Consider the following 133995-nt stretch of genomic DNA (forward strand, 5'->3'; position numbering starts at 1 on the left):
AGGAAGAACTCTCGCCTAGCCTCTCTGCTTAATTTCAGAGTTTATACGTCGTCACTCAGGAATCACTCGAGCACGCAAAAACACAGAAAGCCCAGCTTGTGCAAGCTGTCTAAACACAGGGCCAGTCTTACCTAAACATTTGGAACCGGAAATGCAGCCATTATTTTAGAAGAAACAGTTGTAGTATCAGCATCGCCATCGTTTGTTATGTTTTGACGCTATATAATATACACACAAGATTCTACAGAAGTTAAATAAATAGCCTGCAGACAACAGATATACACGCGAGAAAGGGAGAGAGAAAGAGACTGCGTGTAACAGTAGAGCGACATGAAGAGTATAATAATGAACGAAAAATCTAGGAAGTAACTTTTATTCATTCATCCAAACAATTGCAATCATTCATCTGGGTAATTGATGAATGTTGGAAAAACAATGAGAAAAGATCACATTGTTTTTATTATAGTTATTTATATAGTTATAAAGCAGCGGTTAGAATTACATTGTGAGAAGTGCAACCTGTTTGATAAATGGGAAACGCTAATCAGTTATTTAAGCCGTCTGGTGGTTAAGTTCAAATACTCGTAAGATCAAAGAGTTTGAAGGGCAAAGCGCAGTTTATGGATCAAAGATCAGACACAGGCACTCGCTTTACCAACCACGAACTAATATCCCAACAGCCGTGCATTTGCGTCCATCATATTTCACAAACTTCATCTATAAGCAGCCTTGACCTGCGATTTCCCTCCCACTTTCCCTGGGTTAGCGACAGAGGGCAAAGTAATTTTCCAGCCCGCAGACAGCCGGTTATTCCAGACATTGCTGCAATCGAGTCTTACACAAACTTCCGGGCAAGCCACCAGCGTCCTTATCTCTCCGTGAATTGTTCTTTGGCGCGGCATTATATTGCCGTTATTTGATTGTAGTGGCTAAGAGCAACATGCGATGATTTCTGGATGGGGACAGGGATGAAAGTCGAGGATTTTATTTTGGTTCTAATTACTGGTTGTCGGTATTCTTTTCTAAACATCAGACCATAAAACTGCTACTTTGACAAGCACCTGATGTAGACATAATAAATATTATTATTAGGCTATTGTTTAAATGACTCACGGCCTGGAGATAAGGAGGGAAGAAGGAGGGAAAGATCGAGGGTGGGTGTACAACAGTGCAAAAGATTAATAAGTATATATGTGTGTATGTGTGTGTCAGAGAGAGAGAGAGAGAGAGAGTTTGGGCCAAAACCAGATTATTTTAAAGTCCAATTCCAGTGCATTTTTTTCCAAATGGGTAGGTTTCACTTGTTTAAAGATACTACAGACCGTTATTAATGAATCAGATGTGAACGAAAGTTTTACTTCGTTTGGCAAAGTTGTTTTATTTAATTTAACATTCATGTCAAAGTTGCTTGATTGATTGAGGAGGAGGAGGAGAAAGAGGAGGAGGAGGAGGGGAACTTTCTCCCCGCTTATTTCAACGACCGTCTAGCTCGTGATCTCTGAAAAAAATGAGAACTTCACTTGTCGAAAAAAAAGGGATTAGATTTATTTACACTAAGGTGATTTGTGTTCGTTGTGCAGACAAGGGGCAGGATAGAGAGACTGTTCAGAATGTAAGTGGCAGCCATCAATTGCTGGATGAAGTTGTCACGCGCCGGGTTCGGAACTTGTTTCTAATCGGCTGGAGTGCCTGCGTGTACTTTTGAACAATCGTTCCAGATGCTGTGCAAGCAAATGCACGCCCAATGGCACATGTGCCCATACATTAAACACAAGACAAAATAAATATGTAGTCAGTCAAGTCCAGTCCATCCGTCAGTCAGTCAGTCTGGAAAGGACAAGCTTGTTTAAAAACGTCCAAAGCTATAACATGCACACTGACGAATGCATGGACACACACAAGCTCGCACACGAGCATGTATGCACAGACACGCAAATCAAGACCGTTTATCTAAAAACATCAGTTACTACATAAATCAAACACAGAGAGAGAGCTAAAGCACAAAAAATGAAAGAATAGAGCAAAGAGAGAGTGAGAAAAAAAACCCGCACACGCACAACACTGTGTTATAAGTGCAAAACAGACTTGCAAGAAAAACACGCGTAGATGCTGACATAAAAGATGCTTTCAATTTTCGATATTGTCGCTTATAAACAGCCGATTACTGATCGCACGCCAAAAGTCCAGCCTAAACAAACAGGGAAGATTTTGTGGCTGCATCCGTTCTACAGACATTTACGTGATTCCAAAGCTTGCGGGCTGGGGGAAGGGACTGTGGTTTCCTCAACACTATCAACGTCTGTTGGGAAAATGGAGAGGTGATAGCGTTCCATACCAACCCCCTTCTCCCTCTAACCTTAACAGAAACCCTCAGGTTGTGGAGAGAGACAACTCTTTGTTGTGTGCTTACTAGGACCGAGTTGTGCTCCCGGAGGCCAAGAAGATGCAAACATGGCGATCTGCCACCGACGCTGATCGGTCGAGACCCTGGGGGGAGAGGAAAACAGAGGGATGTGCTTTTCGTCTGCGATGAGTTTATGACCGAGAGTGAACAACGTCTTTGTGGGGAACTGTGTCATGACGTGCCTCCAAGGTGCGCGACTTGTGAGTTTATTGGTTTATTCCCTGCGAACTGTCTGCACAACACTCCACCCAGTCCCTATCTTTACAATACCTAATCATAATAGTTCATTACCAGGTAAAGCAACAATTTTTATCAGGTTTAAACAGCTGAGCTTTTATCTCACTGTATCTGGAGAAAGTTGAGAGTAAGTTCACAAGGAAAGCTAGCATGTGAAAATGACCAACTGATTTCTGTTTCTGAGCAGACGAAATAGTTTTCAGCCTGCTAATGCTCCCACTACACTTGGTTTATGTAAAAAACGCAAAACAACGAGCTCAGAAATGACCACTTATAAGTAGGCAAATGATCACAGGGGGAGTGCATCCAAGGTTATTTTACTTGGGTGGACACGTCTTGGTTCTGTACTAGTTAAACACACTTGTCACCACAGGAGTGAGAGGACCCGGGTTCAGATCTTGCTTTCGGAACTCTGTATGTCAGCCGACCGTCAGCGCGCTTTCTTCTGGTTCGCCGTTTTCCTCTTCCCTCCCTCTCCCCTCATAGTGTGAAATCACCTCTAGGTGGAAGCACTCTACCGTCATGGCAACCAAATCAATCAACCAATCAAGTTTGGGACCGCAACCTTCTTGCAACTAACTAGAGGATCCCTTTTGGCAACGGACGTGGAAACTATATGTTGCTAATGAATCAGAATGCTCGAAATAGTTTTGACAAAGTAACATAACAGTTAAACAAAACAGATTCATTATTCCTTTTAAAATGAAATATATGACTGCATTAAATAAATCTCCCATCCTTTGTTTCGAAATGAATTTTAGAGATTTTATGTTAAACGTAAAAGTTTGCCTTTCATATCTTATGGCTGATGGTAGCATGATTCATTAGGACAGGGGAATTTTCTAATCAATTTTTATGTCGTTTTTCTGAAAAGGATCTTTCTAGTGTAAATTACTTTTTCCTGAGTGCGCTGCGGGCACCGACAAGCGCTGACATTCCTACTTTTTTTTTTTCCAAAGAGATGTTCTTTGAAGAGTTTCAGAAGTAAGAAGAAAACTTTTCTCTCATCTTCGTCGGTATTTCCGGATGAAGGTAACCTGCACACATTTTAAACTGTATATATATATAAACACAGAGAGAGCTCTCGTTTGTCGAGAAATAAATTCTTGCATCGCTTTTATTGCAGTCCAGTGACATGATGCCAGTAGAGTTTTATTCTGGTGAGGAGCATAAAATAATCTTACCTTTGAGTTAAAAAATTTAAAAATTGAATTTATCGGACTTGCGTCAATAATTTTTGGTGGAGTTTAAAATATTTATTCCTCGTTACCAGTGGCTTGAGTGCTGCATCTCAACCGTGGTTTTCGTTTTGTAGGAAGAAATAAGCTTTTGACCATTCTAAACAGCCCTTTTCCTCTCTCGAAAATAAAAAAGAGAAAAATTACAGATCTTCTTGTGGAGTTTTCAAACAGGAAACGGGAAAGTGTTTGTGTAAAGTGTTGGAGCAGTGGAGCAGTGGAACTGCCATAGCATGAAAATGCCACATCTGTTTCTTTTCTCTTTTTATTTTTTAAAGAATTTTTTTCTGAATCAACAGACCTCGCCACACACTAGTTAGCAGCCGATAAAAAAACAAATGCTGGTGTTTTAAAACCTGCATAAACTTAATACGAAGCTTTGGTTTTTAAAGTGTTTTTTGTGGAAGTAACAGAAGCTCACTGCACTAAAACTTTATTTCCCTTTGGCATAGACCTTTGCTTTGGGAAAGTAACTGGTACAGTGATCTAAACAACCCAACCCATCAAAAGTAAACGACGACAAAACCAACAAGCATTTACTTCTGTTTTAAATAATGGGTTTAAACTTACAGCAGAGCAGCGACTTGTACCTGCAAAAATCTTCAGACAGGCAGGTGGTAATGAAAATGGTCAATCAAAACCGTGCTCACGAGAAGCTGCCTTTGAAATCACCTGCAGCTCACGTCCTCCCAGAAAGTGACACTAACCATCATCAGCGCCAGTTTTTCTTTCCACTTTCCCCTTCCTTCCACTTCAACAGAGGATCCTGGGCAATAAAGAAGTTTTTCCCCAAAACCCGAAACGGATCCAGTTAGCCGGATAGCCTGTGGTTGCCAAATCCATTATGGCTCTAATGGTGCCAAAAGAAAAAAAAAATACCTTCCCCAGCAACAGATGGGGGATGACAGCGTAATTAATGAAAGATTGAACATGACGTTCCCAGAAGGCAACTAACTGAACCAGTTCTCTGTGCTTCCGGATCGACATCGTCCTTACCTTCTTTGGTCTCAGTTAATTTTCATGTAATAAGTACATAATTTCTGGATCTTACATTTTAACTAACGAGTGACGAGAGAGAGAGATTTAGATAGATGGAATTCAAAGGAACTGCTATTCTGCCTTCATCATCTGGTAACAGATATAATATAAGAAGACGTTTGTTTTTGTTTTCCTGGTGAACTTTCTTAAAACATTTACAATGTCAGCCCGAGTTGATATTTTTCGTTCTGTATGTCGAACGGCCCAACTTGTTCCAGCGTATTCAGTTACATTAACAACATAATCTCTTGTCTATGCCTCAGAAGGCAAGAGTTAAAAGCTTTCTCGTGAGATGTTCTAGAAGCAACCACGGACGTGTATAGATGGATTGCTGTCTGTCTGCCGAGACCAACGCTTAGCCTCTTGCGAAGTTAATCTTCGTTGTTAGTCTCGGCGAGCCTAACACAATGAATGTGACAAACCGGAAACTTTGTACACTCCTGCCTCGTTTTAGTAATTAACTGCAAAAAATCGTCTGCCAGCAGTCCAGTAATACAAGTTCGTGTAGCAACAACACGAAGAAAAGCGGCACATTGAGTTTGCGCAGTAATTAAGTAATGACAAAAAGATTGTCTTCTTCACATGATGAGTTATAGGAGAGTGTATTCTACAGTGTTATGATTTTTATGTGTGTGTTATATATTACATGTGTATAATAGGGTTTTAGTTAAGGAGATGTTTTAAAACGATAAATACATATATAATGATTGTAGTATTCTCCTATCACAGAGAACAATTGTTTGAAGTGAATTGCTATAAATCTTTGACTTTTCAATGTTGTAAAATCATTATACTATCCACAACACATGATTGTTGGAAAAAATTATTAGTTATAATTTAGAGCTTTAAAGCCATTCTATTTTTGATAATGAATTATTTTAAGTGAGATTTTGTTTCTCGCCCAGTGCAGATGTTAAGTCCTGACACACCTACAAACCATTTTTGATTGAAACCGAGGCCAAAACATGAAATGGATTTCAAGAGCGTTGTATTTTACCTTTTAATTTGCTTCACTATTTGCATTGGTGTACTAAGGCAGTCTACTCCATCATTTCTTTTGGCATTAAGCTGCTGTTCATCTAGCGATGCCCGATGATCCTGTCCATTATTACCACGGAGGTAGATATTAGTATATACTTCCGTAGATGTAGCCATGGTAGTTGTTCTCTAATTGTAACCTCGTCTTGTATAGTGGTAGTGCCGGTGGAGCAGTTCCGAGAGTAGCACTAGCTACACCTAGTCCTTGAGCAGTTGCACGTTGACACAAAACTGCACTTTATCAAGCTTAACCCCTCGCCCCATTCCCGTCTCAACATGTGTGGCGCCAGTTGATGTTGAGGTGAGGAAGTCTGAACTTCATCAGAAATCCTACACACGCACAAAAGTGCACGCTCGTGAAATCCGCCAGAAAGCAAGTATACATACTAACATATGCACAAACACTTATAAGCACACACACACACCAACACACATACACACAGTTTGTCCTTTTTGTCTGTCGAGTATTTAACCTCAGAGCTTCCGATTCTTGTTTCAAATGTTAATGCCTCCCAGCGGGAAATAAAGACTCCGTTCAAACAAGCCGCTGTACCCTGACCCTCGAGGTGTTTGTGTGGAGAGAGAGAGGGTTGGAGGGGGAGGAGGGGAATGGGTAGAGTGTTAGGGGTGGAGTTGCAAATTTAAAAAAAAATTGTTTAGAACAAACGCTTTCTGCCTTCAGATCACTTTTCCATGCCTAACTGGTTCTGTCGGCGTGGGAATAACATGGTGGCTTGTTCTTCATGCTCTGCTCTGATACTAAGGTCCTGTGCCAAAACACACCCGTGGCTTCTTACACTTGTATGAAAAGTTCACTCGCATCTTGTAGTCGGATGATCAGACATCTTCACAGACAAGAAGGAACACTTACAGACGGTCTTTAACGACTGAGAGCGTGCAGACACATGCGTGTGATTGCCGGAGCTGTGTGTTGCGAGTGGAGATGATGATGTAGAGGAGGGCAGGATGGGGTGGTTTGTCTTCTGTACGTCACTACACCGAGACCTTTTATGATTTTTTTTCTTCATATGTCTCTAAGATTATACAACTATATTTCACCGGCTCATTTTAATGCCTCCATCCACAGTTTCTCTTCCCTGCACCGTCAGCGAAACTCATCTTCATAAAAAGAAATGAGCGACAAAGAAATTTTTTTTTTATCTTTCTTGTTCTTTTGCCTTGTTTTTATTTTTTTCGTCACTTCTTCTGTCATCGCCTGTTCAAACGTTCCCGTCTGCTATCACCATCTTGCCAATAAATCGTAGTTTGTTGACATTCACCGCGAGAAAGAACTATTAAATTGTCAAGAAACATATTTCCGTCACAATCAGCATTCCTTCGCATGTTTAGGCAACCGAAGACGAGAAACAATGTGAAACGAGGCGTCTGTGGTGGAGTTTTTCTTCGGGTGGGGAAGGGAGGTCCACACCTGTCGCTCATACGACATTGATAGCGATCCCAGTGCACCAGAAAACCCTGGTGAATGTCATCAACCCCATAATGCGAGATGACGACTGGTGCGATGTGTCCGCCTAGGCTTTTCTTTTTCGCGGGCGTTTAATCGAGAAAGAAACATTTTCGATGTGGCTGCAAACTAGAAGCAGATTCCCACTGTCACAGATTATCATCACATCTTCCTGTACATCAGTTTTGTCTGGGACTGCAGGAAGTTTCTGAAAATCCACCAGAAGCAAACGCCCTCAGGGTCTCCCAAAGTGGTGTAAGAGAACTTTGACTTTCTCTTTGTTCAGAGCACTTAAGAATTTACAATCTGTGCGGTCGGATGGCAGAATGAAAGCAAGAAGGAAGGAATTGACAATTCACAAAGAAAATCAAAATATATACCTACAAAAAATGTGCAATATTTTTAGAAAAGGTTGTCTCGTACTGTGATTAGATAATGAGGATTTCTGTGGCGTTATGTTTCTTAATATAGATAGAACAATAAAAATCTAGAATACAAGCGTGCAAATTATTGCTTTTATTTTTTTCTTAAACTCCCTATCTCTCATCGTTTTACAGATTTGCTCGGAAATTGTACAAAAGTATGCATTCATCCTGATTTAAGACTGCATAAGTGCTGTATAATGGGTATTTATGGATGAGAACTCGGAGCAATCGGTTTGATGCAATTATCTTCCGCCTACTTTTTTTTTCTTCTTTTCATGTGTTCATTTTCTGTTCTTTTAACGCTTTTGTTGCTGTTGGTAGTTTGTCTTTTATTTTTATTTTTGCTGGTCTCAGTTTTTGTTTTGTTTTGTTTTGTTTTGTTTTGCTTAAACGTGCAAACGAGCGAAGTCGCGTGCAAACGGAGAGGTAACTTGATTCCTTACACACTTCTTTAACTTACCTCACAATGCGTTTTCAAGATCTTGAACCATCATTATGTTCCTATTACCAGAAAGGAAAGAGAGTGAAGTGCAAAATTTTCAAAAGAAAGCATACAATAAAAAATAAAAATAATAACAACACAATAAAACCTCCGCAGAGAGCTGCGAAAATTGTGGCAATAGCCTGAAGAAAGCTGCGGGAGGCGAGATTTACAAGCATTGCCTTGATTTTTGTCCTTTATGTTAAGAAAGACATTCGCAACAGGGCCAACTTTGTTGTAGATGCTTTTATTGGAAAGAACTACGAGAACTGAGCATATCTTTAAAGCATTTTATGGACACCGTAGGCGCCGGGGCCACAAAGAAAGAGAACAATTTCTGATAGGCAAAAACGCCATTCTTTGAGAGGACGTCTCTGTAAAGCACTTTCCATATGAGAAACATTTTTTTTACCAGTTCATTCTCTTCCTCTTCATGAGGAACATCATATTTTCTCTATCATTTACCGTTTTACTTTCTTTCTTTCTTTCTTTCTTTCTTTCTTGCTTGCTTGCTTGCGTGATTGCTTGCTTGATTTGCTTTAAAAGTGTACAAGTGCACAAAAGAACTGAAAATAATGGCAGGAACGGGTCTAAAGAGTAAAGGAATAAATGTATCCCTTTAGGAATGCCTATGGATAATTCTACCAACAGTTTCCACAAAGCATCTAAAGAAAACAAACAGAACAGGCACACAGATCTCAATTAGACGAAACCAGCTGAAAAAGACAATGAGAAATAGCTTTCTAGAAGGGTTAAGATCATGATGCAAGGGATTCTATTCATGAATTAAACTTGCCAGGTATATAAAGTTGTTGGTACTATTTAAGCTGTGAATGACAGTTGTACAGGAGGAACTCTTAGTCATAAGTTGCACAACAATTGTTATCTCTCCTTACGAAACAAAAGGTGTTTCACGCTGCCATTTGATTGGTCCACAACCGCATTGAACATCCGGATTGTTCCAGGACAAGCCCCTACCCCAGTTACCTGACAATTTAAATGCCACTCAATCGTCTACAACTTACCTAAACTCTTTGCGTTGCGATGTGTAGGACAGAGATCATCGGGAACCTGGACTTGAATTTTAATCCTAGAGAATAACACTGAAATGCCAAAGCCTAACCACTACCCCACCCCTGCCCCCGATCTTGCATTCACAGAATAGAGGACACAAGCAACCTTCAGTAACATCACACATCTTGGTAGACATGCACATCTTTAGAGAGTTGACAGCGGAGTCATTCAGCGATGAAGGCGTGTTTGGAGGCCGAGGATCTGTCAGCAGTTTTGGAAGTGTCATTTCCGCTGGAATCCTAGCAGAACGTTTGTCTAACGCTAAAGGAGGGGAACGAAAGATAGTGGTAGTATTGTCAGGTGAGGCTTGTCTGTCGGCAGCCCGCTTAACTGGTTTACATCACAAGCCCCGCCATGATGCAATGCTCTTTTCTCCACGGTAATGTTATCCCTGATAAAGAATGCTTTCTAAACTCCCAGCAAAAGTTTTCTACTCTTGGAACCTCTATCTCTATCTCTCAGTCTCTCTCTCTTTCTCTCTCTCTTTCTTTCGCCCTTTCGTTGTCTCTGGAAGCTATCACTCCGTCAGATATTACCGAATCACGCATGAAAAATATTTAGCGACAGCGAGAGTGTGTTTAGTGTCTGCAGCTGCAACCCTCCACGAACTGCAGGATGGGCTTCTGTGAAGAGCATTGTCTGGGATTTTCTGTCCGCAGCTTACCACTTGCCTCTTCTTGGTTAATGAGTGTGATGGAGTGAGCCAGATGCCCCGAAGAAACTTTAGTTCAAAAAAAAAAAAAAAAAAAAAGAAAAAAATAAACAAAGAACGAGACGGCTAGCCAACACCCAGTAGAAATATTAAAGTCAGGTGGCAAACATGTATCTTCTGCAGACAACAAAATATCCAGACAAAAATGTTTCAGTCGCTCGTCTGAAGACTACAAATAATTTTAAAAAGAAATTGTTCAGAAAAGACGTTGTTGCGGAAAAAAAAACAACAATAAGAAAACAACAACAAATGGGATTGTTGGCTTGTAGATGTTGGCATATTTTTGCGAGCTGTAACCGGTACCCCACAAAAAAAAAAGAGTTTCTTTGAAAGTTGTTATGTCGCTGTTATTACTTGCAATAGTCATATGTTGTGGTAAGTGTAAATAGCCGATTTACTCAGGTGCAGGTTGTGAAAACATCGGTTGGCAAACTGATTAGAAATTTAAATGTTAAAATCTGTGCTCATCTTTTATTTCACGCCACCAGAAACGAAACGGCAAGGAGGCGAGGCTGTGATCGCTTCTCGCTGTGTTCGAGCTGTTTGCTCTGTTTATTTAACATTGTAACATTTGCTTTGTACCAGAACTTTTTCGTACAAGGGTCATGTGGGACAAACGGCATCCCGACAATTTACGACAAGGTATACTAGCAGCACCTGCTGCTTTGTACTGATAACTTCTGGGAGGAAGTGCGAAATGCCAAAGGGGGTTGAGAACTAAAAGCTAGACATGTCCGGGCCTCACTACCCAGAGGTCGGCGCCTACTGTTTTATTTTGTTAAGATGTGCGAGGCCGCACCACTGTCGGTAATTAACACTTTTGGGTTTTTGATGCTAGACTCAGGGGACCCGGCGAGGTCTTTCTGACATGAATCGGTTCATTTGTGTGGGCATGAATGTCTATCTCTCAGATCTTCAACTACACACATGTACGTGTGTGTGTGAGACCGAAAATCAGTATGTAGGTGAAGATTCTTCATGTGTGCGTGCGTGTATTGTGTGTGTGTGTGAGAGAGAGAGCCGACGACCATGCCAGGGAATGAGAGAACAACAGAAGCTATGTGCATGTAGGTTGTTTCCTTTTTTCTCTCTCTCCCTCTGTTTGCAGGTTGTGTATGTATGTTTCATAACTCTTCCATCCAACCTTCCTCCCACCCCACTCTCCCTTCTTTTTATTTCGCTCTCAACTTTCAGACATAAATTTTGTGCCTCTGTGGTCGCGAGTGACAAACAGTAGCCACACCCCACGTGACCTGGTAGCTCTTGAACTCTACTTCTCCGGCACCAGCCAAGTATGGCTTCCTTAAGGAAGGCAGCAGGAGGGATTTTTTTTTTTTTTTAACAACGTGGACCAGTGTTGAAGACAAGCTCGCCACTGTCGTCTACGGTCGTCTCGGCAGCTCTGCTGATGGTATCTCCGACATCTGGCACGTGCCGCTGAGCGCTTTGGCGCAGCCGCGGAGCGATACGGGTAGTCTGAAAGGTTTACCACACTGCAACTTGTTGCTGATTTTTTTAAAAAACATGTTGTCTGTGTATTTGTTCATTACATGACACGCTTATGTCGCCAGGTTCACAGACAGTGGGGTGGAATCAGGTGCTTATGTGATACTCTGACATATTCATGAACCAGATTTGATCACTCGCTTTCCACAGGTGTATGGATGAAGTTGGAAATATCTTGTTAACCAGAGAGTGTCATTCGTAAAGGTTCAGGGCATTTTCATCTTGCGATGAACTTTTTTAGGGGAGGGGGATTAGAGGATGCACTTTAACGAGCCTTTACCCGAGTGAACTGTATAATTAATTTCTTGTTTGATTTGGGTTCATCTTTAAGCCTTTATACTTCTACATATTGGTTGTAGTTATTTTACTTACTGATAGATTCTATTTTGTAGGTTTGTTAAGCAGTTTATTTGTGATTGGCTGACTTGGGTATTTTATGCACCTGCCCACTCTTTATACACACACGCACACACATATAAAGAGAGAGATACAGAGGAAGAAGACGGAGACTGGACGTCTGCGCATGCGTCGGTTTTGGGAGGGTGAGGCCATGGGAGAGCCATTTCCGCTTAGCGTATCATCTATAACAGACTGCAGTCTTTGATTACAGGGGGGACAGTACATTTGCCACTTCAGAACTCTGATAGTAGCAGGCCGGCTGCTTGCTTCCATTCGGTGTCCTTGAGGGATAGCATCAAAGATAGTGTGCGCGGCCGAGACGGTCTCCATGACTGCCTGCGTCTCAACGTTTCGAGGGCCTTGGGGTGGCGGCGATAGCACGGGATAACCTCCCTGACTTCTTTGAAAGACCCCGTTTATCTCCCTTTTCACCATTAGCGGATAAACAGCTCTTGGCCGAGAAGCTTCCGCTGAAGGAAGTACGCATCCGCTTCACCCTGGAGGGCCTTCACGCAAGACTCACATCGTCGAGTATGTGACTAATGCAGGTATCTTTAGGACTTCCGAGTAGAAGGATGTCAAACATAGTCGAACATTTGTCCAGTTAATGCCTTTCTTGACCGGACAAACTTTTGAGAGCGTTTTTATGTGACTAACATTTACAAAGTTTACCGAACTTGGTCAAACTTTTAGATATTTGTTTAGTTAAGAAGACTAAAGAAAACAGAAAATCTTGGTCCACTGATATAATATGGTCGGAAGAGGCGGGCTACTGTTGGCATCTCTGTATGACGTCCAGGTTCATTAGCTTTCAACCATCGCCTTCATCGTCTTTTTATACACCAGGTTATTGTCAGATTCTTCTTCGTCATCAAAATCGTGTGCTGATGAAGATTTAGTGTTGCTGTTGCGGTAATTGCTAAAGTTGTTTTTTAGATGCGTGTCGTGAAATTGTATTCACTTTGTTTTCTTTCGTCTACCCGCAAAAGAAGAATGGAAAGCTCACCTGGTGTTTCATTTGACTCTCTCTCTCTCTGTGTTTGTATGTGAGTGTGGGTGTGTGCATGTCACTGCCTTTCTCAGTTTTCACATTTGTAAAACTGCTCACAGTCTGTGCGTCTGTGATTGTGTACATGTGTTTACGTACATGAACAAAAAGTGTGTGAATGATGTGGAATGTATATTTGGCTACGAGTATAACTAAAACATAGCAAAGAAACACGAAAAAAAGAAAAACAAGCTTCATTTTTAGTGAATGCACGAGGCAGAAAATATTGTGAACTTTTATTTGTAATTTCTAAACACACAAGGAAAAAAACCCCAATAAAATCCTGAAATGGCTTTTTTTTTCTCTTTGCTCGCAGACAATGTCTTACTTCATCTCAATCCTTTCAGCAAAAAATAAAGGAAGCATTTGCTCTCCTGTGTTTAGAACCAAAATTCCCGACGAAACACCCAATAAGGGAAAACCTCACAAACGGATTTTGCAAGAGGCTCTCATGTTTGCATTTCTTCCCTCTGCCGCCTGGTGCTTTAATAGGATGCAAAGTGGAATCATGAGAAGCAATCAGATGAAGCTTATTAAAACTGATGGACAAGTACAAGGGACGGAAAATAATGAGTAAGCTTTCTGTGAACAGAACTGGAATTGGAGTTTTTCATGCAGCAAACTGTTCAGGGATTGTTTCATTCTAACCAAAATCAAGAATAAAAACGAAAATTTATTTTTAAAAGGTTTGTGTTTGAAGCACTTGACTTAATTGTAATGGTTGTCCATAAATCAAAACGTTGATTAACAGTTCATGCCTACCATTTCCACGGATGGTGTGAAAAAACTTTCTTGTTCATATGATCGACATAACTTAAATATGCAAAAATAAAATCTACATATGTTCGGAAAATATTATAAACTAACAATATGTCTATAGAATCTTTTAAATATTATTGTTTTGACGAGTATTCAAGAAACTTTCCTCGTTTGCTGTGATTAAAAAAAAAAATCCCTGACGTTATTCTAAGATAAACAGTTCTTCCTCGAGAGAAAACGGATGTGTTTGTGGCCCAGTCTTCCTCCAAGACCTCCCTCTCTTTCCTACAATTTTGAAGTCATTTCCCGACTTCCGGACGAGAGAGAGCCAGCCCCCATCCCACCAACCCTCCGTCTGTTTACGTGTGTGGCCTCTCAGCGAGCAATAGAAAGGATGTTGCAGCCTGCAGAAGAAATTAATCTGAAGATAGTGGCTGCGTTGTTCTCGCCTGAGTTTGAAGTGAGATGCTCGCAAGGACCACAGACGGAGTTTCCAGGAGCGAATAAAGGGAAAAAAATATGAATGCGGTTTGAAATGAACTTGGGGTTTTGTCATAACAATGTTCTTGCTCTATCTTGTCTTGTTCTGCAAGTGCAGTATGCATTAGGAAAGTCACAACCAGAAATGATTATACAAACACATATACAAACTCTAGTACTTGGATTTTCACTGAATAGTTGTGTACATCTCCATAAATGTTTTTTCCCTCTTTTGGAGGAATTTTCCACACTCTCATTCCTTCCTTGACTTTGCTGGCACACACACACTTGGCGCATACAGACAAAGACACCATATTACTAACATCACATCTCTCTCATGCACAACGCACACACTTCCATATAATCATAAATACAAGCACATTCAAACTTGTCGTATTAACGGACAACCTCACTGACTTGACACACAGGCAAACACACACATATACGCAGTCTAGCGCCAATCTTTGCCATTGGCTACGTGTATCGCAGCAGAACCGTCACAGTTGTGCACACTGTCACCCACAATGCAATGGCTGCCCTGCAGATGTGCAAGCAGACCGAGTCATTGGGCACCTGCAAGTTTTTTGGCCCTTCCTGGGGCGGAGTCAATGTGTCTTCTTCTCCAGCCCCGTCGTCGACAACGTCAGCGATTGTAGAGAGGGCCGCGACCGGAACTTGGCTTTCGCACAGAGCTCCCCGGAAACCTGGAGCGCATGCGCACATCATGTTTCCTTCGTGCGTCCTTCGGCACGTGCCGCCGTGCAGACAAGGCTGGTCTTTGCACACGACACTCGGCGGCGGAATCTGGCACACACTTCCGGTGTATTCGTTGGCGCATGCGCACTGAAATTCGGTGTTGCCGATGCGGAGGCACGTTCCTCCGTGGAGACAGTAGATGCCCACGCAGGGGTCCAGGGGCGACTCGCAGCGTTGTCCCGTGAATTCGGGGCGACACAGACAGCTTGGGGTGAAGCCAATGGCGGTGGAGATGCAGGATCCGTGGTTGAAGCAGCGAAACCCAATGCAGGGGTCGAGGGAGAGTTCGCAGCTTTTTCCGCCGTAGCCTGTCCGACATTCGCAGTGATAGCCATTCACGCGGTCTCTGCATACCCCGCCTGAGGATGAAGCAGGGGAGAGAATAAAAGACTTGAAGGGAAAAAGGAAAAAAGAGCCATCATTAAGGATACACAGCCACCACCAATAGCGCCATCCATCACCACATACAAAAGAGAGAGAGAAGAGACAAGAGAGATAAAAATGATAACATGACAAGTCCCTTTTTTACGAACTTACTTAACAAGACAGATTTTTAGCAAATGGCTCTCTATAACTAGAGGAAGAAAAAGGTCCTAATTTACATAATAACCACACAGAACAGTATTTGGATTACGTAGGAAAGGTTACATAAAATGGAGAGGGGATGGGAGAAAAAAGACAGCTACTGGGGATAGAGAGACTGTGAGAAACCTGACCTGAATTTTTCGTCTTTCCGACGCCATACAGGCAAAACTAAACCCGCCCTACTCTCCAACATATACCTCCCATCAGCAGGCCACAAGGTGATGACAGTGAAAATGCGTTTGTCCTTTGCAAGTGATGTGAATCATACATCCATAAAAACTTAGCATTTCCCCACCGAACACCCCTAAAAGATTTAAGAGACAACTAGTTATGAGCATTCTGGTGCACTGCAGTTTGTCGTTCGAATTCAAGTACAACTAATGTCGGGTGCTAACAGCTTTTATCGAGTAAAAGTAGTGTAAGGGTGGAGGAGAAAGAGCATTCAAAGTTTACAAGAGAGTGTGTCAGACAGATGCTCAGTCTAAGCAATAACCTAGAGTGCATCAAGAAAAAGCTGAGCCACAGTGGGGAACCATTTGGATATTTATATCACCATTCGTGATAATTCGAAAATTCAGAACTATCAACTTCAGAAATAGTTTACTACATTTAGTAAAACAGTAGTTTTGTCACATTTGTCATATGTACACTTCCATTTTGTCTGGCACTGACAGTTACTGCAACACAGACAGACGGACAACGGGCAGCCGACGTGAAGCACACGTATCTGTAACGTCAGGTACACGTATGTGTCCTGTCTATACCGTTCTTTGTTTGTACTTTAAAATTTGCTTTGTTATTATTATTAGTCAGTAAAAAATTACTCTGCTTTGAAAAACATTTCTAGATTTATTTTTTATTTTTTTATTTATTTATTTGTTTTGTTTGTTTTGTAATTTCTAGTCCCATCCTGCGGTTTCCTAGGCTGTGCCAGACCAAATGAGCCGGATGTTCCCTACTTCTGTAAAGGCCTATAGCCAGTGGGAGTGTTGGCAGAATATCTGTCGACAGACGCGAACTCCTTTTTTATATTTTCACTTCTTTCTGTATATTCTGGCTTTTGCAGACGTGTATGTCTGAGGAGGTAGGGGAGAATTCACACCGATGTAGAAACTACATTTTTCTTGAGCTCTACTCAGTTATTAGAAAAAGAAATGCACTCACTAGACCTCAAAATAGATGGAATTTATCGTCTCCATCTTAATGCCAGACATTGCGGAGAAGCCAGAATAGTACAAAAATGGATAAATCTTTGTGGAAGAAAATATTTTAATCAGACGTTAGATGCAGTGAGCACAAACGGAGCCAAGATGTCAGGCTGTTGATCTGTTGGAAACCAGAACTTGATATTAAGGTCACGAATGACGTAGGAGCAAGAAAGTTATTTCTCAGTCCTTGACCTGAATCGTGGTCAATTTATTTTTTAAAAGAAAGCAAATCTGCCTTTAGGAATGATGTAGGCGTTGTCATGGATTCTTAGTCACTCCTTTTCAATGATGTGACCTTTGAAACTTTTGCTGGGGTTAAGATATTCAAAGGATGGTTTTTGTTATTATTATCAAACGTTAACTATTGGCGCTTGACGGCTCCATGGCATTCCTGGTCTACCTTCTGAAGCACTGATGCGATGCACGTAATCACCACCTCCAGTTGCAGAAACCAAACGACCACAACAGTGACAGATTGGACGTCAAGAGGAAAGATGTAGCATTTTCCAGAACTGCACGCTTAATTAACACGGCAAGCGATAATGGTCTTCGTTTGAACGAAAGAAAAAAAGTACAGACATGAAAGCACATGCATAGGAGACAAGGTTTTGCTGGAGTGTGCACTGACATTTAAAAAAACCCCTGGTAAAGGTTGTTTATTTGTTTGTTTGCTTGTTTATAAAAATTAGAAGGGTGTAAGAATATAACACACTCAACAACGTGCCAACTAAGGGGATAGAGGGAGCGCTGCAATGCCTATCTCATCTGCAGTTCATTTTCTCCGACCCTTGTACCTTTCTTTTACTGCGTCAGAGGCAGGCTAGAAGATGTTTTCTGTTATGTAAATGTGGGAGGATGCTGGCAGGGATAAGGGAAGGGGGAAGGGACAGGAGAGAACAAGTTCGACGTAGTGCTCTCAGCTACGTATCGTGCCGGATGTCAAAGGTCAAGCCTAACACCTGCCTCGGGGCAACAACGTGCGTCCTTCTCACGTCATCACTCTGGCGTTTATGCACGGCCTTCAATAATAAAATTTTCTTGTTTACTTCGACTAAGGATAGGCATGAAATATGCCGAATAGGCTCTTCGTGCCTAAATGAAGACCACCATGCGAGACCAAGGTAAGGGTTAGTAGTTGCACCTGCAACGCTAATCACTACTTATTGCAGCAGCGGAGGTGATGATGGATGTCGTAGTGGAAGAAAAGTATAGGGTGGTCGTAGTAGTACAACTGGTCATAATAATAGTCTTGTAGCAGTGGCAGTATTAAGCAACTGAAAAAAAAAAAGCTCACCTCCGGTGTGAGAACGTGTTACAGTAACGACAGTCGTAAAACACAACGTTCGACGGATACACAACTTGTAGATTTACGCAATCTAATCGCGGTCGCATTCTTGCCACAATTAAAACGACACCCCAGCGTGTAGAGTGATGAGTTATCAGATGAACACCAATAAAGATAACGTCCTATCTAAAATGTTAAAATATATATGTATATATTTTTTGCTTGCTAATCGTTGGGCAGAGATAAGGTCAAAAAAAAAAAAAAGAGCTTTACAACTGCAACGGTTCCTTGGTGGTACACACATATTAAATAACTAATGACAATTGGTAAGAAAAAACAAGAGAAGAAACATGAAAAAGATCGGTCTTTAAAACCGACAGAAGAGAGGTAGACAAAAATTAGAAAGAAAGTACAGGGAAAGAAAAGGAGAGACTGAGGAAGGCATTTTTTTTCCATCACTAGAAAAAAATCGCAAATGCGTTAGCATACGTGTCACGACCTGAAACAGCAAAATCATTAGCGAAGAGCTCGGTGCTGTTAATTAAAATGGGAAGGGAAAAAGGAAGAGTGTGGGTGGAGTCATCTATTTCTATCATTCAGCACAGACACAAGGCGCCCAGCCTCATCTCACATCGCCAACAGCAACGTTCATGTTGGCGTCCTCCTGAGACTTGTCATCGCGGACATAAAGGTGTCAGGCAAGGAAACTGTATTCGCAACCAATTACCGGAACTCGTACTCTTGTAAATACAGTTAGCATAAGTTATCCAAGTCTTCGCTGTCCTTATGCCAGATGACCATAACAAACGTGGGTTTGTTTAATATACACAAAAACAAAAGTAAATTAAGGGCGTTTCCTTTTAGTGCTGTGTAAACCTCATGCTTACAGACGGAAGTCTACATGACATGTTCTTTTTAAAACTTTTTAAAGTTTTCGAATACATGAGCATGGCGTTTCACTTCGTCTCTTGTAAGAAGTCGCGCTGACGGAACAAGAAACAGGACTAAGAGGGAGTCGTGACTCTCTTAAGAAGAATCGAACAAACATGTAGATGCCACTTGCCTAAATTATTGTTGAAAATGCTTTGAAAGAGCAAGGGGATACTTGCGAACAGGGCGTGAGAAACCGCCTTCTTAAAAATAAAAAAAAAATACGACACATTCTGTTGCCATAGCTACGGTCTGACAAGTAGTGAATTCGACTTTTTTATTTGTGTTATTAAGGTTAACCAATTTAACAAAAGAGAATATAAAATTTTCTCCAGAGAATACAATCTTTCACGTGTTGTGAAGGCACATGCAACCGATGACTGTTTCATCGGGAAGGTGAAGGGTGAGGGGTTGAGGAGGGGGTACGTACCGTGTTTGCATGGGTTAGACTGACATTCAGCCATTTCCACCTCGCACCAGTCTCCCTTAAAACCAGGACGGCACAAACACCGGATATTGCCTCCATCCCTCCTGCATGTACCATTGTTGCGACAGACTCCATGCCCACACGTCACTTCCGCATTCTGGCAGCGATGCCCATCGAAACCTCGACGACAGCGGCAACTTCGCCTTCCTGCAGACATCTGTTTTCCAAACGAAAAGAATGCAGCAGCAGCCAAAAAAATCTTCTGCTGCTAGGTCTAACAAGCAAAAAAAAAAAAAAAAAAAAAATGCAAATATATAGGCATCAAAATTCGACTGTATTCTTTGGTTGTATCCATTTTTTTCTTTATTTCCGCTTGTCCCTTGTCTTTTTTCTTCCTTCTTCCTTTCACTTAGGGCGGGAGTTACCACAGAGCTGTTTTTTCTATTTACGCTTACCGAAGAAACTGGAAAAGAAACTAAGTGCTCATACAGTAGCAACCGTTATTTAAAGATAAGGATAGATTCATCAGTGAGTAAGAGACAGGTATTTCTTTATCGCCCGACTTCACCTTATTTCTTTTCCTGAAGGTATGGAAAGAGATTTTATCGAAAGAACAGAAACATCAGCAGCGATAAGAAATAATAACAACAATAATGCTTAAATAAATAAAAGATTAAGTTTGTTTCCTCTTAAGACTGTCTTCCCTAAGCCAATCTCCTCGTTCCTCTCAGTACAGAAGGGCGTGTCTCGAGTGAGCTGCAGATTGCGTTGACCTTTGACATACCACAAAATAAATCGTGCAGTAAATGTGAGTGGAAGGCCTGAAGCCAGAGACTGTATCTCAGACAGAAGATTTGTATGATGCACAGATGAAGATCGACGTGGATGCGTTAACCCGTACTTTTTGTGGTCTCTGCACAGACTCATGCGTGCGTGCGTGTGAGTGCTTGTGTGCGTGCGTGTGCATGTGTGTGGGAAGGGGGCATGTGATGAAGAAAGCGTTTATGAAAAAGTGTTATTATTCGTGTATCTCTGTATCGTGCCTCTATCGTATTTCGACAGTAATGTCCCGCCGGCTAATATTTTTCTTCGTTTCCTTTCCTCGAGACAACCTCCGGTTCTTAATCAGGTGACATAAGCCAGGGACGGGTACTATTTTTTTTCACTATAAATTCATTAAAAAGTCCAGTTTGAGAGAAAGTAGTTTTGGTATCAGACAAGATATCAATGCATCTACACTCCAGTTCTGGAAATATTAGACAGGGGTGAGTACTACTCCCTGGCTTTAAATGCAGCAGTATCCATTAAAATTTTGGAGAAAAAGTAGTTAGGTATCGTCACAGACAAGACATTAATGCGGTTCGTGGTTTAGTGGGCAGCCGTGGATGCAAGACGAAAATATAGCTTAGTAGTGGTGTTCTGCTGGTGTACATACCACGCACAGGCCGTTGTTCAGGCAGTAGCCGTCGTAGCACACGGTGTGAGCGCAGTTGACGCCGCCGAACCCCTGGGGACAGGAACACGTGTAGTTGGTGACCTCGTCATAAGCACACGTGCCTCCGTTCTTACACGGGCTGTACCTCTGGCAGTAGTGATTGTCTGGCAAACACAGTACGATTATTATGACTACCTCTGTAAAAGTATGCATATTAACTAACGTTACGATAAAATCACACACACACATTAACGTATTTGTTATGAATTACAATAAAATGTAAGTTAAAAATTAATTTGCTGATATGATTTGAGGAGAGATTCTCTCTTGATGTAGTATGGGTTTGCAGGGCTGAACTATTCGACGGGTCATTAGGGGTCACCAAGAGGAGAATTTATCCCAGGGCTCCATAACTTTTGACCAATCGGACTTAATAATAAATGTGAGTCTTCAAGTCACCAAGACAACCCTTATGATAGGTTGTATAAAGGGGTTTCGAACTTCTCAAAAAATATCTCTTTATTAAAAAACTGAACTCTATTCTCTATTTAATAGTTAGCCTTTCTTGTATTCTTTTAATTGTCATTAACACTTTTGTACATTTGTTTGGATTGGTTCTTTTAAAAATGGGACTCTGTCTGGGGTGATTTCCTCTCTTGGCCCCCCTTCCCATTCTATACAGCAGCAGTAAATAGAAAAAAAACTTCCAACCCTGTAATCTTTGCTTCAGCACACTTAAGATCATAATCACACGAGACAGGGTCACACTAACCTGACCTGACTGGCCTTGGCGCCAGGTAACATTTAAAAACATTTCTCTGGCGTCATGCCACTACCAATCTGAACAACTTTCCCTCCTACCCCACTACTGCCCCAATCAAATTTCTCTCGAAGAAGCACTTTGTTAAAATGTGATGAAGGCGCCATATGGAAGCCACACTTCCTGTTGAGACTTTGCACAAACTGCCTTTTTTTCTCCCTCAGCAGGAATCATTTTCAAAACATTGAAAAAAATTATAGAAGATGAGTGTTTATCTCCTCCCTGCAGGCGATTCCCTGTCTAATTTTCGCCACTAATCAACTGGTAATGGTGGCAGTGTACACGGTGTCCAGGACTCGCCAAGTCAGCGCGTTCCTCGCAGAACACATGTAAGGGGAAAGCTGATAAGGCCAGCTCGTGGTAGCGCTTTCCAGTCATTCCCTCAGATTAGCCTGATTCCCCCCGAAAGTAAGAAACGAAACGTGTAGATATGGTACCACCAGGGGAGAGATGAGTGTGAGTGGTAAAAATCCTCCGAACGAAATATTCTGAAAGTATTATAAGAGCTTGCGCCGAGGGCGAACATGAAATGTGCTTAGATCTTGATAGATAAATAAATAAATTAGGTAACGGCAGCCGTGTGACCGTAAAGTCTTCGGTGAGTGAGATGTTAGAAGCCTCGCTTATCCTTATCTCGGAGGCTTTTTGTAAGGGCGGTGCCCGTCTTCATCCCTTCTTTGCCTTACTTTCCTCAACCCTTGACGAAGTCAGGTACCAGCCCCACAACTGGATCAACAGGGGGAAGTATGCTACATAACGCGGTCATCGAAAATAAGTAAATAAAAATAATAAATAAATAAACATTTTTCTCTGTTGTTGGTTTTTTTTTACATAAATATGCCGGGTTATAAAGATAATACATATAATGTCATGTAATCTTCTGATGAGAAACCGACTCAAATGAAGTGTCTGGGGATGAAGTGTCTGGACACCGACTTACCTATGTTACAATGGGACCCGCTCCAGTCTTGATGACAGATGCACTGCCAGGCGTGGATGCAGTAACCGTGGAGACACCCTGGGTAGGTCTGGCACTGATGACATTCCGTGCCTTTCCACCCGAGGTGACACCGGCACTCGTAGGGCTTGTCGCAGTACCCGCGGCCCTCCTGGCACGCCTCGCTGCACTTGGCTGCAGACGTGAGAAAGAAGCAGATGTGTGAAAGACACCACTCACCATTTGACTAACCCTTTAAAAACAGTCTCTAGCCAACTTTCCCATTCACCCTTTTGAAGCAGATTAAACAAATAATTTCACTTCTTTAATCCTTCTGTGCATATATAAGACAGCATCTGTTTATAATTCATTATACATACGAAATTTGTATAATACGCGACATCCCATCCATAATTTTTATCAATATTGATTGTTGTATTTTAATATACGTCCATAATATCCATATATGAGATTTTATGTATACACACGTAATACAAAAAGAAATACTCTTATTTTATTTTTTGAAATCAGAGCAGAAATATATTTTATTCACCTATCCATTACGAAGTCGTGACCTCTGACCTGTCAATTATTTCTTACAGGGAATCAACATTTTATTTCGCAAACATCTTTATAGTGCCTTTTGTCCTGATCTACAGAATCTTTTTTATGCTGGCAAAAACGCCTTTCACCTGACAGGAATCCACAAGGACCCATCTTTTATCCTGATAGGGACCCATCAATTATCCTGACACGGATCTATCTTCCCGAGGATATACCTTTTCATAACGAAGATCCATCTTTTATCTTGACAAGGATCCTTCTTTCAGCCCACCACATTAATGAACTTAACTGTCGTGCAATCAAAACGCACGCTTTATATATTGTACTGTCTTCAACTTCGACCTCATCTTTACCGTGAACCTGCTGCATGAAGCATCGCCTGTGTGAAGAGCTGCGCCATCATCCCACCAGGAGCTACTTTATAGGCAGCCATCTGGACATCATACCGTGTTATTCTCTTACTGTTTACTTTCTGAGTCTAGACTTTTAAAACGGGTTTTAATCATTCAAAATGGACGTCTAGTGTGAATGCTTTAGCACCTTTCATGTCTGGAGGTCCTGAAGGGAGATCTATAAAAGAACATTTCTTTTCCATACGGCGGCCCCACTCACACAAAGATGAAAAAAAAAAAAAAGAAAGCAAAAATATCTTAGTGAACCTTTATCTCCTCCTCTACACCCGACTCCCATTGTTTCTACTTAGTAAGCACTGAACTCAGCGGCTTCTCATTTTTAATGGTAGCATGGACACGTTTATGTCGATTTTATCTCCTTTTTTCGCTTATACCTATTGTTCTGTTCCTCCTAACCCGCGTCACGTTAACAATTAACGTCACTTCTTTGGACTGCAGAATCAGGTTTTCATGACAACGAGTATCTGTTGGTTTGAAAGACCTTTTGTAATATACAGATTGATAGCTTTTTTTATTACTTTCCACCTAAAATAAGGTGCTAGCAGACAACGGAATATTGCTCATAGGATCCACAAATCACGAAAAACATAAAAAATATACCTGACACTCTCTTACTGATATAAGAGATACTCTCTTGCTCAAACTAAGATTTGCTACCTGTGAGCACTTTGTTATAGCGGATACATAAAGTTATAAAATTGCACCACACCTGCAAAAAAGACCTATATCTTGGTGGTTTTTGAGTTTGTAAGACTATCTCTGATAAAAAAAGAATTTGATAATCTGGGTAGAGCTGTTAAAATATTTTTTCCTGCTCGTTGGAGCGGACTCTGACAATGTTTTATCACCTAAGTTAGATAAATCTCTGCTGCTTGTTTCAGAGAAGAATTATCACCTAATTTAGATAGTACTTTATCGTCTGGTTAAGACTATATTACATCTCTGATTTTTTTAAAAGTAAATAAACAAATAAATAATAAAACGAATTCACGGCACAGATTGTTTTGTTGTGCTCATTTAAAAAACTTTTTGTTTTGAAAACTCACAATCAGTAAGTCTACTCCCGAGGTGGGGAACTGTTTATTTATTTATTTTTTTTTTAACCTTTATTTTCAGAGGTTAGAATTTTCAGCACAGTTTTGCCCTTTATTGTCCCCTGACATTACCTTTACGGCACCACAAGCAAGATTTCGTTTCTCGCGAGATTTCACAAACACGGATAAGACCGGCATCTTGCATTAAAAGCTTCATCTTCATGAAAAGATCTGGCAGATGTCAGCCGACTGCACAAGTCGTTAAACCCGACAGCTGCTCGTTCTCGCCAAGTCGTCCTCTCAAATGGGCTTGGGTTCAAAGGTCATATCGTGGGGAGAGGCCTGAATAATCTAAAAAACGGTAAGATTGTAGTCGAAGACCGCAGATGCGTTCATCGTTACCTTTGTCGCACGACTCTCCCTCCCATCCATCGAGGCACACGCGCGAGCCGTTGTCGTCGCAGGCGTAGTGGCCGATGATGGGGTTGTCGCTTTTTTTGCACAGCACGTCGCACCTCGGTCCGTAGTAGTTGCGGTCGCACACGACCCGGAAGCGGATGCTGAAGTGGGTGCCGCGGAAGGAGCTGCTGACGTTTTGCCAGCGATAAGATGGAAGCAGACGACCAGCGTGCAGGACGCGGGCGATGACGTTGCTCGGGTCTGGGATGACGAGAAGATGATTTTGTTACACTGAGCGAACTCGCACTTTTACGTCAAAGGCCTTTAAGAACTCAGTGAGTTTTTCTTCCTGTTTGCTCACGGCAGCTTTAATGGGCCGCATTAAAATAATCTGTTAGTTTATAATGGACCTTTTATATTTGTCTTTTCTTTAATTTGTAATTATTCTACACTAAGAAAGTAATTACAATTTGCGTGAATACGTATATTAAATACTTTATGTGAAGATGATTGTAATATATACAATATATAAACTTATCTGGTGACAAAGAAATACAAAAAGAAAAACCACCATGCATAGAACTACTCTTACACAAAAGAAATATGAAAAGAGAAAATCGGCTCATCTTACGTTATCTTAATTGTATCAACATGCTATAATCGTAAAGGCTTAACAAACATTTCTAGTGTCATTTAGGAAATCTTACAGTAGATAGACCCCCGAACACACACACAGAATTGGAAGTGTAATGGAGATAAGCGAACATATACAGCTGACCTAATAAACATATGAGCCCCGAGGCGTTGGGTGGTGCTATAAAAGAAAGTTGAAGACGTGACGATCGGTGTATCATAACTACGAGGAGCAACATGTTGTAAAGATAACGCTTCTCCACATGTCTCATGTCCCTCTGGACCTCACGCATTTCCACAGATTAGAGATTACACTGGCGAGGCGTCGGGCAACACAAACACCAGGCAGAATTAATACCTTAAAGGACTAGTGGGGTGCATTTCTTTTACAAATGACTGAGTAAAATTCGGCGCAAGATAGTATTTTTCTTTAATTGAGTCAATACCCCGCCTTACTTCCATCCACGTAATACGTATTCGAGATGCACGTACAGTTAGGTTTAGAAAGAGGTAAAACGTGACGTCATGCTTGTGCTAAGTAGTGGCTAGCTTACCTGACACACTCCTGTTACCGAACTGATCATGCCACGCCTCCACCACGACTGTGTAGAATACCTGCACAAGGACACATTAAATTAATGAGACACACATACATACTTGCATATCACAGCGATAACCAGTTACGGAAATATAAATTGGATTAAAAAATGAATATAAGTACAACCAATCTGTCTTCATAATGATAAAGATGCTATATTTTGCAAGCAGGTAAGTTGCAAGAAATCGAGTTGGTCTTTGTTGGAGCACGATGCCTGGAAAGTTGTACACCTTGCCACATAACTTCACAAACGGGATGTTCTTTAATGTTGTGATCGCATTAATTACATTAATATCGCACGAGCATTGTAACTGCGAGCTCTCGTTATCAGGGAAGTCGCACTACGTCATTTTGTGCACTCAACATAAAATGACGTAGATGGTGACGCAACACTCACGCACTGTGTACAGCCTGTTGTTACTTGATCGGTTTTTCCCCGATTGACAGAATACCCGCCCAAAAATACACACTTCCTGAAATCAAGCTTTGCTGGTGACGTCAGATTAGTGCACTTGCTATCTGTAGTGAGCTGCACAGCGGACAGACATTCTCACCCGCTGCCTCAACGTTTCAAAGCGTGATTCGGTTCTTTACTTTGGAAAAGCCATCTTTAATTTTGTTTCCTTCCTAATTCAAGGAGCAAGGAACAGCTACGTCAGAGCAGTGTCACGATGTTTCGAGGTTATTCGCGGGGTCATGAATATCGTCTTCTATTCCCCTCCCACTCCCTCCAACAACAAAAAAAAAAAAAAAAAAAAAAAAAGAAATAATAACAATCAGCAGCAGGCAGCTGACTTCAGTGAGATAAGAACCTCCTGCCTTCCAGCCCACCATCTGCAGCAGCGTCTTACGCAGCGCCACCTACGCGATCTTTTGTGCGGGTGGCGAGCATCTGAGATGTCTTGTGTCATTATTACGAACGTCTCGCGCATGTCAAAACAAGAGAATGACAATGCCGTTTGATGCAGCTTATCTTATCTCGCACACCTCCAGCCGAGCCTCTCCTCCTGTCGGAAGGACTACAAAGACGACAGCAGATGCTTGAAATAGAAGGCCAGCAGAGCCAGACTTCTGTCTCTATCTCTTGAATTAAAAAAGAAAAAGAGAAAGGGGTAGGGCACCGGCATCATCTTAACGGCCATTTGTAAAGGCGTATATTTTTCAACCGCGTTTTTAAGTTTAACGGAATGATTTAAGATGGCCGTGATCCTGTCATGATAAAGCCGTTACGATCGGTGTATGCTTTGAAATCATTTTCCTTTCTGTATCTCGTAGCGCTATTTGGCTATATCTATTGCAGTATCCATTTCTCCACTGCACAACAGATGCCCCATTGCGTGCACCTGCTCTGTAACCCTTCTCGCCTTCCTACCTTCATCTTCCTCTTTGACTGTCGTTATTTCAACAATAAATATTTTTTAAAAGCTCGAGTAGAAGACTTAATTCCATCTAATGATTATCCAGGGGCTTCTAGACTTAAATTTATCTACCGACGCTGAGAATTACCATGTGCCTTTGTCGGAAGGTGAGTTTTATTTGTAACGACAGCTGATTGAATGAGGCTTAACGAGTGTCTCTTAGATGAATGTAGTAAAAAAAAAGAGAGAGAAGAGAACACATATATGACATCAACATTTCATGGTTTGAGATTTCGTAAATGTGATAAGAAAAATATGGCAAATTAAAACTAGACACTTTCAAACTACGTTTCTGTCGTCTCTTTTACTCTGTGCCAATCTCAGGCACTTCTCTCTTCTATCATTCTCCAAGAACACACCCACAGATTTGCTGTAGGAAAAAAAGTCAGGATCGGCGCCAAGAGAGAACACTCGAGCTAAACTGAGTTGATGCTCTTGAAAGGCGAACATCCAGGGGCACGAGGCACAATATTTTTCAATTTTAAAACACTCTTAATTTTAGAGAAACAGCGCACAGCACAAGTTTACACATTTTTACAACTAAAATTGCTTTAAATACGGTTGAATTGTTTAAGCCAGAGTTTTGCTCCCGTCAGCACATTTGTATATGCGCTTGTGCAGCGAATCTCAGCCGCATAGGAGTAAATTTTGATAAGAAAAAAAGCTTCTAGCTTAACTTCTTTAAAACAGTTTTAAGTTTTAGAAACATATTGTGGAACTAACTGCAGAACAATAAGAGAAAAAAGATTTATCGGACGTTGTCAATAGCCTAAACTAATGTATATTAATGAAATAATTAGTGAAAAATCATTTTGAGAAGATGAAAATTGAAAAATAGAAAGATAAAAATTAAAGATGGAAATTAAAGCAGATAGCTGTCGACTGCAACATTCTTATTTTCATCCGTTCTGTTACATCCTTCCCACCTACTTCTACACTCACGCACACACTTAAATGTCTTCACCACTCACTACCATCAGGTCGACAGTCATCAACCATCAAGGCTAATCAGTCTTCACCGTGGTCCAGAATAAAGAGCCCGGTCTGTACAGTCAGGAAAAGCTGCGGAAGTCACTAAACTCACCGGCCAGGAGAAGGTGAAGTTAACTCGGACGATGGTGGCGATCAACATGATGACCAGCGCCTTCCGTCTCCCCCCACGTGCCGAAGGGGTCAAGGATGTTACCCCCTAGCACCGGCGACACCGCGGTTCCGAACGTGCACAGGATGGGTCCAGTGCTCGGTGGCAGAGGCTGCTGCTGGTGCGACAGGCAAACTCGTAAAAATGTTCGACATTCTTCTTGGCAGTCGTCGTCCTCATCTTCTTCCTCTTCTTTCTTCCTCCTCGCTGACCGCTTCCTCCTTGTGGCTGTCCACGTTACCGTCGAGGTACCACTGCCCAACTCTATCGGCCTGTCCGATCAGGCTGACGTGGTGGCACCGCTGCCGCTGCTGGCTTTGATGTGGTTGTAGTGGCTCGGGGAGCAACAGCGACCGCCGTGAGTGAGACCCAAGCCATTGATCAGGGCCGTCAGCTGCACTTCGAACACTCCAGTACTGTCACTCTGTAATAGAAATAAATAGTAACTTATTTCACTTTTGTTGTCTTGTCTTTCTTTTATCGCCTTTCACAACTCTGTCAACTCTTTATTTTTGTTCAATGCGTGCTTTTCTGATGTGGGTGAGGGGGCGCGAGCTCGTGTGTTTGAGAGGGAGAAAGTTCCTGCACACGTGTGTGTGTGTGTGCTGGAGAGAGATAGAGAGATCTCATATGGGAGAGTGTGTGCTTTATTTTTCTGTGTGAATGTGTACGCTCTTAAACGAGAAAGAAAGAGAGAGAAAGATTTATTTATTAAACATGTCTAGGGTCGAATCAAGGGCAATCCAACCAATACATAGTACAGTATAAAACAATGCAATAGAACATACAGAGAATGAGAGAAGAGCAATAAATAAAGCATGGTAAAGAGACAAGAACAAGAGAGGATTCAGGAATTAACTAAACTGAGGCTTCGCAGACTTTCAGTCCATCATAACCACCCTGTGCACGTGCGCTATACACAGCATGCTTCAGGGCGGACTGAGTACTTGTTCCCCTCCTCGTGAACTGCGGGAGATTATTCCATCGTCATGTTTTCCCGACGTTACCATAAAACATTTCAATTGCCACAAAGTCGCGATCAGGTCTATCTTTAATTGCCTTCTACTTTAACAGTATTCTGTTTAATATTATTTTAAATGGCAGTCAGCACGATTATATAGTGGAGATTTTGATCATTATTTCTCTTTTTTTTAAGTATTGTGAAGAAAGACACATTTTCATGAATAGCAGATAAACACGATCTATTGTTTCTTTTTTTTTTTTGTAGCATTGTATCGCTTAGCTGAGCAGCATTTAAAATCGTAAATATTATTTTCAAAATTGCTCGAGATAGTTGAGATAGTTTTTTTTTCACTCACTGTCTGCCACCTTCTTTAAGCATGCACAGTTTTTGCTCTGCCTTTATACTTTCACATTTATCGTCTTTCTGCTAACCCTAACCACGAACTTGTATTACTGGACTACTGGCAGACGATTTTTTCCATTTAACTACTAAAATGAGGCAGCTTTGTACAAAGATTCCTGTTTATTGACATTTCAGATGAACTACTAAAACGAGGCAGGTTTGTACAAAACTTCCGGTTTAGTTACATTCTTTTTTTCCTTCGGCTCGCCGAGACTAACAGCGGAGAACTTCGCAAGAGGCTAAGCGTTGGTCTTGGCAGACAGACAGCAATCCACATTTACACATCCTTGCCCTAACCACACTGTACAAGGACTCGAGAGTGGTAGCGGGTACATCCAATACGAGCAGCCCCAAATTCAGAGTTGCCGTTCACGATTTTTGATTTTTAACCTCCGCAGGTCAACCGCTACCAGACTACAACGAGCGTTCCGAGATCTTCCATTTCACATGACTCGCCAAGAAAGGATTGTATGAACCACGGCCTTCCAAACCTCCATCCCTGCTTCCCAGCTTCTTCTTTTGCCCTCAGGTTCACGGCCACCGTCCCATGAGATAAACGTCACGACGCACGCAATTACCTGCAGTGCACGTCAGCACGTGCATGTAACAGCGCGCACACAGGGGCCCCGACATCTGCACGCCATTAAACGCCACCGACAGTACGGACATCTCAACACCTGCAAGCACACGACGGAGTCCGGAATTCCCGCTTGTACCACGTAACACTGCGGGGAAAAAACTCATTACCAGCGTGCCAGTAACTCTGACAGTTGAACGTCTGCAGAACCCGAAAACGTTTAGTACCTGCGTTCAACGGAAGCAAAATCAAAGCGAATGATGATGTGTGAGGTGGGTGGTGTACAGAGAGGGATGGAAAGTTCGTAACTTGTGTATAGTACAACGAGCTAAGCTTCTGTTTATATCATGGAAATAATAAAAAAATAATAAAATAATAATCTGCATTGAACATATTTTTTAGTAAGAGGTTACTTTGGGGAAAATAAGAAAAAAAGAAAGAATAGTCTTAATGCATGAGTAAACCTCGAGAACAGTCTTTAAGTTTATGTACATGGAAGTGATAAGAAGAAAATTGAGTGATGGAGGATAAGACTTGTATGTACAAGAGGATGGAGGTAAACATGTGCGCGTACAAAAGGCGACGCCAGATTTGCATGTTCCGGCTAAAAATTGTGGAAGACGGTGGTCCCAAGACGCCAGATACCCTGTCTTCCATACTTGTTTTTTCAAAGGTTACTTGAGGTTACTCGAGGCTGCGGAGAAACAACTTGGGCGGGGACTACATTTATTCTTCAAAACAAATTCTGACAAAAAGAAACGACATCGAGCATTAGCTCTCGGCAATGTTTGAGATAACATCTCGCGGACCTCCTGGGCAGGAAAACCAGCAAAGTATATTTACCCCCCAAAGATGCATTTACGTTTTGTGCCGACAAAAATAAACATACGAAAATGGGAAACAATAGCAATTTTTTTAAAAAAAGATACAAATCAGTATTCGATGTTATAAGGTAGAGAGAGATAGAAAAAGTTCCAAAAAAGTGATTTTAAAAAGAACTATATTTTAGGAGGTAAAAAGTAGACAAAGAAACAAGAAGAGGAAGAGAGAAAGAAAAAAGCGAAAGACGGACCAACAGACACAATGGAATAGATCGCGTATCTGGTTTTGCTTTGTAAACTCTATATCTAACCTCTTGAGACGGAAGGGGAGGGATATGTTTATGCAATACTCTCTCTCTTTCTGTGGAACACGTGTAGCAGACAGCTGCATGCAAATGCCAGTGCCAAGACGCTCTCCACGGTGTCTGGAAACCGGAGGCCGAGCATTCAATGAAAGTGTTCTACAAAACGTAACGAAAGGTTAAGTCACGGTGCGTCTTCACAACACTATCCTGTTTCAAGGTCCCTACCTTTCACCCGCCAGCTCAAACACTTATTGTTTTCTCGTCATGAACACCACCTTAAACGACGTTTCAATGATAATCAGGAATGATCATTTTTTTGCTTCCGAATTCCGGGAACTTAGAGTAAGGTGTTGCACTCGCGATTGAAGCCAGAATGTTTTTCCTTCTTTTCTTTTCTAGTTTGGCTTTTCTGTTGATGATTATTCAGTCATTCATTCCGACATACATTCATTGCCTTCGTTAATTTTCGTATTTATTCATGGGATAGTTCACAGGAGCAGCCTCCGTCACAATATACTCCCCCTCCACCCCAAAAAACGCACCTAATCACCGACGGATACCCAACCAGGCAATTAACTGTAGTTAGGGAGATGGAGGGATAGCATCCCAGTAGCCAAGTAATCACTATCTAAATGACAGGGAAAAAAAAACCTGACTGAAGCTTACTGGCACTGTACATGAAAGACTCAGTGAGCTGTGTACATTAAACCTGTATACCCTGAGGAACTGAACTGAAAACTTGCTGTGCACCAATCAAAGGGCAGAGTACAGTGTGACACGTTAACCGACAAAACAGTTTAAAAAAAGTCTTGTGAATGGCAAATGGCAAGAGGTTTATGTTTCATGCCATAGCTCCCTTGCAGCCATGTCAGGCATGCCGACTTGCAGACACAATGTCTGGGTTGCCTGTCTTTTGCGTCGCACAAGTGGATGGACAGCCTCGCTCCTAGCGGTTCTACGGTCTCAGACCGGAAGTTTGCGAGGCGTCGACGCGGCTGCCATGGAATATAAATCACAAATGCTGCTACGGCCTGGGGCAAGCGTTATATAAAACAACTTTTCCGACTGAGAGAATAAGAATGAGAGAAGACATTTTGACAGACTGTCTTGAAGTCATTTTTCGGGCAACCTGTGACCACTTGTATGAGACAGACAGAATCGTACAGAGCATCGAGTTCTTTAGAAGTTCAACTGTTTGCGGTCGCTGTGTCCTAAGTTTTGCCGTATTCCTAAAAGTGTTTCTTTGCTTCGTATCTATTGCAAGCGGTAGGAGTAACAAATAGAAAAAAAATGACAATTTCTTTCATGATAAAACCAGCTATTAAAGATTGTCAAACTTCAAGCAACCAGATAATGGAAAATGAAAGATGACACAATTAGTCAAGAAGAAAAATGTTACCAGCAGGTAAACTAAGACACCAAAAAGAGTAAGAGATAAAAGTTGTCTGATACTCTCCCTGTCTTAAAACCTGTATCGTCTTATTTACGCCCTTTCGTGGCCAAACGATTCAGACGGGTTCGTCGTTGACTCTACGTCTGGAAAACTTTCGTACCACCGACAAAGCTGCTTTGATGGATTACACAACTCGCCCTAAAACGGTTTCCGTGTGTATTTGCGGTCTCCTGGCACGCCCATTGTTAAGAAACAATTGCAGGGCAGGATGCTCGACGCAGTCTGCTTTGAAACTGGATCTGGTTGGAGTTGCAGCGTCCTTCTGAATGGCTGCAGGGAAAGGCATTTGCCCCGTTCTCTAGACAATGCTATTTTACCCTTCGTTTTTCTCAGGTCAGCAGTTTGCAGAACTGTGGGTCCTGCTAAGATCCCCCACTATAGTCTGAAGGTACTGCAGGCGCGCAGGAGCACAAACAGACATGAGGGATGGAGCTCTAGTTGCTTTTACTTTTGGTCTTGGAACTCTGAGCCAGCTATAAAGAAAATTCTTAGAACCCTTATCAAGTACTAAGAAACAAATGAGGTACATGATGGACAGTATCAATGGCTAAAATGTTTATATGTCAAAAGTATTATTAAATGTCATGTTGATGACTGTGCGAAGCTCTTAACGTACTCCTCTGCCCCTTGCCCCCTTTAACAGAGGGTTTTTGTTAATACAAAGATAAAGAAGTATTTTTTTCTTTCCCAAGATAATAGGATTGTGGAGTGTCGACAGACAAAATGTTAGATGAACACTAAATTGAGAAGGTTGTGATTGACACACAGACACAGAAGCCAACGGCCATGGATGGGTGCAGACAGAAACAGACTTTTATGTTGACGTCGATGGTGATGATAATAGCGAGTATGATCTACTAGTGCCAGTGTGAATACAATATGTACATTAAGATGTTTATATATCAGATAGACATTGTTATATAAAGGGAAAGTGAATATTGTAATAGCAGAACATTGACAGCAGCAAGACAAGAAGATGACACAATAATTACACTAGCATTGCCTTTTTGTCGTAGAGACAAATATTTATACATGTATCGTCAGTAGAACAATTAAAGTACTACATGACACTGATGAGCCTTGCAGCCTTAAAAGTGCAGGAGGATCAGACACTCAGCACATCCTACACTGCTTGGACAGCTGCCATAGAAAATACTTTCCATATATCACCCACATGGCGCACCTTCTGCACCTTCTGCACCACTGTCCTTACACTATCCAAACCCAGAATTCAAAACGATCATCTGTTTAAGTAAACCGGTGCTTTGCCACGTGATCCAGAAAAAAAGGGAAACACAGAAAACAGTTCCTCCTAATCTAGTTCCTGTTTATTTTTTGTGGGAGGATTTTGAGGATTGTTTAAAAGACACGTCCGACAAAGTCATATCTGGTTTGGTTTTGTTAATTTTTCTAACGTCCCATTCATACATCACGTACAAGGTTATCGTCACCTCCGCTGAGCATGCGCAGTCTTTATCATGAGCCAGGACACGACTATCCCAGCCTTGTGCAGGGTCCGTCTGCGCTGTTGAGTTTAAGAAAGAATAAATAATACAGTAAGACAACTCTCCGCCCTTCCCTCATGGGAGGAAGATGGAAAAGGGCTCTTTTGGAGTCTCGTCTAACCAGATAGGCAAATGACCCCACACGCCGGGCCCAAACTCATCGTCATCTTTGTTCGCTTTTCAGCCTCTGCTGCCAGATGATAAGGTCAGCTTCCTTCTTCTCGTTAACAGGGTAAACAACCAGACGATGCTTGTTCTCGATCATCTGTGTGGTTTACTTGAAATCTGAAAAATAATCTAGGAGCGAGAGTCGGAAATGACGTCATGATCGGCATTTTAAAGGGGCACGGTCGGTTTTAGGAGTGGTCTATAGTAGTGAGCAGATTTATCAGATAAACGTGTGAGTGAATGAGTGACTACAAGTTATGAAGACCTTGAAGTGGTCACTGTCGTCCGCCTTTGCAGGAAGACCATCTACAGTCCATGAGCACCGTTGTCTTTGCTGTCAGTAAACGAAATTGTACAAGTAATAAAATAAACCATCTAAAATTATTTATACCAGTAATAAAATGAACGAAAGAAAAAGTCGTACTAGTAATTCAACAAACTGTCTTGAGACCTGAAGTACGGCTTGGGTTATCTATCTACCTGTGGCTTCAGCAGAAGCCTGGACCTTCAGTCTGTGGACCTCAACTTCAAAATTTCAGCAATATAAATATACAACATGCGATGACATCACGTAAGTCCGCGCCAGAGAGTCCAGTCAAAGAGGTTTATCTCCTCCTACTCCTCTATATCATGGATTTTATCAACCATTTTCACTAACAATTCTCAGTGTCATTAACCAGTTTCAGCGACCCCAGTAATGCACTAGGATGGAGGGCTCAGGTAGTTTGAAATATGAGAAAACGCACAAAGCCCCAGATAACTTTTGCTATCGGCTGTAGACTTCGAGCCTATCGCTTAAAACGTTCAAGAAGAGGGTTTGGAATGCTCATGTCTGCAATTAAAACAGGCCTAGGATTCTCTCGATAGCCCAAGGATTTCATGTCTAGCCACTCGGTGTAAGCAGCTCTACATTCATCACTGCCTGACATAGTCGAGAACTGTTCTCTGTTTTACTTTTAAATCGGTGTGTGCGTTGTTTTTTTCTTTTTTTTTGTATTACATGTTAGACTGTCTTTCTCTTTCTTTCTTTAACCGTTTTTTAAAATGTAAATGAAATGAATGAGGGAATAGACTTTATTGTTGGATGGGTGGATAGATGAAAAGACAGCTCCTTAAAAATGATTCATTCCAAAGGGCGAAAGATGTTAGTAGAGTTGTTTACGCTACAACCAATGAGTCTCTGCTTTAAAATATTAGCAGAGGAGCAGGAGAGACGAGGTCAGGTGCAAAAGACGTAATCTTTACCAGCTGCCAACCAAAGATGCTCGTAGTACTTTCACTGACGGGTAGAACCAGTGGCTCCTGATGGGTTAACATTTAGTGTAAAACCGAAAGCCAGCAGTTTATGGATTGCGTCATTACGTCGAAGAACGCGACTATTTTCGATGTCAGAAACCTTCGTGAACACAGTCTGATTTCAGTTCAGGACGGCAATATTTCTGATGGAGGGAAACAAGCGCGTTAACACAAGATGACCGTAAAAACCCACTTTAAAACTCTTTACGTTTTTTTTCTGGAAGCTGGTTTTATTTAGTTGACGTCATTGGTGTTAATGTGTCTAAGACCTCGGCAGCTTGGAATTATCGATCTCCTGTCACTCGGCCTCTCTTGCTTTAATTGCTTCCAGAATCTTCTTGGCAACACCTGCATTGCCAGTGGGAAGGCAGAAAAGAAAGAGAAAAGCAGTTTGTAAACGGAACAGGCATGCCGTCGTTAGCAGATAATGTCACGTCGCGAAAGCAAAAATGTTGAAACGAAAATGCCGGGGAAATTTTACTGATGGACAATAAGCAGCTGCGTTCGTGCAAACACGGGAGTGTCATCCGGGACCTTCGCAACCAGCGACAAGGGGAGCATAAACTTTTAAAGATAAGTGCGGAGGTAGTTGCCTCGGCGCACCTTAGGAAAAGTTGATGATAGACCGGTGGCCGGGTCGTGATTATATTTTTTGCCACTAAATTCTGCCACACATACGCAGACGTTTAGCTTATCATTCAATCCAACAATCAAATTGCACCACACACACACAAGCTTCTGTTTCCTGGATTCAAAAAACAAAATTGCTATTAACTCAAATCAGAGCATGTACACAGCGTTCAGTCTGAAGAGCTGACGAGAACGTCCACTGTTGTACCATGCACCACCACTAATGATGATGATGATAAATATTTATTTATAGGTGTCTTACCCCACCAACAAAGGCTCCTACATGTATGTATTCTCACGAGCTCTCATTCGTCAGAAGGCATCTGCGTCTTCATTGACCATCATTAAAATTATAATTATTCAATCTCTCTCTCTCTCACACACACGAAGGAGGAAACCAGAGTACCCGTAGAAAATCGTCATCGGTCACCCTGTAAGCAGGTGTCATATTCCTAGAAACAATGTCAGAGCCGAGATACGAACCCAGCATGCCCGATTCTCGATGTTTTAGAGACAGGCGCTTCTACCACTGCGCCACTAAGAAATATGAGCGGCATGGAACGAATAAGAAAAGTTGTATTCAGAGAGAACTCGAATCAGTATGTGAGAACTAATAAGGGCATTTAAAGTTACACGATAAATGATCTCAAAGCATTCTGGTCATAGGAAGAACCAAATGTAAGTGGTCCACTGTTTCAGACCAGTGGACGTCAGAGCTTTGCGACTTATCTCTCCCCTCACTGTCTTATACTTTCCCTGATAAGACTGTAGGATACCCATCACAATTCATATCCATGGCCATCGGCAATATACTCCATGGGTAAAATTTACTTCGAGTTATTAGAGGAGAGGATTTCACGAAAGCTCGGCTGCTCTGCGGTAAGGTCTCACTAAGTAATTAAGGTTTCCGGGTGTATCCACCCATGTACTTCTCTCGGGCGCAGTTTATTCCACCGTCTGTACGAGCCTGTAGCAGATCGTGGCAATCTTGACCTTGTGCTTTAACGGCCCTGCTTATCACAAGGACGACTGCACTGATTAACACTGAGCTTTATTCTACCAACTTCGCTTATCTCAGCCGTAATTAATTAGTTTAGCAAACAATTTTTTTTAAATTGACGTTGGGGTTCTGTAAAGGGGGCTAACAAGTTTTTATCTTATATTCAATGTTCCTGAATATCTTTCTCCAACGAGTTCTATTCATCTGCATCTGCCTCGGCCAACTATGGTGAATCTCTGCTTATCGAAATGGTGCTCATTGCTTTCGAAATCATAGATATGTGTCGATAACGGTGATTTTTACCGACTAACATTTGTGAAAATTTGCATGTCGAGCACTGGACGGAAGCCCTGTCTCAGCATCTGACGGATTCTTAGCTGATGAAGTGGATCTGTACCTGACGGGCCCTGATTCTCCAACCTGTTAAAGTCGTGTTGCAGCAGGTGGTCTCGACATCAACGTTTCCTCCACACACATCCCACACCCCCATCGCACGCGCCCCTGTGTGTGCATGACCACACGCGCTAACCAGATTTGCTCTGAAAGAAAAGGGAGGGAGATGGGTAAGGTTACTAGGTGGGGACGCGCACACGTCTGGCTTTGAATCATGCGCTTGTCTAACAGTGCAAAGCTGCCAGACTCACTGACAACTACAGAATTCGAATCCCTACCTCCCACCTCACTGCCGCACTGTTTGGACTGGATAAGCAGGGAGCAATAAATGCTCCATTGAGATAATGTGCATCATCTGTTAAGCACTCGTCAATTTTTTTTCATTTGCACACGCACGTGCACGACCACACCAATGCAACATCGTAATGCACAAATGCATAACACCACACCTCAGAAAACAGAGGAGGTTTGTATCCTGCCGGAGGCCGAACAGGAAGAATTTTGCAATTTTTGCAATTCCTTACAGAATCATAAGACATGTGTTGAGTGATTTCCAGTATCCTCTGATAATGATCTTTTGCTAGCAGGATCCTCAGATAGCCATCCCTTCTTCACAGAATCTTATGCGATGTCTTCCTTACCTCACCTTACATGCCCTTCGCTTCCAGTTTGTCCCTTCTCTATATCTCGAATTTTTCTTTTCTCTCTTATTTTTTCTTTCTGCAAATGAGTCTTCCGTTCATTCGATCGTAAATGTTTTCTGATTTAATTCACAGCATATCACTGACAACGTCCAGGCTTATTGGTTGTGGATGGATGGATGATGTTTAATTGCTTCTCAAAGAACTTGGGCAGTCCCGTGCTCCTACGGTTAGCACCTGTCATCCATGCGTGAGAGCAGAGTAGGGAGAGAGAAGGGAATATTGTATGAAAGTGTGAGTAGGGGCATCTAGAAAAGGATGTGTACAGTGTACTGACGTGTACAGTACAAAATGTAATTATTTATGCTTCTGCATATCCTGTAGGTTCAGGAGTCCGTTCCATGCGATTCAGGACGCACTTTGTTCATCCTTCTTCAGACTGTTACTCTATACCTCAATGTCTCTGTGTTTTACAGTAGAACGCTCTTATTCCAGGGTTGGGTTGCATGTGATGCCATAATTCAAACTAAACAATGGTCGTCCAGCCCAGCTTACCAACCCAAAAAGAAAACACAATCGCCGTTGGCTGGTACTCAAGTGAGGTCTTGAAAATGGATCTTTAGTCACCGCTCTCAGTGGCAGACTAACTATTCAGACCAAACTTAGCGAAACACTTGAGACCGCAAGACTTATTTTCAAGAGCTGACATGCAGCCCAGCCCTGACGTCCCATCTACAACGCAGAGGTCTTCACCTCCATAATCTAAACCACGCGGTTTATTTGGACTACCCTTCCACCTGCGTCACAGCTCGAAGACGCTAAGAGTAGTCCTTATACCCTGGAGACGACCCGCAGAGCTTGAGAGAAAGGAGCCAGGCAGCTCTTGACTAAGAACAAAGGTGGAAACAAAGTGGTTTTGGGGGGGAAGGGTATCGTACACTTTCCGAGAACAAGGGGGGTATGGTAGAAAAGTTTTGCTGCAGGCGATAACTTGCACCACCTTCTGAACCTTCTACCGTTGCACTTATTTTTATCTTCTCGGCATCATCCTGTTTAGGACTTTCTCGTATGCTTGATCTGATGTTGTTATTAGTAAACGATGCAGAGTGATGTTGTTCCGAGATAACATCTTACGAAATAGTATTTGTTAAGGTTATGAAAGCAAACGACGAGATAAAAATCAAATTTGTTCATTTATCTATCAATGTCTTGTGTGTGTGTGTGAGAGAGAGAAGACATATCAGTTAAGCAAACGTGAGCAGGTATATCGATCCGGGTATTCCTAGGCAAAATCGTGTAAACACCAGGATCTGAGAGAGGTGGCAGGGGGTTGAGAGGTGGGAACCTCAATAAATCACACCCACATGGAGGGGGGCCAACAATGCAGTACGTTTGCACCTGAGCGGACAAAGAGATAAGCAGACTACCTGTGCTGGGTATTGGGTAAAAGTCGAGGCCGGGCATGTCAAAGACAAGTTCAAGTGATCGGCAATACGGGCTATAAATAAGAATTCATCTTGGACAATTTTGCCCGTCCTTCCCGGAGAACAACGAGAACTGTTTGAAAAGAGCAGAGGGCGAACACGTTATTCGAGAGTTACTGTTCTTGTGTGAGGCAGGTACAGGAGTTCGAGTGATTTATGAAGTAATAATTTACATTGTGCCATGCAAAATTAGTTATTTGCTCTTTATGATATTGATTTGAATATAATGTATGTACATGGAAACATGCTAGTAACAGCACTGAATTCCCTGTCTCGGGAATATTTCATTGCGCCACGACCTTGTATTACTGGACTGCTGCCAGACGATTTTTTTTCCCAGTTAAATGCTAAAACGAGGCATGAGACGACAAAGCTTCCGGTTTATTCACATTCTTTGTTGAGGCTCGCCGAGACTAACAGCGGAGAACTTCGCAAGAGGCTAAGCGTTGGTCTTGGCAGACAGACAGCAGTCCATCTATACACGTCCGTGATTGCACAATGCAGAATTGCACAATGTCTCCATCGACAATAACATGTCCTTTTATATCTCTTTGCATGTGGGTGTGTGTATTTGTGCGTGTGTGCGCATGTTGGGGAAAGGGGTTTCCGTGCAACGTGACTGTACCCGTGCTGACGTTCGTAGTTGCCTGCTACCCGGGATTCTCTTAAAGGTAACCGCTAAACACGGTGCCCACACTCCCTCCACATTAAGACTTCCAATGAAAGCAAGATAACCTTTCATTCATTTCCCGTTAACTCCTCTTTCATCACACATAAAGTGCTGTATGCTCGACACAGAAAGCGGCGAACAACGTAGCTACAACGTGAAGGTCGTAGCAAGGACAGTTTCCACAAAAAAAATAACACGTGAAAGAGTTCATTACACACCCAGCACTAGTGCCACACTCTTCGTTTAGATAAGTTTTTGTAAAAATATAAAAGCACCCCGTTCTCGTAATTGATGCTAACTTTGTGTAATGAACGGCCTGATTAATGCTCGGAAGATCAAGCGCAGTGGAGTTTAAGGTCCATGTGTTGCGACTGCGTGCAGACGTAAACAGGTCTGGCTATAAACGAGGGAGGAGGAGGGAATAAGGAAGGAGGATTGAGAAAAAGAAGGAAAGGGGGTGATTTATGGTACCGACCTTAACCTGCACAGCATTGTGCGCGATGTCAAGGACAGTCGACGATTTGGGGAAGAGAAGGTGCGGTTGGGGGTGTAGCATGATGGCAGATGAAGATAAAAGGTTGTGAGAAAGAAGTTCAATGAGAAGAACACACGGACGTACTTACACAAAGACAAACAGGTGTAGGTACTCACCATGTGCAGAGTAAACGCGCGTAGACACACACACACACGCGTGCCCTCGAGCACACTAGCAAACAGATCTGATAGAGGTGCTATGAAAGCAAAGATGAGCAGATAGAAGAAAGTCAAGGAACATGCAATATACAACATGCAAAGAATCTCCCACATCAACACACGCATGAACTTCCAACTACTACTGCTACCTCACACACACACAAACTGCGCGTGTACATTCAACCTTGCAGAGGTCACGTTGTCTGGAACACGACGTGACGTAGCATCATGGCGAACATGTCGCCCTAACCTGCGCCATTGGATCGGAGCTGACACAGACTCGCTAAATGTTAAAAGATCGCGCACCCAGGATGTCTGCTAGTCGCTGCCACCACCGATGACAAGTGCCAGTGGGAGGGGGAGGAAGGTACCAACGATCAAACGGTGTAACGGGGGCTGGAGGTAGGAGTGGGACAACATTTAAATTTAAACTTGCGCCGCGAGCTGTCTGCGCTGTTGACACCATTGCGCAGTATGCGACGATGGCGTTTACGACCTGCCTCGGAGGTAAAGCTGCCACTTACGTCTGAGCGATCTGGGGCAAATGAGCTTGAATAAGAGGTTTGTGTGTGGGAGAAGTAAGGAACCATGCAAGTCCTTTCTGGAAGCCGCAATGATAATGCCACTTTTGTGCACGTGTTACGACTAGCTCACCTCACCGGAAGATGCGCGAAGAAAGGGAACCAGTCCCGCAAACGTCACTTCCGCCTCTAGGAAACTCGCTTGTTAATATGCCTTTCACGTTTAATGTCTGCTTCACCTGGCGCAGTTCGTTCGCCGGAAACAGCAAGAGGAGAATTAACGACAAAGTGAGATTGCGCAAGAGGAGTCTGGTCGCAAGCAAGAGGGATTGAGCACTATGCACAGCCCGCATCGTGTTTATATTCTTTTAAAAGCTTGATGCGGCTGCGCTGTAAGTCCAGCCCAGCCCATCCCAAAGCTACAAAATGGAACGTCAACAAACGAATGGAAACTTTCAAGTTCGCAAGATGAAAAAAAGAATCAAGTGAGGAAGAAAGCAAAAAATTGAAAGAAAGAAGAGGGACAGAATGAGAGGGTAGACAGAATAAGACGCAACTTTATTTATCCCAGAGGGCAATTTAGATGCAGCTCTGTATGAACGCAGAGAGGATATCAACGATAGCACAACACATTTATATCCGCTCCACCAAACAGTTCCTCAGGATTCAGGTCTGCACATGTTCGTATGTAATAGTCCAGCGTACACTTACCTTAAACACGCACGATATTACACACACACATACAACGTTCGACGAGCCGCCTTCAGATGATGATGATGAGGATGAAATGATTTGTAGATGAATCGAATCAAAGAGCCACAAGTTCAGAGGAATGCCACTGACAGAGTCATAAAGATGGCGGACGAAGTTGTTTTCCAGCTTAGTTGCCTATTTTTAGAGCAATTTTTTTTTTCTCTTATATATGACGTCTTTTTCTGCTTCGTGACGTGGAACAAATGACGCACACAAGACGTCAGACGCAAGACACTAAACAATACGAGACCTACAACAACTCACTTCATCTCCATTCATTCGCACAGTAGCGTTTGGAAGTAGCACAACCAACACAACGATGGGGCTACCCAGTCTCTTAGTCCTGTTTACAGGTATACAGAATCCTTGGCCTGATGGAAGTTGATGAAACTTTCTCGACAGAACAAGGCTGTCGTCACGCAGAAGGAGGGATCAAGAGAGTGAGATAGTTACAGGTGGAGGAGTGTGCGAAAGAAACTTGACGACAGCCACAAGATGGAGACGATCTTAACGCTGATAGAAAGTAGATGTAAATCACTATGCGCATGGTGCTGTTTTGTTTAATGCTGGCCAGCCAGACATTTTCTCAGTTACCAGGCTGCTCAGTCATATCTTGTTTTTCCCCTTAATGATTATTAATAGAGTAATGTATGTTTTGCATGACGTGAAACATTTTTTTTTAAAGAAAATGGTTGGGAAGGGGAAGGATGTGAACCGAGTACAATTGAAAACTAGGCATTGAGTTTATTTTCAGCAGAGACAACAACAACAAGATGAAATATAAAACAGCAACTCTAAATAAATTGCGTAGACAGTTCCATAACTGAAGAAGATAATTACAAACGATGCAAATATAATCAGTCATAACGAGTCAGTACATTCAAAATAACACGTCGGCTTGACCACACACATAAGACCTTAGACTCTGGGTATGTAAGTTGACGGTAAGGTGCCGCATACATGTGATGGTGAATACCTTCCATGCACCCTGATTGAAAAATAAAGCACACAGCACACATCTTTGTGTTTTCACACACACACACATTCAGCTCCGAGCGCTCCCGTTAGCAAGTGAAGTAGAACGAATAATCACTTGAGTGGCCTTCACATCTCGTTAGTAAATCCCTCCAGACCTGTTCTTCGATTGCAGTTGTTGGTTCGTGCCCGACAAAGTACTTCTCCGACCTCAAATTTCCAGTCTGTTCCAACTGAACCGAGAAGATAGAGCAGGTGGAGGTAAGCGCACAGTAATGAGCAGATTACTTCTCCAACACCCGTCGTCCTGCGGGTGCAGCCACACCACAGCTGGCAGACGACATGAAGAGAGGAAGCACGCTTGAGCGGTTGAGCTTTTCCTTCAGCCGGAAAAAAAGAACATCAGATTGGACCGCCGTTAAAATACGTCAGATTGGACCGCCGTTAAAATACGTCATATTGGACCGCCGTTAAAATACGTCAGATTGGACCGCCGTTAAAATACGTCAGATTGGACCGCCGTTAAAATACGTCAGATTGGACCGCCGTCAAAGAGTGCCAATATTTATCGGTCAGTAGAGTGCTTGTGAAAAATTCTCAGTCGACCCGCTACCTGCAGTATCTTTGCACAGTCTGAAAAAAATGTTTTCTCCATAGAGGAAAAAACTTCTGCAGGTTTACGATAAGAAAACCTACTTTTCTCTTGCGTAAGTGTCGATTTTACGGTGAGTAAACACAGGTTAACTAAAGAAACAAGTTAATATTCGGTATATAAAAAAGTATATCAAACATAAGATCTGATTTTCTCGCATATAGCTACACGTCAGTAGCAAAATAATTCATTAAGAAATTGAGAGCAACGCAGCTTATTTGGCGCAAAAAAGTCTTTTTTTAAAGGTAGTTTGTGGAACGAGGTATTAAAAAATATATTTTTCTTGGAGTTAGTTTTTTGTGTTAGGGTGGTGCCCTTTCCCTCCCGCTGTTTTTCCCTCGTCAGCCCTCTAGGTAGTCAGGTATTCATTCCCGAATGCTGAGTTGACTAGGGTAAACTCGGTGCCCAACACGGGTATTGAACCAGCAAGCCTTTGCGTTGAGCTATCCACTTTCCCCACTTGGTGCAAAAGAAAACTTAAAGATTGATCATGCTCAGAGTTGAATCCAGCCATCTCTTTCACAAGTGCCGAAAGAAAATAACAAGCTGGCATTATTATCTCAACAACAGTCTAAGTCTCATTTGTTGGTTTGGTCAAGAAACTAAGGTGAAAATAATAATAACTTTAAAAGAAAATTACAACTGATTTTATCGATCGATTGATTGATCTCGTTCTTTAAAGCTTATTCAATTACCATTGTTTATCATTGTACGCCAATATAACAATATCATAAAGAGCACCTTCCCCACCAACGAAAGTGCACTCTTTTACATCTATGGTGTCTCACGAACACACACACTATCAGTAGACATCAAATGCTCTTACAAATTCATTCACTGCCACTCAAATCGCAATTTTCTCATTTCTTTCACACACGTACACAGAAAAGTGAGATGTGTGCTGGAGCCGAGATTTGAACCCACGACATCCAACTTTCACTGTCGAGCGACAGCTTTAGCTACAGCGCCATCCTGCTCCAAATACCGGAATCACACTTCTTTTGTTCTACGTAATTCGACACTATCCGCCTCAAGTCATCACACTGTGATGCCATCATCATTGCGAGTACTTATTATCGATAACATGCACGTTATTAAGCATACAAACGTCTTCCTGTAGGATGCGTAGCGTCGAATAACTGTCCGCGCTATCGCCACCTGCAGTGACGTCATTGCCGGTTGCCGTATGACGCACACTATCACCGGACAACACTGCTCCTTCTGTAATGACGAGGCTGATGGAGGGCACAGGTAGCAAAAGACAGAAAAACTGTGCGATAAACGGAATTTGCTGCCTGGTAAGAGGTAACATTATGGAATGAAATATTTGCAGTGATACAGACCCTGCACCTCGTATCGCACGTAATGCCGTTACCCGCAGTAAGTGTTTTGTGCAAGTGGAATGGATATTTAAGGTGAGGAGAGAGGGAAAGAAAGGTGGACTATGACCAGCAGGTGAGGATACGCTGTAAGAGTATGAACTGCAATCTTTACTTGCTTTGATCTCTCACACAGAAACATACACTCTATGTGGGGATGGGGATCTTTATATCTTCTATATTCTTCCAGCCCTCTACCACGAGGCTATTCTTTTGCATTTCAAAAGAGAGTGTTTCTTGCGCAAGAGCTTGTATATCTATGTTGTGAAGTGGTATGCGCGTGTGTACTTGTATGTATGCGTGACTGCACTCGCACCTGTGTATGTGTGAGAGGGAGCAATAACAATTCTTTATCAACGAGAAGTAAAGTAAGCAAGATATAATTGTATCCATTTAGCGGGGTAAAAATAAGCTAAGCAATTAACAAAGTACTAAAAAAATAAGTAGTAATACACATAACATGACATCAAAAGAGAGTGGAAGGTGGATATGTACAATTCAGTAGTTAAAACAGACATTTACAGGGGTCCTGGAGTTGGCAAGGATCTCTTATGTTTTATGGTTTATGAATCTTCGTTAGAGGAGACCTCATCAAATCTTTCTACATTCTAGTATACGTATTTTAGTAATTGGCGTTGAAAGCAGTTCAGGGAGTTTATTTCATTAAGATGGAGGCTGTGAAATAGACTTCCCCTTCATCTTAAGCAATCGAAAGAGGCAAAGTCATTCGTCTGTATTTTCCATTTTAATAAAACTGCTTTAATAGCTGGCCTCTAAGCATTTTCTAGAGGTTTCATGGAAGCTCCGCTAACCGAGTCCCAGGAAGGTGAGGAGCAATCAATGATTGACTGAATGTGGGTTGTATAAAAGAGTTATTTTGTGTAAGGGTCTAGGAAATGTTTAATTCTTGACAGCTTCTAAACTTTCTTGGAAATATTTTTGCTTGTGGCAGAGATGTGTTGGGACCGCGATTCGTTATTGTCGATGGTAACATCCATGAGTTTGTGGAACTGTACTTCCATTGTTGATTGAGCACCGATATGGATACTTGGAAATGGGAAGTGGCTAGGTTTTGTCTTTTCTGTCTGCTTGTTAGAAGCATGACTTCAGTTTTCTGGGGTGGAGTGACACGGGGTTTGATTCTGTCCAGCCTGAAGCTTCTCGGCCCTCAGCTGTAGGAGGGAAGCAAGTGGCTCAATCTGTTGGTGGTGTGTGTGTATTGTGGTGTCGTCTGAAAACATTTCACATGATTGGGATTTGTGGTGAGGAAGATCATTTACGCAGATGAAGAAAAGAATGTTTTAAAACTGACCACAGAGGAACACAAAATTAAACTTAAAGATGATCAGACATTTAGATGTTTACAGCGCGTGAGTTCGATTATCGAGAAGGAGGTAAGGAGTTTGGTGCTTCCCGTCCTTAGTTTATATAGATCAAGTTTTCTGATGAGCAGATTATTATCTATAACGTTAAAGGCTTTAGCAACGTCAACAAATAATGCAGCATGAAAATAATTGTCATTAATGTTATTGATAGAGAGAGAGCACATCTCCATGCCTAGGTACGTCAGCTCGTTTTCATGCGGGACTGGGTTATCAACAGGCTTTGAAGTTTGTTTAGTTCTGTGCCCTTCTCTTTTCAGACTTGCAGTTATAGACGCTAATTACAACGTGCTTCATGAGTAAAATGAACATTACGCTAATGACCTGACGTTAGCGATTTAGTTCTGATAAGTCCTCAGCCCGTCTTCAAAGAAGAGTGTCTTATAAGGCTGTGACCGGGCTACGGAAGGAGGATTGCGGCGAGCTCCCCACACAGACCGCTCTTTGATCTTTACTGCTCTGCCACAAGCATGGAATCTTATTTCCATCCGCATTGTTGGGTAGGGTGTTGGTGGAGGCTGGGAGTGGGGAGAGATGACAGGCTGGCACAGCAGGAAATGACAAAAACTAGGAGGTGCTACCCGATAACGTGATAACAAAAGGGCGGCAAACGATCCGTCATGGCGGAAGTGACGTCAGGTCGAGAAGGAGCGAGACAAGGGCAGAGGTGCCAATTATTCCCGGAGGATGAGAGGAATCCTTTTATCGATTCTTGCAGGCAATGTGGCTGACTCGCGAGGGCCTGACGCAAATTCTGCACTCAGGACACTAGAATGCTCATTCTTTTTTTTTCTCTCTCTCTCACTCCTGAGTGGAGAATTGTATCGCCGATCTCTTTCCTCTGATCAGCTTTGCCATTTGTTGCTTTCTCAATTCTCAAAGTCGCAGCGACGTAACGCTCTTGTTACTGAACAACTTAAAAATGTTTGATAATTATAGTGATGATGTGCTGCGAGGACAGCTGATAACAGATAACAGCAAAAGATCCAGCATAAATTAAGCAAAAAGTGTAGTGGATGTAGGAAAACCAAGAGCAGGAGCCGGTTTTTCACGTGTTAGCATTGGTTAATTATCTTATCATTATCTCCGTTCCGCTTCAGTGCACGTGCGAACGGTTCCATCCTCCACACCATCCCCCACCATCACCACCATCATTACCACGCCGCTTCCAGCGTGCAGAGTACGTGTAGTATTAATGAACGTGTTTTACTCTTCTAGCTCTCTTTCCCACCTTCAATCCTAACCGCCGGCATTTGTGTTCGTCTTTAGAAAAAAAAAAAAGCATCTGGTACACGTTGATACGGATTTGTCAGGAATTTTCGGGAAGTGTCAGAAATTTCAAATTTTTGCACTCACGATCGTTTGAAACCTCAAACAAGATCTGTCTCAAGCTGTTCTTTCTCCTTCCCTCTAATTTTCAATCCACTCTTTTTCTCTCCCAACCTGTCTATATGTCTCTCGCTGTCTGCTCTCTAAGACACCAGTAACGAAAGTCTTCCACACACGAAGATTTATCTGCAGGTTATTTTCACGGAGGCAAATTCATTGTCGTTCGTCATCGTCATCGCTGTCATCGTCAGGTTGATCGCTGGCAGTTGCATGTCTACAGACAGGGTCTTGAAAAATAAGTCAGGTTCCCATCGTAACAGACACCAGCATTCATCAAGACTACAATGTGTTTTCCATTTGAACCCCGCCGGCTGTTATTTTATGCAACTCGACGACACTTGAAATGTTTTACGCGCAACTTCTTTTGTATTTTCTATTTTTTTGTGTTTTAAGAAAGTAGACCACAAAGAGTAACAGAGAGAGAGAGAAATGGTTTTCCCGAAACTCATATCTAGGAACTACTTTACAACAAGAGCTCTTATATCTTTCCGGCTTGAGAACTCTATTGAAAAAAAAAACAACAAAACTGTAGGGTGCTCGAAACTATTTTTAAATGAAGTATAAGCCTCGTCGCTAGGATGCAGGAATAAACATGAACTGGTGACATGACCCTAAGGCGAGACAAGCTCAGACTTGCCCCAGGGCTCGTCAAGCCGAGATTTTTGTGGAGGGTCATGTGCTGCGAACGTCTCCTGTGTCACACACCATAGCAGCTCTGTTTGCTGCCAGCCATTATCAGCTTACAAGTTATAACAAGTTTTTTATTTGTCTTGAACCTTTCTTCTCTCTATCTGGCTGTGATAGTCATTTCGTCTTTTTCTCTTATTTCTTTAGGGTTTTTTTTCCTTCTTTCTCCATTTCTTCTATCTCTGTATGTTTTTCTTTCCATCTAATTTTTTTTGTTTTGTTTTATTTTTGTTATTACTCTTTCTCGTTTCTGAGATTTTAAGGAAATTGTGATATCGATCATTTGATTTTGTTTTCTGTCATCTCTGGAAGACGTAGAAGTTTTATATTTGGTGGTAGGTGTTGTTTTTTGCGTTTTAATTAGCTCTCAGCTTTGTAAACACTAAAAGGTGACATAGGATTGGTAGCATTTTCCTAAAGGCTTTGAAGATTGTTCAGTGCTGTACTCTTCTCTTTTCAGACTTTCAGTCATAGACTATAATTACAAAGTTCTTTAGGAGTAAAATGAACATTACGCTAATGACCTGACTTTAGTGAGCTAACGGTTCTCAACTCGTGAAAAGAAAAACAAGATCCACAAGCTGAACACTTAAAAAAACAACAACTGGCAATTACTGAGAAATGAATACAAGGCCCACATGCTGAGAAACAATAACATGAAAGTCGGGATGCCTTAAGAGGGATAAGCGTTGCTCGTCATTAGATTGTCTGCATAGCTGCAGGTTCTTCTCCTCTCAGCATCTCTTCCCCAGCATCTTCCCCAGCATCTCCAACATCTTTTGTTGATTATCTTCTGCAATGCCGAGTCATCGTGCAAAGGAGTTGCGGCACAAATGAACAGTAGGGAAAACAAAAGGACCAACGGTGTTTTGAACCTTGAAGGGTACAGTCATGTTTATGACGAGCAGATGGTCTGAGAAAACCCTTCATCCGGTCTCTTTTCACATGTTTGTGGCCGTCGTACACTTTTTTGTAAATAGGTGTGTATGGGCATGAGGTTCGAAAGCTGATACAATGTGTGCTGATACAACAGTGTTCTGTTTGTAACCCTCTTGTTCTACTCGTAATACTTTCGTTTTATTTCTTTTTTCCAGCCTTGGAGGAGTCATTCAGGGATTAGTCAAAACCACCGAATGTTCCAGAACAAATAAACGGCAGGAAGATTAGTGCAGTTTCGTGAGTCATGCAGCTCGGATTTTCCAAGTGCCCATCGGTTTCTTTATTTCTCTTATTTATCTCATGCTACACCCTCTTGAAGATATTTTGGTAAGATAATGATTCTCATAAAGTCTTTCTTTGTTCTTTGATCTGACCTACCTGTCTTTGCAGTCGTTCATTTTGTGGCTAGCTGCTTACTATGCTGCCTCCCTTCCTGTCTGCCATTTTGTCTGTCTACTTGCCCTTTTTACCTGTCTGCGTGAGAAAATTCTCACAAAAGCTTCCTTCGTCTCAAACTATGCTTTTCATTACACTTACCTGTCAAAAATTCGGAATATAAACCTTCTTTATAAAAAAAATATAAAGAAAAGAGGATAAAAAAAAATACTTCGTAAATTTCAAGGAAAAAAAAGACGCCTTCGGAACACATCATTATCTAATTAGATTTAGGTTTCATGTTCTGATACACAGCTTGCTGCAAGCGATTAAAATTCGTTCACCTAGATAGCGCTTCTTGTAGAGTCACTAATTATCGCCCCTCTGTACCCCGGCTCCTCTCCTCCTTGTGAGCGCTGGCATCATTTCGTTCCTGAACCAATAAGTCCTCAGTCGCCAGGGTTTTTATCAGACTTCTCTGGGATTTCAGCCTTTCATCGCTGCACAGTTGGCAGATGGACGCTTTTATTTGTGCTCACACCCCTTCATCATTTCATTCTACATATCTGAAGAGTTTACTTTATTATTTTTGTTCTTATTTTTTCTGATCTTGTTTTTCTTCTTGTTCTTCAGCAGCGTTTGGAGAGTCCCATTGCCATTTCAAGGTGGAATGAAGATTGTATTTCAGAGTAGCTTCGCTCTGATTTCTCGCAAGGGAAATAAAGTACTACTCTACATTTTTTTGTTCGAACAAATTAGAGATATAATATTTTGCACTTGCCTTATCTGAAACAATACCCAAATTCTTGGCCGTCACCTGGACAAACGCTACACACAGCTACCCTATCTGGAAATGAATTCTTTTGCTCTTCTCCCGACAGTTGCAACAAAAGGGTTTATCCCAGGCTTTTAGTGTCAGTTATATAAGCAGATAAAGGGTGAAAACATTGCACGGGCCCATATTTATTTTCCTTTTTAAGGAAGGGAAGGTAGGGCTGTTTCAGGACACTGCACAATAGGTCAAACACTGCCTGTCGACAGCATGCCACCGCACCCACACTACAGAAATTAGTCTGAAGTAGTCGAGATGGGTGGGTCCAACTTCCCCATCTTAATCACTTAATGCACCCGCACTGTACCCGTGGAACACGGAGTCTGATCAAGTCGAATGAATCGTCGCGCGGTTGAGACTCGCCACACAGTAGTTCCCCTTGTCTTGCCGGATTGTCTTCCCCTCGAAAGACTGTCTGCCTTGTGTCTGTGTGTGTGTGTTCCTGATAGAACCTAGCCTCCTGTGCTAGCTTGTTAACCTTGTGAGCCTGCACATGATCACGTGCTCGGTCGCTCCAGGATGTGTCACTTCTTGGCATTTCCTTTAAGCAACGTCACTTCCGCTCTTATCTGTTTTCTGGAAGTGTTGCCGAATTCTTCATTTTTCTTCCCCGTGCCACTTCTACATCATCTATTATCTTTTTTTTCCTTCACTATTTTATCATTTTCATATCTTAATTAATTAAGTGGTAGAAGTAACTAAAAAAATATGGAAATGAAATAATTAAATCAACTACTCCTCATACATATCATTGTCAAGTAGGTGACAGTCAATCATCCAAACTTCTCCCACCTCTACAGAAAAGTAACCAAATGAAGTAAATGGGTAGAGAAGAAATGACTTCGATGATGATACGAATGGACGACGACGACGATGATGATGATGATGACGATGATGATGATTAAAGTAGTGAAAGTAGACTGGAACGAAATATTTCCGGTCTGGTGTGGCGTGCACGGCTGGTAGGCTACGCCAGGACGTCCAATGAACTCTGCAGACACGCGCCCCAGCCTATCTCAAGTGAAGCGAGCGATAAAAAAGCGGGTGGTTTTTACCCCTAATAACCGATGCTATCACCTCCCCAGCCTTACGTCATCCCCCTGATGTGAGCTGCGTGTATCTCTCGACACATCTACCCCAGTTCCAGACAGTACCCGTCGTGAAAGATGATGTGCAGGCAGCAGGTTAGAGGAGGACGGTCAGCGCTGGCATTTACTGCCCAACATGGGAAATTGCTTGGGGAACCCGATAGCAGCTTCTGGCGGCAAGATCAATGAGTTCGCATTTTACTCCTGCTTCCCCTTATACCCGCTTTCGAAACACCCGTTGCAGTAATTTGTCTGAGTCGTGTCAAGTTAACCTCGCAGACAGGTTTTCTCCGGGCAGAAGATAAAAAGGTCACCGTGTTTTTCTCTACTTTTTTCTGTCTTCAGTTGTTGTTGATTTGTTCAGATTTTTGCTTGCTTGTTCGGTCTCATGGAGGCTTTTAATCAACTTATTCCGTTTAATTCTTCTTATCTTATTTATACTTTTTCCTTATTTTTTCTTCTCCCTTCCCCTACTCTCTCCTCTCTCAACAAATGCGATCTCAACATTTTCTCAGCAGATGTGGGTTTGTGAGAAATCCACGTCAGTAAAGCAAGATTTCATGAGAAATAGCACTGTTTTTCGAAAACGAAACAACAATATTGCTAGTCAGAGAAACCACATGCTTCAAAATAGACCTAAAGAGGTTTTAAATGTGTAAACATGGGAACACACAAACACACAAAATAAGACCCACTCAAACACACTGATGTGCAATATATACAGCATGTGCAACGACATTAAACGCTGCCTGAAGGGCTATTACATGAACATTGAAGAATTCAATATATCTTGTTTTTTTCCTCGGAAACTAGAAAACAGTCTTGTAGCTGATAAAGACATTACTGGGTGTTCTGAGGAGACGACAGTGACCCAGTCTGGTTCTGAGTGAGTGATAGAATAATTCAACACATAAGGAGCATTCAAGTAGAACATAAAACATTATATGACTTTGGTATTAAAACACTACATGAGTGTAAACTGTTGTTTCTAACACCGGGTAAATCCAGTCCACTCCCAGATTTTGGGAAAAATAATATCTTCACCGAGCTCTAGCCTCAACATTAGGAGAAAAAAATCCCCGATGATTTTGAAAGCCAGTCGTCATATTCAGTGCTGTGCACGAATTTACCGGCAAGATATCAAACAGTAATGTTTCGCTGACAGGCAAGGCCGAGATAGATTTTATTACCACTTAAAAAGCTAGCTCTCTAATTATGTATGCAATTTTTCGTTGACAAGCAAGGTCAAGCTAGATATTATTACCAGTTACGAAAGTAACTCTCTAATGAGGTGTGACTGCGGATTTCGCCAACAACACAAGGCAAAAAAAAAAAAAAAAAGTTGTTGACGTGTAAAGAATGCCAGACATTATTACGCTTTTAAAAAAAAAAACAACTGCCAAACAGCGCTTCCGCTCGTGCTGTCTGGTTCGCTTCCTCTGTTAACCAAAAAGAAAAAAAAAAAAAAAAAGAGGAGAAATTTACTCATCATTGTGTGTTATAAATAAAGTTGTAGCAAAGCAAACGTTTTGCTCGTTAGCGGAGGAACATCGTTCTGCAGAGCTGAAGCTTATGCAGGTTTTTTTTTAAAAAAAGAAAAAGTAAGTTCCTGACATTTTCGAAAACTACAGCTGCCAAGCAACAAAGGTTAAACCCTATAACGCAGTCATCGAGGTCTTCTTTTTCAAGTTTATGACAATGGATGCAGACATGGTAACATTTTGTTAGTCTGATTTATAACCAGACTTGCCACTTCTCGTAGTGCAGATAATTTCACACAAGGTAAAAAAGAAATTGAGAAGCTGTTTGAAGTTGGGAATCAGTTGGCATGGTTTTGCATGCCACGAGGAACAGGAACAAGGCGACGCTAGACAGGTCGTCTGCAACATAATTGCTTGTTATGCCCCCGACAAGAGTTTGCTGCATTGCGAACATCACTGTCTCGCCATCTAGCTATTGGTTCTTTTCTTTCCCATATATCACCTTCCTGGTTTGAGAGGGAAAACCCCGCCTTTTTTTTTAATCTTAATACTTTTATGAGGGACATTGTTGTCTTGCAGAGTCCATATCTTGCACTGCAAAAAAGCTTTGGTTAACAGAACTCCATCGTACTTTTTTTTATTTTTAATTCCTTTTACTCAAGTTATTTTATTTATTTATTTTGTCTTCAGCAATTATCTTTGCAAAATGAGACTCAGAAGACACAAGGGAGACAATTTCTAAGCCAGGAAACCAAGGGTGAAGTTTGCGGTGCATTGAATTATATGTAGATAAGCGCACCTGACAACTGCCACTTCATTTCCCTTTGAAGGTGAAATGTGATGAACAAGAATCAGTGACCTGTGTTGCTCTTGGGCTTTTCATTTAAGTTTAAACAAGCCTCGTTTTCAAACTGCGAAAGGGAGATCAGCGGATAGCGGCGTCTTCGCTCCGTGTCAGGAAGCACGGCTTATGTAACGCTAAGTGGATCATAATATCTAAAATGCAAAATAGAGCCGCCGAGGATAGGGTTTGATTTATCTTGGTCATTTAAATAGGCAAAACATATTTTTTAAATGAATTTGATGATCTCGGATATGAAGGGATGTAACAGACAAAGCTTGATTTTATGCAAACAATGTTTGGCAAAAGTAACCTTAGAGAAATCTCTAAGATTTTCAAGGAACATTTCTTTACAAATGTATATTCACCGAAGGAAACTGAAAAGAAAATTAAAACTGCAATGTAAGATTTAAGCGAGAAGACACTTATAAGAGGTTACCTTCTGGGTGGTAAAGAAGGGAAGATAAATATGGTTTTTGTTATTACGAAAAAAACATTTACACAAGAAACCTTTTTAAAGAATGAAAATTCTTAAAAATGCAAGAAAAATAATGCACAATTATGAAGTCTGCAAGACATGGACGATTTATCTAACCATAGCATGGAAGCTGCGATCGGAAAGGGAAAGGAATCAAGAAAGATAACTCGTGAAGGATCCCGAGAGGGAGTGGAGAAGAGAAGTGTTCCTCCACAAAAAAAAAAAAAACATAAAACAAAAACAAAAAAACATGCTCAATCTTTGTCAACATGCGCTTGATTCGCCGTGTTGATCTTGGCCCTCAGCCCACGTTACATCGGAAGCTTCACACGCAAGGAATTGAACCCGACGACGTCCTTAACTCTCACCCTCTCCGGGGTCACTGAGAAAACTGCACGTGACGCCCACAGGAGGAAGTGTATGCTAAGAGTTATTACACAGATGTTCAAGCGCCAGTCGCAATCATTATTTTTTCAAGCGTCTCGGAAAACAACCCGAAGACTCCCCAGCTCGGAAGAGAAGCTGTTACTGGCGGCAAAACCACCTGCAGGAAGAAGCCTGTTCCTCCCGGAAATTTACGGTTTATGAGTTGCAGATGTTGTGCACTTTAGATTCAGACAAAGTTGAGCTTCGGAAATATTGATGATGGATGATTGTTTTTCGTGTGTGTCATGAGCGGGAGCGGACAGCAGAGTGGTCAGAGGACGGAGCTCCGAAACTGGACGTAATATGTAGCTCGACTACTGGTTCCATGAATGTCCAAAATACAATTTCCTAAGTCGATTTATTATTGAATAGGAACCTGAAGTTGAGGTTGTTTACAAAAGTAAAGGAAAGAAGATTGGCACGGTCCTAAACAAAAATCTGGGTCCGAGGAAAGCGTACTAACACCTTGCACACCTGTGACCAAAAGGTTAGGAGAGTGCCGTTACCTTACCAAACCTCCCTAACCGCGCAGGAAGGATTTGTGAGGAAAAGCAACAACATTTGAGTTCACGTTAGACGAACAACAATAAATAAAAAAGCAGTTCAAGTGGGGAGCTTGGTGATTAGTGGTGTCAGCTGTGGAGAAGGTTTAAGCTGTGGCTGAATAATTCCTTCCTTGCCCACCCAGAAACTGTCCAGTCGAAACAAGCATCTGATTTCTCATGGAAGGTAAGAGATCTGGAGGGTTGTTTTTGCCTGTTTTAAGTAAGGTGAGTCGCTCACTTTACTGCCACTAAGGCCATTAGACTTTCTTTTTGTAATAATCCAATCCAGACCATTCCATGACAAGATACACCAGCTTTCAAATAAGGTGTGATGTGGTTGATGCCTTCCTCCTCACAGCGCTAGAGACATCAATAGTGAAACTGCTGTGGTTCAACGTGCCAAAGGCATCTGACGCAACCAGAATAGACAGACCTGAGCTACGACCATAGTCACCAAAAAAAACAGCAAACTACTGACTTCATCTACAAGGACAGTTTTAATCCCACGTATAATCCCATTAATCGTATAATGAAATAGTTCAAAAAAATTGTGACCTGAATACAATTGGCAGTGAAAACTGTTTCTCTGATATTTTATGACAATAAAGAAAGATTTCAGCCATTAACATCAATGTGATTTCTTGAATTCTTTTTAATAGCGGAGTGTTGACATCATGTTTAAAAGAGAAACAAACCAAAGTGAAAAAGTCTGGTCAGGACCTGCTTTGATTTGTGTCATTTTTGTAGAGTAAATATATAAGTATATCTGATAACTGCTTTGGAGGAACACTACCAGGCAGAAAACAGGTATTCTCTTAATATTTATTCAGACCTGAGGATATTGCTTTATTTTATTTTACACCAGGGATTCGCTGCTACTGCTTTATAACTACTGCCCTAGGGGGGAAATAATATCCGTAGGAGGGACATTACAATGTAACTACAAAGACAAGTCGCTTGCCCTTGACTTCCCCAGGTTGTCCCGGGCAACGACTTGCCCTCGATTCAAAGCTGTGTTGTGAAAGGTGTCGTGTATTCGTACCTCACCAGCTCTCGGTGGTGATAAAAACACGTGTAGCAGTTGTGTACTGTATAATAATGCATGCCACAGCTTTCTTTAAATTTCTGCTTGAAAGCATGATATTAAAGTGGGGACTGGAGGGAAACTCGGTTCCTACTAGACAGGTAGAGGTAATCTGATGACCCAATGTGATGACCCGATCTCATACACGGACCAAAAGGGTGGATCCGAGCTTGTCGTCCTATCCTTCCTTTTTGTCAAAGTAAATAGTTCAGTTTGTTTAGTTTGACAAGAGGAGAGATTTGCTGATAAGTATGTCAGGTGGTGTAGGCTGCACACAAGTGCACGTGTTTTCTGCAGCTGTGGTCGCTTGGAACTGTTCCAGCTCAAGAAACTGGACTGGGGGATGGACTGGTGGGAGGGCGAGGTTATCTTGCCGTTAGCTTCACACCCGTAAACACCAGCTATCGAGGCAGTCCGTTCCTATGTTGTTAATGTTCATAAGGCTAGAAAATCTGTCGGTGTGTGGTTGTGTGTGTGTTAGGCGAAGGGTGAAGGGTAGAATAGAGAGAAGGAGGATGAATATGGTGCGGGGGGGGGAGAAGAGTGATAGTTGTCAATGCAAGGCAATCGTTAGCAATAATTAAAAACAAAAAGTTTACTTACCACAGGCACGGCAGACATGGCAAGGAAAAGAACGACAACTGAAGCTGGTAGTCCGGACATCTGGCAGATAAAAGCAAAGCAGGAGAGAGAGAGTGAGAGAGAGGAGAGAGCACACAGCGAAACGGTGAAAACTCCCCGAGAACTTTCCGCCCCTTCTTCACCGGAGAGCGGCGTTACTACAACTGTTGGCAACCATGCTAGACGCCACGGAGTTATTCGGACTGTGCGCCGTGCGTAGACGGGTGAGAAAGTCCAGGGGCAGCGTATTTGTCAACCAATGGCTGAAGAGCGATTTCTCACGTGACCCGGTCCGGCGCAGTCAAAACACTAGGAATGAGTGAGAGGGGGAGAGAGAGAGGAAGTTGATGACAGACTGCAGCAGACCGCCACCAGCACCTACACCTCCCCCTCCCCGACCGCCTAACCGCCAGTTCCTCTTTCATACCTCCCACCCGTCTTCCACCCACGAATGCTCTCAACTGTACCCACCGCCAACTGACGCGTGCCTGCTATCAATGAAGACTTTAACTTCTCGCCTTCTCTCCTAGATGGTAGGGTATGTGAGATGGCGCACAGATCCATTCATTATACTCTTTTTTTTTCCGAGCTACTGCCGTACATCGTGCTTGTTTATTCCTGGTATAGAGTCAGTGTCTGACGTGCAAGCCTCCTTCCCTAGCTCCCCTTTCCCCTCTCTCGTTATTTTTTTAAATGTTGTCGAGTAATTGCATCATACATATGTTAAGTTCACAAACACATACACATGCTCGAACATAGTATTTGCAAGTTTACAGGTGTCTAATCCACCATCCGCAGTATCACTTCCATCATATATATATCTCCATATCTGATATAATTTACAGGGTTCAAACCCCAGCATTTAGTGGTGCTGCCAGTCGGGACTCGTCTATTGTTCGCGCCCAGCGTTTCCAGCAAACAACCTCTCAAGATAGGTAGGTAGGTATGCTGAGGCTGTCAACATTCTACAATACAAAGGCGAGCTTTCAGCCAAACACACCGCTAGGCGGCTTTGATTCCGTACACCTGGCCGGCGCATGCAAAAGGTGTGTACTGCGCAGATCACCTCAGAGAGAATTCTGTCAACCTGACACACGTCAGACCCAAACCTACACGTGACTCACGATCAGGATCGAGCTCTTGAAAATTTTATGTCAGCTTAAAGGTCAGCCTTACTTTCCTGTCTGTCTGCTCTCTTTTATCACCACCACTCTCTCTTTCTGACTGTCCGTCCTGTTGTATGTCTACATTGTCGTCACTGCTGTTTATACGATTTATTAATGCTTTTTTGGGTCTGTTATGTTGTTCAGAGGATAAATGATTGTGAAATTTTTACGTGTTTAGCGCCCACGTACTCGTAAAGGACACTACTGCGCTCCCTGCCTGGCGAGAAACTTTCTACAATACAGTATTATTGTCAACACACTAAAGTATTTGCCCACTATCCCCATCCCCCCTCCCCCCAAAAAAAAAAAAAAAAAGAAAAAAAATCCTACTCCTGCTCATAATTTAAAGCTCAGCACCGTTTTATTTGCTAGTACGTATTTACAGACAAAAATCTATCAATCACTTGTTATGAAAACATTTTCTAAAACTAATTTTGCTCTGATAGTGCAAAGAATACTAGCAATTAAGGTAACTGGCTCCTGAAAATTTTCAGTAAAGGAACAATTTTACTCAGAGATAATGACCCTTTTAATGCAGGTATAGTAATACACTCAAATATTATGTTTAGTAAACTTTCAAATTTTTTTCTCCCTTTATTTTAGTATTTATAACAAGTAGCTGGTTTTTATTTTTTTAAATTCAAGCAAATATTGCACTCATGTGTTGATTGTGATTCTCAGTTTTCGCAATGAACTGATAGGGAGTGGCTGGAGTTATCCTTAACGAGCAAGATTGAAGTTTGCAAACTTTCTAACAGACCAAAAAGTCTCGCTGATCCTCGCGAATCGTCATGTGGATCGGTGGGATCCGGTATCTCGCCGAAAACATTGCAGGAAACCCTGATTTAATAATCTCTGTCGAAGAAGTGTAGAAGGGAACCTCCCAAGAACATCGGGCCTGCCACGTAGTTAATTATTGCGTTCACGTCATCGGTTCCATTACCTTATCGCGGAAACTTCCTGCACAACAGAAAATGATGCAACGTTGGCAAGGGCGACCATAAACTAGGGGAAATAACTCGGAGGATAATTTTAAAATGAAACTTTTAAACGTGGGCGGATGCCTAGCATAATTTAATAAATTATTTAATAATTATTGTACATTATTATTACTCCCCATCTAGGAGCTTTCAGCAGTGCGCTGTTGCTGTAGACACCATCAAGACAAGAAATTTTCAGAGCTAGATGAAGCTGCAAAGTCTTGAAAACACTTCCGGAAGACATTTTGCATCCCTACACTTGTAGCTGTCAGTCACAAGACTTTAGCACTGTGTAAATTCCGCTAGCACGCTGGATATATTATTTATGAAAGTCATGCCAACTTGGGAACTTCTAGACAAATAATCGTTTGCTCACACCGGGACGACCTGCGCGAGTGAGCCAGACGGCCGTGATATTTTCTCCGGTTGTCGCAAGGAATATATTTCATGTTTTGCAGCCTCCTCCGCCCACATATGAGCAGGAGAAAAACATAAAAAAATTGCTTACTGATGGTAGCGTACATGAAGATGTCTGAGGAGGAGTGCACCAGTTTGATGTTTTCGCCATCTGAGCTGTTCTCCAGATGAAGAGCTGCGACAGTCAAGGTCAGATTAAGAACCGAGTTTATGAACGACGACATAAACTTCCGGCAACGGCGTTTTTCAAACATGACTTATATAAAAACATGTTATTTGGCTAGATTTATTTTAGGAATTTTAGCAATGTTTCAAATATAATTAGTGCTTTAATACCATTCATTGTCTCTATTTCTTTTACAAATTAGCCACACCACCACTTTCGTCGTCGTCGTCGTCATCATCCTCCTCCTCGTCATCATCATCATCATCATCATCCACTTTCTCTGTGCCTGTGTGTTTATGTTTGCTGGTTTTTGGGGAGGGAGGGGTATTATATATATATATGTGTGTGTGAGAGGAGAGCAAACTCCTGTTACAGAATGTGAACTGAAACTAAAAATTAACATCTTGCACGTCACTGAGATTAAAACAGAGTGTCGGTTGTAAAATCTTTCTTAAAAAAACGACATAAATCTTCATGACGTTGAAATGTATATCAGGTTCAAGTTCCTGAGAGATATTTACCTTTTCGCAGAAGATAACTTTATATATATAAGGAAGTAGAGATAGACATGGTGCGTGGGTGTGTTCCTACATGTAAGCATGCGTGAAATTAGTCTTTTGTAAATGATAAATAATGAAAACATTGTAAACGAGAACTAATCATAACTTAAGGATTTTTTTTTTATTAAATCACAAAGTACTATCTCCTTTTATATCTGTGTGGTTTTTTTTCTCTCTCTCTCTGTCTTCCTCTCTCCCTTTTACACACACACGTGCCGCCTGTGACCTCTTCTCTGTTCCATAGCACTCACTCCTCATCTGCAGTTAATGTCTGAAAGGTCAACTCTGTTCCATCCTCGCGGCATCTGCCGCCGGTTCCAGACTCTTCCCGACCCAATTTATACAGACCGCACATCAAACGCGGGCATTAAGTGTCCAGGCCACACTAACAGGACATTATCAGTCCTGTGTGTGACAGACCTGTCAGCAGTCAGGCTAGTTGGATGAGTAACACGAGGAGCGAGGTCTGCAACAACAAATTCCTTTTTAGGAGCCTGGGAGGTGTTGTAGGGTGGGATGCTTGAACCTACCACCTCCACCTGCTTTGGCTCCGTTGGTCGGCTGTGTATTTTGTGTATTTTGTGATTTGAGATTGACTGTCAATTCAAAAATAGCAAAAATATTGCCATTTGTATAAAATAACGGTCATTGCAGAAATTGTTATTGGGTGTATTACGAACTTTTATTTTAGAAAGGATTCGTGAAATTTCTGGACTCTTTACTTGTATTCTATTTGCGCCGTGGTCTCTGTGAAATATACTTATTATTACCTGGCCATCGGAGTGAGTAAAAGGGAAATGTATTCTTCTGGACACTAGTCATTGCTAGATTCCCAGTGTTGTTATCTAGCAATGTCATTCACAGGGAGGTTACATCAAGACGTTAACCTCTCACAGCTGTTTATGTCTCACATCATAATTGTAAACAAAAATGTATCGACTTATGGAGCTACAACATTCTACTGAAAATTTCAAGAGGATGTAAGCAAATGAGGTTATTTTAAAGGACTACTGGGAAGCAACATTTTTAATACTTTTACCCCAAATAGGGCAACATACCTACCCCTTCCGTTCTCAAGCTACACGCTTACAAAAAAAAAAAAAAAAAAACATGAACAGAACATGAACGGTATGACCTCATAAATGTTGATGCTTTGGGTCTGTCATGATGAGTAATTACCACTCAAATCTCGCTGTTCCTAAAGCAACAAAAGTTTTGATACAAGAAAGAGAGCGTTGTTCACCTTTCATATTTCAGAGGTCACTTATGAGTGGGTATGCTACTTCAGAATTTTCTGAACCTGCCAAAGAAAATTTATCTGTACAGCATCTCTATGACAATCTATGATTATGACAGGAAATGTAAGGTAAATAAACTTGGTTGATTAAACATTGCCGCTAGTCCAACAAGTAGAAAGCCACCTTCGTCTTCTTTGACCAAAGGAAGGCCCAGTGGTGGGATACCAGGGACTCGCGTATCTTGGGTCTCATGGTATAAGTAATGATGGCGAGGAAAAGTAGAAGGCCAGAGAGGAGAAGATAAATTAGATGTTAGAGACGATGTTAGGAGTGATGATAAGCAGAGTCCAAATTGAGTTATTAGTGTGTGCGTGTGTGTGTAAGAGAGAGAGAGACAGGGAGGAAGAGAGAAAAAAAAAAACAAGGAAGAGTACACACGAAAAGGACAGATACAAACTTAAACAAGAGAGACACGGACATGTAGGAAGATTCAATATAAAAAGAAGATAAAAGGAATACAGCAAATCATAATTATATACTAGATTTTTTATTTCCTCTTATTGTCCCTCGTATGTTCTTTAATTTTAATATTTGTTTATTGTAATGCTTATCCTAAATTCTCCCACTGAATCATAAATAAATACTTTCTTGTGTCTAAAAAAATAATTCAATAAGTAAATAATAAACAAATGAGGAGAGGGAACAGATAGAAAGGAGAAAAATGAGAGAAAGTGAGAGAGAGAGACTATTGACCCAAGACACTCTTGGTTTGGTGATAATTTCTGGCTCCGTCCGCCCATGGCGTTGGTCACTCGGTGTCCCTCCGGATCAAAGCGCCAGACAAAAGGCATGCTAGGCGTGCCCCCCACGTCCGGTGCAAATCTGATTGAAATCACCTGACACTTCTTCTTCCGGAGTGGCCAGCACACAGGTACACTAAGCGCGCACACTCACGGGCGGGTCAGCAAACCCGCGAACAAACAGGCAAACAGAACGGCGACGCCAGGAGGAAAGCACCGATAAAACACGATCTTCATTCCCACCTCTCCTGTCTTTTGTGGCTGTTGATGATGTTTAACGATCTTTAATTAGTTAGTCGTTCCACAGATTTTACATTTTTTCGCAATTAAGTGTATGCATGCGTGCAGGCTTGTGTGCGCGGGAATCGTTCGTGTGTCTAGGGTGCAGATATCACACATTTACACTGCAGTTATTCATTCTCTTATTGCACCATTCCTGCTATTTTCCATGAAAAGATTCCAAATTTCTGTCAGTTCTATTTACAAGTCTGGCAAACTCAAGAGCGTGCACGCTGATTCTTGTCTGAGTCGCCTTCTCCATAGAAACCTTCATGCAGTATTTAGTTTTGTTTTCCCCTCGATCCTTTCTTCTTGTTTTTCTTCTCGTCTTTCTTTCTTTCCTGGTTTAGAAGCGCAATCCAAGCATCTTTACAGCTTCCACCTACACTCACCAGTGTTTGGACAGTGGGAGTTATGGGGTTAACATCCTCAGCATCGTCGGCTGAATGGCACTCAGCAGACACTGGCTAACAAATTGCTGGGCATCAGAACAATGCTGTGACCTGTTGTCAGCAAGGGTCACGACAGGTGGGCGGGTGGAAGGGTTACACTTGCTTTGCAGAGAATTTCTCGGGCGTCTGGCCAGGTATTTGCAGCTTCGAGACTAAGAAGATTTGCAGACCCAGCAAATTGACCCTGTCTTCACATGACATGCGCAAACCTTTTGTTCTTCTCCGATTCAGAATGCCTCTCTTTCTCTCTCTCCCCTGTGTGTGTGTGTCCGTATGTTGAATAGTACTAGATCTGTTACATACAGCCACGCACAAGCACTCACGCACACAGAGACAGAGAAGAGAGCAGTGGAAAAGGAAAAATATAAAAACAAGAAAAAAAAAACAACCAATCAAGAGACAATCAGTAGAAAGACATCTCAACGGGTGGACAGATAAACGGACAGACAGATTGCATGTGTCAACATCGTCAGCACCGCCTTATCCAAGAGCGATTTGCGCAGGTCTCAATCCCCGGGGGAAAGGAAAACAGAGGAAAACAACAAGAGGCAAGCTCCCATTTCAACATTTATCACCCGCCCTATTGTCTTACTGAGCACCGTGACACCGAGTGTTTGTCCTTTATCAACAGCTGCCGTCTGTGAAACGGAAAGATTTCTGTCAGTGCAACTGTGGCTTCGGTCGTCTGTTTAAGGTTATTTGTACACATCTATTTGCTGCCTTAGCCTTCTCTCTTTTCGTGTGTGCACGTGGGAGAGAGTGTTTAAATTAGTAATCTACTCAGTGATCTCTCATTTTTGTTCTTCTTTTCTTCTGCTGTCTGTCTGAGCACAACTAGCATTAATCCACATTCACTAAAAACACAGTAACATCCGACAACCCACACTTTAATTCCTCAACATCTTGTAATAATTAAATATTTCCATGACATACAATGTATAACACAGTACACAAAGGTTTATTGCTTTATAACATCACTCATGCTCACAGAACGACTGGTGGTGGTGAAGGGGAGGGGACGGGAGAGGAGGGGAGGGGAAGATCGGAATTTGTTTATTTCTATTTGAATCTTTACCTGGATAAATCGATTTTATCTGGACATCTATATTAATCTATTCGCTCTCAGCAACACGCCAACATATCTAATCCTAGCATCTACCTGGAAGTTTTTGTTTATTTCCAGCGACAAAGCGTCAGTTCTTCCGTCTTGATGTTTCCGAGCAGCAGGTAAGTGTTTGTCATTGCTGAACATGAACGATGGAGCACGCTATGCCATCATACATTCTAGAAAGATAACAATTTCACTGCGGCTTCGATTTCACATAGAAAATAAAAATATAAGGGAAAAATCTGTTTTCTACAAAATTGAAAGTAGTGCCTGGCGTCGAACTGTGCAGGCAGCAAAGTCCCTGGACTTGTTGATTATCAAATATTTTTATTAAAGATGTCGGACAGCCTTCTTGGACTGCTGGGTTTTACAGCTTCAAAGCGATTAAATCAGTGAAAAGATGCGTCATTCTGAAGTGTGAAATATGGAAAACACTGTTTTTAGAACTGCTACAAGGATGTACCGAGGTGTCAACGCCAGTCGTAAAATAGACATAATTTGACAAACTGTCTGCGTATACTGCATCTTTGAAAATGTTGCCAGAAAAATAATAATGTTCCCATTCTTTTTTTTAACAAAGAAGGCGGATAAACAAATTTGCTCGAGGAGAGTCTGTGTTTGCTCGTTAAGAACGATACTGCACAGTTCACAGCCTACCTTTCTTCTGGAGACAAAAAACAACAGTTAACTTGCCTGGAATCAAAATTAATATATTATTAAAATATAATATATTATGTGATAGCGAAATATCTCAAATAGTGAAACGATTTTTCATCTGATTAAAGCTAGTAAAAACTGTAGAATTAAGATATTCATTGACCCATTATATCATGTTAAACCTAATTATACTTATTCTATTGAAGTTTTTCAATAAAACGAATCCAGGAAAAGAAATGTCAATTGTATTCAAATAAAAAGTAAAACTACAGAAAAAAATGTGCCGAAATAAACAAGAAGAAAGCCGCATATTGTGGCGTTGTGTAAAAAAAAAATAATCAGAATGACGACAGGAGAAGTAACTCTTAACTTTTTTATGCATCGTTTATACCATGTATTATGATCCTTCTTAGAAAGTTTCGCTAGGACGTTGTTCTCTAAAATTAAGAAAACTGAATATTTTTTGTGGACACGACACATGAAATAGTCGACAAATATAAATGCTTAAAACAACAGAGCAAAACATGAAAGACATGTATGGACTGGATCCCAACCCGAGTGTGAACATCATAAAGTATCGAATGCTTTGTCAAAGTCCTGTCGACTGATGTTCCGCGTCATCGTCATCGTCATCTGTTGGTCTGTCGGTGAGTTCTGTCTCAACAATGACCAATCATTGCTGGTCACTCATCAACAGAACTTATGGTCAGCTTGTCTCTTTTGAGGGCATTTTCACATGCACTCGCACGCACATACAAATACACACACATACACACACTCGGGCAAACCCCGGGGCTAACACAGAACGACAAACAATAACTACAAGAAGGATCCAGCGAGTACAAGCAGACTCCTATTTTATAATACTAATAATATTTACACCATTTACATCATTTTAACTCTTATGAAGATTTTTATTTTATTTGTATTCATACTTAAAGGTAGATGTTAAGTGTAAGAATATACACTTGGTGTCTTTATTTTCTCACAAATTTAAAAACCTTTCATATCATGTACAAAAAACATAACGAAGGCTTCAACGGAGTTCTGTTCAGTTCCCAATACATATAAAAATAGAATAATTACAGCTTCCAAATATTACACCGGCGTATTCCAATTTTGTCTCTAATTTGTTTCATCGGCATTTGTGCTGACAAATATCCATGGATTCAAAATTGTTTTCGTTACCACCGCAGCCTCCGTATACAAAGGACGTGCACTCTTCAATGGAAGGGTCGAAGTAGAACCGGGGTAGATACATTTGACAAGGACCGACAACTTTAGGTAAGAAGCAGATATGTGGAAGACCTTCTGTAGGTATGGTTCCTGGAAGCATGAATGCGAGTAACAATTGTTATATTATGCTTCTTTACTCTTCTTTCTTTTACCTTTTTCAGTTCTTTCAGTCACGCGTTTTAAATCATTTTCCTGTTTGTCCTTTTCTTCTCTCGTTTTTTGTTTTTGTTTTGTTTGAAGATTACAAGCAAATCTATTTTCGGCAACAATCGAGATACAGAACTTACAATTACAATTTAGTTTATTGTTTGTAAGCCTAGGTTTAAACAAACTGTCGAAAGACTATAAGAACTATTATGTAACTGTTTGTTCATTTGTGTCATCCATCCATCCATCGGGTATCGGAAACCTCCTGTTATGTAAGTTACAATAAAATAAATCGAGACTGTTAATGCCCTGCCCTGCTATTAAACCCACTAGATCCCGCTATTAGAAACTGGAATCGATTTCTGAATAAACATGATGAGTGAACAGATAAAAACAAACTCTACGTTATCAGAATATTCGTTATCTGAATTTTCTGGAAAGAGGTACATCCCAAGTACCAAGGTTGACTTCTCTATGAAGAGGTGAATGTCCTACTTACTTGGAGATGTGTCTGTGAGCCTGTGACTGGTAATACCCTTTATCTCCGACCTGCCACCCCTCAGACCCATGGGTAAAAGACTCGGCGGCATGACTGTGAAAAGCAAAACAATCACATTAATAAAATGTCAAATAAAAACGTAGATATAAATAAAATTACAATGTTGTTCTCTTTTTGTCGTTAATTAATTTTTTATTCAGTTGTTCTTTGTGTTACTTGATGTACTAGCTACCTGAATAATAGCATGCATGCATATACATAAAATATACATAAAAGAAATATATATATATATAATGTATTCATTCGCTCATACATAGATAACAACATAGAAACCAAGCCAGCCAAGCAGGGAGGCAAATACTTAGATTTATAGACTTACTGCCTGACGAACCAAGAGACACTGCACTCGCATCATCGCCTTTAAGTGGCAAACTAAGTGATGGAACACATGGCGTTTCACTTCCTTGAGCGAAATGTTATTACAAGCTGTTAGCGTTTCGGGAGCACCGAGAATGATTTACAACATCAAAAATTTAAGGAACCATGCAGCAGCCAAGAAAATTTTTTATATACTTTTTTTTTTTGTGTGCTCTCGTATCAAGGGAACAAACCCAGTGGCACTACAGCAACATATGGAACAGAGCTGAGAAAAGAGTTAACACCCTTTACTGCTGTCAAAAAAGTTCCCAATTTTTGTGTTTGTCAGACAACTTTATAACCATAAGTATTTAGATAAAATTATGTTATGTAAAAGTGTTATATTTGGTATTAGCAGAAATGGGAATGTTGACAAAGCTTTGAAAGTCTTTATTCTTCTAGCAAAATTGTTCATTTATGTATGCAGATTCCTAAAGGCCATACCAACTGAGGATAAGTTTATGCTTTTTCTGAAGTCAAGATATACTGTGCAACAATATGTGGCATCTGTTAACAGCACACAAATATCTTTTCAGAAACAATCGTTCCCATTTAACAATGTCTTTTAAATAACAGTATTATTTGTAAAACCAGAATGAGGACTTATAAAGCAACTGAGGGCGGCTTCCAGATAATCGCCATACACAACAGATGTTAAAATCTGATTTGATTTGTGTAAGTTGAACCGATCTTTCTGTGGCACCTGCATTTTCACTGCACAGGTTATGAGTAAATGGCAGGTTAATGAAAAAATTGCTTATATTGCAGCAGTTGGATTGCTTTGTTATTTTCTTATGTGTATGTCATGTTGTTTTTGTATATGTATACTACTTAATACTGAATTATTCTATGTATGTTTGTGTGTGTTACATGTATGCATTGTGGAATAAAAAAATAATGATTTTGAAGAAATGTTAAACTGTGCACAAAACGACGTTGCCACAATGTTTTCCTTAAATGAATATTATACATAAATAGAAAATAGATTTATCAGTCTTTTTAAGGAAATGTTTTGTCTTTATAAAAACATAAACTGACTACATCACATTCATTTATGATGGTACTTACACACTCTCTCACAAGTATTAAATTAAAAATCTGCACACATCCACTCAAAGTTGGAAAATAGATAATAAAATCTAAAATTATTTTTTTTAAATTTACTTTGGCATCTAGGCATATCCATCGGCTCCCAAGCGACGACGTTTTTGAAAGGATCTGGAACTCGTAGACACGTGATGTGATCTTGGCCACTCAGAGTATAGCCAGGGTCACAGAAGATGTGTACAGAGGCATCAAGACTGTAGTTGCTGCCCTGGAGTGGCCATGTGCGGGTGGTTTTGGTGGAGGGCAGGAGGGTGTGGTTTCTTGTATTCTGTAGACAGGGTGTGTTTTGTCCTCCACCGCATCCTTCAGAGGACGTATTTCAACGAGGCTTGGATTCCTGGCTGCGGAAATGTCAAGGGGAAATCAACAATTGAGGAATAAACTAAAAAGAAAAATAAACAACATACATGTATATATTTCATGGATCGATTGACTTCTGTCAAAGTGTTCTGTGAAGCAAAGAAACAATAAAAAAAAATCTTTTTTTAGGTCGCCGGGGAATAAGTTGTTAGAGACCACACTTTTCTCTGGGCCAGCTTTTTGGGAGGGTGGTCTATCCCGCTCTTCTCGCTACCTTATTTTCAGATTGTTTGAGATAATCGTTTCCACTGCTCTGTTACCTACATTCTTCATAAAGTTTGTTGTTTAATTCTGCAGTAACAGCAATTGCTCTAACGACTACCCAACCTTAACCAAAAAACAGTTACCGATTTTTGAAGTAAACCTACAGTTGCTCCGACAACGCTGTCAGTAAACAGTTACTTTTTTGGTAAACCCAGAGTATAGTACATTAATGGATTTGACATAAACACATTTTGGTGGGATGTAATCGATCAACAATGCTAAAAAATATAGACAAAACCAATTTTATTCGAGTGGCCCGCTGGTCCGACAGGTTTTTGATGATGAAAAAAGATAATATAAATAAGACGCTCAGCTCACAGTCTTGCTGAGCAAAGCTGTGCGGTAGGGTAGCTAAAAGAATAGGGTGGCCAGAGGGGTAGATCGAGCGATTGCCCCACTCACGTTCGCACGAGTACTTCTCTTCTGGCGACCAGATGCCGCCGCTGCTGCAGAAGGTGCAGGCGATGCACGTGAGCTCGCTGGGGCCCGTCAGGACGTAACCTTCTTCACACAGCACGTGCACTCTCGCTCCTTCGCGGAAGTCGCTTCCAGCGATGAAGCCATTGTCAGGTGGAGAGGGGGACATGCACTGTGTACTCTCCTGGATGCCAGACGGCTCTGTACAGAGATAATAAACAACCTGCTTGTGAGGGGATCACAGAGTCAGCAAAAGGTTCCTTACCAGCGTATACAGGCGATATCATGTACATACTCGCACGCACACCACACGCATGCGAAGTTTTTTTTTTACCGCACACGCCCTCACACACACACACATATTCTCAAACACACACATACACAAAGAAGTTACTATTAGAAGGAATGGCTGAGTGTATATCATTCATTGTAAAGAAATGCATGATACACAGGAAGGATAATTTGATCAGGATGATCGTGGTAGGATTACTTACAGTTGTAAATGTTTGTTTAAAACCAGTAAAACATGCTCCTCTGTGTGTGTATAAGAGAGAGAGAAGGCGGGAGATAGCATAAAGAAAAATGGAGAAAGAGAGGCTTGTAAGATAGATGAGCGTTGGCGGAAAGGCGAGATGGTCAGGAGATGAGGACAGGTAGGAAAAAAAGATGGAGCATGATTTGAAAGGTGAGCGACGGAGATGGAAAGAGAGAGGTTTTTTGAGAACTTATACTGTGACCATTGTTCGCAAAATATATTTGAGAACATTCTCATCACACGATAAGCTTCATTCTAGCAAGCTCGCTGTTCGCAAACCTATCTCAGACAGCACCTCCTGTCACCCGCATTCACAACGTCCGGATGGTGCAGGGTGCCTCGTGTACCAGGTACCGACTCGGTCCATCTCGGAACGGTACCAAATATTTGACAAGGCTTAGACCTGTCGCGGCCGCCACGACGGTGTGTAAGGAGGAGAAGTATACCGGGTGGCAGAAATTTACAGCGTAAATACATATACGAGCCGGGTGCTACCATCACACCTCACCAAAGGTTTTCGGAAGGCTGTGGAGACTACAAAGGATAACGATTAGGGTTGCCTTACTTCCGTAACTGAATGCCGCTCGGCCCTCCACAAATAAGACTGAAGGCTGAACTAGAAGTACGGAGGAAGAATTGTTCACTTGCCAGCCTCTACTTAAATTACTTGACAAGTATCATACTGCTGCTGAGTGTAAGTGTGCGTGTTTCAAATCACGTAAATCACGTAAATCACGTGAAGGAAATGTGCTATGGGGGTATGAAAAACGTCAAAAGTCTAACTAATAAAACATAATAATAACTAGTAACACCAGGCAGCTGTGTACATAGCTTCCGGTTTAGTCACATTCATTGTGAGACTAACGGAGAACTTTGCAAGAGGCTAACGTTGGTTTCGGCAGACAGCAATCCACTTATATACACGTCCGTGGTGTGTGCTCCTGTGAGTTTATGCGTGTAAGCACCTTCCTCCCACATTTGTTTATGGAATAATGCAGTCTACAACTGATCAATTATTATTCTTATGCAGTTTTAACAAAAACTACGTTGCTACCAAGACAATCTGATAATATTTATGGGATTATAGCAACTACGATGTCACATTCATCCCGTCTGATATGTGTGGGAAAAAAATAGGATTTATCACAGGCCAGTTTATATCTGAATCTAATGACAGATATTTTTTAGGCAAAATTTAAAATCCACGACAAAACTTTCACTCAGACCATCACAAACAAAACTAGCCGAGGTTGATACACCTCGAGAGAACCGCTCATTTATTTCACTCATTGCCCCTCAAAGCTCCTTACTATTAAAAAAAAAAATCACTGTCGCTGGTAAAAATATCCACAATATAAATGCCTGGGTAAAAAAAAAAAAAAAAACCCACTAACATTTAATGATAAATTTAACATCGGGCGTAATCTGTGTACATTAGTGTATCAGACAACGCACCGCTGTCCCGCCAGTCACTGTCAGATGCGCGCGCATCCTGCCACGCCCAGCGCTCGGGTTGTGACGAGCAGAGCCGAGCGCTCGCGAACGAGCAAGCGAACGCTTATCGTGTGGGGGAAGCTGGGGCAGGAGGCTGGTGGTGGGGATGCGAGTGGCTCCGTGCCGCCAAGTGTCTGGTACGCACCGCGATAAGACGAGCAGCGATAGCGCGACAGAGATCAAGCAATTAACGCGAACGCAGAGCTCACTGTTTTCGGTTCGCCACCTCTCTCCGCGAGTTCAGCCTGGATTTCCGATGTCAGCAGCGCTTACTTACCTCGTAATCAAGTGAAAACTGAGGCGGGAAGGCAAGGGAGGTCGCACGAACCTGAATCCTCTTTCTCCCCCGGACATTTTTTTTTTTATTATTGGCATGAATTCTTTTTTTTTTTTCCTCTCTCTCTCTCTGTCGGAAATCTGTGTACGATTGATCACATTACAAAACAAACCAAGAATAAAGATAACCGAAGCAAAGCAAACGAAAAACCAGTCAAACAAAATCACTCCTCCCCAATTTTCCAAAAAAATAAGGAGTAAGCAACCTAAATGTCCTAGCTAAGTGTCAATAAAGAAGGCTGCAGATAAATGGGTAAAGTAATAAACAGATACACACACATGTCAACAAATTTGTAAATAGGTGTAAAAAAGAAGGAACTGGAATACAGTTAATACTGAAGCATCCATCTTACCCACACCCCAGTCCTTTTGAAAAATCTGAATGAAAAGTATTTCAACTGTCTCGACCTGGGATCTCTCCAGTCAGGGGCCACCCTAGGCTCGTGGCGGCCCTGGTCAGAGAAAGAATCGGTGGCCGCTTCACCGCCAATGTCAATAAAGGCAAGTGGCGGCCCACCATATATTTCAATACGGCAGAACGTTATGATACTACATACAGCTTGCTGCTCCGACTCCAGCAACATTAATATCAAGAAACACAATCATTTTCGGCCATATTCCATTCAGTTGCGTCTTTATTTTCTCTTCCTGTTATATATTCAATATATATTGGCGTGGCGGCCCCTAGCAATTGGTGGCCCCGTGCAAGTGCATAGTTTGCACATGCATAAGGCCGCTACTGCTCCAGTGCACAAATATTTCAGATATAATGCAATAATGCACAGTCTGAAATTTTTAACTATTTATTCGGACTGGCAGACACGCAGTGGTATGGACGGTTGGGGCGAACGCAAGGAACGACTGACAGAATGTAGACTACACTGACTGACCAAGGGCCGGTCATAATACCGACGTCACAAGGGAACTCATGCCGGTCATGTAGACTTTACATATGCGTGTCATCACACTCAAGCTGTTCCTGTCTACGTCACCATCAGTCGTTGACCCAATGATATTAATTACGGATCAAGACACTAGATGGATTGAGCGTCGACACCCACATGTACTTCAGAAACTGGCTGCGTCTAACTGAAGCACATCAAAGTAAACAGGAAATAGCTTATCTTGCAACAAGTTCATAGGCGACCATGTCCCCTTACTAATGCTTGTTTTCGTCACTCTGGTATATTATGAAGTTAAAGACATTTGTTTTTAAGTGTTCGGCGCGGAGTTAAAACATAGCCGACGAAGTGTGTTTCCATGTAAAGCAGCGTCTTATCTGTTTGCTGTAAACAAATGCACGACATCCCCACGCAACCACTTAGTTATGTTTAGTTTGTTAAATACGTCCACGATAACTTTTTCCATCCACTCGTTCACACTGCTCACGCGTGAGCATCTGTGTGCGTGTGTGTGTGTTAGAGAGAGAGAGACAGAAACAGAGACAGTGAAAGACTGAGTGCATAGGTGTTTTCATACCTGTCAATAAAAAAATCTGAATAATTCCCAGTGTTATAGTTAATAGATACGTATATGCATACACACGCACGAACACGCAGATTCGTGTACATGTGCATGAGAGAAACAAATATTCTCTCTCTCTCTCTCTTTCTTTCATCCTTACACACATGGACAAGCACGCAAACGTATACACACCCTATATTTTGTCTGTTTTATATAGGTACATCTCTGTGAACTCTATAAACACAAGCTGACCGACAAACACTTTTCGTTTTTGATTATAGCTGACTTCAACTCCTGGTACATGATTTCTAAGATATAAAGGTTATCTGAAGATACGCCAGGGACCATTCTAGCTGGTTGATAACATCTGTTCTTATCTGACACTTGAGCGATGCGAGCTTTTGATTCAGTTTCGCTAACACGAACATTGCAGTATATCTTTTCTTCACAGTAAATATTCATCAGTGATGATGCCTCGGTAGTCTTGGCGATTCATCATAGTGCATAAATCCCCCGTTATAGTCCCTTAATAACTTCTCTTACCGAGAGAAGAATCTGTGTATGTACGCGTGTGTGTGTGTGTAGTTTGGGTGACCGAGTGGAGAATGGGGGAGTAGGTCAGCGACTGAATGTAAGTGATGAAATAGTGTATAGAGGGTAACCTTTCTACGTCATCGTTTGGTCACCCATGAATGCATTCCAAACACAACAACAACAACATTAATTATTAAATAGTATCACTCCTTTTTCGGTTTTTAAAACTATACATAAATAAAATGTAAGTGTTTAAGTGTCTAAATATATACAGATGTGTCCACATTTTATATCGTAGACATTATAATGTCAAATTTTCCATTTACAAAAGTAATGTCGGCAGAATTTATTAAAATTTATTATGAAACATACTTTACTGTGACGGTAATCGCTAATGATCTTAATTACTTCCCCTCGACTATTACTTGTGTAAAATGTCTCTTGGATTTTAAGATGACTGTTGGCGCCATCTTTATCATTAACTTCGGCGAGACTGGAAATAAACGAGGCGGTGCGTCTGAGCACATAAAAAACCCAATTTAAGTCTTAAAATTCTGCCTTTGATTTCAGACGTATGTTAACCTACCTGCAACATCCCCTAAATCTTCGTCGCGCCATGGGTTTTCTGCCCCTTCCTCAGCATCTTGTGCACGGATGATCTGCGCGCTCCGGTCTTCTAGACTCACCTCCTCCACATCCTGCTTCGGCACCTGTCTGGCTTCCTCGAGAACTGCCTCCCTCTTGTCGTCGGCCAAGATGCAGAGCGAAGAAAAACACAGCAAAGACACACACAGAAATGTGGTCCCAGCGCTCAGCATCGTGGTTCGATGAGGCGAAGATAAAATGATGTATGGCTTCGCTCGAGAGATAGCGCTCGACGGCGGTAAGCAGGCGACAAAGAGCGCCAAGCGCATGCACTCTCGCCCAGTCGGCAAATTATCACACTGTATCGCATTTGCGCCTCGACGGGACGTTCCAGACGTTGAACGTTGAAGACTGATTAAAACTGAGCCTGAGCCTTGCACGACTAATGACAGGCATGTTTGTAATGATAACTGATCCCGTGAGAGAAAATTTGCTGTTCGTACCACGTCGTTGTGATAGCGACTGTAACCGACGATAATAATGTATGCGGTTTTTTTATTGAATGACTAACAAGTATTTGTATTTCATCCTCCTTCACCAAGACTAACTTCTACATGGGAGTGTGTAGGGGGAAGTGGTGGCTGGCTGGGGTGGCCAGGGGCTGCTTAAAGCGTACTGTACCGGTGAGGCAGCCGCGAGCGTGCCAGTGTGTGAAGGTCACGTGACCTCTGCGACTGCCCCCGCCATCTCGTGCGAGTTCGACCTAAGCTGTGACGTCGCCGTATCCTGTAAGTTTTGTGAATGTATATGCAGGTGTGTTCAGGGGCGGTGTAAGCTAAAAAGATTCAAGAAAAACGAGGAGCTTTCTCCATTTTCCTGTCTCCACAGTGTGTGCTTTATTCGTATGACCAGTCACAAGGGATTTAATTAGAATCAACAATTATAAGAGCAAAATAAAGGTGATTAAACATATTTGGTTCGAGAAGTGTACTAGATAACAAGCCAACCGTTAGAACCCCCTCCCCGCCTAAAAAAAGTCTTCAAACTGAATTTTCAAAAAAATTGTCGAAAATTAGACTTCCTTTCGTAAAGACACATCTAGTTGGGTAGTTTATGTAGGCTCTTAGAGAACGCAGTCTATCAAACTTTAATGTCACCTTTCTTCTGAGTCAAAATCGGCTTCATCGCTGTATTTTATTCAGTGCCATTGTATTTTCTGTCAGTGCAGAAAAATGAGTAACTTTTCTGCTGTTGAAGAACTGGGCATGCTGTCATGAACGTTCGCTTGACCTGCACGTGAGTTACGGAAGTGTTATCTGTCAAGAGAATCAAGTTCGAGTCTTCATATCATGCATCCGCACACGAAAAAAAAAAAAAAACAACATTCTACAGTATTATTGATTCTGAGTACGTTATATATGCTTATCACGTTTCCTCGACATCACAAATAGCAAGAATTATACAGTTCGTAAGTACAGCGCTGAATAGGTTTAGCCGGGGTTAGTTTCTGCCACTAATGCTACCAGTTGTCATCTTTAAGTCTATCCTAATATATGACTCAAACTTTATTTGCATCATACATGGTATTCATAATGGCTCTATCCTATAGGTTGCCAGACCGAGCTCAGTTCGAGTTCAAATTTTATATGGTCGGGGTAAAGGGAGAGGTAGACAGGGGCAACTTTCGGCCTACACAAGACGTATGAAAATGTAATTTGTCTTGCGCAAGTGATGCAATCTTTCATGTCTAAAGCTGTTTTTTCAGATTTTATATATTTAAGATGTTGTATATATATATAAAGATAATTTCTTTAGTGGTGTTTGTCATCTGAAGGATTTGTTTTAGACATTTATTCTTGGCGTTATCGACTATTCTCACGTATTTTCGAGTTACTCGTGCTCACAGCAGTTACACGTGTGATTTGTGTGATATCGAGATGAACTTGCAGAAATGTTGAATTATAGAAATTAGATGCTTGAATGAAAGTATCGGGGTATTGAACAGTACACGCATCGAGTAAAAGCTAATCGAGCAAAAGGGGAGTGGGGCGTGGATAAGTTGCGTGCCAGTAATAATTATTATTTGCCTTAGCAAAACTGATCGAATGGATCTCCACACGTGAATATTTTACCAGGCCTGGACCTATAATTTCAACCGATAAAATAAGAACTAAATATCCCTATCACCTGGTTCATTAAATGCACATAACACGTTCTGCAAACTTTCCGTTGGCGTAAGCCATATTCCTGCCAAATTAAATGAGTCGTAAAAACGGTAGATATCTGTAGAGAGAACCCTCCCGCTCACCACAAACACACATCGCCACACTTCCTTTTATTTCTAACGGATAGCTTTACTAAAAAGTAAAAGCAGACTGTGACTGCGAGTAGAGGTCGACGGCAAAAATGGCATACACTCTGTTCTGTCGTCTGCTTACCCCAGGCGGCCACTAATTTTAACCGATGCAAACCCTACAATATTCCTATCATCCAGTTCATTAAAAGACTTTCATTAACAAAACTCACACACACACATACACATTATGATCGACCTATGATATACTAACATTACTTTATACAAAAGTTCTTCGTTTCGTTATACGAACAGCGGCTGAAAAGCAGCTTGTAGCTTTGTTTTAACTCTGAATTTCCTCTTCCGGTTTTGACTTGGCTCGTCTGCTTTTCGGCATGTGAGTATATCTATTTAGAAAAAGTAAAAATCCTGCATTTCTTTGTCTCATTATACAATAATAATTTTTATTTATATTCATTTTAAATACATACCTGCTTGTTCCAGGGCGACTTCTAAGGTTACATTCAAGATAACGCTGACATCAGACCCTAAACTACCGTATAAAGTGTGAGTACAAATGTAAAGTGTATCGTCACCATATGCCAGGTCATTTATATATTTAAATACATAATTATTTTAAAACTTGCTGTACTCAACAAAAAGGAAAAAAGACCAAACTAGAAATCATAAATAAAAGACCTGCATTACTCTCTCTTGTAAGAAATGAGTGACATATTTTGTATTTTGTTTTGCTTAGGTTGAGTGTACCTGAACAGACCCCATTTACAGCAGTCTTAAAATTCGCAGCAGAAGAGGTAATAAATTATTTTTTGAAGTATGTAAATAATGCTGATATTTTCAATCAGTATTCACTAGAACACATTGTCTGATCAATCAGGCTGAAGCTGATTTTATAGATAAAGCTGGAATATATAGGTGGGGTTTTTTTTTTATCAACAAGAAATGTTAAAAAAAAATCCTATTAATAAATTGTTTATAATAAAAGTGGATCTTAATATTATTTCATGAAAAATATATGGATGTTAGAGAATCAGTATCAGTATTGATGGGATTACAAAAAAAAAAAAAATAGTTTAATCTGTGTCACTGCTTAATCCCAAACTAGTTTTTTTTTAATTGACATTCATGTAAATGACTATAGATAAATAAATAGCTTAGTTCACAATACCAGTGCTTTGTAGTCAAAGTTAAAGATTTAAAAATTTCAAAACTTGTTGATACAGTTTAAAGTTCCACCAGCAACAAGTGCTATCATCACCAATGATGGAATAGGAATCAACCCTGCACAAACTGCTGGTATGCTTGAGGGTTTATTTCCTTTTTTTTTTCGATGACAGCAGTAACTTTTAGTATTTTACTAAATAAATTTTATTTTAAAATATCTTCTGGGACTTGAAAAATGTTAAACATTACTAAAAAAAACCACCAGCTAAAAGGATCGGACAAAGCTGTGACATTGGAGAGTGTGGATAAATATTAAATATATGCATATGTATACCTACAAATGCACACTTGTGCATATGCAGATGCACACACACTTTCTATTATTCTGAAAAGCATTACGACTGCTGCTATAAGTAAAGTCAAAGATCAGTTTCGCATCAACTGCATTTTATTTGTATATAAGTTGATGTTAGGAAATATAGGGGAGAGCACCATCTCAGGGGGTATAACAGGCAAGTCTTTGAACCTGTATTACATCTGACATTTTCAGGACCCTATCAGGCAATTTTTTGTATGTTTCAGGCAATGTGTTCCTGAAGCATGGGTCTGAATTGAGATTAATACCAAGGGATCGAGTAGGATTGCAACGTAGAAAATAGATGTTGATCAGCATCTACTTTTTCGGATTTTTATTACAGGACGCTTCATTTGTGGTGCCACAATTCATTGCATTAATGGGGACAATTTAATACCCAGCTTGGAGCTCCCCATCAGTTTCCTGTGTCCTAGGACTGTATTACTGTTGAAGGTGGCAGCAAGTAGGAACTGGTAGTTTTGGATACAGCCTAAAAGCAGTGTTTTTATCTGATAATAACCTGGAATCTAAAAGAATAGTACCACTGTAAAGAAAGGTTAGACAATGAGCATCATAATGATTGATATCTTGGATGTCCATTGCCATGTATTGTGATTAGGTAAACAGACTAGCCATGTCATTTTATTTGGTGTTAAGTATGACTTAAATCATGCAAATTATTATTTTTAAGGTCCAGATAGAAATCTTGAAATTTGTGCTTTATCAGATACTGAAGTTAAAGATGTTAAGGACACACATGCATGCACAAATATGTTGATGAATTGATAAATTACACATGACCACCTGGCACTCTCCATCACACACACATGCACACCATCACCACTAGCACACATTGTAGACTAGTTAGTACTTTGGGAATTAGCCTACTGAAGATCTCTTCAGGAATATTCAGCTTCCTTTCTGGCACACACTGCATTTACAGTGGTTTTTGGGACTGTTTGAGCGCTGATAAGCCTGAGTGCCGAGCACTTTCGGCTCAGGCATCCACCAATAGCTATTTTGTATTATTCATAGTATTTATAGTATGGCATGTGTACAAAAACAAGTTTGTTTTGGGATATCTGTTTTCCATTTATCCACACCTCTAATAATATATGGATCACTTTCATTATTTCAGACCTTGGTTTGGTACCACTTTTACATCAGCTGCTTTAATAGTGTCATTTTGTTTTAATATTACTGATATCATTAACTTAACTATGTCATACTTAATGGCTAATTCAGGTGTATGTCACTGTCATACTTGATTTTTTTTTAATTTGTTTGATTTAAAAAATTTAATTGCTGTGTTGTTTTCCCATCTTTCCTTCACTGTTAGCACTAAAATGTTTCTTGGGTGTCATGATGACCATGGAAGGTACACACACACACATGTATACTTTTTAAAAATAAAAAAACCTATAAGATCATAAATGTAGCATCACTACTTGAAAACAGTCTGCAAAGAGACAGTTTCCCGTTTCATCCTGAACCGTCATTCGTCATGAAGTAAACTTGGGTGTCTCATACAGGATGATCAGGTGCCAAGCAAGTGGTCAAGCATCAAAACAGAATTTTCTCAAAAGTATTAGTCAAAGGATTGAAATGTTTGAGGACAGAACAGTTGGGGTGCCAAGGTACCATTTGTTTTCCTGAGAGATTTCAGCTTATCATGTATGCTTGAAATGTTGCTCCAATGTTCACTGGAGAGGTATCTATTACAAAAATTAAAATCTAAAATAATTTGATTCTCGCCATCTTCAATATTGAAACCTTTTTTTCATGATTATTAAAATTTCTGTTTGTCAGATAATGGTAGTTCTGTCACAATTCTTACAAATTCATGTTATTACATTAATGGAGGAAGAAGCATGGACGAGTCAAACATGTTCTTATTAAAGCATTCTTCTTCTTGTTCCTTTTCGCGCCCAGTGTTTGTTGTGTGGTGGATTACTTTCCATGTTTTCACCGTATGACTCAGTGAGGGACTGTGATACTGATATGCAATATTCAACAGTATACCATGATGTTAAATGTACCATTCTGTAAAATGACAGAAATATAAAATTATAAATTCAAAATGCTGGCCTGTATTTTTCCAGTATACTTCTCTTGTTAACATGTGTAAAAGCACAAGCAGTCAATTATGACCTTGCTTTCAAGATTAAAATGATTGAACACATGTACTTGCGCAGTTTTTATCAAACTTTTAATGACGTGTAATAAAAATTGTACAATAGTTCCATACCAGACTTTCAGGTATACTGTTTCCTTAGTGAAATTTCATGTTAATAAATGCAAACCTAGTGGTAAATGCAAGAGCACTCAAACAATATTTTAAATAATGAAAGTATAGGCACTTTTAAGATGAATGCTTACAAAAACTGTTCCCTCCTTGAACATGTAATTAAGAGACCCAGTTCAGTATAAAATTGGTTGTCATGGAATACCACTAAAGTTTTAGGCAGATTAAACTCGCAAAACATGCTGCCTGATGCACGCAACCAGTCCAAAATGTTCAGCAAGCTTGAATATAAAAACAAACAAAAAAAGTAGGAATGTTCTCAATGAATAATGCACTTTTGGGTTGGTGCAGGTTGAAAAGAAACTGTAGCTTAACTGAACTAGAATATTTATTTTCTATGTTATTAACAAGAACAATATCATTAAAAAGTTTGCTGAGATATTGATACAGATACAGTATTTATTTTAAAATCTCATACTTATTTTTTAGTATTTTAAAACCGTTATTTGTTGAATAAGTGAAGAAACTCAAAACAAATAAATATATTTTACATTTTATGTACAAATCAGCTGCTTTAAACATAGAGAAATCATTTGAAATAGTTCAATTATTTTTCCATTCTCAAATTAATGTCAGGTGTAATGCAGTAATCAATTTTTGATGATAGAAAGACGTTATAAGGCAAAGTGATTCGTGCACAGTTGCCCAGTCTAGATAGCAATTTTGGTCAGCACACTATAGACTGCTGTAGCAAAAATTATTCAAAACGATGGGCATTTGCTCAGTACCCTGCATATGTTCATTTACATCTTTGGTTTTTGTACACTTGCATATCTAAGGTTGGTGTATGTGTGTATAGGACATCTGTCTGTAAATGTTGCATGTATGGGAGTGTGAATATGTGTGTTATGAGGAGTATTATTACATTATATATGATTGTGATGGTGACGAGTTTTGTTTTGTGAGCTTTCTTTTAAAAGCACAAAGATATCCACAAAAGATTTTGTCAGCTTATATACTGACATGATAAAATGGGTCATCTTGTAAAGTAAAAATAAATATTTTTGGGGAGAAAGGGAAACTTTAAAATATATATTAAATTAAAAACTGTTGAACAATGAAATGCACTAGTTACCTAAAAGGCTGTTCTTGTTGCTAATAATCACTTTCAGCTAGCACTATATGAAGTCTACATCTAGTCAAAACAACAAAACTAGAAAACCTAATGAACACTGTCATTCTGCTCACCATTTGGTAACTGAAGTGTCATGTGCATGAGATCATATGATAAGAACAATGGCCTAATGAAACTTGTAGATTGATGCTGAAGTTGTTTCTCCTTTTACAAGCAAAGTGCAAGCATTATAAGGCATGCAGACTACTCTGTAAAGTCTTGTAAAGCAAACATCTAAGAGTAATCTAAATGCTATGACCTGGTCCCTTTTCTTTCTGAATCAAAATAATTCACAGTACACACACACACTCTCTCCCTCACAGTCCTTATCCACATACATGAAATACAATTATTCCTGGGTGACCCATATGCAACGGTCAAAATCAGATTTTGAAGACAGATGTATACAGCACTTACATGTATGAATATTGACATGTAGAATGATACATTCAGTAGCAAATTCGAAAGGGTGGAGAATTTATGGGTCACAGGTGAAATATGAAAGTCTGTAGCCTTGTTTTTTTTTTTTTAAAATACCAATATCCAATGACCTTAGTCCACTTTTTATTTGGAATGTGCACAAGGTATATGATTCTCAATCCTCCTGCAAATAAGAGAAAATTAGTTGTTTGCATTAAATACTTAAACAGAGAAAGGATGTTTGCATTAAAAGATTGAACAGAGAAAACATTAAGAAACTAAAGAGAAGAATTTATCTTTTTGTCTTTTACTTCTCTAATAGCTTATTTTTTTTAAAACATGGTTTATAAACATACTGTTCTACTGAATAATGAATATAAATTTTATATCATGTTACAATTTTAATTGGCAATTAGATGGTCTGGTGTTAATAACCTGCATGCAAACATGTTTTTTTATGCTCAGTCATCACATACCCATTCATCTTCTTCCACACCCTCTGCTAAGTCTTGGGGTAATGGTTCTGATGACAATTCCAGTTTACCAACTATAGCTGTCATCAGCTGAAATGCAAGAAATAAAGGTTATCTGTTGCTAATTGGACTGAGACCACATAAAAGTATTTATCAACAAAATAGTGACGATTGTGGATTACAGGTTTTAATGTCACCTTCAACTTCTAATTACTCTCTGGATGTGGCTCCTGTTTACAGGACTTGATAAGCTCTCACTGATTATCACAGGCTTAGCTGCAGAATTGACATAAAACATTAACCTCGCTGGAATCTGGATATATCTAGGCTTCCAGCCATCACTACCATCTGCTGCAAAATCCCTGCAACTTCAACTGGTATCGGTCAAATGTGGTCAAGCTGTTTAATGGTCACAGCTATATATGAGCAAATACTAAACTACAGAAATTCCAAGCTCTCTCAATTACTAGTAGAAGAGCAGAAGTAGATGATAAAATTGTATGAAAGACTGAATATGCCCAAAGTATGCATCTGGGCATTTGTTTTGGTCAAAAACTATAGATGTTTCACCACATAAAAAAATCTTCAATGAATTTTCCTTTACAAAGTTAAAACAAGAGTGTGGTCAGTGTAGGTCTAATGTTTAATTCTTTAAAACAAGTACAGAAGGAATGATTATTCAGTTATTTTTCACTAAAATCTTCAGTAAAAAGCTGATTAGTTAAAATGAATGAGTTATAGTGACTGAAAGTATTTCCAATCTCCATGTCATAAAATAAATTTTACATACCTATAAGAACAATCACAACTTGTTATCATGCCACCTCTCTCCACATTCTGTGACAGAATGGATTTCTACAAAAGTTATGCTCTTCCCCAACTTTTGTATAGGATGGACAAAATTTTCAAAATTTAAAAGCTTAAAAGCAAAATAATAAAAAAAAAAAAAAAAGGAAAAAAAAAAAAAACCATTACCTCATCTTTCTTCTGCTCATCTGATTTGTACACACTGGGATTGTAGCTTTCATATTTCTTGGGTTTGGGTTCTTCCAATGGTGCCTCACTCACTGGTGCAAAAATGTTCAGTCATGATGTAACTAAACAACCGAATTAAAGTTGGTAACGAATATACTGATCAAAATTATCTTGATAGCAAAATTTCAAACTTCGCTAACTTTACCTCTGAATGTCTACCAATTTTAGTTTCATCAAATAGTTTTGGTCTAACATATGTCGGTAAAAATGCTTGTTGAAACTTATTTCCCCTCAAATATGTTAAGGTTTCACAATGTAGAAATATAGCTTTCAGTCACTCACACAGCTTCATGCCTACAGGACGTAAGCTGATAGTACGAGGCTTGGTATTTTGACCAGCAAGCCACTGGTCTGCTGTCAGTGCAGGTTCCCATGTCACACGTGTGTCTGGGAACAAATCATCCTGGAAGTATTCTGTCTGAAAAAAGTACACATAAATAAAGATGCAGATTTTTTTCTGGAGAAATTGTTTTTGTATAATTTTCTTCTCTAAGTTGATGATTAGGACATTTCTTGTCAGGTAATATTTTTAAGAAATGGATTGATCATAATTCTTCATTTTTAGCTTTTGTTGTTAAATCTTGCTTTTGGAATAATCTTATACTATAAAAAATTATCATTGCTTTTTTTTTGCTAGAAGACCAAGCTATGACAGACAACAGCACTGAAAAGATAAAGGGACATGCTTCATAAATTTGTTGCTGCAAAATTTGAAACAGCTAAATGAGAAAGGCAATAGAAAATGTGAGATCTATAAAATATCCCAGACTGAAGCTATGGCATTCGCTACTAATAGAAACAACTAAGTTACAAGTAGACACTGATCGAGTAATGAGACAAAAACTTCATACCATAACTTTAAAATACACTAACCATAACCCTGTAATTTAAATGGGGGTAAAACTAATCCTCCCACCATGCAAAAATCCTTCTCTTCCTAAAGGGGGAAAAAAAAACCAGCAAAAAGAGATGATGGGCAGGTTGGGTGGGTGTGTCCACTGCAAACTCTTACCCTGACTCTAGGTACAGTAAAACTAACTGGCTCCACAGTGTTGTTGGTTAGTCTCCAGGCTCGAGCCACCTCTACAGCTGCAACATCCAGCTTATTACGAGGTACAAACACCAGGCCCTGGTGTAAGGATGTCAGATTGATGCTTGTATTTGGAAAAAGGTAGGGGCTCTCATCACACACCTCGTAATTGTCAACTGTGCGTTCGCCCTTGAGGGAACAATAAGATTCATATTACTTCTCTCTGTCCTAGCTATTCTGTAGGTGGGTTGGTCAAATTTATGAAGTAAAAATTACTTTACACAGAGATTCTCGGAATGGTTCATTTACATAAATCAAGAATTTACTTTATTTCTCATTTCAGTTCATGGTTGTAGTACAGAATAGGGCTCTGCACTAGAACTAGTATGAAGTAGTACAATATATAGACAAAAACAGTGTAGCATATTAAAGGTCTGCAGAACAAAAATACTTTCAACAGTACCATACAACTCATCTTCTTGTTCCTAATCACCTCCAGCAGAGCATAGGGCCGTAAATACAACTCATAGTCTTTTGAAAAATAAACTAAAAGGGATGAGTTAATTATGATGAATTCTTCATGGCAATAACATGAAATAATGAAGCAGAATATCACAGCGTTTATGACTGCAAATACAAATTGCGCTCCTTGACAAAGTCACACAAATACCCTGGCATGGAGGTAAATAACGCTGGTATCTTCATCATAGTGTGGTATCAGAATGGAAGGGTTCCTTTCCACCTCCACAGTATTCAGAACCTGCAATGTCTCAGCATTATACATAATGAGCTGTTGATTGCTTGTCCTGTGAAAAAAGAAACAAACAAAAGGAAAGAACCTGTAGAAGCTATAATTTCTGCTTTTGCTCTGTCTGTGATGAACACATAAAAACTATATGTTACCTATATTTGTGTCAATCACATTTGCACAAATTTAAAACTTAATAAGAATTGTCATTTAGCTAGCAAATGAGAAGACTTGACATAAAATATCAATTTCAGTTTTTGAAATGTTGAATTTCAAAACAAGTAAGAATTCCATTGACAAAATGGCACTGTCATGAAGAATAAATTTGTCTACATAAATGATAGAAATTTGCAGAGAAAGTTTATACTTTTCAAAGCCAGACACAAGAAGGTAATGGCCATCCAACACCCAAAGAACACGAGCACCCCTTGATCCATCAGGTCCTTTTCCTTGCTGAAAGCACAAAACTATGTCCAAGCCATGCAAGGCACTTTGACTACATGCTCAGCTATGTTAGCCTTCTAAGTGGCATATTTACAAAGGTTAAAAATAAGCAGGGCTAGCAATGATGATATTATCAACAATCTTTACAAAAGTGTTAGTGTCACAAATAATTTCATGTGTTCTAATCATCTGTTAATAAAACATTAAGTGCAGCCTGAATTGTCTACAGTCTGCAGAAGTTAAGTGCTTAATAATGAGTTTGGGTCAAACAGATTTTTATGCATTAATGAAAATCCATACCAGAGTGATGTCACTGTAATATTTTTCATAGACCCACCCACTGTCTTTGACAGGATATGTAGGAAAATCAATGCTATTGCTTCTTCAAGTGGTTTCATCTTACCCTGATAGGGTCTGGAGATTTGCGAGGCTCATAGACTCTGATTAGTCCATCCTTGCACACTGTAGCGCATAGCTTGCTACAGGGACTCCACCCTATGCAGAACACCTGGCATGCACACACAGATACAAATACACGTACACATGCACATACAAATCCAAAAAATAATGGTTAACAGTCCAATTTATTGTTATGTACTCTATCATAATTTAAACAATCTTTACTGGCCACTGGCCAATATCAATAAGAATATCAACAACAGCATACAGCAAGTTAATTAGTCATTATTTAAATCTCAATATGAACAGGCACATGCATATAGTCATGCACAAAAATACACAAGACACATACACCCTTGTAAATTAGAAAGCCAAGCCCAAAGTACTGACATTTTGTTTTCACTTAAATGAAAAGCAATTAAATGATCTTTTATCATTTTAGTTTGCCTTACAATATACAGCTTCTTTAGAATATTGTTCTTAGATGACAAACCTGATCTTCTTGCCCCCGAAGCTGCATAACCTCTGACTTTGTGCTGAGGTTCCACATACGTACTGTCATGTCATATGATGAGGACATGAGTATGTCTTTGACCAAAGGGTGATAACGTACAAAGTATACTTTTTCTGAATGTCCTGCGAGAAGGTGGATGAAACAATAATCAGTCACTACTCAACTGAAAGATAGCTAAAAAAAATCACTTTACACTCAACAAAATATTGGAAGTGTTTAAGATGGCTCAAAGGAAAATGTTCTAAATAGTAACAATGCATAAAAAAGGAGAATAGCTAACATTTCTCATGCAAACTAAAAATGTTGATTTTACAAACTTTACAAAAATCTCATAAAGATCTATTACAGAGAACTACTACAATATACCTCTCAGATAAAACTCAGGTTTATCTTGGGAAGGGCCTACAGGAAGACCTTCTGGTGGTATTTTCCACACGTTAATCCTGGCATTGTCACAGGCTGAAAAAGGTTTTTAAAAATGTGGAGCTCTATCATATTGAAATATATATATATAAATATACACACATATAAAATAGGTAATAGTTTTATATAAATTAATATATAAATAAAATATAATTACACTGCATAAATGAACTCATCTATATTTCATACATCAAAGACATACATCCTCAGGGATCAAAGCATACACACACACATGCACATGCACATGCACACACACACACAAGGTGCACATACCAACAACTAGCCGAAAGTCATCAAAAGGGTCCCATACAAAGTCAGCCACTTTGCTTCCATTCTGAATAGTCGGCATTTCTTCAATTGTATTTCCCAGGCGTCCAGGCTGGGTGAGCTTAAATGTTACAAAAAGAAGAAATCAGTTGCAGATTTTTTTTTTAAATCTGGAGATAACACAATGACACCTATGATAGTTTTGACTAAAATTTTAAGTCTTAATTTCCCTATGGATAATGATAAGAATTCCTAAATACATTAAGAGTGTATAAATGAGATATCCCTATATGTACATTGTTTGTGACATAGTTTTAAGCTAAGCCATTATTTAAACTGTCTGCTGTAAACTTGGTTTATGGAACAAAAACTCCTGGGTTTTTTTTAGGCATGTTATACTGTTTTTACATCCACAAAAACAAATGTGTGTAAAAATGTGAAAGTATTGGGTGTATGACAATATATAAGTGCTATGTCACCCATGTGACAACTGTATATCTTTAAGCTTAATGCATGTTATAGAACAGGCTATTACTTTCATATGAAAAAATTAGTAAAGATACTTAGCTAGACATTTATTAGCTAGAAATAGATGTAATTTTCACACTTGCAGACAACGCATAGCCAATAATTGTTCCACCACTTTCCCCTAATTAAAAAGAAAAAAGAAAATTAAAATGTTACTACTTCAGACGAAACTTGCCTCTAAAATTGCAATTATTCCACCAGCACCCTCAAGAGGCACTGCACAGCGATGATTGTTGGCCACAAAGAAATCACTCTCACCAGGAATGGTCTTGCACAAGTTTTTAATGTTGGTGATGTGAGTTGAAGGGTGGAGTGTTTTGCCAATCACATACCGCAGCTTAGATTGATGGACTCCTGTCAAATATAGACAACAATAAAAATTTTCCTCCACCAACTTTTAGTTATCTTTAATAATTTCCTATATTTTAACTCATTTACAACACAAGGAAATCTAAAAGATTTGAATCTTTGATCACTAGTGTGGCCTAAAAGTATACTGTATTGTATTCAAATACACGCACCTACAGACTTACTATCAAGACAATGATAATTGACAGACCATTTAAATAGAATTTCTGAAATATTTAAATGATTTAATTTGAAAAAATGCCTTTATTGTTTTCTTGTTAGTAAATGCAAGTGAAAGTTATTATCTGAACAGAAGTGGGAGCTGATGTCATGAAATGAGGTCACAAAGCAGATGATCCAAAAAAATTATTTACACAATACACAAACAAAAAGCATCAAATAATTAAATAATTAGAATGTATGTTAGAATTCAAATATTATTAACCCTTCTATTGTTATTTTTGTATGTAGTAGTGTAGCAATGTAAAACTATGTACCCAGCAACTGTCTCAAACATAGCTTGATCTAGATCTAGATTGAGTGAATGAAGTCTAGTTTAAAATATAACAAAATACCTGAGTTCTTGTCTAAATAAGCTCTTCAAGGGAAGAAACCCATAGTCAAATAATGCTTGAAGGAAAGAATATATTATTCCCTTTTTTTTTTTTTCACAGTGTGTTTGCGACACTACCAAGTCTGCATTACAGTGTGCAAAACAGTTACTTTGACTGTCAAGATGTTCACTTTTTCAGGAGAAAAATGTAAGGAAAGATTTAAAAAACAGATTTCAAGTTTGAGTGGTGCATCTAAATTGAGCTATTGCAGACAAAGCAAATGTGTTAGCAATGCTATAATGCACCTTTAAAAGCCTTGATTATCTTGGCTGGATTTTCAGCAGGTTCAGCAGGTGGTTGCTGTGTCTCCAAGAGACCATTCAAATTGACTTTGGAAGTGGGAATGTTTGTGGATGATGGACTGGTTACACGTTTGCTGTCTTGTGCACCAGGAGTGACTGCAGGGTTTTTCTGCTGGACTGCTGGCTTTGGAGCAGTCACTGAGGGCTTTAGAAAAGAATTTAGAAGTTAAAATTCAGTCTATGTTTGTGTACTCATTAAGAACCTTTTTCTAAAGGATGTAGCAGGGAATGGGGGTAGGGAGAAGAAGAACGGCAAAGAGAACAAAGAGGATGAATGCAAAATTCTGTACACTTACATACATGAATGTGTGCGTGTGTTTTACACAAAGATGCACAGAATATCTCAATTTAAACATGAAAATGAATGGTATAGAATGACGAGATGGGAAATGGTCAAAGAAAATAGAACTTGTTTTTTTAGTTTATTCCTTTTACTCCTCGAGGAGCATAGGGCCCCAACACCACCTTGCCAGCGGACACGGTTTTGGGCAGCTCCCCTCACTTGGGCCCATGTGGTTCTGATGTCCTTTGCCTTGCTCTCAACTGTTCTTTTCCAAGTTTTCTTTGACCTCCCAACTCTCCTCTTCCCCTGAGGGTTCCAGTCAAGCACCTGCCTGGCAACGGTGTCAGCTGGTTTGCACAGGGTGTGTCCTATCCAGCCCCATTTGCGCTTTGTGATGTCTTCGCTAGTGGCATTCTGGTTGGTTCTTTTCCATAGACTGCTGTTGGAGATTTTTTTATGCCATCTTATTCCTAGGATATGGTGTAGGCATCATTTGGTAAATGGAGCTTGTTGTTGATGGTTTTTGTAACTCTCCAGGTTTCGGAACCATACAGTAGGGTTTCACATTGGTGTTGAAGACGCAGGTCTTACTGTGGAAGGATAATACTCGGATGGGAGTTCCAGATGGGATATAGGCTGTTAAAAGGATGCCTGGCCCTGTTGATGCGGCTTTTGATGTCATTGTCCACTCCACCATCCTTGTTGACAAGTGATCTGTTTTCAGGATGGATTGGATTGAAGTTGGATTGAGACTTCCTGCTTAAATTGTTGTTGATTCTCATTACTTCCGTCTTCTTTTACTCAAAGATGCATAGAATATCTTAACTTAAGCATGAAAAGGAATGGTATAAAATGATGAGATAAGAAATGCTCAAATAAAATTGAATCACTTTATCTTTTTACCTTAACAGTGACTTCCACCTTGGAAACAGCAATTTCTTCCTGATTTGAATAACTATACTTAGTACCATTTCCAAGCAAAAGCCCTCGTCTTTCATGCTTGACTAGTGGTTTGTTTGGTGTTGGTTTTACTTTAGCTACCACATTATCCTCTCCTGAGAACCACTGTTCTGCTGTCAATGCTGGTTCACCGCAGGCAGTTTCAGGATACAAGTCATCATGAAAGTCTCTGTAGGACTACAATAAAGAAAACACAGTCAGAGGTTTGTTCAAGTAGGAATCTGGGACTGCATAAGAAAGTTGATAAATGGTTCAACTGCAGGGACAGTAAAATAAAAGGTTTTTGATACTCTAGACAAAGCCATGTTAGAAGCAACAAGCCACAGTCTCACTGTACAAAAGTTTATCAAAGTTAATAGCATCTGTTGCAGCTTTTTGCCAAATGTACATAGAAAAGTCTTATTACCTTTCTAGGCACTATAAAAGGTACACTGATAATGGATTGTCGGGCTAACAGTAGCAGTCTGTCTACTTCTCCTGACATCAATTCCATGGCCCGCTTAGGTACCAAAGCTGCTCCTTTGATCTGCTCTGTGTGATCTGTCATCCCTATTTATATTTAAATATAATATTTTAGACACTGTTTTCCTGTTCTCATTATTATAGGCTGAGTGGTCATGTAAAAATATGGCATGTTATATTTAATAACAAGTAACACAAAATTATATAGAATTCAATGAAACATTATGTGATTCAAAACACACTGTAACAATTATGTATTGTAAAACAATCTGTTGCATATATCACTAAGCAATCCTTAGTTAAACTTTGGGCACTGAAACTTAATGCATGTGCTTGCCTGGTTTTGCCACAGAACTATTTAAATTTATATTAAAGAAAACACCCACACAAATATACTGTAAAAAATTTGATTGCAGAGTATTTATCCATAAATAAAATATTTACCCCACCACACAGATGATGATTAAAAGTTCTCACCTTCAGTTAGGTAAGGTGACTTTTCTGTCAGCTCCAGAAATTTTATACTGCTATCACTCTGCAGAAAGACAGATGATGTTTTTACCAAGTTAAAAGTGATTAAAAATGTATAATTTCATTCAGTTCCACATATTCTGCAGTTGGTGAGACATACTGTAAACATTAAAGGAAAGACAAAACAGCACAGGTTTATTTTATCATCCTGATATATATAAAAATACTACCTTTCCTGCCAGAAAGACCATCTTTGTATCTTCATCATAGAAGCACATCAATGTTCTAAGAATGAAGAATAAAGAAAAAGACACATAAAAATATATTGTATACAAATGGGTGACAGCATTATACTTATACAGGTGTACAAACTTTAATCATCCTTCTAACTACACCCCCCTCTCTTTTATTAGTGCTAAAAGAGATGTTACCCAAAGCTGTGCTGACTTCTCCTCCTTCTCACTGCTAACTTAAAGCTTAATACATATGAATCAAAATGCTAAAAAAAATAATAAAATGTTTGGAAAAAATATATGTATATTTTGATTGGGGGTAAGGAACATCTGGCCTGAGGGACCATGTAAGGCGAAATTATTTAATCTGGCCTTCTCAACTGAGGGCAGGTTCAATAAATCTAGAAGCATTTTTAATAGCAATATAAATTTAAATATAGTGAATCATGACAATAATGTAAAATCTGGCATTTTTAGCCATAATATCAGAATAAAGTGAATAAATTTGCTTAATAACGTAAACGTTTAGATTTGATATTCGTCCACCGGTGAAATTTAAATTCATTTGGATAATGTACAAAATGTACAGGAAGCAGTGCTTTCTGAGAAACAGTTACAAAGAGTGAACAAACAGAAACACATAATGAAATTCATCACCTACCTCATCTAGTTATATCCCTATATATATATCAGGGAATTTGTGGCAGCTTAACTTAAATTTTGCTAAATTTGATCCAAAATATTCTTTAAACATAAGTGGTGCAGATCTTGTTTGCATATATGTCTTGTTTCAATTTTTAAATAAATTGATCCTTTAAGCATTGCATTACAATACTTTTAAAATGACAGAGAAAAAATGCAGCAAATTTCCAGATGAAGGAAAGACCTAAGGCACCTGATAATGAATGTGCACAACTAAACCAGTTTACCTTTAAACTAGTTTACTTGCTGAGCTATCAAAAAGAAAACTGCACAAGTGGAACCGGAGAACCGATAATTTTTGAATTCCTGAATTATGTTCCATATATAATCTATACCAAAAGCACAGTAATCTACATTTTGCAAAAATTGGACACAAGAAAAATTCCCAGTTCACCCAAAATCATGCATGTTGGTGTGCTAGTTTTAACATTTAACATCATTTTCAGAAATCTCTAGACACATGATTACATGACATCACTGGCAACCCGTTTGCACTGACAAAGGATAGTCAGTGTCAGACAGCTGGCTGGGAGAGTATATGTTGCAAAAGTTAACACACTGTGACAAAACTTTGTACGAAATGAAGCAGGCTAATTTTTAAGTCAATAATTTTTATATGATACACAAATGTTATAAATGCACAAGATGCCCTTGGCATAAAAAAAAGCTCACTACCCCTGATTTAGATAATGTTAAAGTGAGGTGTGGTGGCAGAGATGTGTGGGTGATGTATTATACATTTCCTTTTACCCATTTCCTTGTGCATCGCTGGTGACAAGTGGTGACTGGAATGCTCGAATGTCCCACAGCTTATATTCCCTTTGCTGATTCTAAAAAAAATTACAGGAAGCAGTATTTGTAAGTACTTTACATAAAGATCAAGCAAGGAAAAAGCAAGTCTCTTCATGCTATTGGAAATTTTCTACATGCACTACTGTAGATAGTTCATTTATGTAACATTAAAGCAACAATACAAGCATATAAGTCTTGAGAAAACATACTCATCTGTAAAAACAAGAGTACTCTACATGAAACATATTTTAAAGGAATCACAACCAATCATATGTTAGAAGGCAGCAAAACCAATAATAACAATGTTGTTGGCACACTTGAGGCTGCAGATGTACAAATATACAAACGTAAGGCAGCATACTCTTCCTAGTTTATCAAGTTGTGGAATGGAAACCTGATACATTAAAGGGCTAGGGAAGGAAAGCACAACATTTCCAGACATGCTTGCTAACAATTAGAACATGGACTACAACTAACCTCATCTATTCAGTAGAAGACTTACCCTGTTAAATCCTGTTGAGAAGATATATTCAGTCTCTCCCAGCCACAAGACACGTGTGTCCTTGACATTCTGGTGCCCTTCTGTTTCCTGCATTTATGCAAAATCCTTCATTCACCATTCATACACAAAAGTAGTCTGTTGTAAACTTATTTATTTGCATGCGGACTGTGGTGATGAGGACCAATGCATATTGTAATGCTTTTTAATAAAATGCTGATGGATTCAAGTTAAGGATTTTACTGATCTGTTGCATGTGCAACATAACTGCACACTTTAGCAACTTCTTTGCAACATAATATATAAATTTTCATATATTCCTTGCTTAACAGAGTCATTGCAAAAAGGTGCCTTTAAATTTTATAAATGTAAAAAGGATTTATCCTTTATTCAAGGTAACACAACACATTAAAACAGTAAGACAATCCTGTAAATATTTATTTTTCAACAGCAGAAAGTAAAATTTCAATTAATCTAAAGTATTCACAGCTGGGTTTATTTCTCACCAACAGTTTTTAAAAAATACAACAGGAGTCAAAGAAAACAATTATATTTCACCTTGCTCTTCTGTTTTCATGATGATGATGATCATAATTCATTTTTGATTCCCTGTCATCATACACTAAAGGTTACAGCGAAACTTTTATATTAATTGTTGATTAAAAATCGACTAACAGTTTGCAAGTTACAACTTACTTGAACAACAGCATTTCCACGAAGATCTAATAGACGTAAATGCTTATCTTTGCAAGTAGATGCTATCACAGATCCAGTGCTTTTCCAAGAAATGCTCTGCACTTGGTCACCATGGACATTATTTGCTGAAGATGATGAAAAGCAGATTTATGATGATGGTGTGGCGATTTAGACAAATTTATGGACTCTTTTCTATCACATGAGGATAAGAAAATGCTAAATTTATCTTTAAAGGAGCTGTTGTCTTAAAACAGGAAACTAAAGAAAAAAAAAGACCATAAATAAATAAATATTAAAAAACGCACCAGAAAAACTAACCATAGTTTTCTTTTCCTGCAGCAACATCAAAGATTTTAATACTTTTGTCAGTTGACACTGAAAGGACCCCTTCTGCTGTTGGATGCCACAGAACATTCTCTATGCGATGGTTTTGAGTAGGCAGTGATAAAACAGGATCAGTTACACTTCCTCTAACAAATTCCTCTGGCAGCAACCACACTTTTATCTGTAATAGCAAGTATTTGAAAGTCAATTATTTCATTAAAACTGTCTATTTAAAAATAAGCCAAAATAATTTCATTCAACTAAATAAAAGGGAGGAAAATAATATGGCAAACAAAATATTGCTGTGAATAGTGCTCTTGTACACTGGTGAGAAAAACATATATTTTCATTCAATACTGCTGCTTTATCATGTTAATATATGTGCAGGAACTACAAAGACCATTCAGGTAAAGCAAAAATTATAAAAATCTTTCAAATATTTTAATACAGAGTTAAGACTTACAGTGTTATCGTAAGCACCCGATGCCAGCATATAATCATCGAATGGGGAGAAGTCATAATCACTTACAAATTCTGAAAATAAGTAAAATATTGAGACTTCCAGACCCTTTCTAAAGCTTACAACTAAGACACAAAAATAAACATGCTAAAGAAATTTAATCAACTAATTATTCCATTTCATGTTTATTACTTGATTGTGAGTAATGACAAACCTCTTCCTCGTCTGAAAATAATAATCACTTACAAGTTTAAGAAACTTAATAAATATAGCATTTATAGTAAATGAAAATCCTAAATAGTATTACACACCCCAGCATTTTTTAAGTCTCCCAACCATCCCATATTTCAGATTGTTTGCAAGATTGGGTATGAATCTTTGTGATGAATTCATTCCAGAATTTTAAAACCTTGCTGCTACCTTTAGATTAATCTTTAATTCAACTGAGACACAAGGTCAATGTTAAATATGAATGCAAGAAACAACCATTTTATAAAAGAACTATAAGAGACTGACAAAAATTTAGAAGAAACATAACAAGCACAAAAAAACTGTTACAGGCTCAATTGATCCCCAAAGTGCACTTTCTTAAATATCAATTCAAAGGAATGCAGCATATCCAAAGAAATGTTTGGAAAATTTTACATATGGGGTTACATATGGATTCTGTTTATAGTCTATTCCACTAGGCAGTAGAATAAACAGTTAATTAGAAATGAATAGTTCATAGTGATTAAAAAATAACAATACAATTTCATTACAAAAGTACCAGGCACTGCAGTTTGGGATTTCACCTTTAAACTACTGGCCACTGCTATTTCTGTGCAGAAAGGAAGTTGTGATGGGAAATTTCTAAACTTCCTGTCAAGTCGCTTCTTTTATGGTCTATTGGAGACAGCTATGTTCAAAAATGTTTTAGATAGCATAATTGTTTTATTTTTTTCCTATGTTTTATGTGTATAAAAAAGAATTGTCTATTATACACATATGAACTACATGCTTACAGTGCACCCACAAAGTGTATGTGTGAAAGAGAATGAGTTAGCTAAAAGACTGCAAACATAAAGAATAAATCATACAAACCTCCATGTGCATGGATGTAACAAAGGTCACTTCCAATACGACCCTGAGCATTAAGTGGGAGGTAACCTAGAGAGCCACCATCTGAAGGAGAATAAAATTAATAAGCTAAGTCTTCTTAAAAGTTCCAATGGACAAGGTTAATAATCTTTTTTACAGTACTGTAGAGAGCATAGCTGATTGATGACATAGGCAAATCACGCATGAACATAAAGTTACTAAAAAAAGTTATTACTTTAATTTATAAAAGTAATAATATTCACAGAATTTTACAAACTTGGAGATGTTTATGATCCTGAGCAATGTTTTGCAGCAAATTTATCAAAAACAAAAAATACAATTCCATTGACAAGTGTATTTGAAGCTTGTGTGTACATACATAAAGAAAATCACTCCAAATCAAAATTAATTAAAAACAGAAAATCCAGCACCCACTGGTTGTGTCAACATTGAAAACCATATATACACAACTGGCTTTGATATGGTTCCCACATGAATAACTGGGATTGCCAACAGGTACTTCTTGTATCAGCTCCTGAAAAAGAAATAATTTGTAAGGTCATCTGCCATGAAAGCTGTTTTACACATTATCAAAAATAATGCTGTTACATGAAGCATTATGATTTGGTATTTCTCAAATATTTTGCATCAGATCTGTACAACTTTCTTCCTTTTGTAATAAAAGTTATGGCATGCTTTCTCTTTCACACACACACACACAAAAATATGCAATGTAATTAACTTACATCGATATATGTTCCATGCGATACACATGAAAGATGATACAAAATGGATGATACAAAAATAACTTACTTCCTTCTTAGGAAATTTGGGTGTTGCATTCTTGAATTTTGACACTTTAAATCTCCAGGCCATGGTGCTAAAGTTTATGATAAATGTGTTGTAGATTAGACATAGAAATTTTCTTCTTTTTTTCTGATTATGGGAATATATGACTGTTTACCAACACCACAAAGTTGATCCTTTTATATATTTTTATTAATTTAGTTATAATACTGTTGATTTTTTCATTACATATACACATACAGCACTAAATATGAAAATGGCATATCATACTGATATGTTTAAAATTATTCACTACTGAATTGGTTTTGATATTTATGGGTTGCAATGTTATAGATAGGCACATTTGAATACATGATCAACATGCTTCGGCATCATTTTCAAATACATGAAAACTTCTAACACTCTGATGCTTGATGGACTGCTTTCAACATATTTCATTAAGTGGCAATTACCGTCGTGATCTGAGGAGTGAATCTTTCAACTCATATATATATACAAATATTTACCATGCATTTGTGGTCATTCATAGCCCATGAGTCATTAGTAATCTCAAGCAGAGAATCATAAGTACTTGTTGACATTAAATTGTGGAAAATAACTATACATGTGCTGATCATACGCTCGATTATAGTGATCACTACATGTGTCGACTTATTCTGTAGATTTTGATGATTATATAGTTGCAAAATAAGGGGGCGTGTATCTTTCACCTGAATTTTAAATTTCACTGCAAGCACAAGTCTACCTTAACCCTTACCAGCCTTAAATTTGCAATGGCTTGTCTGATACTCTGAATTTTGCATTGCACAAATAAGACAGAAAAATACCTCATTACACATACAAACTTTAATAAACGTTCACCACCTCCAAAACGAACCGGCGTCTGCTTCCTACCAATTGCTGATAATTCAACTTCCGGGAATACCATGATTAAAAGATCGGAAGGCAATTATCTGAAATCTATGTGAATTAATTTTGACTATTTTATTTAAATTTGTATAATCTTCAAAGTAAAGTTAAACATAATTAATCTACTCTATAATATTGTTATGTATATTAAGATTGACAAAACAGTTTTTAGTAACTGATTAAAATTTTGACCTTGGCCAGCAAACGTTTCGATATCTTAGTCCAGTGAGCAAACATGGCTGCCTTAAGAAGAGCACGTTGGGAACTACCGTGCAAGGTCGTTGGGCAGCAGTGGACTAACTTATCGTCTTGTGGCCTGCATACCAGAAACATATTAGTATCCATAAAATATACAGGATGCGGTTGCAAATTTCAGGGCTTCTTTTTGGGAGCAGGTAAGCTAAATCTGAGTCGCGTTGCGGTTGTGTAATGACGCAACAGAGCAGCGCATCTTAACAGTGATATTTTCTAGTTTGCACATTACTTCGTCAATAGCCCCCGTCCATCACTAAAATCTGACATAGTAGTAGACAAAGTAGTATTTCATTAAAATATTTGCGTAGAGACTATAATAGATTGAATCAAAACAGGTTACAAATAATATTCAAAAGTTTTGGCTTACATGTTTACCAAATTTCCGTAACTGAATTATTAGTACAGTAATCCCTCACCACTTTGCGCTTCACCTTTAAAGTAAAGGGGAGGTTTTATAAAGCCTTAATATAATGTATGAATAAATATACCATTTCCATTTTGTGGATTTGTGGTTATCGCGGATGATTCTGGAATGCATCTGCCGTTATAAACGAGGGATTACTGCATATTAAGTACAATAGTAGTCACTGTAATGTCAACTCAATTTTTATATTTTTTTACCTGAAAAGTCAGCATTTATTAGACAGTGAAACGTAAAAAGACACCATTGATGCTAAAGAAACAATACATTTTGGAAACAGTTTAAATAAAGGTTAGTGAAAAGTCATCAACACATGCCATTAGATATATGACTGAAACAAAAATCTTTGGTTAATTTATGTACAAACCTGCAAGTGTGCATGTATGACTTATGAAGTCACAAATCCTAACAGTACTAGTTTACATTATTTCATTTAAAGTCTTATTCAAATTTTGACATGTTTCAGGGCAACGGTTGCCACGTTTCCTTTGTGCATCAGATGTGCGGTATGTGCACACTTCTTCTACCAATAACAAACGAGACTACTATGAGGTTCTAGGTGTCTCAAAGAATGCTGATCAAGCTGCTATTAAGAAAGCATATTACAAAGTATGTTTTAAAGATTTTTGTTTCTTTTTCTATGATCTAAACTTTAAACTCTGTTGTGATTTTAATACATTAACAAACTTAAAGGTGGAACGTCTTCTGTCTGGATGAAGAGAATGGTATTGTCCATGTGAGGGAAGGTAAGAATAATATGTGATGCTGACTACTAGTGTCCAGTCGTCTCCAATTACTACCCGGACAATAGGCAGGGTAGAGATGACAGGCACTGCCAACTAGCCTGGCAATAAAACGTTTTCCTCACTCATCTTGCTGAAGGATCTAAAAGCTTAGGCGAAACGGCTAAACATACTTTCATGGTCAGGACTGAATGTATTCTCCCCACACAAACAAACATAGAATATATAAAGGAGAGAAGGATGAACAGTGCAAATGACACAGACATAAAGACAACAAAATTTTCAAACTTTATTTTTATTGCTTTTTTAATATTTTTCTATATCTCTTATCTTTCCTTCTTCTTAAGCGGGATATCTATATTCGGTTTGTAGTCCGTGATTACATCTACGATCTATGTGCGCATTCCACCTAAGTTTTGAGCATGACATGATCTACAATGTCCTTCGCCTTGTCGTGCTCACTAACAGACATGGACTGTGGGGCTGCTAGTGTAGATGGGGAATGGCCACTATGTTACAGGTGTGAACTGTTGCCTGTTTGTAAATGTACAAACATTGCACAAAAAGGCAGATGTATTTTATGTCGGTCACCAGGGGAATAAACTGAAAATGTTGAATATTCTCATCCCTTATGAGTAAAGAAAGATATAGAGATATAAAGACAGAAAGTTTTAAAATTCAGTTGTGTTTGTGTCATTTCTGCTGCTCATCTTTTTCTCCCTTATTTTTCTCTCTATTTTATGGAGAATACGTCAAATGTCAGTCCTAACCCTGACAGTATGTTCAGTTGCAAACCATTTCACTTCAGCTTTCTAAACGCCAACAGCAAGTACTCGGCTGAGAAAGACGTTTTATTGCTCGGGTGGTCATCACCGCCTGTGAATGGGCGAAACCCATTTAAAAAAATGCCCACAGAAAGTTCCACCTTTAAACATATCCATTTTGTGTAAATTGTGATTGTACAACATTAATGGTATCATTAATTGCTTCATCAACACAGTTTTGCACACTGTTTAAATTTGTAAATTTAATGGTTATAATTATTAAATTGTAGTTTAAAGGAGGAAACAGCTAATCTTGAAAATTTGACTTCTTATCCCTTTCCAATCAGCTTGCAAAGCAGTTTCATCCAGATATGAATAAAAATGATCCTAATGCAGCAAAGAAATTTCAGGAGGTGTCAGAAGCTTATGAGGTAAGATGAGTTTAACCAACGTTAAACTTCTTTATTTTTATGAGCAAAAATTCTGTATTTTAATTGTACAATGCTGCAAAAAATACTGGTTTTGTTGTAAATATATAAGGATAACTAGATTTTTATATTTCTGATATTCAAAAAGTATATTTAACTCTTTGATTCTGAGATTGACAAAAATCTGCCTCTTAAGCAACTGTTCAGGAGCCTCACCCATGTCCATCATTTTTAGTCATTTTTACTCAAAAACAAGGGAAATGAAAAATTGTGATGAAATTCAGTCTTTTCACTAGGTCAAGGGTGGGAACTTTTTTTCTCCAAGGACCATTTTGCTATTTATAAGATCATTCGCAGGCCATACAAAATTACTTACAAATGAGTTTCTCTGTTTGGTTAAGCTGTAGTTTTGCCACATTTTTTGATGTGTACAATCCCAGTATTCCTGGCACTACTGTCCCCTGTGTCACCACAGTCTGTCTTTTGTGATTAGGTGTGCAAAAACTTTGGTCTGCCACTATGAAAAGCATAGCGAAAAATTTGGCCGTAGTCTGTAAAATATACATTAATCATTGAAAAGTTCCTATTACTATTACAGTGTTGATGATTTTTTTTTTTTTATTATTACTGTAATTGGATAAGCTGACATGGTTGAAAAACTTTCTGCTTATTAACAGCATCAAACCAGAAGTGGCCTACCTTCAGCTTAAGTTGAAAGTTACATGCATGTTCTTTGTTGTTCTTTTCCAAGTCTGATTATAGAACTTAAGAGAATTTATTTAGTTGAAAATGAAATCTTTCTTTATTCTAATTTATTTTAATTTTAAGTATTTACATTTTGTTATTAATTCCTAGGTCATTACAACTTAAACACATTCTTAAAGAGTCTGCATTTTTGTCATATTTTATCTGTATCAGGTTTTAAGTGATGACAGCAGGAGACAGGAATATGACACATTTGGCATGTCTGGAGCTAATGCTAGTGCTGGTGCTGGAGCACAAGGAAGAGGAGGATTTCAGCAAGGCTTTCAAGGTAAGAAAGTTGTCTGCTCTTGGATCATTTTTATTACAGTACAAAACATTGCATTTGTTCTTAGCCATATATTGGAAAATGGATTTAGTCAAACTTTAACGTGGAATTTAAAAAAGTTTTGTTTGTGTTTTAGTCAATTGTCGTATTTGGTTTGATAGATTTGATTTATTATTATGCTTGGGAAAACCAATTAGGCTGATAGGTACTTAGTGATGACTGACATTATGTTGAAGTGTGCATAAGAGCACTGGCTTCAAATGTCATAACTAGTGCACATTAGCTAAAAGCCATCATCATTGTAGTATGACTTACATGTTACAAGTTACATCATTGTGCACTCATCATATAGTTGGTTCCATATGGTGATTATGAATCATTTGGGTGAATTTTGATCACTCGCAGGAACAGGTGCAAACTAAGAGTTAAAAATGATTGACAGAACTATTTTACAGGGACGTTCAGTGTTAGCTTGCGATGCTGTACCCTTGACATGTTCTGTGCACTTGCAGGCTTTGAACATTTTCATGGCACCATAGATCCAGAGGAGCTCTTTCGCAGAATATTTGGAGATGCTGGAATGGGGGGTATGGGTGGCATGGGTGGCTTTGGGAATTTCAGAGATTTTGAGGAAAGCAAGTTTGGTTTTGCACCTGCATCAGAGGTATGCATAATTTTGATTATTCTCAAAATAACTGATTTACACTTATGATCAATTTCGTGTCATGTAATAGTTTGATCCCTGACTAAACGCTTTCACAAAGCTGCATATATGTATGTCTATTAAAATGACCACATGCACCTTCATGCTTGCATGATATTGTAGTAGTAGAAGTGGAATGGATTCTTTGTCTTTGTTATCATGTTTTTGGTAAAGCATTTAATAAAATACTCTTAATTGAAAAAAAATGCTTTTAAGATGATGATGGATCTGACCTTCCAAGAAGCTGCACGGGGTGTAAACAAGGAGGTTCACATTAATGTGAAGGACACATGTCCCAAATGTCAAGGCAACAAGGCAGAGCCTGGCACAAAGGCTGTGAAATGCCATCAGTGCAATGGCACTGGCATGGTAAGTTTATGTGAAGAGTAATGTCCCTTCACCTTATTGGCTACAGGTTGACTGATCTCCATTTCTATTTGTCTTTTAAGTAGATGTGCATTAGGCTTTGTGTCTACTGTTTGTTCTGTGCTTCTTCTACGCCACGTGCTGTCTTCTGGATTATTCTTCTATGCCTCCATGTAGCTTCTTTTTCATGAACCACTTAAAAATTTTTACTAGTGGTCTCTACTGTCACATATGCGCCATCCTACAGCTTTGGAACTGTGTCAGCTGCATAAATTTAATTCTCTGATAACTTTCTGCAATTAAACCATGAATTTTATCAACTATTGATGCAACTGTTATGCCACATCATTGTGAGGGTCGGAATCAACAGCTATGTACTCTGCGGTCTGACATCTCTGTCGCTGCAGTCTGACATCTCTGTCGCCTTTAGTTAGCTAATATGATTTGGTCTGAGTTTCTATATATGTTATACACATTACGTGTCCGTGTCAGGTTGGATCACTAAAGAAAAGAGGAATGCCTGTTCCATGACACATAGCAATAACATTTTTCTACTTCTATTAACATAATATATTAATTAATATTATAATATTTAGTTATTATTATATAAATTAATATGATGTGCTTGCATGCCTATATGTAAAGTGCCATAAGTCTGGCTGATGCTGGAAAAAGGTGCTATACAAATGTGCTTTTTATTATTTGAATGTGTGCTTTAAGTGTTTTGAATCAGTATTCAGACAATATTTCTAAAGCGCTTTGAGTATACTGTACATTGGAAAAATGAGCTTTATAAATCTGCATTATTATATCATTATTATTATTAGGGAGCAGCTGAAGATGTGCTTCTTGAAAGGGTAGTGGTAGTGCTGTACCACCATTTTAGTAGGAAAAGTAGGATTTTATGTTATCAAGCTCAAGAAAAAGAACTTGCCAGATTGACTAACCACTCTAGTTTCTACTGCGTATTGCATTGTGTGCTTTTCCTTCTCAGGAAACAATCAGCACCGGTCCATTTGTGATGCGGTCAACATGCCGTGCATGTGGTGGTGCACGTATGATAATTAAAACTCCCTGTACTGAGTGTGCAGGCAAGGGCAAAATAATTTTGAAGAAGAAGGTGGTGGTTCCTGTCCCAGCAGGTAAGTTGATGTAATTTTTCATATTAAGTTACTAGTCATTTCAGAGCACTTAATGAAGTTTTCAAACAAATAGCAAATTTGTTCAGTTGTACATCAACAGATGAGGAAGAAGTTGTTATATTGATTGTTCTGTGCAGGTGTTGAGGATGGTCAGACAGTGCGCATGCCTGTGGGTAATCAGGAGGTGTTTATAACATTCAAGGTGAGTTGCAATCAACGTTAAACTAAAGAAGACTCTTTACTTTTAAATTTTATCAAACACAGACCAGCCTATCACTAGAGATTTCTGTAGCATCTCTATGGGACTAGAAGAAAATCTATGAATTTCACAGCAAAAAAAGTTAAGATGCAATATCACATAAAACTAGTACAGTCAGACCTCGATAAGTCGATCTTCCCTAAGTCGAAACCTTCCTATATCAAATTAATTGTTAGTTCCCGGCCAAATACCTGCGCCTATTATGCCATTTTCCCTAACTCGAAAACTCCGTAAATTGAATTTTTTTGTTTGGGGTGGTCCCTTTGAGTTGGACTTATCGAGGTCCGACTGTATAGCTTAAGTTTTTATTTAAGAATCAAATGCTTAGATTTCAAATATATGACAAATGATGACAAGAATGGGGCTGGGTAAGGGGAGAGACTAACCTAAACAGTTTCATGGGATCTGACATCTGAAACCTCATCTCAGATTAACAGGTCATAAGTAAAGAAAGAATCTTTACCAGATGAATCAAAGAAGCAGCATTGTAGACAAAACTGAACATATTGTAGTTTGAAATAAGTAGGGTAGGGCCAAATACCTAGGTGCAGCAAGAGTCAGAGCCAGGGCCTCACACCCTCTCACCAGGGGCAGTAATTATTTTGGTTAAAGAGCAGTTGTAACTCCTAAGCTTCATTAGTCGGGTTGACTAATTAGTGACTAGTTGACTACATTAATTAGTGGTGTAGTTTTGACCAAAAAAAATGTTTCTTCCCAGGTGGCCAAAAGTCGACATTTTCGGCGAGATGGTGCAGACATCCACAGTGATGCTCTAATTACCCTTAGTCAAGCAATTCTAGGTGGCACCATTCGCATTCCTGGTATTCATGGAGATATTTTGTTAACAGTGAGTGGTTTAATTTTTGCTCATAGTTTGGACTCTGAAGCTGCTGTGTGTATCATGTCTTTTTGACATAAAAGTAATGTGTTAGGGTTCATGTAACATTGATGTATGTGCATACCAAATGATAATCTGGAAATTATGCAAATGTGTATTGTGCAGTATTATGATGTGTCACTTATGAAAAGGAAATATAACCATATAAATATGTCAACAAGTCCAGCAAAATGTTTTTTAAAAAAAAAACTAATGCATATCTCCAGAAATATTCAGGTACTTGTACTGCGAATTTTATTTATTTTCCTGTTTTGACATGGACAATTTGCAATTAAGGTTTCATCCCTAATGCACAGAAAGTTAACAAATAAAAATGTACCTGTTTAAATGCAGATACCACCAGGTACCCAGTCACATGATCGAATTCGGCTCCAAGGAAAAGGAATCACACGAGTTAATAGTTATGGTTATGGTGATCATTATGTTCACATAAAAATCAAAGTTCCCGTGTAAGTACATCTTTTTTTAGCACTCTAAAGTGTGTGTGTGAAAGAGAATATGAGGGGTAACTGTGTGTGTGAAAGAGAATATGAGGGGTAACTGTGTGTGTGAGAATTATTGTTTAAAGGAAGAGAAAACATTTTTAATGTTTTCAAAACAGCTTCTTAAATGTCTAAGAATGTTGAGCCAACTGTTATTAACTTTTTGAAATAGTCTATTTTGTTTCCATTTTCCTACAGAAAATTGACTCCAGAGCAGAAGGCGCTCATTTTAGCATTTGCAGAAACAGACACCTTAGTTGATGGGACAGTAAATGGGGTGACACAAACTCAGGCAGGTTTGTGTTACATTTATGTTGAAAAATGTTTTTTTTTACTTTCTTTCTTTCCCACCTGAACTCCACTACCCACCTCCAAAAAGCCTACATCTCTGCACATGTGTGATGGTATGACTGCAATAGTTTACAGAGTAGCTGTCTTGAATGATTTGTTCTGGTCTATTATTTAAAATTTATCATTTCAAAAAGGTATTACAATTAAAGGAGTTAAGTGCTCAACGTGCTTATTTCCAGGCTTAATAACCATAGCAGGTACTGCACTGTACCAAGAAAACCTGATTAACAGACAGATCCAAAATAAATTCCGTGACAGTGATGTGTTTGTGTGTCTGGAAGCCTTAGTGAAAAATGGGATTGGAGCAAAAAGAAAAGTTTTTCCTCCAAATAACTGTTTGATTTCTGAATGTTAATAGATAAAGTCTAAGACCACTTTCCTTTTATGAGATAGCAGAACATTTAATAAAACAAATAAAAGCAGTTCATATGTTTTGGATGCATAGTTTCAAGTGAGATTTCCAATTAGCCAACAACTAAATTATTGTTTGATTCATTGACTTTTTTTTTTAAAAAGAAGCACAATCACCAGCATGGATTAACGTCTGCATTTTTCACCAAGCTCATGTTTTAAGCATCAGTGAAAATGGATACAAGATCTAATAGTTTGTGAAAAGATACTCCCCTGAAACTGTCTGTGCTCGTGTGTTGCAGCCAGTGGGGAGAAAGTGACAGGGGAAAGGCTAAGCAGTGAAGATGAGGAAGAGGGCATCTTGGCCAAAATTAAACGAAAACTTTTTGGCTAACATTTGTCTAGTTCTGGCCAGCACACACAAACACTTGCTGCTCACAGTATGTAACAACACCTTTTTAGAATGTTATCAGTTTTCAAAAAAAAGAATACAAGTATAATCATAGTACATGAAACCAATACAAGTATAATCATAGTACATGAAACCATAGAATAGGCTTCAGAGCTAAATTTTTGTAAAATATGAATAGCAATAGCTGTGAATGTCCAAATGTTTGATAATTGATTTGCATGAAGAAACATTGCCTTTGAATTGACCATGTTTTGGTATTATGAAGTTGGATTTGCCAATTTGGTTTTCATTTGATAGCATGCATTTGATAATGTATTTTAAAATGTATGTTTGTCATTAATACTGTTGGCAGTCTTGGTGGCAATCATGCAGATTTTATATGTGTGTGATGCATATGTTATCATTATTGAAGCAGCATGGATTGGTGGACAATAAAATGTTGCCATATTTCTTTAGGAATATATTACTAGAATTTTCACTGTATTTAGCTTTCCTCTAAATATATTTTTATTTATAGTCATATCCAGATGTTTTTCTGTCCAGGGCAACGTGTGATAAACGATGAATATGGTTATGTGGAGCAGATAAGGAGGGCATTCATGCAGAACTCATCTTCATCCAATCGAAAAGACAGAAACAGTGTAGATAATTCTGAGACTGATGATGATATGAGGTCACACAGTGCAGAAGCCAACAAAACAAGATCCAGTTGATACAGCAAATAATGGCATAAAACGGCTTGGGAATAAGTGAAGTGTTATGGGGATGTTTTACTGATTGTATTTTTTCAATAAGGTCATAGTACATCTTTGTAAAATACTTATTTGATATAGCATTTATCATGCGAGATTTAGGCTGGTGATATTTTCTATAAATGGGAATAGAATAACCCAGCAAACATTTGCACGAGACCATTTATGTGTGCATGCAAGAATTTACATGTACAGGAAAGTATGTGAATGTAAGAACTTCTGGCTATGAATCAATGCTGGAACATCTGTAGTTGTGGATACAATGGTTTCTTGTACAGCACATTGCTCATAAAGCTTGAAATAAACAGCAAAAGACATCTAGAATGTGTGAAAGCAAATTTCAGAATTGGCTTTTTTTTTTGTTAATTTTAGCATGCTGGTTGAATTTTTTTTTATAGTCATTTCCATTTTTTTTTTATTTTCACTATTCTAGCACTAAAGCATATGTCAGGATTACTTGGAACAGAGCTGTTCCGTGATGGAAAGGCTGAATTTAGGATATACATAAAGGGAAAGCGATGGGGGGAGGAACTATGTTATAGCAAAATTGTTGAACATGATTGATGAGATGGAACTGCACAATACATGTATGTTAAAACTGGATTGATCAAATTTCAGATTTGTTGCAGATCTTGCAATTTCTGTGTAAAAAGATGAAACAATAAAAGTTTGGTTAATCAGTTTTTGTCAGATATTAATTTAGCGAGCTAATAACATTTTATTACATAGTACTTATCGTGGTTCAGGATGCGTAGCATTTATACTAAAGCTATTTTTCATTGTCACAAATTTTAAAATTCCATTATTTTTATTTTATGGATTAAAACATTTTATACTGTTGCAGTTTCATCGAGATAATCTGGAAATAATGCACATTTTTTTGTGAACCTTTACTTGCCATTGTAGATCATCCCCCAACCTTGGATACTTTGGTAATGGGAAATACAACATTTGAAGTCTTTATTTCACCTGTCAGGTCCGTTGTACAGTGATGAAGTGGTTGACCATCTGGTATGATGCCATTTCCTGAAGGTTTACAAGACTTGTAGACATACATTCTTGTTGTGGGACTTGTTGAGTTGGTGGTGCATATGTCAAGATGGAAGTTCTGGCTGCTGCATGTTTTCACTAGCACAGGATCTGTTGCCCTCAAATTGTATATTTCTCAGGTTATAAAAAAGATAGGTATTTGTGCCTGATGAATATGTGAAAATAAATACAAGCATTTCAAACTGTTTGTTTATTCATGAATGTGCAATGGTAACATCGAAACAATTGGCATATAAATAAAATTTAACGCAGTATAAAGTGATTTTTAAAAAAAATATTTTTATTGGAGAAGGAGACGTTAGTATAAATGTGCCTGGCATGTTTATACTGGCAAAGCATATGCACATTCAAAACTGGTATTTTTCCCATCAACTCAAAAAAGTATACAATACAAAAGAATATATATTTGCTTTCAATACAGGCAACCAGTTTAGCAACAATATGTTTTTATAGTGTGCTTTTAATAGGACAATGACAGATTCATACAAGGGAAACTTGCAGACAGCAGTTTCTGTGAAGTCCATCTATTAAGGTAAAAATATTGATAATGAATAACTGTAAGTTGTATTTGACAAACAAGCGCACAAAAAGATTACAAGCAAGGAAAATGATTTTTAAGGAGTTCTAGAAGTCGGATTATTGCACTAAGCATGGAAATATTTGGCAATGCAGCTGTAGAAGTATCACAACCTAATGCACTTAACAGCATATAATAAAGCAGCCTCAAGTGACCGAATGGTCAGCTCATCGCAAAGGTGTCAAGATGAGATGGTATCTAATAATTCTCTGCTGTTTTCATACTCTAAAAATACATGTGACACAATATGTGAGCATAATGGGATAAGCGTATTGTGGCTTAATATTCTTCCCAGACAGCAAAGAATTACTTAAAGCGTGTACAATTCGATGCAAAAGCTCAAATTCTTGGCCACGTGAAACCGCGCCGTGACATGCTGATCCAAACACATGCTCTCTTGGTGTGAACGCTCACGAACACACACAAAGGGGTAAAAAACACCAGTGCTTCGGGAAGTATTAAAGGAGTTCCTTGTACGCCATGTTGCAAGCACTTCATTTCACATGGACTGATGGAGAGTTCTGGTTCACAGCGCAAGTCCCGTGACGCCAAGCACAAAAATGGAAAGTGAGTTCTGGGAAATAGCATGGCGACTTTTATGTAAACAAGAGGACATGAGGGGTGGTGATGGTAAGCTGTGTTTAGTCACAAAAATTGAAAATGTGTATCGTGTTATATCCTTGTAGGGCACGTGCAAATTTGCTACAGTGCAGATATTCATAAAATTACGCCGAGCTCTTCGCCTGAAGGTCGGTGACCACTGCCACGTCCCCGTCTTGAGGGACCGAACCTTTGAGGGCAGCCCAATGTGTTTATGTGCACATGTTCATAACCATATGAAAGGATACATTCAGTCTTTGGTGTCATCAAAGAATTATTGATTTTTTTCAAATTCTTAATTATTTTATCGTTGTAAATAGAAGTGTCAGAGTTTAAAAGAGTTCTAAATTAATTTGCCAGTTCGATTTACAATAGATTATTTCTGAACAGATTACTGTACAAAGTACCTTCTGCGCATTATTTCTTTATAAACAATATTTATAAACAAAATACAGATCACTACACAAATTACTTTAATATTCGGTTATTCTGTCATTGATTATCAAGAGATTTATTTTTGCAGAGCTTGGAACATCTGGTTATAGGTTCTGTACAGATCGCAAATTCTAGCCTATTGTAATATTGTCTGCCGAGCACTGAATTTTGTTTTAATGTCAAACTTCAGCTTCTCTGATGCTAGACCTTCGTATGTGAGTTGGTAATTGCCATTCCATCCACGAATTGCAGCATTCCAAAACACACGTGCACATTGTTCTGGGGTTAACCCTTTCCTCTCGTGGAGCATTTTAGAGACACACTCAGCATGTTTTCTGATTCCAACATTTTTATGACATCAGCGAGATAAGAAATAATGCTCGGAAAACCCACAAAAAAATAGTGGTATGATCCAGCGAATCGGAAATAAGCAAAGCACTCATGCAAACTATCTTACGAAAAGTAATTTCATTCGCTGGGAAGAAAGCATCTCCGTCATTTGTAACTATCTCAGCGATCCCACCCTAATTACCTTGTCCCACAACACGTTTTATTAATTGTTTTTGGAGTCACTGCCAAACATTGGCCAAGTGCTCCATGTCATCGTCAATAACCTTTCTACTGGCCTTGATTTGCTCCACCTCTTACCAACCCAAGAGTTGTCACACAAAGTGTTCCGTTTTAAATAATATCCTCCGAAAAATTGACACAGTGTAAATGAAGATAAACCTGCCCGGCATATGTTTTACACTTTCTTGACGAGTCTCAAGCGCTGTTAAGGCATCGCACCTTGTAAAGGATTTAGTACAAGAGATCCATGGCGGAGGCACCCGAAGGGCCGGGTAGCATCCCCATTTCTTGCCTCGTCGACATCTCCGTGTCTTCCTTGTCTCCCCTGCCATCGGCTACGTCAAGAATCTGCGAGAACAGCCGCAAAGTATCCAGGGAGCTGAGCTGGCGCTCGTGGTCATCCCTTGCCGACGCGCCTAGCCCTGCCCAGAGTGCGAGAACGAGGCCGCATGCCCTCCCCCCTCGAGGGCACCTGTGGACCTCCCGGCTGTCTCCATGACGTGCTCGTACAGGCGGCGGCGCTGCTCCGTCGCGTGCAGGTCGATTTCGATGTTGCGCGTGACGATGGCCTGCGACTTGCGCCAGACGTTGAACTCGTAGTCGATGGGCACGATGCGCTCGGCGATGACCTTGATGATGACGAAGGCCTTGCCTTGCTTGAGGACCAGCTCCACGTTCTCGTTGACGGAGTCGAAGTTCGAGGTACCGGCGTTGTTCGCCCGCGAGCCGTCGGCGTGGACGAGGGCCACGTCTCCGTAGATCTCTTCGTTGTGGTGCTGGACGTCGATGTGCTGGCGGATGTCCTTGGAGTCGATGGACGCCAACTTGGACAGGAGCAGCGAGCTCAGGTTCTGCTTCCGCTTCGGCTTGGGGCTCAGCTGGACTGCAAAACACAGAAAGCGATACCAACAATGAGTGGTCTGATGGAGGACTTGTACACTGCTAACAGACTGCTGTCTTGGGTCACGTGACCCAACATGTTCCAGCGCTAGCGCGATGGACCACTAGATCCATGGTCGTTTACGCATTGAAGTGTGTGCACATACCCGACCTTAATTGTTTCTTATACATTTTAATTTAAAAGCGCAATGTATTTAGGCTAATTTATGCATGTATACACCACAAACGGATATACCCGTGGTCTCGCACCAAGTACTTGATGCACCTCAAACTTATGAATAGGACTTAAAATATTTGAGGTAGACAACAGTCTACCCGTGGTTTAACTGAAACGGGCATCTGTTCTTAACACTAGTCTGAAACTAATTGATACACACTGGCTGATTCTTCTTGGATCCGAATCGCCAGGGGGTACTGTATCCGATTTTAGTACCAAATTATTTTTAAAAAAACTTATTTTAGGACGTTTATCCCCTTCCCCCCTTCCCTGTAACAATGGAGTAAACTCGGAAATCAGTAACAGCGGTGGAGGAAGATGTTCAGCTTTGAGGGGGCAAACCCCATGCTGACAGTGAACGAAGCTCACATTCTGTTCCTCCAAACCATTAGGAAATCAAACATTAATTTAAAGGCCACTTCCAGAATGTTAAAGTCGCTTAGACAACTTGAGAACATATCTGATTAAAACCGGTTTGTGTGTGTGATAGACACGTACACACAATTTTGAACAAAGAAAAACATTGAAGCCAATGCCCACATAAACTATTAAACAAGTTTATTAATGCAAACCATTCAGTGCCAACCTGTATTAGCAGGAAATGGTTGTACACTAGAAAGGTGGCTTCAGAACCGGTTTCAAACATAGTGTGCACTCTAAACCTGTTCCATTTGGAATAATTTTTTTTTACCAGTTCGCTACCTCTTTATTCATGCTTGGTTGTCTTCAAGTGTGTCAAAAATGTCCTTAAATGTCCAAAATTAGGGCATGTATGATATACACCTAGAGCTGAATTCATTTACATGCACACACACATTCAGACACCTATGTGCTGTTATTAGGACATAGCATGTATCTCAACATTCTAAAACGCATGTAGACATGTAAAAGGGTGTTTCGTTTTGGTATTATAAAAATTCGCAGTAATGAAACATTTTTGAGTTTAGTGTATGGATGGAGTATGGCTAAGTCTGGGTCAGTCAGTGCACACAAGAGATCGCCTCTACCTGTGCCAACCCCTCCCTAGGGAGGCGAGACTGTCATTTTGAAGATGCTGGCTGAGCGGGTCTGAGAGTAACTAGTTCCTGTCATTGTCCCAGTCTGGCATGCGACTAGGTAAGCTAGAGGCTAGGTATGGTACCTTGCTTTCTGGTCAAACTGGTTGTGTTGTCAGGGCTCTGTCAGTGTGTCCATCGTTATGTTGGGGACAGCATTCAATAAACATGGGTTTTTGAGCCTCTTTTGTGTCCTTGGTTAGTCCAGAAACATGAACTTAACATTCCTTTGTGTGGGCGTGTGTGTACGCGCCTGTGAGTATATGTGTATACATACTTATGTTTTTTTGGTGTAAAATATCGTAATGATTTGAGTACCGTAAACAGGAGTGACTTGACAGTTTATCGGAATACAGCAAACAGTATATTTCATCAAAGTATACTTTGTCGTCGTTATAAAGTAATTAAAAGTAAAGGCTTTTCAGTACTCCTCCCCCCAACACACACATAAGAGGAAGATGATGAGAAGGAGAAGAAAAATGTCCTCCCGGCTACTCCAGCAAGTAGCACAAGGTGATTGCTAACTTCCTTGTACAGCAAAGATTCTGTTGGTGTTTACAAAGTAGATGTCTACCTGTGAGGCATGCAAAATACAGGCAGAAACCAGTTCTACTCGTTCATTTTAAAGAATGCGAAATATTTCGTGGCTAAATGGCGCCTGTCCTCAGTCCAAGGGTTTGTGCAATGCGCTTATGGTGTCGGTTCTAAAGCAGGGCCTGTGTATTTCGCCATGAAATATTTTATTCGACCAGAAAGAAGGAGGGTTTCTATTGAGACCCCGGTGCGTATATCACATGTACAATCCCCTCGGGGTGCAGCGGTCACGAAGGTGTGAGGGGAGCCATAGACGCGGGTGAGACACAAAGCAAACATTTCTACAGGAACGGTGGTTGACATTGAAGCCCACATTTTTCGTTTTAAGTGAACCGATGAATACTTGACGTTCACACGATAAAAAAGAAGCAAACCTTTATTGAAGAACCACACGCACGTGCACAGACGCACGAGCAAACACACTTATACTGCAATCAATGTAGTTTGAGACCTGACTATTACTCCACATCAAAGCGTCTACAATACATCAGTAAAATGAAAGTCTGTAGGCCCTGAACTCTTCTGGCTTTTTGAACCTTTCTAGAATCAGTTCAGGATTAATCTTACTTAAGTGTGCAAGGTACCCTGTATACTCAAAAGAAGACCTCCAGCACAATGGCTTGTCTGCCTCAACTTATACATTACAAGACAAGTTTCTGTTGATCTAGGTTGAGGAGTACAATATAACAAACGTATACCAGTCATCTTATACCTTTGACCTCGAAAGCATTAATAACCCACACAGTACTTCAACCTTTTTTTTTTTGGGAGGTAATTGAAAGCTGGCCTATAGGTATGTTCAATCATCGATAACATTATTTGAGAACAGATATGTGTGGGTTGTGAGTGACTTCATGAATGGAATTTTTCACTCTTTAAATAAATAGTGCGTTCCATTCATCATGGTTGACACTTCTCCATGGACAAGGAGAATATTGGATGTAGGTGTGGCTAGAAGTAAAGAGAGCGGGGTAGACGGGGTGTCAAAGTAATTGGTTTTACTGCTTCGTCAGCAACCGAGACACAAACTTTAAATAATGAGTACACGTGCTGATGGATGTAAGATCCAGGGAATGTTAAATGTTGCCTTACCAAAAACTTTATATATAAGTATGTCTTTGGCTGTATTGCGAGATCAACAAGGAAGAAAGGATCGTTTTAAAGTGGATGTTACATATAAACTGACAATACTAGCTTGTTCTGAAAACAGCAGGTTGAATATGATTTGTGTGTTACCTGTCAGGTGGGGTTTAGCCAAGATGGAAGGCTTACGTTTCTGGTTACAAGGTGTTGGGTTTCTGACTGTTCATACAGAAACCACAGTACCCGCTGAGTAGACCCACCCCGCCACCCACCAAGCCACCCGTACCCGTGCTACAGTAGATCGTCCGCTTGTCTGGGTGAGCACACCCATGGAAGTAAACACCTTGCAAGGCGGATAGTGAAAGTGTTACACCAGCTCGTCTTCTGCGCACACCCACTGTAAAGGACGACGGGAAGGAGATGTTACAAGGTGAATAAAGGCGTCGCTACATGTTACCTGCGTCTTAACGAGCTGGTTGTGCCAGTCCCTGTGACAAATACCGGCAGGTAACACGGGCACACAGGGTGTATCTGCTTTGGTGACCGATAAAAGAAGAGCAAGAGCTTTTATTTATTGCGTTTCGTTCTTTGGGCACGGGCTGTACTAGGTCACGCATTTTTCTGTGGTGTTTAACAGGTTGTTTTGCTCACCAGTCCGTCGACAACGAACAACAAAGACAGTATTCTTTCTACACGATCACGTGATTAAATAACATTTTATATGAACAACTTTTGCCAACTCCCTCCTACTCTTCCCCACTCCCACCGGTTTGTAGCAACTTTCTTGGGCGTCGCCCCCACATCGTCCCAAGCATCTACATGTTTCCAGCCAGACCTTGCAATGATGTAGAGAAGTTTGTTAGTTGCCCTGCGAGTCGGGGACATTGTTTTTTTTAATCGTCTGCGTGGACAGACGGTTCACAAACGCTGCATGTCATGACCTCGGAATGTGCGCATGCGCTGTGAGGCCCCCGCTCTCAGCATCCTAGCTGCATTGCTGCTTCGCTACAGTTTGCAGAGCACACCGCTTTGCAAAGCCGGTTCTAGGGAGCGACCAGGGTCCAGGGCAAATACAAAAATAAAAAAAGGACGAAAACATTTGAAAGGGATCTGGATGGAAAAGAAAGTGTTTCTCTTTTTTTTTTCTCTTCGTTATTTTGAAAGCGCTCACACTACAGGCCGATCGCACACGTGCGGTGTTATATTGGCTGCAAACTTCTGGGGATAGCTGGTGTAAAGGATTTATGCCCTAGACAACCTGTCATCCCGATATTATTCAAATACATAGTGATCTAGTGCATATTTATCTAGCTGAATTTTTACAACTTATTAGGTAAAACGTTTGAATAGACCACTCAAGAGAAGTTTTCATGGAACGAGACTGAATAGAAATGAGCGCATGGAGACTGCATGTAAAGAAAGAGTTACAATGCCACAGTTTCTGTACAAGATGAGAAATAGGTTTAGTGCTCGGTCAAAATGGTTTTGGAGACCTGCGCCGAGACTCAGGAACACACACACAGACAAAAACATGAACACACGTTTATGGTCATTTCAGCTCCCTCTTGTCATTGCTGTAAATAGATGTACAAGGCTGTTTTGGAGATACCATAAAGAAGGTTAATAATTAATGACAACCCGTTCTCCAATAGTCAATAACTAATACTGGCTGAGTAGTCACAATAACACATCCACAGACTCCAAAGGAATTTAAACTGTTAAAAAAGAAAATATTCTTCAATACCCTCCAATACACTCAAGACCCTGTTCTGTAGGACCACCAGGGTCACGAAACAGTCACATAAACCTTTCTTAAAATGCGTTTTCAACTACACTACTACAACTGGTCTGATAAACTAGTCAAAAGAAGGAACAGAAGCAAGGGGACTATTTTTGTGGGGATGGGAGAGAGTGGTTTGAGGCGCGAGGAAGCTAAAACACAAACATCATCAGCTGCAGCTTTGGACTTGAAGGTAAATGCTAATGATGAGCGAGATAACCGCACACCTCTCTTGTTTGTAAAGTTTCTGCCTGTCAACAACCAGATGTCAGAGGCAGAGGCAGGCAGAACTACCGGCGAGCAAGACCACGAAAACAAGCAACAAAAAGAAAGGCAGAATTCCTCTACCAGGCGACGATGAACCGGCCACAGGTCCTGAAAGGAAGAAGTGAAAGACCCTGAGCCTACACCGTCCAAACCTTTTAATTATGTTGACACGGCCTGCCGCTTGCAGGCGCTGGGTGTCAGTAGATGTCTTTCCAAAAGATCCCAGTAAGGCCATGTCTCAGTCATGAAAGAAGGACTTGTTCACGGATTTTTTATAAAAGGAGGTGACAACAAGAACTTGAACTTTTTCAGGTGTTTGTGGTCTCTTAAATCACAAATCCCTTCTTGTCCCCTCTTTCTCATCCTCCCTCCATCCATGTCCATGTATATGATGAAGTATTCTTTGGACTGACAAAATTTAGACGAGGGTAAAATAGAAGCAGGTCAGACTACACAATGTCACCCTCAGATACCTGTGGAGCGAATGAAAGGTGTTTTCTTCAAAATATTCTCTGCTTATTTGAAAGCATCTCTCTTATTACTGCATGATAAGCTTGGCTAACTTGGTGGCTGCACGCATTGTGCTTTCGAAATCTCTAGCACACACTCCTTTATTTGTTGTACAGGCACGTGAGAGCTACATACTTCCTGTTGTCTGACCTGCTTATCTCCTCCTCTCCTCAAACTTTGTTTCTCCTCACATCTGGCTTTTTGTGTGTTTTACACTCTAATCTGCTCCATTGTATCACATCCTCCTTCAAAGAACAGAAAGAACTAGAAAAAAATTATGAAATCAGTGAAACGAATTTGGTGTATTCGGGGATTGTGTTCAGAATCTGAATGTTTTTTACGCATCCAATTATTTCTATTTTGTGTTCCTGAACTTTTATCGTGTAAGGATTTTCTGGTAAAAGTAGAAATGTCTGTGTATATGTTTTCTGCTATATCAGGCTGTGGTTTACGAACAGGTTTCTGTGTGTGGTTAAGTAGAACAAAACAAAAACAAGTGCACGGCGAATCTGTTCCCTTCATACATCATATTTGACAGTAAGGCTAAGCAAAGGTGTCCGTGGGGCAGATGAATCGAAGTGTCACCATCATGGGCTCACGTCGTTTGTCAAGGCAAAGACGAGACTTCATCCGCTTGTGTTTCGATCTTATGACAGACTAAGGGAGATGTGGGAAGGGGTTCTGATGGAGAAGAGGATATAAAAACATCATTGTCATCATCATCGTCGTCGTCGTCGTAATAGTCGTTGAAAGACGCACAGGGGAAGTTTGGTTAATGACGTGGTTGCCAGCGCTCTGTGGGTTGGTGATGGTAAATTCCACTTTGTACACGAGGCGTCTATGCACGTTCACTACTGCCATCCATGGACAACATTAAGACATTTGGATACATTGATCTGATATATCCTTTCATCTTTGTGTATATACATTGCGTGTATGTATGTGTAAGCGCAAATGTCTGAATAGCGATCTGAAGTATGTGACACACGCACCGACTCACCCACCCACGCTCGCAAATACACACACCTTCCCTCTTTCTCTTATTCTACTTCTCTCTGATCGACGATTAACTAAACCTTGTCAAGTAAGGAGTGAAAAGTAAATGTTCCCTCCCCAGCAGTACAGCATCACCAAAGTACGAAAATGACCCCAACACCAACAAGAATAAAGACATCCTTATAAAAAGTATGTCGAAGTGTTGATTGGAAACTACTCTGAACTGTTCTTTTAAGTCCTGTGAACATTTATAAATACAGACAGACATACATTACAACTATTAGAAAGAGACTGTATAAATATCTAGAGCTAAAAAACTCAGAAAGAAACCTTCATGGTACTCTTTACACGCATGCATGTTAATATATGAGTATATGTGTATGTGGGAGCATGGAGAGTAGAACTCATTGAGCATCATGTGTAAAACAGTCAAACATCGTAATTCTGATGAGATAATTATTCATAGCCGCTATTATCCTGTGTGTTGTTCCCTTAGCCAGAAGCAAGCCATCCAGGTCATGACCCCGTACATCAGAACGAGACCGGAGTAGGATATGAGATAAGTGTCAAATATTTTGATGTTCCGCTTCATATGTTAATACTGTCAAAACATTTGTATGAATAAAAATATATTTAAATCTGAGCCAACGTGTCTTTATTAGGCTCCCTTTCAACATGTGGAAAGGTGTTTAACTTTAGAATGAGTAGGAATGGAGCATTTTTAGTTTAGAGTGTATATAGTTAACGTACATATTGAAAAATGAAACTACAATAATTTGTTTAAGAAGTATTAAAACAATAGGTACTTATTATTAAACTAACTTTAAAAATAAAATTCCTATAAATTCTTTACGAGTTTCATAATGTTCTTTACTGACACTTTAGAAAAGTGTTTTTACTATATTATTTTTATGTAATACAATATTTATTAATTCATTCTTATTGTATTCACTTTATTCATTGGCGCTTGGGGACAGGTGAAGCAAGTTTATGTTATCAGTACGACTAGAGACAATATTGCAGGTCGTATCTATAAGTCTGTAACGACGCTGGAATGCACGTGACATTTCTGTGCATATTTTCCGACCTCCGTGAATAAAGGACAAACTTTCATTCCTTCCCCACCCACCTTTATCACCTGCAGTCTGCGGGAGTGTAGGATATATACTGAATGTTGGACAGACAAAGCAACGGTCGTTTCATGTTTACAGTATATTGTGTGGGCGGTACGGAGGGTGTGCTCGGCACCTTAGCCACCCTCACCTTCCAGATTTTTCTTCTAGCTAGAAGTACGCGACGGGTTTTGTTTGAAGAAGCTGGTCCCCGGCGAGCTCTAGTTGTTGAGCATGTGAGCTCATTTAATTCTATTTACACATGTTGAGAACCTCAACGCAGTGGCCGGCCACTTGCCTTAGAAGGAGAAACGACCCATAATCTTCTCCATCATACTCGCGCGCGCTGTTGCCATGTCTCTAATTAACCCCCCAAAAAGCTGGCATCCTCACTGTTTTGACACTCTAGATTCCTGGTGGCAAACCATTCGTCCGTCCACATTTTGTATGCTTGGCTTCAATAATTTGCCCCTCCTAAATGTGTTGTTTTTTTAGTCTGCTTTGTGGATTTCTGTAGTAGTCTTGATTGTCCTGCACACACGTGGTGCAAGGTGCTGTTGTATGAATACACATCTTCTCCCTACTGACAATTTTTTGGAGGAAATCTTTTGAACCACACATTAGCACACTGGCAGTTCTGAGACTCTTTTAAATGTATTAAGAGGATGTATTAATAGCTTTTCTTAATCATCAGCCTAAACTGTAAACCATTGAAAGAAAGGTTGCAAGAACGTAGGCAAGCAGGACGCCAATCATTAAGATAAACTGAAAATACGACAATGGACAAAGACTTTAAAGACTAATAACACTCAAATGAGAAAATCAGTAAATATCCTACCTTCTCCTTGTCTGTGTCTCTGCGCGATCTTGTCAACAGTCTCAAAAGTAATGTCATGTGTCACTTCCTGTCCAATAGCAGACTGCGACTGTTGCTCCTCCTGCTGAAGGCTCTGGAAGATGTCCGGGTCACTCTGGTACAGCGGGTTGTCTTTCCCTAAATGGAAACTAGTATCAAAGACGTTCATGTTGTCCAGGAAGTCATCCTGTTCCTTGGACTCGTTCAAACGATTCTGAATCAGAATCTTTCCACGAAGAACGCGCAAATCCTCCGTGGAAACAGATTCTGGCATCACATGACCGGTTTCTGTCCTCAGCAGGTAGGATTTCTCTTCGTACACCTCCCTCCTATACTGTTCGTCGTCGTGAAGCACAGCATCGGAACTAGAGTCCACACCGTTCACCCGGATCGTGGGCCTGGTGGAAGAAGTTGTCTCGAAATCTCGCGAAAACGTCCTTTGGAACGGAACACTAGTAGATGCGCTGGCTGTCGGCGAGGAACGACAAATGTCTTTTCTGACTTGAAGGTCTGTGAGTTCGATCGCTGTAAGGGAGGGGGACTAAAGACAGGGTGGCTTTCTCGTACATCGTCCATGCTGTTGAAGACCATATAGCTCTTGACTCTCTGCTGATGGAGTGGCGCCATGTCCACAGAGCTCGACTGCATCACTCGCTCGCTTCTGGCGTTGGGCACAAAGTCAATGGTAGTCTTGTGCCATGGTTGGCCCGCATTCGGCAGGGTAGTCTGCCTGCTCACAGCAGACGACGAAACGGTGGAATGAACGACTGGTCTAACGGCCTGCCGCGAAACCACCTCCGCATCCACAACGGGCCGGCGGGAGGAAGATTGAGTGCCGTTGATGACGTAGCGCCTCTCGGCCAGCGCCGTATGGTAATCGGGTGGCGAAGAGGGTGGGTGGTGCAGCAGTTGCGAGTTTAGACTGTATACGGCGCTGCGTTCCAGGTCCGACTCGTACCCGCTGACGGGAGAAGGGAAGCTGCGATTGTGTGCTGTTGCACTCGATCCCCACGCCGTGTCGAAAGAGGACTGCTGCGTGGACGAAAACGAATCGAGCTGGCGAGAGTCGGAAGCCTTGACATTGACCACCCGGTACTGCGAAAGGCCAGGGTCATGCTCATGGCCAGGGTCAGGCCAGTGTCTCTCATCTTGCGCGCGCTGGCCCACGTCAAGTGTGATAACAGTCTTATGAGGTCCGGAAGGAGCAGCAGCAGTGGTAGAGGGGTAGTAAGATGACGAAGGCCTTCCATTTCGTGCAAGGTCCGTGTCGAAGAAGCCAGAGTCCAAGTGGAGAGGGGCGGAATATCTCTTGCCCTCTGTATAACTTTTAATACCTCGCGAGCTTTCGTCTGTCAAAAGTCTTTCGGTGGAAGACGTTCGCACGACCCGGAAGGGCCTGCCAGTCCTGTCATCCGGGCCTTCGTCATCGGAGGACTTCGACGATATTCTCCGTTTCCCCCCGTTATCTGTCCCATGGAAGATTTTAGTTTCTTGGCGTTTCGGCTTGTCCTCGGACGGGACCATCTGCTCCACGCGGTACGTGCGGCCATCTTCACCTCTTTCTTCCTCCTTCCGCCGTGCCCACGATGACTGCGACTCCATGCTGGACACGCGGTACTCACGAGCTGGAGGGGACGGGCTGCGAGGCCGCAGCGACAGCTCCGACTTTGCTAGCGACCCAGTCGAGTGCAGGCGCCGCTTGTATCTGTCATTGCCTACCTCCACCCGGGTAACCGCCCGGTAGCGTCTGTTGCTATTGTCCCCGACACCAGAATCTGAATCTGAATCGCTGGAGACCGACATCCCACTGTGGCTAGTCCTTACCAGCCGGTACTTCTGTGAGCTTCCGTCCTCGTCCTCCTCATGAGATTGGAAGGAACGTTCTAGATGAGGGAGACTCAAGTCAGGGACGCTGCGAGACAAATGATCCACCCTCCACACGTCGTGTGCATGCTGCTGCCGAAAGAGCCTCTCCTGAGAACTATTAAGCGCCCTCTGTTGGTAATCTCGCGTGGCCCGAGACGTTTTGTCGACAGTGGTGTAAATGGTGCGCTTTTCAGGCAAAGGCTGGGTGGAGGTCTGCGACATTTCCACTCGATGGAATTTGTAGGCAGGTTCGTCGATGGGCGACATGTCGACGAGGGAGGTCGCTTTCGAAGTCTGTGAACCGTACAAGCTGTCCTCGTTATCTGCAAACGAGTTACTGCCCTTGATGTTGACGCGCGATATGTATTTGGAGGTGTCGGAGTAGGAGCTATCGAAGGCCTTTTCGTGGTTGCTGTCACGTCTTCCAAAACTCGCCTCCGTGTGAGAGCCTTTACTGCTGTCCGTTCTGCGCAACCCGGATGTTACGTAGCGCGTCTGATGGTCCATATTGTGACTACTGTAACCGTTAGACAAACTGTGGTTCGTCTCTTGACGTCACGCCAGAAATCAGATGAGAGTTGGAAACTCTGTGACTTTCTCCTCTCTCCCATTCCGAAAGCTTTGATAAATTCTCACTCGCGCGCTTGTCGTTGGTCGCATACGTCTTGCTAGTGTACTGCCCTGCACCATCATAGCCCTTACCTACACCAGCTTCCTGCATTCCTGATCGTGCGGAAAGTGACGTAGAACTGACGCTGTTGCTCGTTCTCCGCCTGTTTTGAGGTTTGACGCACGATAGCGCGCACGTCCATCTCTCTCGTCCTCGGAAGAGAGACTGGAATCGCTGTCACGACGGGTTTGTGACTGTTTGCGGTTTCCAGTATCGGGCCGAGGTTTTAAAGTGCTCTGAAAACTGGGCCCGGAGTCCATCATGATAGGGTTAATGTCCCTGACCTTTGTCGGGCTGAGCACGTTAGTGGGTAGGACCGGGACGGCGTTGGCAGGGATGTGGATCTTCAGCTTGGTCTCATCTCCCATCACGGCCGTCGATGTCGTCGAAACTGTAAACGACGACGACTGATGTTGTTGCTGTTGATGTCCTTGCTGTCCGGACCATGCGGAAGAGGCAGCGCCACTCCAGCCCTGTCCGTTCAGCTGGTTATTTGCGAGACCATTGGAGGCAGAATGGGAGAACGAGTTTGTTAGGTGTTGGTGCTGGGGCTGAGAGCCTCTTTGTCCAGAAGTACCAGCAGGAAAGGTAACAGTAGTGATGTAACTGCCGCTGTTGCTTCTGTGCACATCTTGGGAGCCTCCACGAACCTGGCCAGTCCCGTATTCTGCAGTTCCAGCAGCCCTCCTCTCGTTGGATGAGTATAAACGGTTCCCAGAGTTGTCGATCAAGTCCAACGTTTCCTGCCAACATGCTGAAGTTGGAGTCAGTTGCTGCGGAATCTTGACCAAACTGCGCATGCGTGCCGAACGATCTGTTGTCTGATATTGGAGACCTTGCTGATGACTCTGCTGTGCAGAGGCTTGGTCGGAGAAAAAAGCAGAGATGACTTCTTTCGCCTTGTGAACGTCCACGCTGCCTGTGTCCAACGTGAGGCTGTCCGTCGAATCTAAGCCCTTAAAGTGGAAGCTGGCCGTGCCGCTGTTGATGGAGGAATTGTCTGATGGCGGGTTTGGCAAAACCAGTAGCTGTTGTCGTAGTCGACGACGAAGACGTGGCTGCCTGGTCCGTAACGTCTTGCATGACATAAACATCGCCTCTGGAATCCTGGTACACGTACACGTCAGCAGCATTCTCTTCCATTCCTCGTAAAGATTCTGTAGATGAATCTGACGATGAAGACGAAGATGAATGACCACGTCCTTTCCAGTCTCGTCGAAGGGTAAATGACGTCACTTCCCCTACAGCTGCCGCCATTTGTCTTTAATTCCGTCCTTTTCCTCCGCTGCGTTGTCTGTCGGTTTGGCTCCTGCTTGGGTCTCGACTTTGATGTCAGTAGATTCTTTCCTCTGAACTAGAACGGTTGCTGTCTTCTGTAAACACATCATCTGTGTTTAGCTTAACGAATGCAGAATTTTTTTGCCTCAAAGAGTCATTTTCTGTCTTCTTGTCCAAAGCACCAGACGAAAGATTTGAGTTCTGAAGCTCCCGTGATTTTTCGATAGACGTGGTGGAGGAAACTGTCTCGCTTTTGATGTGAATGTCATTGAGCATGGACAAGAAGTCTTGAGAGAGTTGACCACCAGTGTGCGCGTCCTGCTGCGGCGCAGCTGTCCTGTTCTCTGCGGCGGACTGTTTCGTGTCGTCTGCTTCTGACGACCGAAAGTTTTGGGATGGTGTTTGGGGGCCAAACCTATCCTCGTGTGCCGGGGGGTGGACAGACAGAGTCGGCGTGGCGACGACAAATTTACGTTGATCTAAGCCTTCATCTCCCTCAGATTCGTCGCTCGAGGTGGAAGACTTGTGGCTGCGCTTGGCAGAGAGATGTCTTTCACTGTGGTCGCTGTCTGAACCCCGCTCCCCCTCCTCTTGTTCAGCCTTTGCTATCCCCGCTCGCGTCGCATCGTCAACAGGACGAAACTCGTTAAGCGGGGGCTGAGTCACGTGACCTCCTCCCCCGTCGCTGTGCGAGCCCCTCCGCCTGCCCTCCCATTCTCGCTCTGTCCCTCTCGTCGCGTGAACCTCCACAGCCTGGGAGGCAGGGCTGCTTACCCCGCGAGCCAGATGCGCACTTATTTTCTTGTCCACCGTCATCACTCCGCCTTCTGCCTCTTTGAACTTTGCTTTATTTTTTAACCCTTCGTGTTTGTCGAGAGCTCCTCGCCCAGCGACGTTTCCTTGTCTCCGTCATCACGACTACCTTGTCTGTTGAGTTGCTCTACAGGTAAGATTGGCTCCATTAACAACCTCGACCGGTTCTCTCGCACGCCTTGCATGCTTGACTTCTGAGCGATGGAACCGGTCCCGAGACGACGGACTGAGTCGTCTGATTTTTCGGCTCCTCCCTGGGTGGCAGTCTGGAAGTTTCTTATTAGCGCACGTACGCTGGGAGGGGGGTCGGGGAGGGAATTATTGGCAGGTGTCATTGCTTTGTTTGTTGTCCAGGTGCAGTGATTCTGAAAGTATGACATGTGTAGGTGTGTATTCAGTCGGCGGCTCGAATGGATCATCGATGGTGGGAGGGTTAAGAGTGTGGGGGAGTGGCGCGGCGACGGTCACGGTGAATGGTGCAGGTGGAGGTGTGGGAGGCGGAGTGTGGAGCTTTTCTGCTTGAATGACTTCACCGACTGCTGGCCTAGCTGGATTTATTCGGGTGCTGGTATTTAACAACGCATTCCCCTTGAATGCAGTTCTTTCTTCTCTGCTTCTTCGATGACAGCGCCACCTGGAAAGAGACTGGGGTGTTCATTTGCAGTCATGGCGGACTGTAAGTCGTTCTCGCTGCCTCCGTTTAATGTTTTCTGCTCCATGCGGCGGCATAAACACCACGTCAGGCCTGTATTCTGGACTGTTGATCCGTTCGGCGTGTTCCAGGTCGTATTCGTTGTCAGAGGACGTGGTGGTGTAGCCGCTGCCACTGTCGTCATCACTATTCTCATCGTCGACATTGTTGCTTCTCCGACCACCGAGACGCCGTCTACCGTGTCGCGGGACCTCGTCGTCGGACTCGTCTTGGGCGATAAACATGTTTCTCAGCACGTCCACGTGACCTGGCTTGATCTGCTTGCGGATCGTCTTGACGCTGCCTTCGTATTTGGTCGTCTGCGTCGAGCTTAGCCTCCGCTTGGCTAACTTGTCTCCCTTGGACCGCTTGCTGTCAAATCTCCCTTCCAGATCCTTGCTGGACTTCGCTGGGGAGGGCAACGGGCTCAGGAAGGCCGGGCTGGTAGGTGTCGGAAGGTCCTTGAAGCTTAGACTTGGGGTCACCGGCACGGAGGAATAGGGGTCAAGGGTATTGTCCAGGTAGCGCAGCACAACGTCTGTTGATGTGCTGGTCAGTCTGTCGTTGGGGTCAAGATGACCATCTCCCAGTCCAGACCTTGGGGTCAGGGGGCTGTCAGGTGACGTCTGCGTGGAGTGCGAGAGGGGTCTAGGGGACGGTTGAGAAGGAGAGGAAGGAGGAGGATAGTTTGGAGGTGGGGGGAAGTGTATTACTGCTGCTGTCGCGCTGTGATTCGGTGCCACCAGGCTCACAGGAGCCGCTGTCATGTCAGCTACTACTGAGACCTGTGACTGCGCCAGTGACTGCATCTCTGTTTGATTGACGTCTTTGTCAATCTTCCACGTTGTCGTCTGTTCTGATACCGAGGTTTTCTCTTCGTCCTCTTTTGTTGACGAAGATGAGGAGGAAGATGACGACGAAGACAAAGCTGGGAGAGGCAGGAGGAGAAGGGGGAGGAGGAAGATCAAGTGGAGGTACATGAGCGGAAGACAAAGGCATTTTAAAAACGGTCGAATGCGTCACATCCGGGGGTGGAGATGGCAAAGGCAGAGAGGCCTCTACGTGTTGAGATGTAGTTGGTGGAGGTGTGGGTAGAGGCTCTGCCGACGCCCAGGACCGCGAGGACGTGGCATGAAAGGAATCCGATGCGCGGATGTCCACTGGCGGTGGCGAAGGTAGTGGTGGCGACGGAGAGGACCTCCACACCGACGCCGCAACGTCAGACGATGACGCATTGGCCAGTGGAGGAGGTGACGGTAGCGGCAATGACAACGACGTCGCCGACGACACGGAGGATCTGGGAGAAGAGCGCATCAGGCCTGGCGTCGACGAGCCATTGATTGTCTGGAAGGAGGGCCTGTTCTTGGAGATTTTTCGAGTTGTCTCCTCTGTTATCGAGGACGTAGCACCGGACGAACGCCTCGACTGGGACGCCATCTGCAATACGCCGTACCCCGTGCTGCTCCTGTCTTTGTCGCTGGCCGTCGAGCTTTGTCGTGACAAGCGTCTCAGTGCCACACCTGCGGTCTCCTCTCTCGTCTCCCCATCGGTCCTCCCACTCCTCTTGAAAGATGCCGCTAGCGACGAGCTTCTTTCAGACGAGAACGACGACCTTTTAGAGCTGGCAGCACTCTGAGTACTACTCATCGATGTTTGCCTTTTCAAACTGTTCTCCTTTCCACTTCCGCGGCCACACCACGGGAAGTCACTCCATCTCTAGGAGTCGATCCTGCCGATAACGATGTTTCGGAAAGTTTCCTCCCTTTGTTATCGCTGTGCTCGTCTCCATGATGAGCTTCTTTTGCGGTTCTTTTGGTAGTTATGCTACTTCGCTCTTTTAGCAACTTACTGGGGATTCTGGGAAGGTTGACAGATGTCGTACGTTCTAGATTTTTCTCGCTGTTTTGACTGTTTACGACGGAACCAGGGATGTCGCTTGTGCTGCTGCGGATGGATCGCATGCTTGACCTGGCACTCGACTGCGAGCTCGTCCTGCAGACCAGAAGAAAGAACACGTGACTATGATTACAGGAAGTTCTAAATGAATGCAGCATTTCAATAAAATCATGAAGCAATTGTGGTAATCCAAGAACTAAAACGAGACAGAGGGGAGGAAGAAAGGGCTGCCTGGACGGCTGTCCACGTTCCTCTATTTTTTTCCTTAATTTGGCAGCTGTCTATTCTAACCTAGTGAATCTTAGTACTCATCCTCACGTCTCTGAAATGGTAAATTAGAAAGCTATTGGAATTTACAGAAGGACAATAAATGTTACAGGAATGTTATTCTGCATTACTTTTTTTGAAAAGGACATAAGAAAACAAGTATAAAAATAATAATACACTGAAGAATTTGTTGCTAATAATATTTATGCATTGTACAATGAATCGTACACCTCGTCAACAAAATAACACTTTAAGGTGGAAGGAGGTGACCTTTTAACCTAACTGACCTGCCAGAGTAGACCATGTTTGGCCGCTTGTCCGAGTCGAGACCGGAAAGACGTTCCAGAGAGCGCGCAGCCGTCAGACGATTCTTCAAGTCCCTCATCAGGGCAGGCGACATGGCCGCGTGGGTGTTGGCGAACGGAATGTCTCCTCCGCGAACCGCCATCTTGGGAGCAGCCCCTCCTACTTGTTTACTAGATGAGGATTACTTACTATCTTCTTCAGGCGTTTGAGGTCACGGGTGTGACTTAGTTAATAATCTAAGTACAGTTTGATTGTTTCGTCAGTTGCAGTTGTCATTGTGGAAGTCGGGTTCTAGGCCAGTGTTCGCAGAGAAAACTCAGTATCGGGAGGATACTGCGAGATTTCACTATGTTGATCAGTGACATCTTAATGGAACTTGGCTCGTTGTACATGTACCCTGAAAAACAAAACATCATAATGTTGATGCTGATTCTCAAAAATCTACATTTGGAATGAATGTGTGAGGAGAATATTCATGGAGACGCAGTAACTTGTGTGCCTGAACGGGTGGGTAGGCACCTCGTGTGTTCATGTGAGCGTGAGAGCGAATTCTAAAAGCAAAGACACATGTTCTGAATAAAAAATGAAAAGATGAGAAAGAAAGAAAGAAAGAACCATGGGTATCAAAAGAGGATGAAAAGAGAAATAAAAGTCAAATTTACGAAAAAACCACTAAATTTTAAAGACATCAAACCGAACTAATGTCTCAGAAAACTGACTTTCCTTTAGATAAAAACTGCAACATACAATTTTCTAGCTTGGAAAATCATTACCACTGTGTTCTGATCTTCATCCACAAACGCATGCTTTTCTAGTACAACCCTAGCTTCTTATAAGCCTCGTTCTAGCCATCCACCCCGACCTACACAGAAAGATGGATTGGTGGAAGAAAAGCTACCCCTGACATATCGCTATAGTTTGCTCTCACATTACACGTTGTACAGTCAGCAAGCGTTGATCCTGCATAGATAAATATCGCGGAGGGGACGATGTGGGGCTGTAGACTATCACACTTATGGTCACACTACAGGAATCCGACGCATGCGCGTTGCTTGACGCCCAGCTGTGAGGGTAAGAATGTTTGAGGAGGACATTCATACCGCACTCCACGGCAATCCAGGCCAACGGGGATGTGTGTTGAGGGAATGCCACGGCAAAATTAAGATGACATCGATGATCGCTTAAAGAAATGTCTCGATTTTCTATGACCTGTTGTTTCCAGGTTTTATGGTTGCCAGACCAAGTGGGCGTTGAGGCAAGACTGGCCACCCGAAATAGTTTTCTTAATTCGTCCTTGTGTCTGATTTAGTGATTTGTCGGGCTTTTTTTGTTGTTTTGTTGTTTTTGCTTTTGTTTTTTGTTTTGTTTTTTTTGTTGTTGTTGTTGTTGTTGTTTTTTTTTTTTTGGGGGGGGACCAGTCTACCTCGTGTCTTAGTCAAACACTTAGCACTTAGCGATAAGACCGACCTCTGCCTTATACCATTTTTCTTCGCCTGTCTTTCTGTCAATCCATTTTTTGTTTACTGTCATGTCCCTGTGCTAAAAAGTACACATTCAAAGTATTTGTCGGTGGGGAAGTAAGTGCACCCACTGGTAAGGTATTTATTGCTGTACCTTGCCACCCCTCCATCACACACACACAGATAGAGAGAGAGACACACACACACATACTCTATCTCATGGAAACGAAATCAAGAAACGTGGGCGTAACAACACCTCTGACCCGCAAGAGTATAAGTGAAATGTGCAAGAAATAAAACTGTTCAGATATGGAGCGATGAACGTCACACTTTGAGAAAGAGTTTATAGAGAACAGATGTACTTAGTCAAACGAGACTTCTAGAAAACTAGATAAGTAGACTTTTGATCACTTATGTTGAACAAAGATACAATCAGATTAGGCAGAATAATATTACAGTAATTAACTAGGGTTATGTTGATCTCATATCCTGCAAATACCCACAGCCTTAGAATTTTGAAATTATGTAATGTCGTACCTTAGACTTGCCACCTCGAAATTTGATATATTTATTTATATATATATCTCAAGGCTGCCATACTTGGTGCGCAAACTACTATTCACAGATATTGTTGCAGCTTTACATCTGATGGAGTTAAAATCCATCATGTCAAATAATTTAGGTGTACAAAAAGACACTCAACAAGATACGAACTAAACCCTTCTCGCCCAATTCATATTACTTCAACACAACCACACTTTACACTCTGTAAGTATTACACATTATACTGTACATATACTGCACACAGATCATGTAAATGCATCACGGTAATATATTATGTAAGCACTGAACTCTACAACTATGAAGTAATCAGTACACTTCAGAAGTTACTCGTAAAAACATATTAGATGCTCCTGCGTTTTAGAACATTATAAGTAAGCTGGTGGCCAGATCAGCTAAACTTCATCTGAGGCAAAATTAAAAAAAAAATTACATGCATTTTTGTTGAATTATGTGCATTGCATAGGTATTTTCCAAAGAGTTTTCAGTAGCCACTCACCTGTCCAACAGAGTCACCTGTTGGACACGAAGCTGTCAGACATGCAGGCGGTGGCTAGGATGGGGCTAACAGGGTGTATGTAAGATAGCCGGGGAATGTGTGTCTTATAGGTAAGGGAGTGGCACACATATACAGTCCGCCTCCTGACAAGCAGATCTCATTCACACGCAGGCACGCAAGCCTACAAAGGTCGAGTATGCATGTCTCCGTGTAACCCCTGTGTATTGGGCAATGTGTCTGTAGGAGGATGATGATGATGATGTAGTTTTATAGCGCGCCAGTATCCGCATCACAAAGATGCGCTCAATGCGCGGTGATCCCAGCAGCCACCAAACTGCAGGTCAAATGAAAACTTCAAAAAAGTTTAAACAAGTGAGTCTTCAGATTTTTCAGATTTCAGCTAATCCTCTAAACAAAGAACAACAACAATGAAGCAGGACTTTGTTTCGTTAAATTGCGTAAAAAGCTACTCATGTGTCAGGGTTGTTTTTGAAAGTAGTCTTGGAAAACAAATACACGAGTGTAGGCGATGCTTGGTTCTCTCGGCAAAGCGTATAGATGCACACACGGACAGACTGGCAAACAAGCGCGCGCACACACACACACACGCAAGCGCAGAAATACAACACAAACATGTGCACAGGAGCACACCTATTCTCAAATGCACACACGGAAACACGCAAGTACGCATTCAAGGATGAGAAAACCCCCTGCTCGTACACTTTTCTTATATATATATACATTCTCCTCCTACTGTTTATCAAGACAATCCACGAGGCTGTTTTTATGCAGGACACGGAAACCCTTTACAATTTTTTTAAAAACATAAACTCGTGAATACAGCATTATAAATAACTTGCACATCACAACCGTGCCACCCTCGTGACAAGATTTACTCCGGCGTTGACGGCGAGAACGACAGTGATAAAGACCCCCGCCATGGCATCTCCTCAAATAACAGACTCCACCTATGGTGGGAGCAAACCTTACATCATCGTGGATGTGGATGATGTTTCTTAGTGTTGTCCACTCTAGTCATGTAACTTATGTAATTTCTTACTTCCTAGGACAGAACACATGCACGAGGCTTGGCAGAGAATATTCTCTACGTGTACATTTTTCTCGTCATTCATGCAACCGTCCAACATCGTGCACGACTCTCTGGCCTAGAAAACAAAAGGACATGCAAATGGCGATGTTTGCAAGTACAGCTTGCTGCAAGTTACGACTACTGGTCGTACCACATTCTTAACATCCCAATTACTGTCACCTGAAGTCTCTGCATGTGTGCGTTCGTGTGTTTGTGTGTTCGCGCGCGCGCGCTACCCTTACATTCATATCTTCATTCAGAAGCGCGAAAGCATGAATGCCGTTCCATTTACTTGGTTTAAAAAGACAGATAATTCAAACAGACGAGTTCCTAGTCAGACGGGTACATGAAATGTCAGTAGAAATTCGATTTGATTTAACGAGTGTCTTTCCTACATCGACTACCACAACTGAATCATTTAATGACCTGTCGTCTGTCCCCTTTAAATCTGTCTTAAGCTTTTCCGCTCTTTTCTTCCGTACTTTAATAACTCAGTCCCTAAGCAGCTATCTCCGTTTGATCCGTTTCAATGTACTACCTGTGAACTTAATTAACCTGTTTTAGTTTTGTAATGTCGCCACACACGAAAATAAAGGTAGAGGTCGTTTCTAACCTTTCCAGGTCGTTGGGGAGTGAGGTGTTAGAGATATCACTTTTCTCGGAGCCAGCTTTACCTCTTCCTCTCCCTCGCTGCCTTACCTTCCCCAACCCTGTATGAGTCGGGTACCCAGTCCCGACAGCCGGGTGGACAGAGAGGAAATTTGCTGCTCGACACGAGTATCGAACCTATGCCTCATTTATTTCACTAAACTACCAGCGAACCTAGTTTGACCTCTTGATGTAACTGTCTTCAACCGTCATGGCAGACTAACCGAATAAAAAGTGTAATTGAAAACAGTTTTTTCAATATAAAACATGACTCAACTGCTTTCCTTTTTCTTCGTTACAGTTTTTTTCCTAGCAGCAGACGTTGTTACATATAAGCCCTCATATTTTCTTTCAAAGTTAGTTGAGGACATACATCGTTGTCCAAAATGTTCAGTAATTACATTACAATACTGTATTACATGACTTGATGCATGATACTATATTCATTATCACTCACCTTGTATTTCAGTGTTAATGTCGGTGTCGTCATAGAAACACGTGAAAGCCATTATGTGTTGTATGATATTGTGCAACTGTATAATGTAATTATCTTGTTTTCTTACAGTGACAAACTTTATCCAGAGTTTTGTCAAAGGAGTGTAGTTTATGCCGAAATAAATAATCGAATATCTATCTTTCTCTTTCTCCATTCCACTTCTACATAGTTACATAGATATTAGGACAGGTGCGCCAGGTATGCACGAAATGTCAGAGCGCGCGCACACACACTCACACGCACGTGCATGTACACACGCATCCACGCCCTCACACACTAAACATTTCCGCGTATCATCTCCATTCTTACCGTTGTGGTTCATTCAACAACCGCACTTAAAAAAAAAAAAAAAAAAAAAAAAAAAAAAAACCGACCTTCACACCTGTCTTACCTGTCTACTGCCCTCGGCCTGCTCTGGCCTGAGTTCCAGACCTCACCTGCAACGTTCGGCAACCGACAGACACT

The 133995-nt window shown here is 40.7% G+C and overlaps 5 protein-coding genes across 14 annotated transcripts; 2 read left to right on the forward strand and 3 right to left on the reverse strand.

Moving 5' to 3' along the window:
* Positions 1-13262: 13262 nt before the first annotated feature.
* Positions 13263-58824, reverse strand: LOC112559995 (protein jagged-1-like). Its single transcript, XM_025231532.1, has 8 exons — positions 58320-58824; positions 28831-29311; positions 26285-26345; positions 25101-25358; positions 22691-22882; positions 20931-21094; positions 19499-19712; positions 13263-15419 (listed from the first exon to the last, which is right to left on the reverse strand). The coding sequence occupies exons 2-8, from the start codon at positions 28876-28878 to the stop codon at positions 14779-14781; spliced, it is 1578 nt and encodes a 525-aa protein (XP_025087317.1). The 5' UTR covers positions 28879-29311; positions 58320-58824; the 3' UTR covers positions 13263-14778.
* Positions 58825-69643: 10819 nt separating this feature from the next.
* LOC112560399 lies at positions 69644-76026 on the reverse strand. Of its 2 annotated transcripts, none has more exons than XM_025232239.1 (3): positions 75557-76026; positions 70593-70808; positions 69644-69903 (listed from the first exon to the last, which is right to left on the reverse strand). In XM_025232239.1, the coding sequence occupies exons 1-3, from the start codon at positions 75882-75884 to the stop codon at positions 69872-69874; spliced, it is 576 nt and encodes a 191-aa protein (XP_025088024.1). In that variant the 5' UTR covers positions 75885-76026; the 3' UTR covers positions 69644-69871. The 2 variants fall into 2 exon arrangements, with proteins under 2 accessions (XP_025088024.1, XP_025088023.1); XM_025232238.1 differs by having other exon boundaries at positions 69644-69907.
* Positions 76027-78221: 2195 nt separating this feature from the next.
* Positions 78222-81311, forward strand: LOC112560928 (ubiquitin-fold modifier 1). The gene is made up of 5 exons (XM_025233052.1): positions 78222-78245; positions 78353-78415; positions 78606-78663; positions 79093-79165; positions 79616-81311. Coding segments are annotated over exons 1-5 (273 nt in total). The 5' UTR covers positions 78222-78243; the 3' UTR covers positions 79693-81311.
* Positions 81312-83338: 2027 nt separating this feature from the next.
* Positions 83339-99064, reverse strand: LOC112560925 (coronin-7-like). Of its 7 annotated transcripts, XM_025233041.1 has the most exons (26): positions 98967-99064; positions 98128-98194; positions 97750-97849; positions 97318-97398; positions 96238-96308; positions 95769-95955; positions 95451-95575; positions 94758-94844; positions 94214-94293; positions 92759-92813; positions 92535-92592; positions 92002-92144; positions 91539-91772; positions 90296-90497; positions 89264-89442; positions 88567-88681; positions 88237-88329; positions 87850-87992; positions 87361-87465; positions 86881-86966; positions 86436-86571; positions 85748-85954; positions 85018-85153; positions 84676-84767; positions 83704-83790; positions 83339-83411 (listed from the first exon to the last, which is right to left on the reverse strand). In XM_025233041.1, the coding sequence occupies exons 1-26, from the start codon at positions 99047-99049 to the stop codon at positions 83403-83405; spliced, it is 2961 nt and encodes a 986-aa protein (XP_025088826.1). In that variant the 5' UTR covers positions 99050-99064; the 3' UTR covers positions 83339-83402. The 7 variants fall into 7 exon arrangements, with proteins under 7 accessions (XP_025088826.1, XP_025088825.1, XP_025088830.1 ...); XM_025233040.1 differs by lacking the exon at positions 83339-83411 and having other exon boundaries at positions 83674-83790; XM_025233045.1 differs by lacking the exon at positions 83339-83411 and having other exon boundaries at positions 83674-83790; positions 98986-99058.
* Positions 99065-99228: 164 nt separating this feature from the next.
* On the forward strand, positions 99229-109619 carry LOC112560927 (protein tumorous imaginal discs, mitochondrial-like). 3 transcript variants are annotated; one of them, XM_025233050.1, is made up of 13 exons: positions 99229-99425; positions 100173-100315; positions 101561-101644; positions 102560-102674; positions 103184-103335; positions 103591-103743; positions 104735-104882; positions 105020-105084; positions 105860-105988; positions 106373-106488; positions 106720-106817; positions 107526-107663; positions 108179-108259. In XM_025233050.1, exons 1-12 carry the CDS (start codon positions 99266-99268, stop codon positions 107615-107617), a joined length of 1455 nt encoding a protein of 484 aa, XP_025088835.1. In that variant the 5' UTR covers positions 99229-99265; the 3' UTR covers positions 107618-107663; positions 108179-108259. The 3 variants fall into 3 exon arrangements, with proteins under 3 accessions (XP_025088835.1, XP_025088834.1, XP_025088836.1); XM_025233049.1 differs by lacking the exon at positions 107526-107663 and having other exon boundaries at positions 108179-109619; XM_025233051.1 differs by lacking the exon at positions 107526-107663 and having other exon boundaries at positions 106720-106813; positions 108179-108329.
* The last annotated feature ends 24376 nt before the right edge of the window (positions 109620-133995 follow it).

This window comes from Pomacea canaliculata, linkage group LG3 (assembly GCF_003073045.1).
Source record: "Pomacea canaliculata isolate SZHN2017 linkage group LG3, ASM307304v1, whole genome shotgun sequence".
In the NCBI taxonomy this organism is placed as follows: domain Eukaryota; kingdom Metazoa; phylum Mollusca; class Gastropoda; order Architaenioglossa; family Ampullariidae; genus Pomacea; species Pomacea canaliculata.

Bases quoted from the DNA above. Each gene is read 5' to 3' on its own strand.
- LOC112560928 (XM_025233052.1), top strand. The intron at 78,416-78,605 runs GTGAGTACAAAT...TGTTTTGCTTAG, and splicing joins CCTAAACTACCGTATAAAGT to GTTGAGTGTACCTGAACAGA. The intron at 79,166-79,615 runs GTATGCTTGAGG...TGTATGTTTCAG, and splicing joins CAACCCTGCACAAACTGCTG to GCAATGTGTTCCTGAAGCAT.
- LOC112559995 (XM_025231532.1), bottom strand. From the start codon at position 28,878: ATGTTGATCGCCACCATCGTCCGAGTTAACTTCACCTTCTCCTGGCCG. The intron at 19,713-20,930 runs GTATGTACACCA...TTTGGAAAACAG, and splicing joins TGAACAACGGCCTGTGCGTG to ATGTCTGCAGGAAGGCGAAG. The intron at 15,420-19,498 runs GTACGTACCCCC...CTTCATCCTCAG, and splicing joins GTCTAACCCATGCAAACACG to GCGGGGTATGCAGAGACCGC.
- LOC112560399 (XM_025232238.1), bottom strand. From the start codon at position 75,884: ATGCGCTTGGCGCTCTTTGTCGCCTGCTTACCGCCGTCGAGCGCTATC. The intron at 70,809-75,556 runs GTAGGTTAACAT...ATCTCTGTACAG, and splicing joins AGATTTAGGGGATGTTGCAG to AGCCGTCTGGCATCCAGGAG. The intron at 69,908-70,592 runs GTGAGTGGGGCA...ACATTTCCGCAG, and splicing joins AGAGAAGTACTCGTGCGAAC to CCAGGAATCCAAGCCTCGTT.
- LOC112560925 (XM_025233040.1), bottom strand. From the start codon at position 99,049: ATGGTATTCCCGGAAGTTGAATTATCAGCAATTGGTAGGAAGCAGACG. The intron at 96,309-97,317 runs GTTTGTATGATT...ACTTATTTTCAG, and splicing joins TTACATCCATGCACATGGAG to AATTTGTAAGTGATTATGAC. The intron at 92,593-92,758 runs GTAGTATTTTTA...GTCTTTCTGCAG, and splicing joins TGGTCTTTCTGGCAGGAAAG to AGTGATAGCAGTATAAAATT.
- LOC112560927 (XM_025233049.1), top strand. From the start codon at position 99,266: ATGGCTGCCTTAAGAAGAGCACGTTGGGAACTACCGTGCAAGGTCGTT. The intron at 105,989-106,372 runs GTGAGTGGTTTA...GTTTAAATGCAG, and splicing joins ATGGAGATATTTTGTTAACA to ATACCACCAGGTACCCAGTC. The intron at 106,818-108,178 runs GTTTGTGTTACA...TTTTCTGTCCAG, and splicing joins GGTGACACAAACTCAGGCAG to GGCAACGTGTGATAAACGAT.